This window comes from Phyllobates terribilis, unplaced genomic scaffold (genome assembly GCF_046119375.1).
Source record: "Phyllobates terribilis strain yellow unplaced genomic scaffold, ASM4611937v1 Scaffold_3__8_contigs__length_932513732, whole genome shotgun sequence".
Classification (NCBI taxonomy): domain Eukaryota; kingdom Metazoa; phylum Chordata; class Amphibia; order Anura; family Dendrobatidae; genus Phyllobates; species Phyllobates terribilis.
Genome location: NW_027362763.1, coordinates 855,003,973 through 855,148,151, shown reverse-complemented (window position 1 = coordinate 855,148,151; position 144,179 = coordinate 855,003,973).

The following is a 144,179-nucleotide window of genomic DNA, read 5'->3' as shown; positions in this document are numbered from 1 at the left end:
CCACACGTCGCTCTGCTGCTTGATGGCATTCCAGAGCTCCTGCGCTGTGTGGCTTCGATTCCCCAAAGAAATTAATTTTAATACGGCCTGTTGACGTTTGGCCACTGCTGTGCTCATATTGGTCACCATAACAGGTAACCGTTCACAGGTCGATGTGGAGGTAGATCGTGACGGCTCCTGCAGCGCTGATTCAGAGGAACTGGAGTATGAGGAGGAGTCAATGTGTACAGACTGGATTCCTGCAATCCTTGGAGTTGGCAGAACACGTACAGCGCCACTCTCAAGATCTGTACCCGGCTCCACAACATTTACCCAATGGGCAGTGAGGGAAAGGTATCGTCCCTGTCCATGCTTACTGGTCTACGCATCGGTGGTCAGGTGGACCTTGCTACTGACGGCGTTTTGTAGCGCATGTTTAATTTTTCCCTCCACATGATGTTGCAGGGCAGGGACGGCTTGCCTGCTGAAATAAAATCGGCTGGGCACGTTGTATTGTGGGACTGCCAATGCCATAAAGTTACAGAATGTGTCAGTCTCCACCAGCCTGAATGATAGCATTTCAAGGACCAGTAGTTTAGCAATGCCAGCATTCAGAGCCTGTGCTCGGGGGTGGTTTGCCGAGTATGGGCGCCTTTTCTCCCATGCCTGTGCTAACGATGGCTGTAGACTGGCCTGGGAGTGTGAGGATGACTGGGAAAGTGGTGCTGTGGGTGGAATTACACTGTGTCTCTGTACAACAGTGCCAGAGATTCTTCCATGGCGATCCTGTGAGGAAGCCGAACCAGCTGTGTGTGAGCTGGAGGAAGAGGCTACAACACGAGCTGAAGAGGTGGTAGGTGGCGCTGTAGGTTGGCCTAGGTCTTCAGTGTGTTTTTGTAACTCCACCATGTGCTTGGTCCGCACATGTTTCCACATATTTGTGGTATTGAGGTTGCTGACACTTTTCCCTCTTTTCACCTTCTGATTACACAGCTTGCATTTGACAAAGCAAATGTCATCTGCAACTGTGTCAAAAAAGGACCAGGCACTGCAAGTCTTGGGAGCGCCCACTTTGGATTTTGGAAGAGCCATGCTCCTAATGGGTGCCGAAGTGGAGGCTACAGGCAACCAAGTCTGCCCCCTCCCTCTCCCTCCTTTTTGGGCTGTTCGGGGAATCTCTTCCTCAGAGCTGCTCCCACCACCTTCCTGTCCCTCACGCCATGATGGGTCAAGGACCTCATCATCTACACCACCCTCTTCAAACAACTGCTTCTCCTGGGCAGTCTCGACAGCACAGTACGCACCAGAGAGTGGCACCTGAGTCTCATCATCAGATGCGTACTGAGGTGTGCTGCTGACCATAGGCACTGGCCCACCCGCCTCTTCAGATTCAGAGAGACAAAACGGTTGCGCATCACTGCACACTACCTCTTCTTCAAATTCTCGAATTCTGCTTGGCTGGCCCCCTCTTTCCAAGCCAAGAGATTCAGAGAACAGAAGTAGAGATGGCTCCAGTCCAGGGCTCTCTGACTGCCTGGGCAATTTGGCAGGTGGTGAAGAGACAGATGGGTGCTCTTCAGTGCTCAGGACCTGAGAGGATCTGAAACTAATTGAAGTCGATGCGTTAGCTGCCATCCATCCGACAACGGCTTCAATTTGGTCCTCCCACAGCAGTGGGGTACGGCTAGCTCCTACAAAGCTGCGCATAAAGGACTGTTCCCTGGTAAAACTGGGGGATGCTGAGTCACTGGTGCCCGCAGCAGGCACAGAATCCCCACGTCCTCTCCCTGCAGGCACAGAATCCTCACGTCCTCTCCCTGCAGAAACTCCACGCCCACGCCCATGCCCACGACCACATGCCTTACTCCCTGCCTTCTTCATCTTGGTAGACTGATAAAGATAGGCAGAAAAGTACTAAGGGCTTAGTGTGCTTATTCCTGAACAGCTGCTAACAGGTATAAGTAACACTAATTTTATAAAGTGTGGACTAGACTTTAATATGAGCTAATGTGGCCTACACAACTGTAAAGTGGAGTGTTTGGTGAACTTTATTTAGGTTTTTTTGTCACAAAAAGACACTGGATGTGCCTAAAGATGTAATAACGATAGTATCACAAACTTTTTGTAGCTATTACAATGTAGGAAGGTAACCTACAATGCAATAGATGAGGCTGCAAAAAATAGGCTAATACTAATCTGGCTGGGGCTGCAGGGCCCAATGCTGCAGAAAGGCTCCTCTAACTACTCCTATATAGTGTGTTTGGAACCAATTTAGCTGAATACGGATGGAACCACCACACTAATAGGAGAAATCAGGAAAAATTATGAATTGGCAAAAAAGGACAATGTATGAGGCAGTGACACACACTGAGTGCACTACAACTAGACGTGGTTGAAGCACACACTACAGGGTGAGCTGCACTCACACACCAGACCTTGCAGACAGCGGTGAACAGTACAGATGCAGAGCACTGTGCACTAGCGCTGCAAGACCAAAAAAATTTCTCTATCTACTCCTATATAGTGTGTTTGGAACCAATTTAGCTGAATACGGATGGAACCACCACACTAATAGGAGATATCAGGAAAAATTATGAATTGGCAAAAAAGGACAATGTATGAGGCAGTGACACACACTGAGTGCACTACAACCAGACGTGGTTGAAGCACACACTACAGGGTGAGCTGCACTCACACACCAGACCTTGCAGACAGCGGTGAACAGTACAGATGCAGAGCACTGTGCACTAGCGCTGCAAGACCAAAAAAATTTCTCTATCTACTCCTATATAGTGTGTTTGGAACAAATTTAGCTGAATACGGATGGAACCACCACACTAATAGGAGATATCAGGAAAAATTATGAATTGGCAAAAAAGGACAATGTATGAGGCAGTGACACACACTGAGTGCACTATAACCAGACGTGGCTGAAGCACACACTACAGGGTGAGCTGCACTCACACACAGAGACCTTGCAGAAAGCGGTGAACAGCACAGAGAACTGTGCACTAGCACTGCAAGGCACAGCGATTTATAAAGTAGCTTGGGTAAAGCAGAATAGACCAAATAGGTAGCTAAAACTGTCCCTCAGAAAAACAGCATCCTATCCCTAACTGAATTCACAGCAGAGTGAGCTCAAAATGGCGGCGGCGGCTTTTATAGTGCATCATGACATCATTTCAGCAGCCAATCACAGCCATGCCATTAGTTAAGATGCCTACATGCCTCACAGGATGTGCCCACACTTCTTAGGATCCTCATTGGCTGAATAAAATGAAAATGGCTCATTGCATTATGGGAACTTCCGATTCCGGTATACGATATTGCAAAAGTATCAGAATTAAGTATCGGAATTCCGATACCGCGAATATCGGCCGATACCCGATATTTCAGTATTGGAATGCTCAACACTAATAGCAACCAAACAGCACAATAAAACAATGATACAATACTGTATGATTTCCAAGTCATGGAACATGACACTTACTTAGACAATTATTGACCCTGAGGGACATTTTGTTATTTTAGACTGCAACATCAACAACGCCCCTCTATATAATTGCATCACTTTATGCTCCAACACCCATTAAATTATAATTCTTTTAAGTCCAAGTTAAAAGGGTCTAAACAGGATCACTTTTCCTATTGGCAGATTTTAACAAAGCTACATGGCCTTCTTCTGACTCTTGAGTCCACACCTTCACGTTCTCCAGACAAGCTTTCTGATCTGTATAAAATGATTAACAAAGAAAGTGTTCCATCTGTCAGAGAGAGACCACAGGCTCAAAAAAGCTACCTCGGACAGACTTGGCATAAACCACTCTGTGGGAGAGATTCCGAGGAACTCTGACCTTCACCCTTCAACCCCTGTGCAGGAAACTGGTTTTACAACTAAGATTCCATAATTTTTTCCCTCTGCTTGGTCTAAAAAAAAATTGCCCTTACTGAGTACTGTATTTTTAATCTTGATTTCTTTCAGTGTTTCTTAAGGCCCTAAAGTTGTCATTTGAAATGACTTTAGTTTTGTGCCATGTCTCTGATCTGCTTTTTTTCAACAACATTAAACAACTAAATGAACATCCTCCGAGCCCGGTGATTCCATAATTTTTGCCAGGGGTTGTATAAATTAAATGTTCAATGATAGTCAAAGGGAACCTGTCAGTAACTGTCCTCACAGACATAATACATATGCATGTAACTTTTTAAAATACAAGTACCGGTAATTCCATACCTTTATTTTCCCCACATAGTTGTTTTACTATTGAGAAATAGTGTTTTGAAGCAATATGCTAATGTATCGTGAAGTGCATTTGGGCACAACTATGCAATTCCATTGCCTTGGCCTCCTACTCCATTCTCCCCCTAAGGCCCACTATCAGTATTTGGTCAAGATTTTTTCTCAGGAGTGGGAGCCAAAACCAGGAGTGGGTGATAAATGCAGAATTGGTGCACTTGTTTCTATTATACCTTTTCTCTGATCGTTCCTCACCTGGTTTTGGCTCCCACTCTTGAGAAAAAATGCTGACCGAATACTGATCAAATACTGATAGTGGTGTTATGGCCTGCCGCTGACTCCAACCAGTTAATTGACAGGTAGTTAACCCTGCCCTGTCTTGAGTGACTTCACGCTGTGAACCAAATAGTCTAGGGTGGCCTTCATTAGAGAATGGGGCTGGGGTTTAAAGCAATTGAAATCAATTATCACACCCTAATGCACTTCCAACCTCATAAGGGTACATGCACACGATCAGTATTCGCTGATGGTTCAATGAACACATGCGGATTCACCTATGTGCAGTGTAAGGTATACTGCGTTCAAAGCGCTGCCAGAAAGTATCGTGTGCACATACCCTTACACTTCAAAACACTATTTTTCAATGGAGTAGCAATGTTACTGGGATAAAAAGGTATGGGTTAGCTTGCATTTTCAACAGGTATATGCACGTGTATTCGGTGTGATGGGAAGAAAGTTTCTGAATGGTTGTCTTTATATTTATTATCATATTTCTAAGTTATGAAAGAATGTGGAAATATTCCATCTCAATTTTCCCTTCAGAACATGTTGTCTATTTGCTAAGGTAGTGCAAGTTTATTAAACAAGTCCCAAAGCTCTAAGTTGCTTGATCCAAATGTGCACTCAGCCAGTTTTGATATTATTATTAGTTATCCAGCACCTCCCTGGTTCAAGAGTGTTGATTTGATATTTTCCCTAAAGTGTATGCTTAATTAACTCAAAGGTGAAATCGACATAACAACTTTGTACTGTGCGTTGGTGTGAACAATGTTGCTATATGGGTGCAGATTACACATCAATCAATGACATGAAAAGAATACTAACGTGATGATTAATAAAGCATTTCACAGCAAGGGAAAGATAACTATATCATAAAAAAATCTATCAATTCTCTACCTTGGTTGTTTAATGAGTACTCTTTTCTTTGAGGCTGTTTTCAGTACTAAATGTAATATTGGTTTTGCAATCCCATATGTTATTTTGAGTTTTTAAATACTCATGAGTAGTGTTGAGCATTCCGATACTGAAATATCGGGTATCGGCCGATATTCGCGGTATCGGAATTCCGATACTTAATTCCGATACTATTGTAATATCGTATACCGGAATCGGAAGTTCCCATAATGCAATGAGACATTTTCATTTTATTCAGCCAATGAGGATCCTAAGAAGTGTGGGCACATCCTGTTAGGCATGTAGGCATCTTAACTAATGGCATGGCTGTGATTGGCTGCTGAAATGATGTCATGATGCACTATAAAAGCCACCGCCGCCATTTTGAGCTCACTCTGCTGTGAATTCAGTTAGGGATAGGACGCTGTTGTTCTGAGGGACAGTTTTAGCTACCTATTTGCTCTATACTGCTTTACCCAAGCTACTTTCTAAATCACTGTGCCTTGCAGTGCTAGTGCACAGTTCCCTGTGCTGTTCACCGCTATCTGCAAGGTCTGTGTGTGTGAGTGCAGCTCACCCTGTAGTGTGTGCTTCAGCCAAGTCTGGTTGTAGTGCACTCAGTGTGTGTCACTGCCTCATACATTGTCCTTTTTTGCCAATTCATAATTTTTCCTGATATCTCCTATTAGTGTGGTGGTTCCATCTGTATTCAGCTAAATTGGTTCCAAACACACTATATAGGAGTAGATAGAGAAATTTTTTTCCGTCTTGCAGCACTAGTGCACAGTGCTCTGCATCTGTACTGTTCACCGCTGTCTGCAAGGTCTGGTGTGTGAGTGCAGCTCACCCTGTAGTGTGTGCTTCAACCCCGTCTGGTTGTAGTGCACTCAGTGTGTGTCACTGCCTCATACATTGTCCTTTATTGCCAATTCATAATTTTTCCTGATATCTCCTATTAGTGTGGTGGTTCCATCTGTATTCAGCTAAATTGGTTCCAAACACACTATATAGGAGTAGATAGAGAATTTTTTTCCGTCTTGCAGCACTAGTGCACAGTGCTCTGCATCTGTACTGTTCACCGCTGTCTGCAAGGTCTGGTGTGTGAGTGCAGCTCACCCTGTAGTGTGTGCTTCAACCCCGTCTGGTTGTAGTGCACTCAGTGTGTGTCACTGCCTCATACATTGTCCTTTATTGCCAATTCATAATTTTTCCTGATATCTCCTATTAGTGTGGTGGTTCCATCCATATTCAGCTAAATTGATTCCAAACACACTATATAGGAGTAGATAGAGGAGCCTTTCTGCAGCATTGGGCCCTGCAGCCCCAGCCAGATTAGTATTAGCCTATTTTTTGCAGCCTCATCTATTGCATTGTAGGTTACCTTCCTACATTGTAATAGCTACAAAAAGTTTGTGATACTATCGTTATTACATCTTTAGGCACATCCAGTGTCTTTTTGTGACAAAAAAAACCTAAATAAAGTTCACCAAACACTCCACTTTACAGTTGTGTAGGCCACATTAGCTCATATTAAAGTCTAGTCCACACTTTATAAAATTAGTGTTTCTTATACCTGTTAGCAGCTGTTCAGGAATAAGCACACTAAGCCCTTAGTACTTTTCTGCCTATCTTTATCAGTCTACCAAGATGAAGAAGGCAGGGAGTAAGGCATGTGGTCGTGGTCGTGGGCGTGGGCGTGGAGTTTCTGCAGGGAGAGGACGTGAGGATTCTGTGCCTGCAGGGAGAGGACGTGGGGATTCTGTGCCTGCTGCGGGCACCAGTGACTCAGCATCCCCCAGTTTTACCAGGGAACAGTCCTTTATGCGCAGCTTTGTAGGAGCTAGCCGTACCCCACTGCTGCGCGAGGACCAAATTGAAGCCGTTGTCGGATGGATGGCAGCTAACGCATCGACTTCAATTAGTTCCAGATCCTCTCAGGTCCTGAGCACTGAAGAGCACCCATCTGTCTCTTCACCACCTGCCAAATTGCCCAGGCAGTCAGAGAGCCCTGGACAGGAGCCATCTCTACTTCTGTTCTCTGAATCTCTTGGCTTGGAAAGAGGGGGCCAGCCAAGCAGAATTCGAGAATTTGAAGAAGAGGTAGTATGCAGTGATGCGCAACCGTTTTGTCTCTCTGAATCTGAAGAGGCGGGTGGGCCAGTGCCTATGGTCAGCAGCACACCTCAGTACGCATCTGATGATGAGACTCAGGTGCCACTTTCTGGTGCGTACTGTGCTGTCGAGACTACCCAGGAGAAGCAGTTGTTTGAAGAGGGTGGTGTAGATGATGAGGTCCTTGACCCATCATGGCGTGAGGGACAGGAAGGTGGTGGGAGCAGCTCTGAGGAAGAGATTCCCCGAACGGCCCAAAAAGGAGGGAGAGGGAGGGGGCAGACTTGGTTGCCTGTAGCCTCCACTTCGGCACCCATTAGGAGCATGGCTCTTCCAAAATCCAAAGCGGGCGCTCCCAAGACTTGCAGTGCCTGGTCCTTTTTTGACACAGTTGCAGATGACATTTGCTTTGTCAAATGCAAGCTGTGTAATCAGAAGGTGAAAAGAGGGAAAAGTGTCAGCAACCTCAATACCACAAATATGTGGAAACATGTGCGGACCAAGCACGTGGTGGAGTTACACAAACACACTGAAGACCTAGGCCAACCTACAGCGCCACCTACCACCTCTTCAGCTCGTGTTGTAGCCTCTTCCTCCAGCTCACACACAGCTGGTTCGGCTTCCTCACAGGATCGCCATGGAAGAATCTCTGGCACTGTTGTACAGAGACACAGTGTAATTCCACCCACAGCACCACTTTCCCAGTCATCCTCACACTCCCAGGCCAGTCTACAGCCATCGTTAGCACAGGCATGGGAGAAAAGGCGCCCATACTCGGCAAACCACCCCCGAGCACAGGCTCTGAATGCTGGCATTGCTAAACTACTGGCCCTTGAAATGCTATCATTCAGGCTGGTGGAGACTGACACATTCCGTAACTTTATGGCATTGGCAGTCCCACAATACAACGTGCCCAGCCGCTTTTATTTCAGCAGGCAAGCCGTCCCTGCCCTGCAACATCATGTCGAGGGAAAAATTAAACATGCGCTACAAAACGCCGTCAGTAGCAAGGTCCACCTGACCACTGATGCGTGGACCAGTAAGCATGGACAGGGACGATACCTTTCCCTCACTGCCCATTGGGTAAATGTTGTGGAGCCGGGTACAGATCTTGAGAGTGGCGCTGTACGTGTTCTGCCAACTCCAAGGATTGCAGGAATCCAGTCTGTACACATTGACTCCTCCTCATACTCCAGTTCCTCTGAATCAGCGCTGCAGGAGCCGTCACGGTCTACCTCCACATCGACCCGTGAACGGTTACCTGTTATGATGACCGATATGAGCACAGCCGTGGCCAAACGTCAACAGGCCGTATTAAAATTAATTTCTTTGGGGAATCGAAGCCACACAGCGCAGGAGCTCTGGAATGCCATCAAGCAGCAGAGTGACGTGTGGTTTGTGCCAGCGAATCTCCAGCCAGGCATGGTAGTGTGTGACAATGGCCGAAATCTGGTGGCAGCTCTGGGCCTAGGCAACCTCACTCACATCCCATGTCTGGCACATGTGCTCAACTTGGTCGTGCAGAGTTTTTTGAGGGACTATCCGGATCTTGATGCACTGCTTCACAAGGTCCGCATAGAGTGCGCTCACTTGCGGCGTTCCAGCAATGCAAGATCACGCATTGCAGCTCTGCAGCGCCGATTATGTCTTCCGGAACATCGCATCATATGTGACCTACCCACCAGGTGGAATTCAACGTTACATATGTTGGAGAGGTTGTGTGAGCAGCAGGCAGCAGTAATGGAGTACCAGCTGCAGCAGGCGCAAACAAGTCGCAGTGCGCGCCGTTCACACTTCACCACCACTGAGTGGGCCTCTATGAAGGACATTTGCCACGTTTTGCGTGCCTTCGATTATTCCACGCGGATGGCGAGTGCAGATGATGCACTAGTCAGCATGACTATCCCCCTTATCTGCCTGCTTGAAAAAACACTGCAAGCACTAAGGGACGAGGTTTTGGAAGAGGTGGAGGATGAGGAGTCACAAATGCCATCTGCTTCTCTACAGTCTGCGCAACGTGGTTCCTCACAAAGGCCTAGGCAGGGGACACTTTGTGAGGAGGATGAGGAGGAGTCAATGGATGAGGAAGACATCTGTCCAGAGGAGGGAGGTACACAATGCTCTAGTAGTCAGTATCTAGAGCGAGGGTGGGGTGATGCAGAGCAGGCAGAGATCACGCCTCAAGCAGGGGACAGCGTTTCTTGGCCAGTTGGCAGTCTGCAGCACATGGTTGATTTCATGCTGCAGTGCCTCAGAAACGACCGCCGCATCGCCCACATTCTCAACACGGCTGATTATTGGGTGTCCACCCTCCTAGATCCTCGCTACCGGGACAACTTACAAAGCCTCATAACACCATTGAACCGGGAGCGTAAAATGCGGGAGTACCAAGACGCACTGGTGCATTCCATCATGTTCTCCATTCCAACCGAGAGCAGTGCTGCTAGTGCTTTACAAAGCAGCTCAGTGCGTCGAGGCAGTGGAGGAAGCACTGCACAAAGAGGGAGCAGAAGCAGCGCCTCAGCACAAGGCAAGACCAGTATGGCCGAAATGTGGCAAAGTTTTGTGTCCCCGCCGCCACAAATGTCTACACCATCACAGACAGCTCCAGTCAGCAGGAGGCAACGTTTCCGTCAGATGGTGACAGACTACATGTCTTGCCCTCTTAGTGTACTCCCAGACGGCTCTTCTCCCTTCAAGTTTTGGGTCTGTAAGCTGGATACATGGCCAGAGCTTAGTCAGTATGCACTGGAGGTGCTAGCTTGCCCTGCTGCTAGTGTATTATCGGAACGCGTCTTTAGTGCCGCAGGTGGTGTACTAACAGACCGTCGCATGCGACTATCCTCCGATAACGTTGACCGGCTTACTTTTCTCAAAATGAACAAGGCCTGGATCTCTCATGAATTTGCCAGTCCTCTTCCAGAATAAATAATTGGTTGGCAACAGTATCCAGGTCTCCTGTTCTGTTCATGTTTCTACCACCTGAACTGTAATCCCTGAGCTCCAACACCGCCAGTTGGCGCTCGGAAGTGCCGTCTGCACAGTCAACACTTGCTGCCGTGTTATTGGGGTTCAGTAACGTCAGCTGTTCTCCTGCTGTGCGGACGGCAATTTCTCCTGATTTGTCCACATCCACTGTACTACACATTTTAAAGTTGCTCCAATTACTCCTCTGGCTCCTCTGTTTTCATTCTTATCCCTGGGCTCCAGCACCGCCAGTTGGCGCTCGGAAGTGCTGTCTGCACAGTCAACACTTGCTACCATGTTATTGGGGTTCAGTAACGTCAGCTGTTCCCCTGCTGTGCGGACGGCAATTTCTCCTGCTCTGTCCACATTCTCACTACTACAGATTTTAAAGTTGCTCCAATTACACCTCTGGCTCCTCTGTTTTCATTCTTATCCCTGGGCTCCAGCACCGCCAGTTGGCGCTCGGAAGTGCCGTCTGCACAGTCAACACTTGCTGCCGTGTTATTGGGGTTCAGTAACGTCAGCTGTTCTCCTGCTGTGCGGACGGCAATTTCTCCTGATTTGTCCACATCCACTGTACTACACATTTTAAAGTTGCTCCAATTACTCCTCTGGCTCCTCTGTTTTCATTCTTATCCCTGGGCTCCAGCACCGCCAGTTGGCGCTCGGAAGTGCTGTCTGCACAGTCAACACTTGCTACCATGTTATTGGGGTTCAGTAACGTCAGCTGTTCCCCTGCTGTGCGGACGGCAATTTCTCCTGCTCTGTCCACATTCTCACTACTACAGATTTTAAAGTTGCTCCAATTACACCTCTGGCTCCTCTGTTTTCATTCTTATCCCTGGGCTCCAGCACCGCCAGTTGGCGCTCGGAAGTGCCGTCTGCACAGTCAACACTTGCTGCCGTGTTATTGGGGTTCAGTAACGTCAGCTGTTCTCCTGCTGTGCGGACGGCAATTTCTCCTGATTTGTCCACATCCACTGTACTACACATTTTAAAGTTGCTCCAATTACTCCTCTGGCTCCTCTGTTTTCATTCTTATCCCTGGGCTCCAGCACCGCCAGTTGGCGCTCGGAAGTGCTGTCTGCACAGTCAACACTTGCTACCATGTTATTGGGGTTCAGTAACGTCAGCTGTTCCCCTGCTGTGCGGACGGCAATTTCTCCTGCTCTGTCCACATTCTCACTACTACAGATTTTAAAGTTGCTCCAATTACACCTCTGGCTCCTCTGTTTTCATTCTTATCCCTGGGCTCCAGCACCGCCAGTTGGCGCTCGGAAGTGCCGTCTGCACAGTCAACACTTGCTGCGGTGTTATTGGGGTTCGGTAACGTCAGCTGTTCCCCTGCTGTGTTCACGGCAATTTCTCCTGCTCTGTCCATATTCACTGTGCTACTTATTTAAAACTTGCTCCAATTACACCTCTGGCTCCTCCGTTTTTAGTATTTACCCTGGGCTCCAACACCGCCAGTTGGCGCTCGGAAGTGCTGTCTGCACAGTCAACACTTGCTGCCGTGTTATTGGGGTTCAGTAAGGTCAGCTGTTCTCCTGCTGTGCGGACGGCAATTTCTCCTGCTTTGTCCACATCCACTGTACTACACATTTTAAAGTTGCTCGAATTACACCTCTGGCTCCTCTGTTTTCATTCTTATCCCTGGGCTCCAGCACCGCCAGTTGGCGCTCGGAAGTGCCGTCTGCACAGTCAACACTTGCTGCGGTGTTATTGGGGTTCGGTAACGTCAGCTGTTCCCCTGCTGTGTTCACGGCAATTTCTCCTGCTCTGTCCATATTCACTGTGCTACTTATTTAAAACTTGCTCCAATTACACCTCTGGCTCCTCCGTTTTTAGTATTTACCCTGGGCTCCAATACCGCTAGTTGCTGCTCAGAAGTGCCGTCTGCACAGTCAACGCTTGCTCCAGTGTTATTGGGATTCAGTAACGTCAGCTGATCCCCAGCTGTGTGTCCGGCAAATTCTCCTGCTTTGTCCACATCCACTGTAGTACGGATTTAAAACCTCCTCCAAATACACCTCTGGCTCTTCTGTTTTTAGTATTTACCCTGGGCTCCAGCACCGCCAGCTGGTTCTCGGCAGTTCCATTGGCTCTTGTACCTTCTGCTACCCATCCGGGTTCCAGTACCGTCAGCTGGTTCTCGGCAGTGTCTTTGGCACGGGTACTCCCTCCTGCCCAGCCTGGTTCCAGCACGCCAGCTGTTTCCGGGTAGTGTCAACGTCACTTTGCCTCCAATGCGTTGTCCTGTCGTGTTGCGGTCGGGTTAGCCGACTCTATGGTGCCTGCAGTTTAGGTGACTCCTATGTGGGCTGCGGGATCTGGCAATGAAGGCTGGTTCCATAGTGCCAATAGGACAAGCACCCTCTGTAGGACTGTGGGTTTTGGTAACTGCGGCCGGCTCGCGGCCTTGAACTTTTTTTTTACATGGGTACCTTCTGCTACCCATCCGGGTTCCAGTACCGTCAGCTGGTTCTCGGCAGTGCCTTTGGATTAGGTGCCTCCTTCTCGGTATCCAAGTTCCACCAACGTCTGCTGGTCCTTGGTAGTGCTTTCTGGCACAGGTACCTCCTGCTTAGTAACCGAGTTCCAGTAACATCAGCTGGTCCTCGGTAGTTCCATTGGCTCTTGTACCTTCTGCTACCCATCCGGGTTCCAGTACCGTCAGCTGGTCCTCGGTAGTTCCATTTGCTCTTGTATCTTCTGCTACCCATCCGGGTTCCAGTACCGTCAGCTGGTTCTCGGCAGTGCCTTTGGATTAGGTGCCTCCTTCTCGGTATCCAAGTTCCACCAACGTCTGCTGGTCCTTGGTAGTGCTTTCTGGCACAGGTACCTCCTGCTTAGTAACCGAGTTCCAGTAACATCAGCTGGTCCTCGGTAGTTCCATTGGCTCTTGTACCTTCTGCTACCCATCCGGGTTCCAGTACCGTCAGCTGGTCCTCGGTAGTTCCATTTGCTCTTGTATCTTCTGCTACCCATCCGGGTTCCAGTACCGTCAGCTGGTTCTCGGCAGTGCCTTTGGATTAGGTGCCTCCTTCTCGGTATCCAAGTTCCACCAACGTCTGCTGGTCCTTGGTAGTGCTTTCTGGCACAGGTACCTCCTGCTTAGTAACCGAGTTCCAGTAACATCAGCTGGTCCTCGGTAGTTCCATTGGCTCTTGTACCTTCTGCTACCCATCCGGGTTCCAGTACCGTCAGCTGGTCCTCGGTAGTTCCATTTGCTCTTGTATCTTCTGCTACCCATCCGGGTTCCAGTACCGTCAGCTGGTCCTCGGTAGTTCCATTTGCTCTTGTATCTTCTGCTACCCATCCGGGTTCCAGTACCGTCAGCTGGTTCTCGGCAGTGCCTTTGGATTAGGTGCCTCCTTCTCGGTATCCAAGTTCCACCAACGTCTGCTGGTCCTTGGTAGTGCTTTCTGGCACAGGTACCTCCTGCTTAGTAACCGAGTTCCAGTAACATCAGCTGGTCCTCGGTAGTTCCATTGGCTCTTGTACCTTCTGCTACCCATCCGGGTTCCAGTACCGTCAGCTGGTCCTCGGTAGTTCCATTTGCTCTTGTATCTTCTGCTACCCATCCGGGTTCCAGTACCGTCAGCTGGTGCTCGGCAGTGTCTTTGGCACGGGTACTCCCTCCTGCCCAGCCTGGTTCCAGCACGCCAGCTGTTTCCGGGTAGTGTCAACGTCACTTTGCCTCCAATGCGTTGTCCTGTCGTGTTGCGGTCGGGTTAGCCGACTCTATGGTGCCTGCAGTTTAGGTGACTCCTATGTGGGCTGCGGGATCTGGCAATGAAGGCTGGTTCCATAGTGCCAATAGGACAAGCACCCTCTGTAGGACTGTGGGTTTTGGTAACTGCGGCCGGCTCGCGGCCTTGAACTTTTTTTTTACATGGGTACCTTTTGCTACCCATCCGGGTTCCAGTACCGTCAGCTGGTTCTCGGCAGTGCCTTTGGATTAGGTGCCTCCTTCTCGGTATCCAAGTTCCACCAACGTCTGCTGGTCCTTGGTAGTGCTTTCTGGCACAGGTACCTCCTGCTTAGTAACCGAGTTCCAGTAACATCAGCTGGTCCTCGGTAGTTCCATTGGCTCTTGTACCTTCTGCTACCCATCCGGGTTCCAGTAACATCAGCTGGTCCTCGGTAGTTCCATTGGCTCTTGTACCTTCTGCTACCCATCCGGGTTCCAGTACCGTCAGCTGGTTCTCGGCAGTGCCTTTGGATTAGGTGCCTCCTTCTCGGTATCCAAGTTCCACCAACGTCTGCTGGTCCTTGGTAGTGCTTTCTGGCACAGGTACCTCCTGCTTAGTAACCGAGTTCCAGTAACATCAGCTGGTCCTCGGTAGTTCCATTGGCTCTTGTACCTTCTGCTATCCATCCGGGTTCCAGTACCGTCAGCTGGTCCTCGGTAGTTCCTCAGCTTTCTTGTACCTTCTGCTACATTTCCAAGTTCAAGCTTTTTGAAATGGTTCTTGGTAATCACTCTGGATCTCCCTGACGAGGACCCTGAAGACGAGGACCCTGAAGACCAACCCTAAGAAGACGAGGACCCCGAAGACAATGACCCTGAAGACGAGGACCCTGAAGACCACCCCGAAGAAGACGAGGACCCTGAAGACCACCCCGAAGAAGACGAGGACCCTGAAGACCACCCCGAAGAAGACGAGGACCCCGAAGACGAGGACCCAGAAGACCAACCCGAAGAAGACGAGGACCCCGAAGACGAGGACCCCCGAAGACGACGACCCTGAAGACCACCCCGAAGAAGACCAAGAAGATGACCCTGAAGAAGTTGACCAAGAAGACAAAGAAGAGAAGACAAGCACCAAGATACAGAAAAACAAGAGACAGAAAACCAAGAAGCAGAAATACAAGAAGCTGCAGAACAAAAAGCGGAAGAACATTAAGCATAAGACTAAAAATCAGAGCAAAAGATAATATCTAAATTATAAGCAGAAGATGACTAAGCAGTGTATGGGGGTGAGTCCGTTCCTCCTCGTGGTGCCCCTGGAAAAGACCTGCTGCTGCAGGCCAAACTGAACGCGGACAAATCCTGTTGTAAATCTTTTGTGACGGGCAGAACGAAAGGTGTAATGTCCAACCTTTTATAGATAACAACTACAGGAATGCCTGTCACAAATAAGAATATGATGAAGAAGAAGAATATGAAGAAGATGAAGAAGTAGAATATGAAGAATGTAAAAAAAAGAATAATACGAAGAAGGTGAAGAAGAAGAAGGTGAAGAAGAAGTGGATGAAAAAGATTCTGAGGATGATGAAGGAGAAAGTGTGGGAGAAGTAAAAAAGAAGGTGAAGAGCATGGAAGTAGTGAAACATAAATATCTGACAAAATATAAAAATACTTAACATAGTTAATATTTCCGTAACTCAGAACATAATAAAAAAATATTAATTCCTGCTATTCCATTTGACTGGGCTAAACCTCTATGCCTTTATTGTCTCCCCCACCTCCCCCAATACATTCTACATTATTCTTAGTTGTTTTCCTTCATGTAGAAATAACCTACAAGGAAAGAAAGGGTTTATTTTAATTCCGATATTTATGTCCCATTGACTTGCATTGGTTTCCGGTATCGGAATCGGCGATATCCGATACTTTTTCGGTATCGGTCCGATCCAATCCGATCCGATATTTCCCGATATCGGAAGGTATCGCTCAACACTACTCATGAGATTTTTTTTCCAAGCTCATGGAATTACCAGGATTATAACCATCTTGAGAGAAATAGAAAGCCTATTCATTTAAAGTGTTTCTAAGAGAAGTGATGCAGGATCTAGAAAATCTGTTACATAAATGTTTTTTTTTAGAATATATATACACATTTAGGGCTCATGCTCATCTGCATGAAAAACAGACCAGTGCAATCAGATAAAAAATCTGAGTGCACTCTGACCAATGTTAATCTATGAGTCCCTGCTCATCTGCGATTTTTTTCTCAGCTGGAATCTGGATGAAGAAAAAAATCGCAGCATGCTGCGTAATGTCGCGTATATCGGACGAGACTCGCCAATGCAAGTCAATGGGTGCGAGAAAAAAAACGGACGGCATATGGACCATCCGTATGCCATCCGATTTTTACGGATACATTACCATTTTGTAGCATAGAACACTGTAATGGTCCTGTAAATGATTGCAGAATAATAGTTGCAGAGAAAAAAAACGCATTGCATACGGATGTCATACGGATGCTAGGTGTGAAAAATCGCATTGTCCTCTCATGAAAATCGCAGGATACTTGCATGACACTCGTCCGTTTTTTCGGTCCAGAAATTGTACCGTTTTTTTTCTCACATATGGGTATGAGCCCTTATAATAACAATTTAGAGTAATATGTATTAATTTAGAAATATAATGCAAATTATATTTGGACTTGTACCTTCCTAGCATGCTTTGTTCAGCTCTTTTTGGCAAGGATTGAATAATTGGGGTTGAAAAGATTGATAAAATGTAATAAAATTGATATAAAAATGTATGGTGAAATAAAAATAGAAATGACAGGAGATGGGTAATGTAAAAGAAAAAAAATCCATAGAACGGTTAAGAACATGGGAGTCGCAAACAGCAGCACCACCATCATCATCACTAGTGGTACCAGCCGTCCAGGCAGTAGCACTACCAAACGCAGGTTCCAATTGGCCTTCTTTCCTCTTAGTGAGGATGAAGTAATGAAATATATGGCATATCACTCATCTTAGTCACAGCAGAACAATGTTGCCTCAGTTTGAGACATTTTTCTGCAAAATCTTTCTCTTCGGCCATCGTAACAGTTAATCTTTTACGTTGTGGACTTTCAGTTCTGTCAATGACACTTCTATTTCTTCTGCCCGTAAATCCCCTAAGCCACAACACTCCAGGGAACAAGGAAGATATTTTGCAACATCTTCTTCCAGGTAATTTATTGAATGAGATGAACAGTCAGCCTTTGTACTTGGATGACATGTGGCTGGAGGAGATGGAGGACACAAACACCTAGCGGGTTGACAAGTAGGTGATGTCATCTGAGGAGAGTGGTAGCAACAGTGATAAAAAGCGGATTGGACGTTCATCTAAGAGATGTTTCAGGTACAGATTTGCTTTTTCTGCTGTCAACTCAGGAGCAGGTGATGCTGTAAATGTTGTTGCTGGAGGAGACGCAACAGCACCTGTGGTCGTAGGAGTCGCAACTCCTACATGCGGGCATCTCTGGTTTTGGAATTCTTTTTCATGCTGTCGGCTGATGAATCCTGTGCAGTCTCTACAGGAGGAAAATAAGCTGTGGACATCCAGACTCAAATAGACTGGGAACTACAGCTCTCCATCAGCACTAGTGTTGAGCTAACATGCTCAACACTGCTCGGTACTCGCCCGAGCATCACGCTACTCGGGATGTTCGGCGAGCACCGAGCATTTCCGGGTTACTCGGGCAGGAGCTCGGGTCTCCGCCCTGCATGTTTGGCGCTCTTTACAGAGCCAATGAACATGCAGGGATTGCCAGCCAGTCACTGTAATGCTGCAGCCATGTTGGTTGTGGGCATTACAGTGATTGGCTGGCCGCACAGCGTCACCTCGAGTATTTAAAACGGGGGGCCGGCATCTTGGACACAGTCGCTCCGGATTAGACAGTGTAGGGACAGCGCTGCTGATTTAGGGAGAGATATAAACTGCAAAATAGTTAGTGTAGGGTCTGTAAAGGCTGCCAGAACAAACAAACAGTCCTTTTCAGGACTAATATCCATCCCAGATACCAGGCAGGCAGGCTGTATAGGAGACACAGTGGTTATACCAGCAAACGCTGCATTACAGTCCTGTGTGCTCCTGTTGCTGAAATTGCTGGACTTAGCACCAGGTGTCGGGGGCCAGGAAAAATCTATTTTTTTCATCTAAATCCTCCTTTTTTTTTCCTCCTTCACACTGTACAAATACCCGTCTTATTAACCTTTTGGTGTGTCCCCCCCCCAAAAAAAAAATGCGTGTCTCTGATTTTTCAGACACAAATATAACTGTTGAAAATAGTCTGGTGTAGGCTAGAGAAACAGAAGTGTTGTTTTGCACTTCCACGGTTCAAACCTCTGTATTATCCATTTTGGGCCATTTGTTGTGACACAAAATATATCTGTTGAAAATAGTCTTGTGTAGGCCCGACATCCCAGTGTGGTTTCGCAGTTCCACGGGTCAAATCGCTGTACTATCCAGTTTTGGGCCTTTGGTATCTAAAAAAAAAGCAGTTTGAGTGTGTCGCTCACTGTTCAGCCGCAAATATCTCTATTTAAAAAAGTGTGGTATACCCCAGTAAACAATAACTGTGGTTTTCCTCTTCCACGGTTCTAATCTACTCTTTATTACCCTTTTTCCATTGATAGTGCAAATGTAAGCTATTTTACTTCATTTACAATGGGCAAGGCGCGTGGCAAGGGACGTGGAAGTGGACGTTCTGGTGATGGTTCGTATAGAGGACGGGGCCGTGGCCAAGGTGAAAATGTGCCACAACCAACAGCCACATCTTCTCGCTCCCACTTCTTGACCGAATTACTAGGGAAGCACAGAACAACACCAATATTGAGAACTGATCAGTGTGAACAGGTTATTAATTGGATAGCAGATAATACTTCCAGTTACCTGGGCACCACCACCTCCAGTCTGTCTTCCACACGGTCAACTCTTAGTAGCCGTGAGTCTCGACCGCATACTCCTCCTCACCCTGATGCTCCTTCCTCCCACCATGCCGAGTGTCGTCAGACAGCAAGTGATCTCCCACTTGGACACTCTGAAGAGCTGTTCACTGGTCCATTTCCATATTTGGGCCCCTCGCCTGATAAGCTTGAAGTGGTGGAAGAGGAGATCCCATGTTGCGATGCCCAAATATTTGAACTGCTACGGCCACCGGAAGTCGACGTTGGCAATCTGTCACAAGAGGTGGACGATGACGAGACACAATTGCCAGGAAGTGAGGAGGAGGATCGTGGTGCGCAAGTGGAAGAGGAGGAGGTGGTGGATGATCTAGTAACTGACCCAACGTGGAAGGAGGACATGCAGAGTGAGGCCAGCAGCACACAGGGGGAGGGAGGCAGAGTACCCCAACAGGCAGGAAGAAGCAGTGTGGTGGCCGCAGACAGAAGGCAGGCAACCGTTCCCCGTAACACCAACACGAGGGACGTTGCCAGTACAAGCGGTAGGTCTTCCAGAGTCTGGAATTTTTTTAAAGACTCTGCTGATAACCCCAAAAAGGCCATATGTTCCACCTGCCATGCCAGCATCAGCAGGGGTGACAAAACTACCAGCCTGACCACCATCAGCATGATCAGGCACATGGCAGCAAAGCACCTGACTTTGTGGGGCGAGACCCAGGGTCCACGACCAGTGTCAGCAGGTGTCACCACTGCTTCTTCCACTGTTGTGCGTGCAATAGAAACCCTGTTGTGTGTGCAAGGCAATCCCCTGTCCATACTGCATGTAAAGATGCCCCCTCCTCTCAGTCTTCACTTGCTATGGCAGTTTCTCAAGAAACAGCATCAACATCCACGTCCACGTCCCACCGCAGCGTTCAATTGTCCATATCCCAGACCTTTGAACGAAAGCGGAAATTCGCAGCTAACGCCCCACAGGCCACAGTCCTAAATTCGCACATTTCACGACTGCTTGCATTGGAAATGCTGCCTTTTAGGCTGGTGGAGACGGAATCCTTCCGCAATCTTATGGCGGTGGCCGTCCCTCGGTACTCGGTCCCCAGCCGACACTATTTTGCCCGGTGTGCCATCCCTGCACTACACAAGCACGTGTCCCAAAGCATCTCCCGTGCCCTCAACAACGCAGTTACTGGGAGAGTCCACCTGACAATGGACACGTGGACAAGTGCTTGTGACCAGGGACGGTACATCTCTCTGAAGGCACACTGGGTAAACATAGTGGAAGGCGGGACCCAGTCGGACCTTGGGACGGAACACATCCTCCCCACACCGAGGATTGCGGGCCCTATGTCAGTCATAGTTGCCCCCACAGTGTACAGCTCCTGCGCATCCTCCTCCTTCTCCTCCTCCTCATGTTCAGCCTCCATCTCAGATATCACCACATCAGTTACAAGCTGGAAGCATTGCAGTACTGCCTCCGCCAAGCGGCAACAGGCTGTGCTGAAACTCATAAGCTTAGGTGATAAACCTCACACTGCTTGTGAGTTGTGGACAGCTGTGAAAGAGCAGGCAGATCTGTGGCTGAGACCGCTGAACCTACATCCCGGCATGGTCGTATGTGACAATGGCCGTAACCTGGTGGCGGCTCTGAGGCGAGGTGAGATCACACACGTACCATGCCTGGCTCATGTGCTTAACCTCGTGGTTCAGCAGTTTCTTAAATTGTACCCCGAGTTGCCAGATCTGCTCGTGAAAGTACGCCGCCTGTCAGCTCATTTTTGCAAGTCGGCTACAGCTTCCGCCGCCCTTGCTGTGTTGCAGCAGCGTTTGCAGCTTCCGGCACACCGACTGGTGTGTGATGTCCCCACACGTTGGAACTCTACCCTCCACATGTTGCAAAGGATTTGTGAGCAGAAGAGAGCAGTTGTGGAGTACCAGCTGCAACAAGGCCGTCGATATTCAGGTCAGACTCCACACATAAGACCTCAGGAGTGGACCTGGATGTCTGACATATGTTCCATCCTGACAAACTTTGAGGAGGCCACCAAGATGGTGAGTGGCGATGACGCCATCATTAGTGTCAGCATCCCACTTGTCTGTCTTTTGCAACGCTCTCTGCAGAGAATTAAAGAGGAGGCATTGCAGCCAGAGTATGATGAGATGGATCAAGAAGCCGTAGCGGGCGATTGCACACAGCCCAGCCTCATCTCATCCCAACGTGCATTGGGGGACAATGAGGGAGAGGAGGAGGAGTAGGAGGAGGAGGAAGAACAGGAGCTGCTATCATGCGTTGTAGACGGTAGTACCTGTACAAGTGTCATACCGTCGGTTCAGCGTGGGTGGCCTGAGGACAGGGGGGAGGAGGAAGAGAAGGAGGAGGAGGAGAGCATGGTCAGTCGTCATCTTGGTGAGGACACGGAAATCTTGCCCGTTACCAGTCTGGCACGCATGGCTGACTTTATGTTACGCTGCCTTAACCGTGACCCTCGCATTGTCAAAATGTTGGGTGACAGTCATTACTGGTTGGTGACACTTGTAGACCCCCGCTACAAGGAGAACTTTCACTCTCTTATTCCTGAGGTGGAGAGGTCTACAAAAATGGGGCAATACCAGAAGGCCCTTGCTGCAGAACTCTTAAAAAAATTCCCATCTGAACACGCTAGCGGCAGAGGTCACGGTTCGTTGCCCAACCAAGGCGTACAGGCGAGAGAGATGCAACTCCAATCCAGCAGAGTCAGGGGAACACTGTCAACGTTCTGAGACAGTTTTCTGACACCCGCCCAGCTTACAGGCCCTGAGGCGCGGGGTACTCTCACAAGGAGTGGAAAGTTTCAAAAGATGGTGAGGGAGTACCTTGCCGATCGTACCAGCGTCCTCCGTGATTCCTCTGTGCCTTTTAATTATTGGGTATCCAAGCTGGACACTTGGAATGAACTCGCTCTGTACGCCTTGGAGGTCCTGGCCTGCCCTGCCGCTAGCGTGTTATCGGATCGTGTTTTTAGTGCCGCTGGGGGAATTATAACTGATAAGCGCACTCGCCTGTCAACTGACAATGCTGACAAGCTGACCCTTATCAAAATGAACAAGGGCTGGATTGGGCCAGACTTCTCATCACCACCAAATGACAGCAGAGTAACATAAAGTCAAATTCACTGTGTTATTTCGGGAGGTGTATTCACATGCACCGCTTCACACCCACACATGGGTATATGCTTCCTCGTTTCGGCTGTTTAATCTTCTTCTCCTTATCCTCAGCCTCCACCACCACTATACCACCAGGGTGCCAGCATTGCAAGTTCCTCCGTCCTTATTTTTGGCAGCTTTTGCTTGCAAGGCATAAGCAAATACTATGGGACCCCCACTCCCCAATAATGGGACTTATGTTTGTAATATGCTGTACTGCATGGCTCTTGTAAGGGGCATTGCAAGTTGCCTCGTCCTAATTTTTGGCAGCTTTTACTTGGAAAGCATAAGCAAATACTATGGGACACCCAATCCCCAATAATGGGACTTATGTTTGTAATATGCTGTACTGCATGGCTCTTGTAAGGGGCATTGCAAGTTGCTATGTCCTAATTTTTGGCAGCTTTTGCTGGGAAAGCATAAGCAAATACTATGGGACACCCACTCCCCAATATTGGGACTTATGTTTGTAATATGCTGTAATGCATGGGTCTTGTAAGGGGCATTGCAAGTTGCTCCGTCCTAATTTTTGGCAGCTTTTGCTGGGAAAGCATAAGCAAATACTATGGGACACCCACTCCCCAATAATGGGACTTATGTTTGTAATATGCTGTACTGCATGACTCTTGTAAGGGGCATTGCAAGTTGCTCCGTCCTAATTTTTGGCAGCTTTTGCTGGGAAAGCATAAGCAAATACTATGGGACACCCACTTCCCAATAATGGGACTTATGTTTGTAATATGTTGTACTGCATGGCTCTTGTAAGGGGCATTGCAAGTTGCTCCGTCCTAATTTTTGGCAGCTTTTGCTGGGAAAGCATAAGCAAATACTATGGGACACCCACTCCCCAATAATGGGACTTATGTTTGTAATATGCTGTACTGCATGGCTCTTGTAAGGGGCATTGCAAGTTGCTCCGTCCTAATTTTTGGCAGTTTTTGTTGGGAAAGCATAAGCAAACACTATGGGACACCCACTCCCCAATAATGGGACTTATGTTTGTAATATGCTGTACTGCATGGCTCTTGTAAGGGGCATTGCAAGTTGCTCCGTCCTAATTTTTGGCAGCTTTTGCTGGAAAAGCATAAGCAAATACCATGGGACACCCACTCCCCAATAATGGGACTTATGTTTGTAATATGCTGTACTGCATGTGACGCGCCCCCTGGGCCGTGTGTACACTTGTGTGGGATACCCGGTGCCGGGTCTCTGGGGTCTGTAGTCTCCGTGGCGGTGACCCGGTCCCGTGGCTCAGGCTGGTCAAACCAGTGGCAGTCTTTCTTAGGTTTTGAGGTTAATTGTCCGACTGCGCCACCCGTGGATTGCGGTCAGGGAGTACCACCGCTGTGAGGCAGACCGCTGAGGCTGGTGTTGTGTGCGCAGCATAGAATGGGATAACTCCCCTCGGGAGGAGTATAGCCTCAGGGCAGTGAGTGTGGATGATGGGGGTGATGGTGCACGAGCGCAGCTGGAATGACTCAGAGTCTTTGCAGTGCAGTTCAGGGTCTTTACTGATGATTATAAGGTAGACCCTCCTGGGAGTACTGGCTAGCATAAGAGGCCTGGTCAATCTGTGAGCAAGCAGGAGTTCCCCTGGCCAGGTGGAGTTGTAGGCCTCCCATCTGTCTGCACTCTTCCTGGCTACCTTGCTGTAAGCGGGTAGAAGTAGCCCACGTCCCTGAGTGTAACGTGTAGTGCTCACCCGTATGGCTGGTGACTTGGGGCCTTCTGTTAGCCTCCGCTCCACGACGGCGGTGCTGGTCCCTTGCTTGTGACTGAGCCTCCGGGCTTCTATGGCCAGAGGACCTGAAATCCCCTGCCGGCTGGTTTCTGCTGCTGGATATATAAGTCCTCACAGCTTCGGACTCCTGTGTCCGGTTCCTATTGTCTTCTGCCAGGGCGAGCTCTGCTCAGCTTCCAGCCCCTGGTCTTTAGCTCCTAGCTCCTGCAGAGCTCCTTGCTGTTACTTTCCCTTGCTCTCACTCTGACTCTGACTGTTCTCTGACTCACTCAACCCTGCCCCAGATCCAGTTTATAAGGGCAGAATTCTCCCCTCCCAGGATTGGGGCAGGAGGATGTTGCATGTTTAAGGGATCCTGACCAGGAAACCTCCCACTTGCTCTCCGACGTAATATCTCTATTACTGTGGTGACCAGACCCCTGGGGTGCCACACATGGCTCTTGTAAGGGGCATTGCAGTTCCTCATAATTTTTGGAAAGCCTTCCATTCACTGCTTAGGCCAACAGTGCACGGGAGACCCAGTTGCTATAAATGGAAAAAAAGGTTTAGTTAATGCCCTCTGACCTCCATGTAATTTCCAAGGGGCATTGGAGTGGCTCGAAATTTTTGGTAGGCATTGCACTCACTGTATGCCCTATAACTGTGTAGCCGAACCGCTCCGTTTGTTACAGAAACATATCCTACAAGACATATCTGGTTGACTGGCCTGATATTGATGTGAATGGTCCCTGTTCCTCCTGCTCTTTCTCCTTTGCCACTACCTCATCCATCATTTATCACCTGAAGCTTTGTTTTAACGGGAGTCATAGAACTTGGATAGTAGCAGGAAAACATCCAGCAATCCTCGGAGGAGGTAGGATATGCGCCAAAACGCTGACCACCTCAGGCCTAGCCGCTACTACATACATGCGCTTGCATTACAACAAAACAAAGCAGATGCTAACTTCTATCATCCTCATCATGCTCCTCACCTAGGCACTCTCAACTCCCCTGATGGAGAAGCCAGGGCCCACCGGAGGAGTCTGATAGTCCGGTGGGCTCGGCCAATGCTGCCCTAAAGCAGGCCAGGCTAAGAAAAGTGTGGGAAAGGTTACCGGGGCAAAGAGGGGTGGCTGGGGACCAAGTATGGACACCCGGCCACCCCCTGGAGGCTGGGGAGCAAGCGGGGACACCCGGCCACCAGGCGGCTGGGGACTGAGTATGGATACCAGGCCGCCGACACAGCCATGGCGTGGTGGCCAGATTCCGCCCCCACATGCCTAAAAGGCCCAATTTAAAGTGCAATCAAGCAGTATGGTATTGCAGCCTGGGGGTGGGTGGGTGGCAGGCTGCATACTTGCGCTTGCATTGCAAGGAATGGGAGAGGTACAATTGAACACTGCCCTGGGACAAGGACTTGAATGGGGATAGTTGCAAGTCTGCAACGACAGGTGCAAGGTGGGAGGCATCTTCGCATGTACCATGAACAGGGGTTTGGCATGCAAACACCACAGCGGAATAAGCTCTCCTTCCCACTAAATGCACTGGGGAGGGCACAGGTAATGTTTTGGTATACGCGCTTAATCTTATGTATAAGGCATACCAGGACAAATATGGGCGGCTTGGGACTGAGTATGGATACCTCGCTGCCGAAGCAGCCATGAGGTAGTGGCCAGCTTCGGCCTCCTCCAAACTAAAAGGCCCCATTTCAAGTGCAAGCTAGCAGTATGGAATTGCAGTCTGGGGGTGGGTGGGTGGCAGGCTGCACACTTACACTTGCATTAAAAGAAAACATAGCAGATGCTAACTTCTGACATCATCATCATGCTCCTCACCTTGGCTCTCTCAACTCCACCGATGGAGAAGTCAGGGCCCACCGGAGGAGTCTGGTTCTCTGATGGGCTCGTCCAATGCTGCCTAAAGCAGGCCGGGCTAAGAAAAGTGTGTGGGGGGATGTTCCAAGGAGAAATAGGGGCGGCTGGGGACCGTTTATGGACACCCGGCTGCCCCCAGGCGGCTGGGGACCGTGTGTGGACACCCGGCCGCGGGGCGGCTGGCGACCGGGTATGGACACCCGGCCGCCGGGCGGCTGGGGACTGAGTATGGATTCCAGGCCGCCAACACAGCCATGACGTGGTGGCCAGATTCCGCCTCCACATGCCTAAAAGGCCCAATTTCAAGTTCAAGCAAGCAAGCAGTATGGTATTGCAGCCTGGGGGTGGGTGGGTGGCTGGCTGCATACTTAAGCTTGTATTGCAAGGAATGGGGGAGGTACAATTGAACACTGCCCTGGGACTAGAACTTGCATGGGGATAGTTGCAAGTCTGCATCTTCTGATGCGGTAAGGATCACTTATGATGGGCACACTTTTAGACAGTGACCTGGGAGTCAGAGATGCTTCCAGGGGTCTTCCCCATGCTGTTCCCTTGTCTTTTCAGCACTTTATGCATGTGTCACACAGCACATGGCCAGATAAGGTTGTAAAATGTTAAAATGACATTTCACGGTGAATGCATTTGTCATAGTTGAAAGCAATACAAAAGTGCAAAAACGCATAAAAAATGCTACTTGTGAACATAGCCGAAGGTGTGGAGGAGTATTTTTGTTTTTGGTCATTTATTTTAACTTATACACAAGTCTTTACCCTGGAAAGGATGTTCCTTAACATATTTCACAGGAAAAAAGTTTCACTTTCGTTTTTGAACATTTTATTGTGAGCCTGTAAAAGTGGCTTAATACCTCTGACCACGTTGTTGACAGCAGTGACCTGGGGGTCAGAAATGCTTCCTGGGGCGATCCTCATGCTGTCCCCATGTCATTTGAGCACTGTCGCTATCGTTTTGGGCACTTGTTAGGCTTTTAAAAGACTGCCGGGGGTGCCACCGCAAAAATGCTCGAGTCTCCCATAGACTAACATTGGGCTCGTTGCTCGGGTCGAGCACCCGAGTATCACGGCGAGCTCGGCCCGAGCTTCGAGCACCCGAGCATTTTAGTGCTCGCTCAACACTAATCAGCACATAAAGCAACATCACTTCTTCATTTGGGAAAAGCAAGCTGACCAGCAATATGATCAAGGCTCTGGATGTCCTTCTACATCTGGACCTGATTCTTGCCTTTTTGGAAACCAGACTGTATCTTCAAAGGGGTTATCCCACAAACAAAGTACATTTTAATAAATAGACCTTAGAATAAAAATCAGTTTCACTATTGGATGTGTAAAAAATTTTTTTCCTGTCCCGAGATAATCTTATGAAAGTGCCCCTACTATGTACTGTGTAATGGTTGTGCCTGACCATGCAGGAACATGATCTGAACGTACCTTATCTTCTGGGTAGGGGAGGAAGCAAACGAGAGCATACAGACATTACATCATGGGATCGCCGTACATGTTTGGCACAAGTCGGAAGCAGGTGTATGTATGTATGTACCAGGCAGGTGATGGCTGTATGTTACAGCCAGGGCCTGCCTCTAAGGCTATGTGCACACCAGTGTTGAACGAGCGTGTGTAGTTAATAGTGATGAGCGAGCACTAAAATGCTCGGGTACTCGTTGCTCGGGTCAAGCAAATTGGAATGCTCGAGTGCTCGGTCTGAGTAACGAGTCCAATGTAAGTCTATAGGAAACTCGAGCATTTTTCGGGCGGCCCCTCCCCCGCGGTCTGCAGAGGGCCTAAAAATTGCACAAATTAATAGGAACAGAGCTCAAATGACATGGGAACAGCATGGGGAAGACCCCTGGAAGCATTTCTGACTCCCAGCTAACTGCTGTCAACAACGTTGTCAGAGGTATTACGCCACTTTTACGGACTCACAATAAAACATACAAAAACGAAACCAAAATGGATTTTCCAGGGAAATATGTTAAGGAACATCCTTTCCAGGATAATGACTTGTATATAAGGCAAAATAAATAGCCAAAAACAAAAATGCTCCTCCACACCTTGGGCTATGTTCATGAGTAGCGTTTTTGATGTGTTTTTGCACTTTTGAATTGCTTTCAACCAAGACAAATGCATTCACCGCGAAATGTCATTTTAATATTTTACAAACTTATATGGCCATGTGGTGTGTGACACATCATCAGACACATCCTGTTTCATTTATGAAGGAGAGATTGTGAAAGTCACAAACACTATTTTTACAGCCTTACTATTCTTAAAGGGCCATCAGTCGGCTATGCTTTGTTGTTCCCATTATTAAACAGTGGGTCTCCCATACTGTTATTGCGTAGTCAGTGACTGCAAGGGCTGCCAAAAATTTGGATGCAACCCAATACCACTTTGAAGAGACATACAGGAGGGTCTCAGTAAAAAAAAATGTTCACATTATAAAGGAGTGGGTCTCCTATAGTGGTCATGCCCATGCAATGACTGCAAGGGCTGCCAAAATTTGGAAAAATCCCACTAACAATTTAAAGACACATAGAGTTGGGCCACAGTAACGACATGTTCCCATTTGAAAGGAGAGGGTCTGCTATACAGTTATAGGGTATGCAGTGAGTCCAACGGCTGCCAAAATTTAGGAAAAACCCCGCTAACAATTTAAAGACACATAGTTGGTCCACAGTAACGACATGTTCCCATTAGAAAGGAGAAGGTCTACTATACAGTTATAGGGTATGCAGTGAGTCCAACAGTTGCCAAAAGTTAGGAAAAACCCCACTAACGATTTAAAGACGCATAGAGCTTGGCCACAGTAACGACATGTTCCCATTAGAGAGGAGCGGGTCTGCTATACAGTTATAGGGTATGCAGTGAGTCCAATGGCTGCCAAAATTTAGGAAAAGCCCCACTAACAATTTAAAGACACATAGAGCTGGGCCACAGTAACGGCATGTTCCTATTAGAAAGGAGAGGGTCTGCTATACAGTTATAGGGTATGCAGTGAGTCCAACGGCTGCCAAAATTTAGGAAAAACCCCACTAACAATTTAAGACAAATAGAGCTGGGCCACAGTAAGGAGTACGACATGTTCCCATTAAAAAGGAGTGGGTCTCCCCTACTGTTTGCCTATGCAGTGAACTCAACAGCTGCTAGAAATTTGGAGGCACTCCAATGCTCCTTGCAAGAGACGTAGAGGTCAGAGGGCCTCCAGAAAATAATGTTCCTATTATTAGGAAGTGGGTCTCCCATACTGTTTGCCTATGCAGTGAATGCAATGGCTGCCAAAAATTTGGAGGAACTCCAATGTCGCTTGCAAGAGACGTAGATATGGTGATATGGTAGATATGGTGGTGATATGGAAGAGGATGTGTAGGATGAGGAGAAGGAGGTGGACAAGAGCAAATAGACAAAGTGAGGAAGCATATACCCATGTCTTGGTGTGAAGACAAAGGTGCATGGGAATAGAGTTAGACCTCCCAAAGAAAACACTGTATTTGAGTTTATGTTATGTTGCTATCATTTGGTGGTGTTGAGAAGTCTGGCCGAAACCAGCCCTTGTTCATTTTTATAAGAGTCAGCCTGTCAGAATTTTCAGTTGACAGGCGGATGTGCCTATCAGTTATAATTCCACCAGCGGCACTAAAAACCTGTTCTGACGAAACGCTAGTGGCAAGTCAGGCCAAGACCTCCAAGCCGTAGAGAGCCAGTTCATGCCACGTGTCCAGCTTGGATACCCAATAATTATAAGACACAGAGTAATCACGGAGGACGTTGGTACGGTCGGCAAGCTACTCCTTCACCATCTTCCGAAACTTTTCCTTCCTTGGTAGAATACCCTGCACCTCAGGGCCTGTGCGATGGGAGGGTCTGAGAAAACTGTCCCAGAACTTTGACAGTGTTCACTTGCCTCTGCTGGATTGCATTTGTGGCTTTCTCACCTGTACTCCTTGGTTGTCCAACGAACTGTGACCTCTGCCACCAGTGTTTTCAGATGGAAATTTTTTTAATAATTCCCCAACAAGGGCCTTCTCGTACTGCACCATTTTATTAGGCCTGTCCTGCGCAGGAATAAGAGACAGAAAGTTCTCCTTGTAGCGTGGGTCTAGAAGTGTCACTAACCAGTAATGACTGTCACCCAAAATTTGGACAATGTGAGGGTCACGGGAAAGGCAGCGTAACATAAACTCAGCCATGTGTGCCAGACTGCTAACAGGCAAGACTTCCGTGTCCTCACCAAAAGGACAAATGACCATGCTCTCCTGCTCATCCTCTTCTTCATCCTCCTCCTCCCTGTCCTCAGACCATCCACGTTGAACAGACGGTATGACAGTTGTGCAGGTAGTACCGTCTATAGCGCAGGAAATTAGCTCCTGTTCTTCCTCCTCCTCATTGTCACCCAAACGACATTGGGATGAGATGAGGCTGGGCTGTGTGGAATCACCCTGTATGGTTCCTTGCTCTATATCATCGTGCTCCACCTGCAAAGCATACTCTTTAATTGTGAGCAGAAGACAAAGAAGCGGGATGGTGATGCTAATTATTGCGTCATCGCCGCTTACCATCTTTGTGAAGTCCTCAAAGTTTTGGAGGATGGTACATACGTCTGACATCCATGTCCACTCCTGAGGTTTTATGTGTGGAGTCTGAACTGAATACTGATGGCCTTGTTGATGCTGGTACTCAACAACTGCCCTCTTCTGCTCACAAATCCTTCCCAGCATCTGCAATGTATAGTTCCAATGCGTGGGGACATCACAGATCAGTCGGTGAGCTGGAAGCTGCAAATGCTGCTGAAGCACGGCAAGATCGGCGGAAGCTGTAGCTGACTTTATAAAATGGGCACACAGGTGGCATACTTTGACAAGCAGATCCGACAGACCCGGGAAGGTTTTGAAAAACCGCTGAACCATGAGGTTAAGCATATGGGTCGGGAATGATACGTGTGTAAGCTCGCCTCGCCTCAGAGCCGCCACTAGGTTCCGGCCATTGTCACGCATGACCATTCCTGGCTGTAGGGTCAGCGGTGTCAGCCACTGATCTGCCTGCTCTTTTAGAGCTGTCCACAACTCTTCAACGTTGTGCAGTTTGTCATCTAAGCATATTAGCTTAAGCACAGCCTGTTGCTGCTTGGCCAAGGCAGTGGTGCAGTGCTTCCAGCTTGCGACTGATGCGGTCATTTCAGAGGCTGAGGAGGAGGAGGTGCAGGAGCTGTAGAATGTGGGGGCAACCCTGATTGACCCAGTGCCCGCAATCTTCGGTGTCGGGAAGACGTGTTCCGACCCAAAGTCCGACTAGGTCCCGGCTTCCACTATATTAACCCAGTGTGCCGTCAGCGAGATGTACTGTCCCTGCCCACAAGCACTTGTCTACATGTCCGTGGTTAGGTGGACTTTTCCAGTAATTACGTTGTTGAGGGCATGGCTAATGTTGTGGGACACGTGCTCATGCAATATGGGGACGGCACACCGGGAGAAATAGTGGCAGCTGGGGACCGAGTACCGAGGAACGGCCGCCGCCATCAGGTTGCGGAACGCTTTTGTCTCAAAGGCAACATTTCGAGCTCAAGCATTCGTGAAATGTGTGAATTTAATATTGTGGCCTGTGGGGCGTTGACTGCGTATTTGTGCTTGCATTCCAAGGACTGGGGTAGGGACAACTGAACTTTGCGATGGGAAAACGATGTGGACGTGCTTGCTGATGGTGCAACTTGAGAGTGTGCAATGACAGGTTCAGGACGGGGGGCATCTTGGCATGTGACATGGACAGGGGATTGGCATGCACTCACAACAGTGGAAGAAACAGTGGTGTCATCCTCAGACACTGTTGCTGGACCCTGGGGTTCGGCCCACTTAGTCGGGTGCTTTGCTGCCATGTGCCTAATCATGCTGGTAGTGGTCAGGCTGCTAGTTTTGCTACCCCTGCTGATACTGGCCTGGCAGTTGGTTCAAATGGTCTTTTTGGGGTTATTTGCAGAGTCTTTCAAAAATAACCAGACTCGGGAAGACCTAACAGTTGTACTGGCAACTTCCGTCATGTTGGCGCTACGAGGAACGCTTTCCCGCCTTGAGTCTTTGGCCACCACACTGCTTCTTCCTGCCTGTTGTGCTGCTATGCCTCCTTTGTCCTGTGTGCTGCTGTCCTCGCTCTGTATGTCTCCCTGCCAGGTTGGGTCAGTTACTATATCATCCACCACCTCGTCTTCCACTTCCGCACTCTGGTCCTCCTCCTGACTTTCTAGCAATTGCGTCTCATCATCATCATCCACCTCTTGGAACAGTAATTGCACTTTCCCACCATCGCCTTCGTGTGACCGTGGCTGATCCAATGTTTGGGCATCGCTACATGACTTCTCCTCTTGACTCACTTGAAGCTGGCCGGGCGAGAGGCCCGAATCAACAAATGGAAAAGTGAACAGCTCTTCTGAGTGTCCAAGTGTGGAATCAGTTGTCTGAGGCCACTTGGCATGGTGGGAGGAAGGAGGATAAGGGTGAGGAATATGACTCACGGCTACTGAGACTTGACCGTGTGTAAGACAGGATGGTGATGGTGGTGGCAAAGTGACTGGAAGTGTGGCGCCCCTGAGGGTTCGGCCGCCACAGGAATGCTGCACTTCTTTAATGGAGTGTGGTGTTCCTCCTCTGAGGTAAGGCCGGTGTGATGGTAGTTACCTAGCCTCTTGCATCCAACACCACATTCCACCAGAGGGATCTAGTATGCACTAGGTTTGGCTCCCCTGGTTACAGGGAGACTGGGGAACACAAAGTGGTAGGAACCAGTTAGTGGGTGTGGGTGGAGGAACAGTTAGTTAGTGACACTTCTAATTTCATATTGAATAGAATGCCATCTTTGATCTTGGTCTTTTGGTTGCTGTAAAACTACTGTGTGTAATGTGACTTCCCTCCGGGAGCGCAGATCCTGTGTGGGCCTGCACCGGCAAGGGACACAGCCCCCGTACCCTGGCCTTGGGACGAGACGTAGGTTGCAGACGAGGAATGTCTCAACACGGCCAAGGACCAGGATCAAGAAGGCTCGGGAGCTTTAGAGTGTGGCTCCCTAGCAAATGGGTCCCGGGGAGGATGCAGACGGAGCGGAGTACGCCACCTGTCCTCGCCTACCTGATCTATTCAGAGGGATTCCGGCTGCAAGAGGGATACCGGCCCCCGACACCGGACCTCGTACTCTATGTCCAGGACGGGAAAGCCCGGTTAGGCCCTGAGGATCCCGCCGGGCTTGGGATGGAGAGGAATTGCCACCCGAACCATTCACCTGAGAGGAGCTCAGAGGGAGACCTGGCCTATCTACACACGCACAGACGGGAAAGGGTAAAGTCTGTAGTGCAGGAACACTCTGGTGTAGGGATGCTACCTCACACTGGACTTCCTCGGAGGTAGTCGGACCCCCGTCCCTGGTGGCCGCAGGACTCCGCGAGGAGCAGGGAGAAGCCTTGCGCTGCTTTTGAGAACTGTGAGTAAAGCCTTGGAAATTCATCCCTATGGCCTCCGGACTGTTCATTACACGCAGGGCTGAGAGCGTCACAGAAGCTTATCTGTATCCAACCAACAACCTTTTGACACTGCTCTGGGTTCAATAATGGTGTAATGCGGTCCCCTATTAATTGGGACAGGAAGGTCGAGCAACAACATGTGGGTGTTTGTTGTGGCACAATTTCAGCTTGCCCACGGCCACATCCTCGGCCTTGGCCTCTGCATGCACCATCACCTCACGTCCACTTCCCTGTCCCTTGCCACACACCTTGCCCATTTTAAATGGAGGACAATATTTTCCACGTTCACGAGAAATGGCTGATTTTCGAACGCAGTTATACGTGATATGTCTGATAGAGAACCACGGCTTTAAATAGCAGGCCTGTAATTTGCTAATACTATTCTTCACAGACACCTAGTGTGAATAGTTTGACCGACACACTGCAACAGAATGGAAATGGAAGAAATGTCTGATTTTGGAACAGTCTTATAGGTGATATGTCTGTCAGAGAACCACGGGTTTAAATAGCAGGCCTTTATTTTACTAATACTATTCTTCATAGAGACCTAGTGTGAATAGCTTGACCGACACACTGCAACAGAATGGGAAAGAAGGCCAATATTTTCCACGTTCAGTTCAAATTTCTGGATTTTTATCGCTGAAATATGGAACAGATCTGGCTGTATTCTGCAGTGCTAACAAGCAAATGGAGCAGAAAAATTGTGTACTCTGGATTGCTTTTTAAGCAAATAACCAGGATTAAGATTAAAAAAAAATTGCCCTGGCCCTTGATATCTGAGGATATGTCTACAAATATCTGTAATTATTACAGCAGCAGCAGACAGGACGTTCAATGACCCTCTTGCACCATATGCACTGCAGTCTGCCACATACAGTACAGACCAAAAGTTTGAACACACCTTCTGATTTAAAGATTTTTCTGTATTTTCATGACTATGAAAATTGTACATTCACACTGAAGGCATCAAAACTATGAATTAACACATGTGGAATTATATACTTAACAAAAAAGTGTGAAACAACTGAAAATATGTCTTATATTCTTGGTTCTTCAAAGTAACTACCTTTTGCTTTGATGACTGCTTTGCACACTCTTGGCATTCTCTTGATGAGCTTCATGACGTAGTCACCGGAAATGGTCTTCCAACAATCTTGAAGGAGTTCCCAGAGAAGCTTAGCACTTGTTGGCCCTTTTGCCTTCACTCTGCGGTCCAGCTCACCCCAAACCATCTCGATTGGGTTCAGGTCTGGTGACTGTGGAGGCCAGGTCATCTGGCGTAGCATCCCATCACTCTCCTTCTTGGTCAAATAGCCCTTACACAGCCTGGAGGTGTGTTTGGGGTCATTGTCCCGTTGAAAAATAAATGATGGTCCAACTAAACGCAAACCGGATGGAATAGCATGCCGCTGCGAGATGCTGTGGTAGGCATGCTGGTTCAGTATGCCTTCAATTTTGAATAAATCCCCAACAGTGTCATCAGCAAAGCACCCCCACACCATCACACCTCCTCCTCCATGCTTCACGATGGGAACCAGGCATGTAGAGTCCATCCGTTCACCTTTTTTGCGTCGCACAAAGACACGGTGGTTGGAACCAAAGATCTCAAATTTGGACTCATCAGACCAAAGCACAGATTTCCACTGGTCTAATGTCCATTCCTTGTGTTCTTTAACCCAAACAAGTCTCTTCTGCTTGTTGCCTGTCCTTAGCAGTGGTTTCCTAGCAGCTATTTTACCATGAAGGCCTTCTGCACAAAGTCTCCTCTTAACAGTTGTTGTAGAGATGTGTCTGCTGCTAGAACTCTGTGTGGCATTGACCTGGTCTCTAATCTGAGCTGCTGTTAACCTGCGATTTCTGAGGCTGGTGACTCGGATAAACTTATCCTCAGAAGCAGAGGTGACTCTTGGTCTTCCTTTCCTGGGGCGGTCCTCATGTGAGCCAGTTTCTTTGTAGCGCTTTATAGTTTTTGCAACTACACTTGGGGACACTTTCAAAGTTTGCCCAATTTTTAACACTGACTGACCTTCATTTCTTAAAGTAATGATGGCCACTCGTTTTTCTTTACTTCGCTGCTTTTTTCTTGCCATAATACAAATTCTAACAGTCTATTTAGTAGGACTATCAGCTGTGTATCCATCTGACTTCTGCACAACACAACTGATGATCCCAACCCCATTTATAAGGCAAGAAATCCCACTTATTAAACCTGACAGGGCACACCTGGGAAGTGAAAACCATTTCCAGTGCATACCTCTTGAAGCTCATCAAGAGAATGCCAAGAGTGTGCAAAGCAGTCATCAAAGCAAAAAGTGGCTACTTTGAAGAAACTAGAATATAAGACATATTTTCAGTTGTTTCACACTTTCTTGTTAAGTATATAATTCCACATGTGTTAATTCATAGTTTTGATTCCTTCAGTGTGAATGTACAATTTTCAAAGTCATGAAAATACAGAAAAATCTTTAAATGAGGTGTGTCCAAACTTTTGGTCTGTACTGTACACTGCCTGCCTGCCTAACTCCTGCTATCACCACTGAATATATGCAGCTGGATTCGTCCTCAGAAGAACTGTTCAATTCGATATATATATATATATGTTGTGGAATGCTTATACTAACTATAAACAAGCAAATCTCTCCCTGACGCAACTGCACCTCTCCCTGCTCTGCCTGATTCCGGGGTAGACTGTGACAAGCATAGCGGCGCCAGGTCTTATACAGACCTGATGATGCTGTGCGGCCAGCCAATCACTGTAATGCCCACAACAAACATGGCTACGGCATTACAGTGCGGGGCAGGCAATCCCTGCATGTTCATTGGCTCTCTAAAGAGCACCAAACATGCAGGGAGGAGACCTGAGTTCCCTCCCGAGCAACCCGGAAATACTCGACGAGTGCCGAGCTTGTCGAGCACCGTGATGCTCTGGCGAGTACCAAGCAGTGGCGAGCACGTTCGCTCATCACTAGTTGTTAACATAGATGCCAAGCACGCTGCCAATACTCGGCAAGCACCCAAGCATGCTCACCGAAAGGGTTAACAACACACGTTAGCTTAACACAAGTGCCCACAATGATGCTATAGCAGTACTTTGGACACAGCGTATTTTCGCTGCGTCCAAAGCGCTGCGTCCGATCACGCAGGTAAGTTCTCATGTGTTCATTGAACATATGCGGAGTTACCCCATCCTATACATTCTAAAACACTGAAGGAAACATGAGTATGAATGGCATAGAAAAAGAGTTTTATTAATAAAAAATGGTTACAACATATATATCATACACATACAAAATAACAGTCGGGCTGTAATGAGCGGGTAATCACCCACATGATTAGGGCGGTCAATTCTCTTATCCACGCTGCCTCCGCACATAATTCATCGACGATTCGTGCCGTCCCAGTCAGACAGTTCCTGAGGATGAGGCAGATTTGCTCTACTTATGCAAACTGATGAAACACGCCGCAGATCTGTCTGAATGTTTCAGACAAAGTGGTTATAGTAACAGATGCATCGGTCGTGGCTGTGGTAGAGCACGGAATACTCCTTGTGGCCATCTTCTATACCCTGCTCCCCTGGATAAAACGACAAAACCAGAGAAATAAAGAGTATATATGGCATAAAAATCAAATTTTTTATTTATAATTTAGTAAAATGTATATTTCAACAATCATAAAGTATTAAGTCACCAAAGTTCATTCAAAATGGATAAAAATGCAGAATGTAGAAAGGCCATTGCATCACCCCAGTAAAAGTTCCCCAGTGGTATTCATAAATCCTGCCTAAAGCTGAAATATACAGCATAGGGTAGTGTGCATCAATGCTACATTCTATAGGGAAAGTAGGTCTTACTTACCACTGAAAGTAGAGGGGGAACACACAAGGGCCCGCAATAGATGGTATCCCGGCACAAGGAGCCCGACGCGCGTTTCGCCGCTAAAGCTGCTGGCTTTATCAAGAGGCCCCTGGATAAAAGTGGTACATCTGAGAGGGTCCACATTCAATCATGAGTGGGGGCGATGCGGTGGATCCTTTCTCGACATTGGGGTGTTCTCAGCACGGAGCCCTCCCTGCAGGATCACGTGGGTGATTACCTGCTCTTGACAGCCTGATGGGCCAAGAATCTTGGTGATATTCTGGTTTCCAGCCATTATATTCCTCCTCCTTTGAATCCCTTCCGGTCCCGTGGACCCACGGTGCGATCTTTCCCCTGTGACCACTGTGCTGCCTGTGCCAATGTCCTGCGCTCTGCTTCTTTCACATCCTCTGATGGTTCCTGTGAATTCAAGATCTCTAAGTACATCTCCTGTGTACTCACTTTATCTATTATGCAACTTGTGGCTACCAGTTAATATATGTTGGATTAACCACAAGGGAACTTAGGGTCAGAGTACGAGAGTATTTGCGGGACATTGGCGAGGCCAGGACAGTGGCCAACCCCCAGGAGCTCAAGACTCTGCCACGTCACTTTCGGGCAATGCATAACTGTGCCCCGAAAACACTCAAATTACGTGGTATTGATGTTGTACATTTGGGCTCCTGGGGTGGGAATTGTACACAACTTCTGGCCCAAAAAGAGGCCAGATGGATGGTCAGCTTGATACCTGAATGAAAATCTTGGGTTCTCGTCTTTTTTCTGATATATATTTTCTGCTGCTCTCCTGCAATTCCTGTTTCCTATTTCATACTTTCATTGTTTACAATCCATGCATTGTTTTTAAATTAATTTTATTCCTCTCATTTTTTATTTTATCCCTTAGGTTTAGTGTTGTGCTGGGAGTGACCAATTCATGCACCCCTTGTCTACATATGGGTAGATATGTAAAATTTGGACTTATAAGGATTTACCATCATTGAACATAAAGCCGACTGGAACAAATTCTATGCTGGTTATCATATCATATATGTGATTTTGATTTTATTTTTTCTATACATACCCTTCTTCCATGCTTTATATGTTTATGACTGTCATCTTTTAAGGGAGATTGGATATTTATGGCTTATAATTATATTGGTGTCGGATTTGACATAGATATTTACTAATTGCTGTTCCTATATCCTTGGTTCGCTCGAGCATGGTACTTACATATAATTTTTAATTCTGTGTTCCAAGTTGGCTTTTCATATTTACCCAGTAATGCTTCTGCCTCCATGCACGCGCCCGGCTATCAGGGGCCTCCTGCGCGTCCCCGCGAGTGGTGTCTCTGATGCACTCCCGGGCACACGCCGGTGGTGTGACGGCCTGGGATCGTCCGATGGAGGTGGCCGGGACTCACATGGTTTCAGCCATGTGACAATACATGTGATCCCGGTGGGCGTATTTAAAGGTCCTGCCTGCACACTATACACTAGCCTCTTGAGAAAGTCTTAACACTTTACCAGCAAAACGTGCGTCAAGGCGTCTTTTTGCCACCTCTCTCCATCTGTGACACCCCACGACACTGTTGGGTCCCATCTTGGTAAGCAGACTTTATAATAGAGGACACATCAGACTGTTATTAATGAGACATGGCTGATGTTTGAGAACTCTTACACTGTTATGTGTGTCTGTCTATTATTTTCTTATAAATTCTCTGCTGCCTTTGTTGACTGTTTGTGGGCCCCCCTTCTGTGGGGTGCTGCAGATCCCGGAATACTGCACTTTATGTCCCATTGATTACCTTTTTTTTGAATGTGTATGATATATATGTTGTAACCACTTTTTATTAAAACTTTAATGAAACTCTTTTTCTATGCCATTTATACTCATGTTTTCTTCAGAGGGAGGACAACAACAGGGTGCCTCTTGTGGTCACATACAATCCTCACATGAGCATCCTAAGGAAAATTGGTGCTAATCTCCAACCCATATTCCACGGAGACCACAGAGTGAAAGAAATATTCCCAGAACTACCACTTCTCTCATACAAACAGCCCCCTAACTTAAGGAATCTCCTTGACAGAAGTGTCCTCTCATCACCATCAGTGACGGGCACATTCCCATGTAAAAATAAAAAATGTAAAACTTGTACCCATATATTACCATCAAATACAGTCTGAATACCAAACACAAATCAGGATTATAAAATTATGGATGTCTTTTCATGTACATCCTCCAGTGTGGTGTACATGATACAATGTACAAAGTGCCTGGAAACATTCCCACAGCTTCTCCATTTGCAATAAAAAACCCTAATTTGATGTCCTTGACTTATCATTAGGAGGCATCACCACTTACACCTCTTGAATAAATGTCCTGTTGTAATATATCTTAAATGTTGTGCCTTCCTCATTTGTCTTATTAATTAATTTGTAATCCTGCCTGAAGAAGGAGCCTCTGTGCTCTGAAACCTTGCATATATTTTTTTTCTGGTTAGCCAATAAAGGTATTTCTCCCAGAATACTTTTGTCATTTTTGGGCACAAAAAGTATTCACATAGATATCATGTAAAGTTTTAATGAACATTTATAGATAAATGGGTTGCGTAAAGTAAACAACCCCATTTTTCAAAAATATAGGAGAAAAATAACTAATTAAAAAAAAAAAGTTGTGAAGTAAAATTTCTGTCCACTACATGTGGTACCCAGGCTTTAATGGCTGACAAAAATGAAAACAAATGATGAACATTAGCGTGCTTTCAAGTCCACTTAGGTCTATTTATCAGACACGGGTAAGAAAACATGAGAACATTCACATGTTTATAGGAAAAAGAACAAAGTGGTTGTGTTGTATTGAAAAGATCTGATAAATGTAAGCAGAACGAGTAGGGGTCCTTTTACACAGGCAGATAAACTGTTCATAACGAGTGATGATTGATGATATAGGGAGGTGTAATTTCATTTTCATATAACAAAGATCATGAGAGGGTAGGTTTACACTGGGCAGTGATTAAGAGCAAACATTTCTATGAATATTTTTGCTCAATCAATGTCCTTTGTAAAAGTGACTTGGTAGGTAAGGTGTGTGTAGCATTTATCATTCTTCAACTTGGGGTACATGTTTCTTTAACACAAAAGTTATGGTAAATACTGACATAAATTTTTGCACTCCGAGACTATTCTGCCTCTTTGACAGTTTTGCCATTGTCATATTGCCTCATTTGTGATATTGTCTTTTTTATTTTATAAATCAAAGCTGAACTGGGCAATAGTCTTTGCTTTCAGGAAAGAAGGGTCATAAACCCCATATGATATGATGTTTTTCATTTCCTTACATTACCACTTTAAGATACTATTTTTTAAGACTTGTTGATAACTGCAAAGTATGAGTGCCCCATTTCTAACATGTTCCCTTTTTGCCAAATGAATCAGGGTAGAAATGAAAGTGTCCTGAGCTCTAGGATAATATAGGTCATGGACCATGAGGTTCTTTGAAGCTTGGCAAACTGCAACTAATCTTCCCAAAGACAACATTTGAAAGGATGTTCTCCCTGTTGTTGAATAGGTTTCCTCCCACACTCCAAAACCATACTAATAGGGATTTCAGACTGTCAGCCCCAATGGGGAAAGTGATGACAATGTCTATAAATTTCTGTGGAAGATGATGGTGCTGTATAAGCAAGCAAAATAATGATAATCCTTTTTTCTTTAACCCCTTTACCTCGGAAGGCTGTTTGCACCTTAATGATTAGACTAGTGATGAGCGAGCACTAAAATGCTTGGGTACTCATTACTCGGGTCGAGTAAATCGTAATGCTCAGGTACTTGACCCGAGTAACAAGCCCAATGTAAGTCAATAGGAAATCTGAGCATTTTTACGGCAGCCCACCCCCGGTGGTCTGGAGGGGGCCTAAAAATTGGTGAAATCGATGGAAACAGTGCTCAAATGACATGGGAACAGCATAGGGAAGACCCCTGGAAGCATCTCTGTATCCCAGGTCACTGCTGTGAACAATGTTGTCAAAGTATTATGCCACTTTTACGGACTGACAATAAAACATACAAAAACTAAGCTAAAATGGATTTTCCTGGAAAATATGTTAGAAACCACTCTTTCCAGGGTAATGGCTTGTATATAAGGCAAAATAAATAACTAAAAACAAAAATGATCCTCCACAACTTGGGCTATGTTTACACGTAGTGTTTTTGATGCGTTTTTAAACTTTTGCATTGCTTTTGACGGTGAAAAATACATTCACCAGTAAATGTAATTTTAACATTTTACTACCTTATCTGGCCATGTGGTGTGTGAGACATGATCAGACACATCCTGTTTCATTTATGAAAGAGGGACTCTGAACATCACAAAGCCTATTTTTACAGGGCCAGCAGTCGGCCCTCACTATTGTTAGAGGACCATCAGCCGGCTAAGCTTTGCATAGCTGTATATTGCTACAGCAATATAATGTATCCATCTGAGGTGGTCAATATATATATTCTGTAAAGTTTGAAATTTGAATGTTCTGCAGGCGGCCCTCACAATTTATGGATGTCCAGCAGGCGGCCCTCACAATTTATAGAGTGCCAGCAGGCAGCCAACACTATTTTTAGAGGGCCAGCAGGCGTCTTGGGGACAGATGGGACCAAGATAGAGTTTTTTGGTAACGCACATCATTCAACTGTTTACTGTAAAAAGAATGTGACTTACAAATAAAAGAACACAGTACTACTAGTCAAATATGGTGGAGGTTCAACCATATTTAGGGGCTGTTTTGCTGACTCTGGCACAGGGTGCTTTGACTGTGTGCAAGGCATCATGAAATGTGAAGATTCCCAAAGGATTTTGGTTCGCAATGTAGTTCTCAGTGTCATAAAGATGGCTTTGCATCCTAGGTCATGGGTCTTCCAGCAGGGCAATGACCCCAAACATAATTCAAGAAGCACCCAGAAATGGATGGAAACAAAGCACTGGAGAGTTCTGAAGTGGTAATATCCAGTAGCGTCCAGACTCACACCACTACCTGTTACATACAGAAGCTACAAAGAAACTGCGAATGGACACATTAAATCAAGAAATGTTTTTAAGTTTGATTAAGTTCTGTCAAATTTGAAAAATTTCTGCTAAGTTCGATGAATTTCTGTGAACTATGATAAATTTCTGTCAACTTTGATTAATTTCTGAGTACAGATCACTGTAAAAATTATGAATCGGTCAATGAGTGCATGGAAAGCATCAATCACGTTATGCACTGTGGAACATGCATGTATATGACCAGAATATTAAATTTCCAGCTGAAAATACCATCTAGCACCTGTCCCTATTGTAAAAGCAGCTAACAGCAGTATCAATCTGGAATAGATTTTTTTTTTCAGCACGGAGTCTAATACAATAATCCCTGACTAGATGCCTGTAAGATGCTATCTCATTATAATAGGTCACCCATACACGAATCTCAGATAAGAGAGGTAGTATAGTACAATAAAAAATAAAATTGAACTTGCCCGAAGAGATTTTTTTGGTACGTTGCTCCACCAAACTGTGAGGAACGCAAGCAACCCTGCCTGCTTTCATCAATTTCTAATTGCAGATAATCGTTTCAAAATATGAATCTGTGAACGAGTGCATGGAAAAAATCAATCAAGTTATGCACAGTGGAAGATATGTATGTGACCAGAATATGAACACTCATTTCCAGCTGATGGTACTATCTAGCACCTGTCTCTATTCTAAAATCAGCTAACAACGTTATCAATAGCGTTATCAATAGGGAATAGATTTTTGTTTGTTTGCTTGCAGCAGCAAGAGTATAGGGCAATAATCCCTGCCTGGATACATGTAATATGCTATCCATAGTGTGATAGCTCACTCGTACACAAATTTCGGATAAAAGTTAATATTATAGAATATAGAATCTATTTGAATTGGCCTTCCCATTATTTAGAAGTGGGTCTCCTGTACTGTTATTGCGTATGCAGTAAGTGCAAAGGCTGCCAAAAATTAGGATGCACTCCATTGCCAATTTGAAGACACGTAGTAGAGGCCCTCAGTAAATAATGTATTTTCTATGATAAAGGAGTGGGTCTCCTGTACTTTTATTGCGTATGCAGTAAGTGCAAGGGCTGCCAAAAATTAAGACGCACTCCAATACCAATTTGAAGAGAGGTAGTGGAGACCCTCAGTAAAAAAAATATTTTCCATTATAAAGGAGTGGGACTCCTGTACTTTTATTGCGCATGCAGTAAGTGCAAGGGTTGCCAAAAATTAGGACGCACTCCAATACCAATTTGAAGAGTCGTTGTCAACCAAGGTGTGGGAAAGACTTTGCAACACAAAGGGAAGAATGAAAGGGAGGCAAGACTCTAGGGAAAGGAGGGAGTGGAGACCTCCTAGGCTTGTCTAGTGTCACATTGTCTCCCCTAACGACCCTATATTGGCTCTTCACCAATCGCCACATGCGTGCCTCGCCCTGTCTTTCCCTGGCGTATGGCTAAGGCTAGGAAAGGGAGGAGATGAGCAGTAGTCAATCCCCACTGAACTATAAAGACAATAAGGGAGGACAAACGGGGAAATTGCTTAGCTTTAGATGACTCCAGACACATCCTCAAGCTCCAGAGAAGAAGAAGTACTACTCTTGCTAAAGCCTTCGCAAGGAGTAATGAATATCGCCGGCACCTCCGTCTGGAACACAGCATGTATTTATATACCCAGGCTAGGGTGTTAATTAGCCAGAGGAATGTAGCCCCTGGGTCCTAGAAACAGCCTCTAAGAAGATGTCTGTAATGCCAAACGTATAGATCTCCTGCAACCCACTGCAGGGCGACTGTCTGTCACTTCTGACACACCTGTGACAGTACCCCACCTCTACGAGTGGCCTCTGGACACTCAGGACCACGTTTCTCAGGATAAGAGGTGTGGAATGAACGAAACAACCTGGGAGCGTTCATCTCTGATACTGAAACTCACATCCTCTCCTCTGGACCATAGCCTTTCCAGTGCACCAAGTATTGTAGAGTACGACGTTGGAGACGAGAATCTACAATCCTCGAAATCTGGAACTCCAGAATATCATCAACCATTACTGGTGGCGGTGGTAGAGGTGAGGGCTCAAGAGGTTCCACATACTTCTTGAGTAAGGACCTATGGAACATGTTGTGGACCTTAAGGGCCTGAGGAAGTTCAAGACGAAACGCTGCTGGGTTAATGATGGTGGTAATTTTGTAGGGACCAATAAACCTAGGCCCCAGCTTCCAAGAAGGAACTTCCAATCTTATATTCCTGGTAGACAACCACACAAAGTCATTCAGATTCAGGTCCAGACCTGGCAAGCGTTTTCTGTCAGCCATACGTTTATACCTGTCTCCCATGATCTTTAAATTACTCAGAACACCCTGTCATAAAGAGGAGAGTGAAGAAGCAAAGTGTTCCTTCTCAGGAACTCCTGAAGCTCCTCCCCACTAAAGGTACCAAACTGTGGGTGATAACCATATGCACCGAAGAACGGTGACCTGCCAGTGGATTCTTGACGATGATTATTAATGGCAAGCGGTAAGTAGGGTGCCCAATCCTCCTGATTTTCGGAGATGAAACACCTGAGGTAGGTCTCTAAATTCTGATTGACATGCTCGTTCTGTCCATTCGACTGAGGGTGGAAGACAGAGGAAAAGGACAGCTGCACCCCCAGTCGAGAACAGAATGCCTTCCAGAACTTGGAAACAAACTGGGTCCCCCGATCTGACACCACATCGGAGGGAACCCCGTGAAGCTTCACGATCTCATTTATGAACACCTGAACAAGTGTCTTGGCATTTGGAAGCGCGGGCAATGCGATAAAGTGAACCATTTTACTGAATCTATCTACTACCACCAAAACCACCGTTTTGCCTGCAGAAACCAGTAGGTCAGTAATAAAATCCATGGACAAGTGTGTCCATGGCCTACTAGGGACAGGTAGTGGAAGAAGAGTACCAGATGGACGGGTATGCGAAACCTTAGAACGCGCGCAAATACTACAAGCAGATACGTGTTCAATCACATCCCGATGCCACCCCGGCCACCAAAAACAACGAGAGAGGAGGTCCGCAGTTGCCTTACCACCTGGATACCCAGCAAGCACAGAGTTGTGATGTTCCTTAATTACTTTACGGCGCAGATTACATGGTACAAATAACCTTCCTGAAGGGCAGAAGGCAGGGGCATCCCTCTGAGCCTCTTCTAAAGCCCCTAAGTGGTCTCACCCACTATGATACCCCTTTCATGACCCTCATAGAGTATTATGCCCCACATGGTATGATGACCCCTGTCAGGCAAAAGGTATTTTTCCCCGAATTTTTAAAAATGAGATATGTCTCAAAGAAAAAGGAAAAACCCCCACCCCCTATCCGTTTGTAAGAGAAGACATAGAACTCACTTTTGATTTCCCCCAAACCAGGAATCTTTATGACCCGCCATAAAACCTCAGTCCAGAGCAAGCACTGGTACAAACCGGAAAGTCCCTCCAAAAAAACCCATTGTTTAATTGTACAAATGTTTAATGTCGATTTTAATAACGTACAGGTCCGACAGAAACATCGGGACCACTTTTTTGGAATGCTTAAATTTTTCCCATTACAATAGTATAACTTGCATAACTGAGGAATGACCGGGAACTGAGATAATGAATTCTGAGCGTCATAGCAATTTCATATTTGAACTCTATCTTCATGAATATTGGTGACGGTCAAGATGATGTCTCCCTCTTGGATGTGGGACCCCCCCCACACCAAGATATGAAATCTGAAGGATTTTTTAGGTCTTCTGTAGCAGGGTGGGCTCGCAAAGCCGAGCCCCCGTGGGAGGTACATAATGGGTGTCTCCCAGAGTTTTGGCTGCTTGCTAAAAACCAGATCGGCCATTTTTCAAGCCTTTCTTCTCAGGGATGTCGAACGCACGCACATCACGTGGCGTAAGAAGAATCACCTCTAATTTCCGGGGAGCCGTCCCCCCCCACAGAATCTGAGACCATCACCTTGTGAAGCAGGTTTTGCTATTACTTATCCCTTTTATTTTAATAACTGTTTATGCATATATGTACATTGTCTCTTTTATAATATCTGGTATATATTTTGTAAACACTGCCCCCCTTTTGGGAGTAAATCATTAATTATTTACTAGTTTCGTCCTTCTTGTCCTATGTCGAGCAAACACGTTCCTCACCCGCTAATTCACGTTACCTACCAGGTACCCGATCCACCTGTTAAGCGATCGGTGGTGGCAGTATACCAGTATTTATGTGATATTGTGGTTTGAGGGTGGCTGGTCGGAGGTATATATACGTTCCTGGAAGGAACTGGTGGTATATATACGTCCTGTCACATCACGTGCCGCAATAGTCGACATAAATTAGAGCAGCTGCACCCGTGCTTATACCGTGTTTGACCAGCAGGATAAGGGGGCGCCAGAGAGCTGCAAGGTCTGACCCAAGTGGGTGTCGTTTCCCTGACAAATTGGTGGCAGCGGTGGGATAATAGGACATTAGTGATCTGGTTTGAGCAATCATTCCTCTCACTAAAAACTTGCTCAAAAGTTTTGGAAGATCGAACTCAGTGTTTATTAGATCTGAGACAATACTGTATGTGTAGCAGTTACCCCTACCCTTCTTCGCTTTTTCTTTTCTATTTTTATTTTGGTGATCATGGTCGTAGTTGGGGAGTCCTGGTACAGACAGCAGAAAAAGGACACTCTTATTGGAATATGTATAATCAAAGGCATTGACCCCCACGGCAAAAGCAGAGAACAAATGATTGCTGAACTGTTACAAGATGCTGCAGAGCCCGTCTGACAGCAGAGCCCTGATGAGGGGGCGGCCAGCCAAGGCCCGGATGGCGCTGCTGCAGGGGTGCCACCTGTGATTGCCAGCCATACCCGCAACCAGGGTAGTGTGGACCCCCACCTGCAGATGGCCTTGGAGGAGCTCGCCACAGACGATCGTGAAGGACGACTGCAGCTGATCCTGAAATTCCAGGAGCGAGCAGAGCAACAGGCCCAAGCTGACCGAGAGGCTGCTGAGCGACAAGCTGACCGAGAGGCTGCTGAGCGACAAGCCAAAGCTGACCGACAACACCAGCTGGAGCTAGCCCGGATTCAGAAGGAGTCGCCCTCTACGCAGACCCGTGAGTCCAACAGTGCCAGCTGCTTTAAACCTCGTCCTGAGCACTTCCCTGTGATGGAAAAGGATGGGGACTTGGACACATTTCTGCGAGGCTTTGAAAAGGCCTGCAGGCAGTATCAGCTGCCCACCGACCAATGGGCAAGATATTTAACTCCAGGGCTCCGAGGAAAAGCCTTGGAGGTGTTCGCTTCCCTCCCTCGAGAACAAGATGGAGACTATGAGGCCGTCAAGCAGGCCCTGATAAAAAAGTACCAGCTGACTCCGGAGGTTTACCGGAAAAAGTTCAGAACCCTCCAACGTGGACCACATGACACCTACAGCGATGTGGTAGACGGGCTCAGAACCAACTTTGAGCAGTGGATCCAAGGACTGTCAGCGACCACCTTTGAGCAGCTAAAGGACCTGATGGTGAAGGACCAGTTCCTGCATCTGTGTCCGACTGAGGTACGGCAGTTCGTGATGGATTGGGAGCCACCAGATGCCAATAAAGCAGCGCAGATCGCAGACACCTACAAGGCCAACCGGAGACCGGAGGTGTGGAAGCCGGTCGTCACCAGCTGGAAAGGGGGTAAGCCATCAACCACCGTCCCTGCCCCTGCCAGCCGACCTTCCGGAGGCCTTTTTCCCATTACCAAGGCCCTGCCTGCATCTGATGCCCGCAGGTGTTATTTCTGCAACCAGACTGGTCATCTCAGCGCCACTTGCCCAGAGAAGCAGAGGAAGAACCCCCCATCCAAGGCCCCAGGGCCTAATGCCTCAGTTCTTTTGGTGGGTGGGCCGGTTGGGAGGGCCTGTGAAAACTTTCTGTCTGTCAGGGTGGGGGACACTCTCACTGTAGGCCTCAAGGACACTGGGGCCGAACGAACCCTCATCCGACCTGAACTGGTATCCCCTGAAGCGCTTATTCCAGGAAAGACCCTGACTGTCACCGAGATTGGGGGCGTCCGATGCCCCTTGCCCATGGCCCGGGTTTTTATTGATTGGGGTGCGGGGAGTGGGGTGAAGGAAGTGGGAGTATCCAAAAACCTACCTGCAAATGTTTTGTTGGGAACTGATTTGGGGAGGATGCTTGCTTATTATGTCCCTAACACCCCTCCCCGATCTGATACGGTTGGTAAGGTTAATACTGATACTGTGAATGTCAATGCTTTACCTGATAATGATGATGATGTTGTTGTTGTTGTTGTTGTTTTGGAAGGTGGAGGAGAACTCAGCCATGTCACTCTGCGGGGTGATGTTGCTGAGGATCCCCTAGCCAGAGCAAAGGTCAGTGCCAAGGGTAATGGGGAGAGGCTCGAGGACCATGAAGCAGGTGGTGCTGTGCCAGTGACCAGTGTCACAACAGAAGGTGACCTGGCTGATAGTTGCTGCCCCATACGTAGCACTGTGCCTGAGGTAATGGAGGATGATGGAGAAGTAGTTCTCATGGCCTCGCAGGCTAATGAGACGGTGTTATTCCCCGGGGAGACGGCCTATATAGCCGCTGTTACCCGCAGTCAGAGTGCCCAGAACGCAAGTAACACCCTGTCTTCTGGACCCTCCTCGGACAGAGGAATAACAGGATCAGGTATGGACCCAGAGCCGGTCCCAGAGGGTCCTAGTGAGGATGTGGCCTTAACCTCACTTCTGGCTTCCTCCAGCCAGGAGTTTCAGGCAGCTCTGCACTCAGATGCTAGCCTGGAGACGTTAAGGAGCCTCGCGGAGAAACCCACCTCCGAGTCGGATAAGGAGAGGGTATTCTGGGACCAAGGGAGGTTGTGCCGGCAGACAGTTCCCTGTACACCCCAACAGGAGTGGCTGAGGGAAAGACAGCTGGTTGTCCCCTACCAATTCAGGGATGAGTTGTTGCGGATCACCCATGAAATTCCACTCGCTGGACACTTGGGGGTCAGCAAAACCAAGGTCCGGCTGTCTCATCACTTTTATTGGCCCAAAATGAGGACAGATGTGGTGAACTACTGTCGATCCTGTACCACGTGTCAAAGAGTGGGAAAATCAGGGCCGGCCCCCAAAGCCCCCCTGATCTCTTTGCCTGTGATAGAGGAGCCTTTCCAGAGGATTGCTGTGGACATTGTGGGACCACTGGCCACACCCAGCAGCTCTGGAAAACGTTTCATCCTTACCGTGGTAGACTATGCTACCTGGTATCTTGAGGCAGTAGCCCTGTCCTCAATTAGGGCGGATAAGGTGGCGGACGCCCTCTTGGCCATCTTTTCGCGAGTAGGATTTCCCAGGGAGATGCTTACCGACCAGGGGACCCAGTTCATGTCTCGCTTAATGGAGGCCCTATGTAAGAAAATGCAGGTGCAGCATTTGGTATCGAGCGCGTATCACCCACAGACCAATGGGTTGTGTGAGCGATTCAACGGTACTCTCAAACAGATGTTAAAAATGCTGGTTGAGACCCAGGGTCGCGACTGGGAGCATAACCTCCCACACCTGCTATTTGCTTACAGAGAGGTTCCACAGGCCTCAACGGGGTTCTCCCCCTTTGAGCTCCTGTATGGCAGGCGTGTCCGAGGACCCCTTGGTTTGATAAGGGAATTCTGGGAAGAAGAGCCGAGTTCCCCAGGAGTGTCCATCGTGGAGTATGTCATGCGCTTCCGTGACAAGATGCAGACCTTTGCAAAAAGGTGGGCACTGCTATGAAATAGTAAATGTTACGGGGTGCTACAGTAACCTGATATAGTTATATAATATAATAAGGAAGAAAAAAGACTCAGGATATACAACCGTGCACACCCAATATTAGAAAAATGAAAAAGTCTTTATTACATGATTACACACTGACAACACAAGAAAAAATAAAAACAATTAAAAACAGACAAGGCATAGCAATATTCATGGGGGAGGAATAATAATAGTGTTCCAAAGCAATAAATCCCCCTTAGGCCACAGGTATCATTTTTATTTTTACTATCTCATAATACAATAATGCTTATTGACCAAGCTATGTCGCCCTAGTAAAGGGTAGCACAGCACCACTAGACCAAATATGGGTGATGAACCAGACACTCCCAAGTAATCAGACCATACATCATAATAAATCAAGGAATGAAGGAATGAGTGGGAGTAGTAATCTACTAGAACTAGGGGCCCGTATAATATCAGCGTTTATCAAAACATGTCATCCCACCTGATGTACGATATAGGATCATGAGTAAAGGCCATGTATGGCAAAGCGGGCACGCCTAAGTGGTCAAGGGAAAAGTCAAAAATAATAAAATGACATAGTTACCTGTTGGCACCAGAGACCCTACGCGTTACGCTGCTAGACCGCAGCTTCGTCAGGGGTATGTTGTCAGTGGACACATGTGTATATTAAATAGTCTATCCAATTTTGTGTGATTCCCTTCAGGTGAATATTAATAGAGATGAGCGTTGTTCTACTCGAACTGTTCGCCAATCTCAAATTCGAGCTGTTTTGGGCGGTGTTCGAGCCGGTCGGCGAACACGAACAATTTGAGAAAAATTCGGCTGTTCGAGGTTATGTTCGATAACTGTTCGTGCACCAAAATCATAACTGGATTTTTTCTCAGTAATGATGAAAATTAATGTTAATACGCAGTTTGAGTGTACAGCGGGGCGGGGGGAGGGGCAGGGGATGGATCTCTGCAGGAACAATGAAGATCTCCATTTTTTTTTCTCTTTCCCGCATTTGCAGTGGGGAGGTGCAATCTGTCAGCCTATCAGCAGCGCACACACGGAGCGAAGTGCTTTTTTTCACACAAGCAAGGGCATGTGTGATTGGCAGTGTATGTCACATGTCCTTGCCCTATAAGACCAAGCCATTTTCCCCGTCGCCACCATTTTCTCACTGCTGCAGCTGCGTGTTAGACGGCACCGCTGTTGCTGTGTGCGCTATACCTTGTTAATTTCAAGCCAATTTTCGCACAAATATACAGATAGCTTGGGAGTAGGGAATAGTTGTGATTGCAGTCCTTTTAAGGACTAGGTTACAGCATTTCCTACGACTTTTATCAAGCAGGTCTGTGCTCTTAAATAGATAGATTGTGGGAGTAAAGACTAATTGTAATTGGAGTCCTTTTCAGGACTAGGTTACATCAGTTCCTATCAGTTTTTGCCAGGCAGGTCTGTGCCAGTGCTGTGCAAGTTTTTTTCACAGCATTTGGCTGAATCTAGCAAAGCTAATCCTTTTTGGCCTATTGCAGAGTGTGTTAGTCAGTGGAGTAGCCTATCTGTGTTGCAAGATATACCACCTGTGTATAGAATACCAATTTTTTTACTGCACCTAGTGAAGTAAAATCTTTTGGGCATAGCATCATTCTATTAGTCCATCTATACTGACCTCCATCAGGTTGCAAACTGAATATAATTTTTTTCTGCATCTAGCTCTGAAAAAATATTTGGGCTTCTAGCAGTGTGTGGGACTTGGTCTATTAGTCCATCTATACTGACCTCCATCAGGTTGCAAATTAAAAATAATTTTTTTCTTCATTTAGCTCTGAAAAAATATTTGGGCTTCTAGCAGTGTGTGGGACTTGTTCTATTAGTCCTTCTATACTGACCTCCAGCAGGTTGCAAATTGAATATAATTTTTTTCTGCATCTAGCTCTGAAAAAATATTTGGGCTTCTAGCGGTGTGTGGGACTTGGTCTATTAGTCCATCTATACTGACCTCCATCAGGTTGCAAATTAAAAATAATTTTTTTCTGCATCTAGCTCTGAAAAAATATTTGGGCTTCTAGCAGTGTGTGGGACTTGGTCTATTAGTCCATCTATACTGACCTCCATCAGGTTGCAAATTAAAAATAATTTTTTTCTGCATCTAGCTCTGAAAAAATATTTGGGCTTCTAGCAGTGTGTGGGACTTGGTCTATTAGTCCATCTATACTGACCTCCATCAGGTTGCAAATTGAATAAAAAAATTTTCTGCATCTAGCTCTGAAAAAATATTTGGGCTTCTAGCGGTGTGTGGGACTTGGTCTATTAGTCCATCTATACTGACCTCCATCAGGTTGCAAATTAAAAATATTTTTTTTCTGCATCTAGCTCTGAAAAAATATTTGGGCTTCTAGCAGTGTGTGGGACTTGGTCTATTAGTCCATCTATACTGACCTCCATCAGGTTGCAAATTAAAAATAATTTTTTTCTTCATTTATCTCTGAAAAAATATTTGGGCTTCTAGCAGCGTGTGGGACTTGTTCTATTAGTCCATCTATACTGACCTCCATCAGGTTGCAAATTAAAAATAATTTTTTTCTGCATCTAGCTCTGAAAAAATATTTGGGCTTCTAGCAGTGTGTGGGACTTGGTCTATTAGTCCATCTATACTGACCTCCATCAGGTTGCAAATTAAAAATAATTTTTTTCTTCATTTAGCTCTGAAAAAATATTTGGGCTTCTAGCAGTGTGTGGGACTTGTTCTATTAGTCCTTCTATACTGACCTCCAGCAGGTTGCAAATTGAATATAATTTTTTTCTGCATCTAGCTCTGAAAAAATATTTGGGCTTCTAGCGGTGTGTGGGACTTGGTCTATTAGTCCATCTATACTGACCTCCATCAGGTTGCAAATTAAAAATAATTTTTTTCTGCATCTAGCTCTGAAAAAATATTTGGGCTTCTAGCAGTGTGTGGGACTTGGTCTATTAGTCCATCTATACTGACCTCCATCAGGTTGCAAATTAAAAATAATTTTTTTCTGCATCTAGCTCTGAAAAAATATTTGGGCTTCTAGCAGTGTGTGGGACTTGGTCTATTAGTCCATCTATACTGACCTCCATCAGGTTGCAAATTGAATAAAAAAATTTTCTGCATCTAGCTCTGAAAAAATATTTGGGCTTCTAGCGGTGTGTGGGACTTGGTCTATTAGTCCATCTATACTGACCTCCATCAGGTTGCAAATTAAAAATAATTTTTTTCTGCATCTAACCCAGCCAATAGTTTTGGCCTAATACCACAGTTTGGCCACTCAGCTCTGCTCGGTTACCATCCATTGTTTTTTTGTGCAAACAACTCCAGAGTTGTGAATTAGTTAACCACCAAAATGAGTGGAAAAAGGCCTGCTGCTGGTGGAAAGGGGAATAGGCGTGTTGGGAAGGGGAAAAAAGGTTGTGTCCGTGGGGTAGGTGCAGAAGAAAGACCATCTTCCAGCCAAACTAAAATGTCTACTTCTTTTAGCGGACAATGTGATAAGATCCCTTTCTTACGGCCACGCCAATCGCTACAAATTCCAGATGAGGTACAAAAACAGCAGGTGCTTCAACGGATATCAAGTGCTCCTTTAAGTGGGCTCTCCTCCACATCAACTTCAACATCACAAATACTCCAGTCCTCAAAGGTGTCACCCAAATCGCACTTGCTTCCTCACAGCTCCCAAATCTCCAGCTGCCCGTCTGAGTATGAGGTAGAACAGATGGTTGAGTCTGCAGAGCTGTTTACTCATACTATAGCCTGGGAATCAGAGGTCGACTCCAGCGCTTCTGTGAATCCAGACGAGGAAATGATCTGCACTGATGCCCAGAATCTTTATGAGTCGGATCCAGGACCAGACGCAGAAGGTTCTGACCATAATGTAGACCCTCATTCCCAAACTGTAACTCCTGTTGGTGGAGACAATGAGGAAGACGATGATAAGACTCAAATACCTGATTGGAGCGACAACTTTAGTTTTTTGTCAGGGCAGGAACAGGTTGGCTCTGAGGACGACGGGTGTGATAACGCACAGGGTGATGATGATGAGGTCGGAGATCCCACTTACTGTCAACCCACAGTCAGCCAAGAGATGAGGTCAGCAGAGGAGGTGGAGGAAGATGCTAGTGACGACGAGGTCAGGTTGCGCCTTCCTGGACAGAGACGTAGTACTGGAAGCACGTCAACAACTGCATCCTCAAACACAACTCTGCCTCTCACCACAAGTCGTGGTGGCTCTTCAGGTCGCATGGGTGCTAAGCCTTGCATAGCCTGGGCATTTTTTCAGATCGATAAAGATGACCCAACTCGTGTTATCTGTAACATTTGTCAGCAAAAGCTAAGTAGAGGCCAAAAAATACATAGTTTGAGTACTTCATGCATGAACCGGCACATGGACATGAAGCATAAGTTGCAGTGGGAAGCTCAGTGTGCTACAATGCGGCCTAGCCGGCCGGGCCAACCACCGTCTGCCATATCTTGTGCATCCGCGGCCTCTTCATCCTCTGTGACTGGGGGGACAGCAGTCACACCTGTTTTGGGGCGCAGACCTGCCACCTCTTTACCCGCAACAGCCAGCGTGATTGGCAGGTCATCATTTTCTTTGGAGGTGGTAACACCAGCTGGTCTTGAGCGCTGTCCGACATCGATAGCACCACCTTTGGATCAAGGCAACCTAACATGTCCGCCTGCATCTTCCTCACAGACCGGCAGTTTGCCGGGGACACCCTTATCAACCCCGTCTAAGCACAATAGCCAGCCCTCGGTCCCTCAGATGTGGACAAGTAAAAGACCATTTCCTCCTAGCCATGAGAAAGCTAAGAGGTTGAATTTCACCATCTGCAAGCTCTTGGCTACAGAAATGCTGCCTTTCCGCCTGGTGGACACAGAGGATTTTCGAGACCTTATGTCCGTCGCAGTGCCCCAGTACCAGATGCCCAGTCGGCACTACTTCTCAAAGAAAGGTGTGCCTGCGCTCCACCAGCATGTCGCACACAACATCACCGCTTCTTTGAGAAACTCTGTGTGTGACAGGGTGCATTTCACCACAGACACTTGGACGAGTAGGCATGGACAGGGGCGTTACATGTCGCTGACTGGGCACTGGGTAACTATGGTGACAGCAGGACAAGGGGCTGCTGTCCAAGTCTTGCCGTCCCCACGAGTTGTGCGTCAATCCTCTTTATGTCAAAGTTCCTCCACTGCTTCTGCCTCCTCAACCTCCTCTCGGTCTTCCACCTGCACCCAAAGCCTGTCTGGTCATGCCACAAGCTTTCTAACTGCGCAGAAGGGATCCTGCACACCTCCTTACTATGCTGGCAGTAGGGCTCAACGTCATCAGGCGGTTTTTACATTGAAATGTCTGGGAAATGTGAGTCACACAGCTGAGGAGTTGTGGTCAGCTCTGGAGAACCAATTTCATGAATGGTTGTCTCCACTGGACCTGAAACCAGGGAAGGCCGTGTGCGACAATGCTGCAAACCTGGGTGCGGCCCTTCGCTGGGGCAATGTCACACACGTGCCTTGTATGGCTCACGTGTTGAACCTGGTTGTCCAGCAATTTTTAGCCCACTATCCCAGACTAGATGGCCTTCTGCAGAGGGCACGGTCGCTGTGTGCTCACTTCCGCCGTTCGCATCCCGCAGCTCAGCGACTTACATCTCTACAGAAGTCGTTGGGCCTGCCACTTCACCGGCTAAAATGCGATGTGCCTACCCGGTGGAATTCAACTCTGCACATGTTGCAGCGACTGTGGCAGCACCGACAAGCCCTGGTGCAATACGTTCTGACGTATAGCCTGGGCCAACGAGATTCAGAGGTGGGGCAAATCACGCTGGAGGAGTGGTCTCAGATCAGGGACCTATGCACCCTTCTGCACAGTTTTGAAATGGCGACAAAGATGTTTAGTGCTGACGATGCCATTATCAGCATGACTATTCCGGTGATTTACATGCTGGAGCACATGTTAAACAGAATTCGGAGTCAGGTGGTGGCACAAGAGGAGGTGGAGGAAGTAGAGGAGGAGGAGTTGTATGCGGAAGGGCTAACATCTGCAAGGTCCAGACGGTCGGCAGCACCAAGGCGGCAGGCATGTGAGGGTGGGGGAGATGATTTTACCAGGGCGCATGGTAGCAGCCAAACTAGTGAGGAAGGTGCAGGAGCCCAGGAAGAAGTGGAGGACGAACTGATGGAAGACTCATCAGATGAGGGAGACCTTGATCACATTTCTGTTGTGCGAGGTTGGGGGGAGAGGACAGAGGAAGGAAGCATGATTGTTACCTCGCCACCAACACAACAGGGACTTGGTGCTCCTGGATGCGCAACACACATGAGTGCCTTCTTGCTGCACTACCTGCAACATGACCCTCGAATTGTGAGAATTAGAAATAATCCTGACTACTGGGTTGCCACACTGTTAGATCCCCGGTACAAAAGTAAATTTGCAGAAATTATTCCTGCCATAGAAAGGGATGCACGCATGCAGGAGTATCAGCAGAGACTGTTGCAGAATCTTACATGTGCTTTTCCACAAAATACCAGTGGTGCACGTAGTGAATCTCACAGTTCCAACTTGCCCACCGTGGGACCGTCAAGTGTTCAGCACTCAAACCGTAACAGAACCACAGTATCTGCTGGTAACATCAATTTTGCGGAATCATTTCACCACTTTTTTAGCCCATCCTTTGCAAGGCCACAGGAGACAAGAAGTCTGACACATAGTCAACGCCTAGAGACGATGGTACAGGAGTATCTCCAAGTAAACATTGAAGCCACGACTGTGTCACTGGACCCTTGCTCTGTTTGGGCTTCCAATCTGGATAAATGGCCGGAGCTAGCCACTTACGCCTTGGAGATCTTGTCATGCCCCGCAGCCAGCGTTCTGTCTGAACGTGTGTTCAGCGCTGCTGGTGGTGTGCTGACAGATAAGCGCACGCGGCTCTCCACTGATAATGTAGACAGACTCACGTTCATAAAGATGAACAAATCATGGATCCGAAACGACTTTTCTACCCCTGTGTCATCCTGGGGAGAGTAAAAGCTTGATGATTGGTTAAAATCACCCTACCAACCGTTTTAAGCTTTCAAATTACTAATCATGTTTATCTGTATCTTGACTGGAAAATAATTTGGGCTTTGTAGCAGTGTGCAGCACTGATCCTATTAGGCCATCTATAATAAGCTTCACCAGATTTAAAATTAAAAATAATTTTTAGCTGCATCTAGCCCGGAAAATAATTTTGGGGCTCCGAGATGCGCAAGACACATAAGTGCCTTCTTGCTGCACTACCTGCAGCATGACCCTCATATTGTCAGAATTCGAAGTAATCATGACTACTGGGTTGCCACACTCTTAGATCCCCCAAACTTTTCGATCAACCTTTTCATTTTAATAAAGACCAAAAAAATGGTCATTTTTGAAATTATAAGCATTAGCAGGTTGTTAGAAACTGAAATCAAACAGTTTTCAACTCAAAACTTTATTCTAGGTGATGTTACATTTTCACATAGGACCCCTTGTTCGAAAGGAGCTTCTGAACTCTCTCGTCCATTGAATTTGTCAGGTTTTGGATGGTTTCTGCTTCAATTGTTTTGCATGAGGACAGAATACCCTCCCAGAGCTGTTGCTTAGATGTGAACTGCCTCCCGCCATCATAGACACTCCTTTTAATGATGCTCCAAAGGTTCTGAATGGGGTAGAGGTCAGGGGAGCATGGGGGTCACACCATAAGTTTGTCCCCTTTTATGCCCATATCAGCCAGAGATGCAGATGTTTTATGTGCAGCATGAGATGGTGCATTATCATGCAGAAAAATGATCTTGCTGTGAAATACACGGTTCTTCTTCTTGAACCATGGCAGGAAGTGCTGTTTGAGAAAATCCACATACATTATGGAGTTCATCTTTAGCGCCTTCAGGGATCCTAAAGGGGCCGACAATCTCTCTCCCCATGATTCCAGCCCAAAACATTACTCCACCTCCTCCTTGTTGGCGCTGTAGCCGTGTTTGCGTGGGGTGTCCATCAACCAGCCATCCTCCACTCCATTCATCTGGACCATCGAGCGCTGCACGGCACTCATCCGTGAACAAAACAGTTTTGAAATCAGTCTTCATGTAATGTTTGGCCCACTGGAGCCGTTTCTGCTTGTGTGAAGTGGATAGAGGAGGTCGACAGGATGGCGTATGCACAGCTGCAAACCTCTGAAGGACCCTGCATCTTGTTGTTCGGGGGACGTTGGAGGCACAAGCAGCTTCAAAAACTTGTCTGCTGCTATGACAAGGCTTTTTTGCCGCTGCTCTTTCAACCTGACGTAATTGCCTGTAGGAAAGAGTCCTCAATTTGCCCTTATCAGCACGCACACGTGTGTACTGTGAATCAGCTACATACTTCTTGATTGCCAAGACACTTCATCCTGATCATCGCACAATGTTGATTGTAGTCATGCCTTGACCTAAACACTCCACAATTTGTTGCTTCTCAGCAGCCGACACATCCTTTTTCTTTCCCATTTTGGCAGAAAATGTAGGCTGCTTAATAATGTGAGAGAGCCTTCTTAAGTAGTCTTGCCTTTCATTGGACACACCTGCCAAACTAATTAGCACAGGTGTCTGCAATTGCTTACAGTGATATAAAGAGCCCTGACACACATCACCATCAATGAGTTTAACTGACAAACAAACAAATTCTTCCCTTATCACTCCTAAACACTTTTTGCATAATAATTTGGAATGCGGTGTACATGTGCTTTTCCACAAAACACCAGTGGTTCACGTAGTGAATCTTACAGTTCTAACTTGCCAACCGTGGTCTGTATGGAATTGTTCAATAAAGGGCCCAAAATTAAGATAACATAGATGGGAGAGGTCTCTATGAATAGGAATTCCTAAGTATTTGATACCCTGTGAGGGCCAGGCAAAGGGAAAGTTGGACTGGATGGAATCCTATATGGATTTAGGGAAGGAGACATCGAGGGCCTCAGACTTCGCTGCATTGATTTTAAAATTTTACCATGTAACAAAGTGATCTATTTCAGCCATAACAGCAGGGATGGATATATGTGATTGAGTGATATATACTAGGACATCATCAGCAAATAGAGAGCACTTGTACTCGGTGCCTCCCACCTCAATCCACCTAATATTGGGGTTATGGCGAATTGATGAGAGCAGGTGCTCCGTCACTAGGATGTATAAGAGAGGGGACAGAGGACATCCCTGCCTTGTCCCATTGGTGATTGTGAAAGGTGATGAAAATGTTCTGACGCACCCCCTGGGCCTTGGGACACCCGGAGCCGGACCCTTTTTGGTGGATGCTGGTGGTTGTAGTCTTCGTGGCGGCGATCCGGTTCCGTGGCTCAGGGCGGTCTACCAGTGGCGGAACTATTTATGTGGTTTTGATGTTTAAATGTCCGACTACGCCACCCGTGGATTGCGGTCAGAGTGAACCGCCGCTACAGGGCAGACCGCTAAGGCTGGTGTTGTGGGTGCAGCAGAGCGTAGCATAACTCCCCACGGGAGGAGTATAGCCTCAGGGCAGTGTATGCGGAGGATGGGGGTGATGGTGCAGGGCAGCAGCAGTAACGACACGGAGTCAGTGATGCAGTTCAGGGCCTTTACTCACAGTTCTTATTATCCAGACCACGTCTGCAGGTAACGGCTTCCCACGTCGTACTGTGCTCACCAGGTGAGGGGCTCAGACAACTCCCAGATAACTTTGGAGCGCTTCACAGGACCCCCTTTGTGTGTCCTTTGTCTGGCCTTTCTTACCAACACTTCTGTCCGGCTGCCTCGGGCCTCCTCTTGGTAAACTTGGCGCCAGTTTCCCTGACCCTATGTGGTGCCTTCCTAGCGGGTGGAGCAAGGGGCTGCGCCACATAAAATGTCAGAGCCTCCGGTTTCTAGCTGAGGGTCGTTTCCTGCCTCCACTAGTTCGGGGACCGGTCTCCCCCTTTGGCCTGACCCCTCCACGCTGGTGGATTCCGTCGTGCGGTGGCGACTCTCCCGTCCGCACCCCTGGGATCCCTTCATTCCTCGTTCCTGGAGCCTTCTCCGCTCCTCTTCCTTCCTTCTCCCTCTTGCAGGCCTGGGCCTCTGTTACTAGGCCCGCCTCCGGAGCAGAGCTCATGCAGAGCCCCTGCTCCCTGCCACTTCTGCTCAGACTTCTCTGCACTGAACTAAGATGGTGCCCACCTTTTATACTCCCTTCTCAATGCACCCAGGAACTGCTTCCTCCCTGCTCCTGCACTGCAGGGTTCCCCTTCCTCAGTGTTCCCTCCCCCCACTCCAGCCAGGGACAGGGACTGTCGTGCCCATCTCAGGGGCATATTGGTCGCCCTGCCCCACGGCAATGTGGTGTAATGCATGCAGGTGTCGGGTCCTGATCCACACTCCATCCTTATCTGAGAGTGAGATATCACACCTCTGGGTGAGGTGCAATACGTCTGTAGCAACCGAGCCCTCGGTGCTACAGTTCCATTTATCTTCAGCCTAGGTGACGTATTGTGATACAGGGCCGTGATTTTGGCTATAAAAGGGTCCCCTAGACCCCTACCCCAAGCTTTTTAAGAGAATCATATATGGCGTGCCAGGAGACTCTATGGAATGCTTTCTCAGCATCCAACGAGAGTATCTACTTACAAATTTTTAACTGCATCTAGCCCAGGAAATACTTTGTGCCTAGTAGCAGTGTCTGCTAGTCAGCGGATTATCCCGGCTGTTAAGCAAGCTACACCACCTGTAGTTTGGACACTTAATTTTTTCAAAGGAAATGCTTCGGGACCACGGGATACTCAGTGAAGAGCATCAGGAGGCACCCCAAGGCATAGGGGCTGGGACTGGCACTAGGATGCCTTGCGGTGGACAGCCGAGCTCGATCCTTATAAAAGCTTTTTAACTGCAGCAGCTTTAGTGGACGCTACTGGAGCTGGAATTACGCGGCTGCTGGCATGAGACTTGCCCTCCAATAGATCCTTGTAAATGGATTTAAAGTGTATTCATTCAAATTAGAGGGACAATTTAAATTAAAAAGCTTAGAGCTGCCTCCACCACAGGGGGGCTCTCTCGACCCACCAGCGGACAGGCACCAGTATTGGGAGAGGGGGGCTGGCCGTCAGGGTTCACCGCGGCTCTGGCACAAACCCGGCGACACGGAGGTGGCACGGGCAGGAGCGGACTGGCCGTCTCGGCTTCTCACTTTTTGGATTTTAGAAGGGCATGACATGCCTATATCTGTGTCTCCCCCTCCTTTTACTCCTCCACCTCTTTTCTTTTCGCATGACTATATGTACTTGTCACTTTTCCATGTGTTAGTTGTGTCTTCTGAGCAGTTTGTCAGCTTTTGGACACCTTTGAAGGTGTTTTCTATGTGTTTCTATGTGTTTTTGTTTGCCTGCCATTGGTTTTAACGGTGTTCGAAGGTGTTCGACGAACAGTTCGACGAACAGTTCGGCGAACACACGGGTGTTCGACGAACCGAACCGAACTCGAACACTACGGGGGTGGCTCAACACTAAATATTAATGCCCTCACTAAGTCTCTCCAGCATCGTGGCGGATCGGACGGTCATTTCCTGTTTCCACAGCGTGCAGCCCACGTGCTGTGGTGTGACACAACCGGAATTGAATAAGACGTCATATCCGGTCGGCGAATCGCCGCCCCTTCCTATCTCTCATGCGTTCCACCCAGACGCCTTGGTGGAACGCAACCGGAGCTAAATAGAAATCATCATATCCGGTTTTAGGAACCGCCCCCTCAAAGATCGTGCGGGACACAGTCCCCCAAAATAGTCACGATAGGAAAAAGGCCGACATTCCAGGGGAGGACAAAACGTAAAAACATATATGTACCCCCGGAAGTAGCGCGTCCGCTACAAAAAATATACCGGTACAGAGACAAGAGGGCTAGCCCTGATCAAGGAAAGTGCCTGACCAGGCCAAGAGCAAGATAAAAGATGTGATTGGAGTCAGAAAGTCACCAAATGTGCATAAGAATGTGACCAATCATGACGATACAAACATAAACATAAGACAAACCAACCACAGACAAACATAAAACAGACAACAATCATATACAGATTATAGGCCATTACAAGGTGGCTGATGAAGTCTGATGGCAATATATATAATATACATACAAATATAAGGACATGGCATTTGAAATGATTACTGGAGATTAGCTTGTTATGGAATGGAGGAGATGCACAAGCCAGCCACACGAGAGGAGATGAAAAAATAAAGAAAAAAGAAAAAGAAAAAGAAAAAAGAAAAAAAAAAAAAAAAGAAAAAAAGAAAAAAGGGGGGGAGACCAGAGAGCCCTCAATCTAAAGCGGGACTCCAATAGCAAGGATACCATAGGGATTTAAGCCAAGTAACCAGTAAATGAAAAGTCCTCATTTATGCCCCTAGGGGCCACTGTATCAAGAACAAAAATCCACCTTGATTCAGATCTCAATAGATCCTTGGTGTGATCCGAGTTACGTGAATTAGGCCTTAGGGTTGGTGGGAGGACACACACGTGTACCCCTTACAGGCATACAACCGGGGGGTCTTTAAATGGCTACGCTTCATAGATGACATTTTGATTATCTGGACGGGCACGGAAACTGAGGCACTTGCATTTATTGATAGGCTGAACGTTAATGATTTTAACATTCATCTTACCCACTGTATATCTTCCTCTGCAGTTAACTTCCTGGATCTGGAGATCAGGAAAGTGGGTGACTCACTTGTATCCAAATTACATAGGAAATCGACTGCCACTAATAGTCTCCTACACTACCAGAGTTTTCATCCTAGAAACTTGAGAGACAGTATACCGGTGGGACAATTTTCAAGGGCTAAAAGGAACTGTACAACACAGGAGGACTACAAAACCGAGGCCAGAAATTTAACCTCACGCTTTCGGGAACGTGGATATCCTAAAGCGGTAATCTCCAAGGCTCACCAGAAGGTTTTGGTCAAACCACGGGAGATGTTGCTACAATCGCGTGTTAATATGGAGGATACACAGATTAGATTTATTACTAGGTTTAACAATCAATGGAATGAAGTGGGTAGTCTATTTCGGAAACATTGGAATATACTTAAGACGGATAGTCGTCTTTCTAGCATTTTACCAGAGAGACCGTTGTTGACGGCTAGACGCGCCCCTAATTTAAGGGATAAACTTATGCATAGTCATTATACACGCCCCAGTTGTAGTACCTCGGGCGGCAGTAAGTTTAAGGGTTCATTCCCTTGTGGCGATTGTTCTGCTTGTCCATTTTTTTCATCTGGTAAAATTTTTACTAATCCGACTGACAACCATCAATACCCTTTGAGGGATTTTATCAACTGTAGGTCTACTAATGTTGTATATGCATTGACCTGTCCCTGTCCGAAGGTTTATGTTGGTCAAACGTCGCAGGAACTCCGCAGACGGGTACAGCAACATGTCTCCAACATCCATCTTGCTGAGCAGGATTTGAAGAAGGGCAAAGCCATCTCTTCGGTGGCTCTGCACTTCTTCCAATGCCATTCTGGTAGCCCCAATAAAATGCGAGTTATGGGCCTTCAAAAAATGAGGCCTAATTCACGTAACTCGGATCACACCAAGGATCTATTGAGATCTGAATCAAGGTGGATTTTTGTTCTTGATACAGTGGCCCCTAGGGGCATAAATGAGGACTTTTCATTTACTGGTTACTTGGCTTAAATCCCTATGGTATCCTTGCTATTGGAGTCCCGCTTTAGATTGAGGGCTCTCTGGTCTCCCCCCATTTTTTTTTTTTTCTTTTTTCTTTTTCTTTTTCTTTTTTCTTTATTTTTTCATCTCCTCTCGTGTGGCTGGCTTGTGCATCTCCTCCATTCCATAACAAGCTAATCTCCAGTAATCATTTCAAATGCCATGTCCTTATATTTGTATGTATATTATATATATTGCCATCAGACTTCATTAGCCACCTTGTAATGGCCTATAATCTGTATATGATTGTTGTCTGTTTTATGTTTTTCTGTGGTTGGTTTGTCTTATGTTTATGTTTGTATCGTCATGATTGGTCACATTCTTATGCACATTTGGTGACTTTCTGACTCCAATCACATCTTTTATCTTGCTCTTGGCCTGGTCAGGCACTTTCCTTGATCAGGGCTAGCCCTCTTGTCTCTGTACCGGTATATTTTTTGTAGCGGACGCGCTACTTCCGGGGGTACATATATGTTTTTACGTTTTGTCCTCCCCTGGAATGTCGGCCTTTTTCCTATCGTGACTATTTTGGGGGACTGTGTCCCGCACGATCTTTGAGGGGGCGGTTCCTAAAACCGGATATGATGATTTCTATTTAGCTCCGGTTGCGTTCCACCAAGGCGTCTGGGTGGAACGCATGAGAGATAGGAAGGGGCGGCGATTCGCCGACCGGATATGACGTCTTATTCAATTCCGGTTGTGTCACACCACAGCACGTGGGCTGCATGCTGTGGAAACAGGAAATGACCGTCCGATCCGCCACGATGCTGGAGAGACTTAGTGAGGGCATTAATATTCACCTGAAGGGAATCACACAAAATTGGATAGACTATTTAATATACACATGTGTCCACTGACAACATACCCCTGACGAAGCTGCGGTCTAGCAGCGTAACGCGTAGGGTCTCTGGTGCCAACAGGTAACTATGTCATTTTATTATTTTTGACTTTTCCCTTGACCACTTAGGAGTGCCCGCTTTGCCATACATGGCCTTTACTCATGATCCTATATCGTACATCAGGTGGGATGACATGTTTTGATAAACGCTGATATTATACGGGCCCCTAGTTCTAGTAGATTACTACTCTCACTCATTCCTTCATTCCTTGATTTATTATGATGTATGGTCTGATTACTTGGGAGTGTCTGGTTCATCACCCATATTTGGTCTAGTGGTGCTGTGCTACCCTTTACTAGGGCGACATAGCTTGGTCAATAAGCATTATTGTATTATGAGATAGTAAAAATAAAAATGATACCTGTGGCCTAAGGGGGATTTATTGCTTTGGAACACTATTATTATTCCTCCCCCATGAATATTGCTATGCCTTGTCTGTTTTTAATTGTTTTTATTTTTTCTTGTGTTGTCAGTGTGTAATCATGTAATAAAGACTTTTTCATTTTTCTAATATTGGGTGTGCACGGTTGTATATCCTGAGTCTTTTTTCTTCCTTATTATAAGATGCAGACCTTGACGCAGTTGGTGCATGACAACATGGCGCAAGCCCAGGCTGACCAGAAGCATTGGTACGACCAGAACGCCCGAGAACGGACCTACCAGGTGGGTCAGAAGGTGTGGGTGCTGGTCCCCGTACCAAAGGACAAGCTTCAGGCGGCCTGGGAAGGGCCGTACGTCATTCACCAACAGCTCAACCCGGTCACCTACGTGATCACACTTGACCACGAGCGGGGTAGGCGGAAGGCTTTTCACGTTAATATGATGAAGGCTCATCAAGAACGTGGAACCTGCGTCCTACCGGTCTGCAACCTGCCCGAGGATGGGGAGGATGACCCCCTCTTGGACATGCTCGCCCAAGCGAAGGCCAGCGGGTCCCTAGAGGATGTAGAGCTAAGCGACTTGCTATCCGCAGACCAGAGGTCTCAGATGCAAGCAGTGCTGAAACCCTTCCAAGCAGTGTACACCAACCTGCCTGGCAGGACTGAAGTGGCGGTCCATGAAGTGGACACCGGGAATCATGCCCCACTCCGGCGGACAGCCTATCGAATCTCCGACGAGGTGCAGCATGTCATGCGCCAGGAGGTCGAGGAGATGCTGCAGTTGGGGGTGATTAAGCGGTCCAAGAGCGCGTGGGCCTCACCTGTGGTCCTGGTGCCTAAGAAGGACCGGACAACCCGGTTCTGTGTGGACTACAGGGAGCTCAACGCTATCACCGCCTCTGACGCACAACCAATGCCACGCATTGAGGAGCTGCTGGAGCGGTTAGCCAGCGCGAGCTATCTCTCCATTAAGGATTTGAGTCGGGGATATTTTCAGATTCCCTTGAGCCCCGGGGCCCAGGAGAAGTCCGCCTTTATCACCCCCTTCGGATTGTATGAATCCACGGTCATGCCTTTCGGCATGAAAAATGCCCCTGCCACGTTCCAGCGAATGGTCAACCACCTGCTCCAGGGACTGGAGAGGTACGCAGTGGCGTACCTGGATGACATTGCCATCTTCAGTCCCACCTGGGAGGATCACCTCGAGCATCTGCAGCAGGTGCTCGGGCGCATTCACCAGGCGGGCTTGACCATCAAGCCGGGAAAGTGCCAGATGGGCATGAACGAGGTCCACTACCTGGGGCACCGGGTAGGTGGGTGTACTCTGAAGCCAGAGCCTGGGAAGGTGGACGCTATCGTGTCCTGGCCCACCCCCAGGACCAAGAAGCAGGTGCAGTCCTTCTTGGGCACCGCAGGGTACTATAGACGCTTTGTACAGGACTATAGTAGCCTTGCGAAGCCCTTGACAGACCTCACCAGGAAGAGCCTACCCCATTCCGTCAAATGGACGGATGAATGCGAGGTGGCCTTTAGGGCTTTGAAGACTGCCCTGAGCAGCTCTCCTATACTAAAGGCACACGGCCACTCTTAGTACAGACCGACGCCAGTGAGTTTGGCCTCGGTGCTGTACTCAGCCAGGTCGACTCGGGGAACCAAGAACACCCCGTGTTGTACCTAAGCCGGAAACTGCTGCCGAGGGAAGTGGCCTATTCCACCATAGAGAAGGAGTGCCTGGCCATTGTATGGGCCCTCAACCGCTTACAGCCTTACTTGTACGGGCGCCCCTTCACTGTCGTGACTGATCACAACCCCCTGAGTTGGCTGCACACCATGTCAGGTGCCAACGGAAGGTTGTTACGCTGGAGCCTCACCCTCCAGCAGTACGACTTTACCGTTCAACACCGCAAGGGCAGCAAGCATGGCAATGCCGATGGGTTGTCCCGGCGAGGGGAGCCTCCAGACAAACGCTTGGAGGAGTACCAGAAGGTCCTACCTCCATAGCGCAGTCTAAAAGGGGGAGGTGTCAGGCAAAAGGTATTTTTCCCCGAATTTTTAAAAATGAGATATGTCTCAAAGAAAAAGGAAAAACCCCCACCCCCTATCCGTTTGTAAGAGAAGACATAGAACTCACTTTTGCTTTCCCCCAAACCAGGAATCTTTATGACCCGCCATAAAACCTCAGTCCAGAGCAAGCACTGGTACAAACCGGAAAGTCCCTCCAAAAAACCCCATTGTTTAATTGTACAAACGTTTAATGTCGATTTTAATAACGTACAGGTCTGACAGAAACATCGGGACCACTTTTTTGGAATGCTTAAATTTTTCCCATTACAATAGTATAACTTGCATAACTGAGGAATGACCGGGAACTGAGATAATGAATTCTGAGCTTCTGAGTGTCATAGCAATTTCATATTTGAACTCTATCTTCATGAATATTGGTGACGGTCAAGATGATGTCTCCCTCTTGGATGTGGGACCCCCCCCACACCAAGATATGAAATCTGAAGGATTTTTTAGGTCTTCTGTAGCAGGGTGGGCTCGCAAAGCCGAGCCCCCGTGGGAGGTACATAATGGGTGTCTCCCAGAGTTTTGGCTGCTTGCTAAAAACCAGATCGGCCATTTTTCAAGCCTTTCTTCTCAGGGACGTCGAACGCACGCACATCACGCGGCGTAAGAAGAATCACCTCTAATTTCCGGGGAGCCGTCCCACCCCCACAGAATCTGAGACCATCACCTTGTGAAGCAGGTTTTGCTATTACTTATCCCTTTTATTTTAATAACTGTTTATGCATATATGTACATTGTCTCTTTTATAATATCTGGTATATATTTTGTAAACACTGCCCCCCTTTTGGGAGTAAATCATTAATTATTTACCAGTTTCATCCTTCTTGTCCTATGTCGAGCAAACACGTTCCTCACCCGCTAATTCACGTTACCTACCAGGTACCCGATCTACCTGTTAAGCGATCGGTGGTGGCAGTATACCAGTATTTATGTGATATTGTGGTTTGAGGGTGGCTGGTCGGAGGTATATATACGTTCCTGGAAGGAACTGGTGGTATATATACATCCTGTCACATCACGTGCCGCAATAGTCGACATAAATTAGAGCAGCTGCACCCGTGCTTATCCTCGGTCAATACCGTGTTTGACCAGCAGGATAAGGGGGCGCCAGAGAGCTGCAAGGTCTGACCCAAGTGGGTGTCGTTTCCCTGACAACCCCACAAACCCTATACAAAGTATGATGCAGCACAGCACCCACATATTATGATGGTCACCACAGCCCCCCATACATTATGGTATTTAGCACAGCCCCTAATATACAGTATGAGGTGCGCAACAGACCCCAATATAAAGCATGATGCCCCATAGTTACATAGTTACATAGTTTATAAGGCCGAAAAAAGACAAGCGTCCATCCAGTTCAGCCTATTTCTTGTGCACTGCAGCTATTCCGCAGCGTTGATCCAGGGGAAGGCAAAAAAAAACATGCGGTATGGGCCAATTTACATCATTGAGGAAAAATTCACTTCCCGACACCAATCTGGCAGTCAGATTAAATCCCCGGATTAATTAACTAAGCATAAGATGTAATTTTATTGTTCTCAAGAAAGGCGTCCAGGCCTCTCTTGAACTCATTAAGTGAGTTGGACATCACCACTTCCTCTCCCAGAGAGTTCCAGAGTCTCACGACTCTGACCGTAAAGAATCCCCTTCTATGCTGGTGCAGGAACCTCCTTTCCTCCAGACGCATAGTGTGCCCCCTCGTCTTTGTCACCATCCTTGGTATAAACAGGTCATGGGAGAGATCTCTGTACTGCCCCCTGATGTATTAATACATGTTTATGAGGTCTCCCCTAAGCCTTCTCTTTTCTAATGTAAATAGGCCTAATTTTGACAACCTCTCTGGGTATTCTAGTCCCTCCATTCCCTTTATTACCTTAGTCGCCCTCCTTTGTACCCTCTCTAGCTCCAATATGTCTTTCCTGAGCACCGGAGCCCAGAACTGTGCACAATATTCTAAGTGCGGCCTTACCAGCGCTTTATACAGAGGAAGAACAATGTTCTCATCATATGCCCCTATTCCTCTTCTGATGCATGCCATGACTCTATTTGCCTTCGCAGCTGCTGCCTGACACTGGGCACTCCAATTTAATTTGCTATTAACCAAGACGCCCAGGTCCTTCTCCATGTCAGATTTCCCCAACGGTTTCCCATTTAATATGTATGGGTGACTGCTGTTTTTCTTTCCCATGTGCATGACCTTACATTTATCGGCATTGAACCCCATTTGCCATTTTTTGGCCCAACTCCCCAATTTATCTAAGTCCTCCTGTAGCTGTGCCCTATCCTCATCTGTATTAACTACTTTACAAAGTTTAGTATCATCTGCAAATATTGCTATTTTACTATGCAACCCTTCCACTAGATCATTAATAAATATATTAAATAATATAGGGCCCAAGACAGACCCTTGAGGCACCCCGCTAGTAACCCTGACACACCCTGAGCTTACTCCATTGATAACCACCCTCGGCTTTCTATCACTCAGCCAGCTATTTACCCACTTGCACACATTATCCCCCAGACCAAGCATTCTCATTTTATATACCAACCTTTTGTGTGGCACGGTATCAAACGCTTTGGAGAAATCAAGGTATACAACATCCACTGACTCACCCCGGTCCAGCTGTGAGCTCACCTCCTCGTAGAAGGCGATGAGGTTTGTTTGGCAGGAGCGATCCCTCATGAATCCATGTTGATATGGAGTTAGACAGTTATTATCATTAAGATATTCTACAATAGCATCTCTAAGAAATCCTTCAAACAATTTACCCACAACAGACATTAAGCTTATTGGTCTATAGTTCCCAGGGTCACTTTTAGACTCCTTTTTGAATATTGGTACCACATTTGCTTGGCGCCAGTCTAGTGGGACAGTCCCTGTCCATAAAGAGTGCTTGAATATAAGATACAGCGGTCTGTCTATCACATTACTTAATTCTTTTAGTACCCGGGGGTGTATGCCAACTGGGCCTGGTGACTTGTCTATTTTGATATTATTTAGTCGTTTCTGAACTTCCTCCTGGGTTAGGTGGGTGATATTTAGCGGAGGGTTTACTTTATCACTCTGCATTTCCTCCGATAAATTGTTTTCTTTTGTGAAAACAGTGGAGAAGAAGCTATTGAGTAGGTTTGCTTTACCCTCATCGCCCTCTATGATTTTACCCAGGTTATTTTTCAATGGGCCAACTCCATCAGTTTTAATCCTTTTACTGTTTACATAGTTAAAGAACAGTTTGGGATTCGTTTTACTTTCCTTGGCAATTAGTCTCTCTGTCTCCTTATAACCACTCCATTAAATTTGATGTCCCCCTTAATCACTCCATACAGTATGAAGGTCTCCACAGCCCACCACATAGTATAATGTGCCCGATAGACCTCCACACAGTATAATGTCCACCTCAGCCCCCACACAAGATAAAGATCCCCCACAGACTCCTATATAGTATGATGGTTGCCCCAAACAGCCCCCCATATACTATGATGGTCCCCCACAAACAGCCCTCATATAGTATGATGGTCTCCCACAAACAGCCTCCTTATAGTATAATGGTCCCCCACAAACAACCTCCATATAGTATGATGGACCCCCACAAACAGCCTCCATATATATTATGATGGTCCACCACAAACAGTCCTCTATATAGAATGATGGTCCCCCAAAAACAGCCCCCATATAGCAGGATGGTCCCCCACAAACAGCTCCCATGTGGTATGATGGTCCCCCACAAACAGCCTCCATATAGTATGATGGTCCCCCACAAACAGTCCTCTATATAGAATGGTGGTCCTCCACAAACAACTTCCATATAGTATGATGATCCCCCACAAACCACCCCCATATAGTATGATGGTCCCCCATATAGTATTATTGTTCCTCACAAACGGCCCCCATGTAGTATTATGGTCGCCCACAAACAGCCCCCATTTAGCAGGATGATTTCCCACAAAGAGCCCCCATATAGCAGGATGATCACCCACAAACAGTCCCCATGTAGTAAGATGGTCCCCCACAAACAGCCCCCTATAGCAGGATAATCCCCCACAAACAGCATCCATATAGCAAGATGATCCCCCACAAACAGTCCCCATGTAGTATGATGTTCCCTCACAATCAGCCCCCATATAGTATGATGGTTCCCCACAAACAGCCCCCATGTAGTATGATGGTCCCTCACAAATAGCCCCCCATATAGCAGGATGATCCCCCACAATCAGACACCATGTAGTATGATGGTCTCCCACAAACAGCCCCCATATAGTATTATGGTCCACCACAAACAGCCCCATATAGTATTATGGTCCCCCACAAACAGCCCCCCATATAGCAGGATGATCTCCCACAAACAGCCTCCATGTAGCATGATGGTCCCCCACAAACAGCCCCTATATGGCAGGATGATCCCCCACAAACAGCTCCCCATATAGCAGGATGATCCCCCACAAACAGCCCCCATAAAGCATGATGGTCCCTCACAAACAGCCCCCATATTGCAAGATGATATCCCACAAACAGCCCCATATAGTATTATGGTCCCCCACAAACAGCCCCCATATAGCAGGATAATCCCCCACAAACAGCCTCCATATAGCAAGATGATCCCCCACAAACAGCCCCCATATAGTATGACGGTTCCTCACAAACAGATCCCATGTAGTATGATGGTTCCACACAAACAGCCCCCATATAGCAGAATCATCCCCCACAAACAGCCCCTATATAGCATTATGGTTCCCCACAGCACCCAAAAATAAAAAAAAATCTTTATACTCACCTAATCCTGTCTCCACATCCTCCACATCCTCCTCAACATCTCAGTGGACGCTGGTGGTGCGATGCAGTGATGTCATTGACCGCCGACGTCACCAGCATGCGACGGCCTCCAGCAAGCCCCCGGCTGAAGGGATGACAACGGCCCGCCTGCGCAAGTGACCTGCACTGCGTATGAAGGGATGCCCGCGACCTGCCTGAGTGACGGAGCCTTCAACTCTGTGCTCCATCACAATTGCTAATAGCAGGTAATGCGGCCCACGGCCGGACCGGCCCATCTGGCATTTGCCAGAACTGCCAGATGGTCAGTCCGGCCCTGGATTCAGCTAAAGCACAGCAAGCAAGACCATGAGTCTTCACAAACTCAGCATCAACCATGCTGACTTCGGCTCTACTGTCAACAGACACAGAAATTTTCTCAGTTTTTGCTTTCTAGCACCACCTCTGCTGTCAGGACGAAACGGGAAGTGCAGGTTGGTGACAAATGAACCCCTTATTTATCCAACTCCAGACTACCAAGAGTTAATCGAGTCTCCTTTTGTTTAGGAATTGAAGGATAGGTACCAACAAAATGTCGCTTTTTTCCAAAAAAAAACATACACCTTTTTTCCTGCGAATCTCCGGGGAGATGTATGATGTAGAGACACACCTTGACTGAATGGGTTCCTTCACCTCCCCCAGTTCTGGCTCAACCCCAGACTGCTCCCCTGGCAGAGGTGCACAACCCCGACAAGAAGGCCCTGGAGAAGGTGGTCTCACCCGTCTATCCTGAAGGCGTCTATCAAGACATATGGACAACGACATGGCAGCCTTCAAGCACTGAGGGATTTCACATACTGCCAAGGCATCTTTCAACCTTTCAGTAAGCCTCTCACAAAATTCACTTCTAAGGGCTGAATCGTTCCCTTTGGAATCCGTTGCCCATCTACGGAATTCCGAACTGTTCATCTCCACTGACCCCGGCTGACGTAGCCTAGACTCAGCCAAGGCGACTCGGTCAGGGTCATCATAGATGAGGCCAGAGCCCCAAAAAACTTCTCCACAGACTGGAGACAAACCGAATCCTGCTGTAAGAAAAACGCTCACAACTGAGGGTCTCCCTGCAATAAAGAGATCACAATACCAACCCGTTACTCCTCATTTCTGGAGGAGTAATGACGAAGTTTAAAATACAATTTGCATGCCTCCTTAAATACAAAAAACATGTCCCTACCTCCTGAAAACCTGTCCGGGAGGGCAACCTCGGGTTCAGGCTGGACAGGCCTACCTGCAGAGACCCCCACATTGGCGACCTGTAACCGCTGATGCTGCTACTGAACCTCACAGCGGAGGTTACTCACCTCCAGAGACAGACAGCAGAACTGCTCTGCGAGCTCTTCAACTGAACCCATACCAAGGGAGAAAGTAAGAAAAAAGCCCACGCCCAAAAACACACAGAGAAAAAAAAAACAAAGTTTTTTTTTCCTTTTCAAAATGTGCTCAGCTGGCGATAATGTCACGCAAGGTGTGGGAAAGACTTAGTGCAACACAGAGGGAACAGGGAAAGGGAGCCCAGACTCTAGGGAAGGGGGGGAGTGGAGACCTCCTAGGCTGGTCTAGTATCACCCTGTCTCCCCTAACAACTCTATATTGGCTCTTCACCAAGCTCGTGTGCCTCGCCCTGTTTTTCCCTGGCATATGGCTAAGGCTAGGGAAGCGAGGAGATGAGTACTAGTCGATCCCCACTGAACTCTAAAGACAACAAGGGAGGACAAACAGGGGGAAATTGTGTGCATGTGTCTGGAGCATTAGATGACTCCAGACACATGCACACACGTCCTCAAGCTCCAGAGAGGAAGAAGTACTGCTCTTGCTAAAGCCTTCACAAGGAGTAATGAATATTGCTGGCACCTCCCTCTGGAACAAAGCAGGTATGTTAATTAGCCAGAGGAAGGTAGCCACTGGGTCCTAGAGACAGCCTCTAAGAATATGTCTGTAATGCCAAACGTAGAGATCTCCTGCAACCCACTGCTGGGAGACTGTCTGTCACTTCTGACACACCCGTGACAGACGTAGTGGAGGGCCTCAGTAAAAAATGTATTTTTCCATTATTAAGGAGTGGATCTCCTGTACTATTATTGCATATGCAGTAAGTGCAAGGGCTGCCAAAAATTAGGATGCACTCCAATACCAATTTGAAGAGATGTAGTGGAGGGCCAAAGTAAAAAAAATATTTTCCATTATTAAGGAGTGGGTCTCCTAGACTGATAATGCCCATGCACTAAGTGCAAGGGCTGAAAAACATTTACCCCTGGGGGTATACATATACTACGGGCATCATAAACATCCTTAAAAAAATTATGTGGGCATTGCATGATGGTCACCCTGATGATATGGTGGTGGAGGCTGAGGAGAAGGAGGAGGACGACATAAAATAGGCATGGGAATCAAAAAAAACCCCACTAGATTTGAGTTTATGTTCCGCTACTATCATCCCGTGGTGTTGAGAAGTCTGGGCCAATCCAGCCCTTGTTCATTTTGATAAGAATCAGCCTATCAGCATTTTCAGTTGACAGGTGGATGCACCTATCAGTTATAATACCCCTGGCGACACTAAAAACCCGCTCTGACAAAATGCTAGCGGCAGGGCAGGCCAGGACCTTCAAGGCGTAGAGAGACAGTTGATGCCACGTGTCCAGCTTGGATACCCAATAGTTGTAAGACACAGAGGAATCACGGAGGACATTGGTACTGTCGCCAAGGTAGTCCTTCAGCATCTTCCAAAACTTTTACCTCCTTGTCAGAGTAATCCGCACATCAGGGCCTGGCCACTGGGAGGGTCTGAGAAAACTGTCCCAGTACTTTGACAGTGTTCCCCTGACTCTGCTGCATCTGGTTTGTTTCTCCCTTGCCTGTACTCCTTGGTTGTCCAAGAAACTACTATGACCTCTGCCGCCAGCATTGTCAGATGGGAATTTTTTTAATAATTGATCAACAAGGGTCTTCTGGTACTGCAACATTTTATTAGACCTGAACACCATGGGAAGGAGAGATAGAAAGTTCTACTTTTAGTGAGGTTCTAGAAGTGTGACCAACCAGTAATTACTGTTGCCCAAAATGCGTACAACGCAAGGGTCACGGGAAAGGCAGAAGAATATAAACTCAGCCATGTGTCAGACTGCCAACAGCCAAGACTTCCCTGTCCCCGCCAAGAGGATAACTGTCCATGTTTGCCTCCTCATCCTTCCCCTCTTTAGGCCATCCACGCTGAACAGATGGTATGAATGTGGTGTGGGTAGTACCGTCTGTAGCCCAGGAAACCAGCTCCTGTTCCTCCTCCTCCTCCTGCTCCTCATTATCACCCTATCTGTGTTGAGACGAGGCTGGACTGTGTAGCATCACCCTGTATAGTTCCTTCCTCCATTTTATTGTGCTCTGCCTGCAGTGCCGCCTCTTTAATTATGAGCAATGAGCATTTCAGTAGACAGAGAAGTGGGATGGTGATGCTAATTATGGTGTCATCGCCGCTCACCATCTTGGTCGAGTCCTCAAAGTTTTGGAGTATGGCACAGATGTCAGACATCCATGCCCACTCATCAACTCATATGTGTGGAGGCTGATCGGCATACCGACTTGCGTGTTGAAGCTAGTACTCAACAACTGCCCTCTGCTGCTCACAAATCCTTCCCAACATATGCAACGTTGAGTACCAATGCGCGGTAATATCGCACACCAGTCGGTGAGCTGGAAACTGCAAATGCTGCTGAAGCACTGTCAGGGCGGTGGATGCTGTCGCTGACTTTTGGAAATGGGCACACACTCGGCGTACTTTCACAAGCAGCTCAGGCAGATCTGGGTAGGTTTTGAGAAATCGCTGAACCACTAAGTTGAGCACATGGGCCAGGCTTGGTACGTGCATGAGGTTGCCAAGCTTCAGAGCCGCCACCAGGTTCCAGCCATTGTCACACACGACCATGCCTGGCTGTAGGTTCAGTGGTGAGAGCCACAGATCTACCTGCTCTGTTACAACTTTCAACAACTGTGCAGCAGTGTGCGGTTTGTCACCTAAGCAGATAAGTTACAGCAGAGCCTGTTGCCGCTTGACTGAGGCAGTCCTACAGTGCTTCCAGCTTGTGAATAATATGGTCATTTCAGAGATGGAGGCTGAAGAGGAGGAAGACTACGTGCAGGAGCTGTAGAATGTGGAGGCAACCCTGATTGACCTAGGGCCTGCAATCCTTGGTGTCGGGAGGACATGTTCCGTCCCAGGGTCCGACAGGGTCCCGGCTTCTACAATATTAACTCAGTGTTCCGTCAGTGAAATGTACCATCCATGGCCACAAGCACTTGTCCATGTGTCCATGGTTAGGTGGAACTTCCCAGTAACTGTTATAGTGAGATCACGGGTAATGTTCTGGGGCGCGTGCTTGTGTAAGGCGGGGATGGCACACCGGGAGAAATAGTGGCGGCTGGGGACCAAGTACAGGGGGACAGCCACCGCCATGAGGTTTCAGAAAGCTTCTGTCTGCATGAGCCTAAAATGCAACATTTCCAGTGCAAGCAGTCGAGAAATGTTGTATTTTAGTATTCTGGCCTGTGAGTGGGTGGCTGTGTATTTGCGCTTGCATTCCAAGACTGGGGTAGGGACAACTGAATGCTGTGCTGGGACAAGAACGTGGATGTGGTTGCTGACCGTGATGGTTGAAAATTTGCAACGACAGGTGTAGGGTGGGAGGCATCTTCACCTGCATGATGGACAGAGGCTTGGCGTGCATGTACAACAGCAGAAGAGACAGTGGTGTCACCTTCAGACACTGTTTCTGGACCCTGGCGCTTGGCCCAACTAGTGGGGTGCTTTGCAGTCATGCGTCTGAGCATGCTGATGGTGGTCATGCTGGTCGTTTTGCTGCCCCTGCTAATACTGGCATGGCAGATGTTGCAAATGCCTTTTTTGGGTAACCTGGACAGTTTTTAAAAAAGAGCCAGACTCGGGATGACCTAACAGTTGGACTGGCAACTTCCCTTGTATTAGTATTTTGGGGAACAGTTGCCCGCCTTGTGCCTGTAACCACCCCAATTCTTCTTCCTGCCTGTTATGGTGCTGCACCTCCCTCCCACTCTGCTCTGCTGTCCTCACTATGCATGTCACCTTGCCAGGTTGGGTCAGTGACTTCATCTTCCACCACCTTGTCTTCCATGTACGCACCCTGTGCCTCCTCCTGACTTGTTGCCAATTGTGTCTCATCATCATTATCAACCACTTGTGACAGTAATTGCATTTTCCCACCATCGCCTTCATATGACCGTGGCTGCCCAAATATTTGCGCACCACTAAATGTGATCTCCTTTTGACCTGCTTGAAGCTGACAGAGCAAGAGGCCAGAATCTATAAATGGAAATGTGAACAGCTCTTTAGAGTGTCCAAGTTTGGGATCAGTTGTCTCCGGTAGAGATGAGCGTTGTTCTACTCGAACTGTTCGCCAATCTCAAATTCGAGCTGTTTTGGGCGGTGTTCGAGCCGGTCGGCGAACACGAACAATTTGAGAAAAATTCGGCTGTTCGAGGTTATGTTCGATAACTGTTCGTGCACCAAAATCATAACTGGATTTTTTCTCAGTAATGATGAAAATTAATGTTAATACGCAGTTTGAGTGTACAGCGGGGCGGGGGGAGGGGCAGGGGATGGATCTCTGCAGGAACAATGAAGATCTCCATTTTTTTTTCTCTTTCCCGCATTTGCAGTGGGGAGGTGCAATCTGTCAGCCTATCAGCAGCGCACACACGGAGCGAAGTGCTTTTTTTCACACAAGCAAGGGCATGTGTGATTGGCAGTGTATGTCACATGTCCTTGCCCTATAAGACCAAGCCATTTTCCCCGTCGCCACCATTTTCTCACTGCTGCAGCTGCGTGTTAGACGGCACCGCTGTTGCTGTGTGCGCTATACCTTGTTCATTTCAAGCCAATTTTCGCACAAATATACAGATAGCTTGGGAGTAGGGAATAGTTGTGATTGCAGTCCTTTTAAGGACTAGGTTACAGCATTTCCTACGACTTTTATCAAGCAGGTCTGTGCTCTTAAATAGATAGATTGTGGGAGTAAAGACTAATTGTAATTGGAGTCCTTTTCAGGACTAGGTTACATCAGTTCCTATCAGTTTTTGCCAGGCAGGTCTGTGCCAGTGCTGTGCAAGTTTTTTTCACAGCATTTGGCTGAATCTAGCAAAGCTAATCCTTTTTGGCCTATTGCAGAGTGTGTTAGTCAGTGGAGTAGCCTATCTGTGTTGCAAGATATACCACCTGTGTATAGAATACCAATTTTTTTACTGCACCTAGTGAAGTAAAATCTTTTGGGCATAGCATCATTCTATTAGTCCATCTATACTGACCTCCATCAGGTTGCAAATTAAAAATAATTTTTTTCTGCATCTAGCTCTGAAAAAATATTTGGGCTTCTAGCAGTGTGTGGGACTTGGTCTATTAGTCCATCTATACTGACCTCCATCAGGTTGCAAATTAAAAATAATTTTTTTCTTCATATATCTCTGAAAAAATATTTGGGCTTCTAGCAGCGTGTGGGACTTGTTCTATTAGTCCATCTATACTGACCTCCATCAGGTTGCAAATTAAAAATAATTTTTTTCTGCATCTAGCTCTGAAAAAATATTTGGGCTTCTAGCAGTGTGTGGGACTTGGTCTATTAGTCCATCTATACTGACCTTCATCAGGTTGCAAATTAAAAATAATTTTTTTCTTCATTTATCTCTGAAAAAATATTTGGGCTTCTAGCAGCGTGTGGGACTTGTTCTATTAGTCCATCTATACTGACCTCCATCAGGTTGCAAATTAAAAATAATTTTTTTCTGCATCTAGCTCTGAAAAAATATTTGGGCTTCTAGCAGTGTGTGGGACTTGGTCTATTAGTCCATCTATACTGACCTCCATCAGGTTGCAAATTAAAAATAATTTTTTTCTTCATTTAGCTCTGAAAAAATATTTGGGCTTCTAGCAGTGTGTGGGACTTGTTCTATTAGTCCTTCTATACTGACCTCCAGCAGGTTGCAAATTGAATATAATTTTTTTCTGCATCTAGCTCTGAAAAAATATTTGGGCTTCTAGCGGTGTGTGGGACTTGGTCTATTAGTCCATCTATACTGACCTCCAGCAGGTTGCAAATTAAAAATAATTTTTTTCTGCATCTAGCTCTGAAAAAATATTTGGGCTTCTAGCAGTGTGTGGGACTTGGTCTATTAGTCCATCTATACTGACCTCCATCAGGTTGCAAATTGAATAAAAAAATTTTCTGCATCTAGCTCTGAAAAAATATTTGGGCTTCTAGCGGTGTGTGGGACTTGGTCTATTAGTCCATCTATACTGACCTCCATCAGGTTGCAAATTAAAAATATTTTTTTTCTGCATCTAACCCAGCCAATAGTTTTGGCCTAATACCACAGTTTGGCCACTCAGCTCTGCTCGGTTACCATCCATTGTTTTTTTGTGCAAACAACTCCAGAGTTGTGAATTAGTTAACCACCAAAATGAGTGGAAAAAGGCCTGCTGCTGGTGGAAAGGGGAATAGGCGTGTTGGGAAGGGGAAAAAAGGTTGTGTCCGTGGGGTAGGTGCAGAAGAAAGACCATCTTCCAGCCAAACTAAAATGTCTACTTCTTTTAGCGGACAATGTGATAAGATCCCTTTCTTACGGCCACGCCAATCGCTACAAATTCCAGATGAGGCACAAAAACAGCAGGTGCTTCAACGGATATCAAGTGCTCCTTTAAGTGGGCTCTCCTCCACATCAACTTCAACATCACAAATACTCCAGTCCTCAAAGGTGTCACCCAAATCGCACTTGCTTCCTCACAGCTCCCAAATCTCCAGCTGCCCGTCTGAGTATGAGGTAGAACAGATGGTTGAGTCTGCAGAGCTGTTTACTCATACTATAGCCTGGGAATCAGAGGTCGACTCCAGCGCTTCTGTGAATCCAGACGAGGAAATGATCTGCACTGATGCCCAGAATCTTTATGAGTCGGATCCAGGACCAGACGCAGAAGGTTCTGACCATAATGTAGACCCTCATTCCCAAACTGTAACTCCTGTTGGTGGAGACAATGAGGAAGACGATGATAAGACTCAAATACCTGATTGGAGCGACAACTTTAGTTTTTTGTCAGGGCAGGAACAGGTTGGCTCTGAGGACGACGGGTGTGATAACGCACAGGGTGATGATGATGAGGTCGGAGATCCCACTTACTGTCAACCCACAGTCAGCCAAGAGATGAGGTCAGCAGAGGAGGTGGAGGAAGATGCTAGTGACGACGAGGTCAGGTTGCGCCTTCCTGGACAGAGACGTAGTACTGGAAGCACGTCAACAACTGCATCCTCAAACACAACTCTGCCTCTCACCACATGTCGTGGTGGCTCTTCAGGTCGCATGGGTGCTAAGCCTTGCATAGCCTGGGCATTTTTTCAGATCGATAAAGATGACCCAACTCGTGTTATCTGTAACATTTGTCAGCAAAAGCTAAGTAGAGGCCAAAAAATACATAGTTTGAGTACTTCATGCATGAACCGGCACATGGACATGAAGCATAAGTTGCAGTGGGAAGCTCAGTGTGCTACAATGCGGCCTAGCCGGCCGGGCCAACCACCGTCTGCCATAACTTGTGCATCCGCGGCCTCTTCATCCTCTGTGACTGGGGGGACAGCAGTCACACCTGTTTTGGGGCGCAGACCTGCCACCTCTTTACCCGCAACAGCCAGCGTGATTGGCAGGTCATCATTTTCTTTGGAGGTGGTAACACCAGCTGGTCTTGAGCGCTGTCCGACATCGATAGCACCACCTTTGGATCAAGGCAACCTAACATGTCCGCCTGCATCTTCCTCACAGACCGGCAGTTTGCCGAGGACACCCTTATCAACCCCGTCTAAGCACAATAGCCAGCCCTCGGTCCCTCAGATGTAGACAAGTAAAAGACCATTTCCTCCTAGCCATGAGAAAGCTAAGAGGTTGAATTTCACCATCTGCAAGCTCTTGGCTACAGAAATGCTGCCTTTCCGCCTGGTGGACACAGAGGATTTTCGAGACCTTATGTCCGTCGCAGTGCCCCAGTACCAGATGCCCAGTCGGCACTACTTCTCAAAGAAAGGTGTGCCTGCGCTCCACCAGCATGTCGCACACAACATCACCGCTTCTTTGAGAAACTCTGTGTGTGACAGGGTGCATTTCACCACAGACACTTGGACGAGTAGGCATGGACAGGGGCGTTACATGTCGCTGACTGGGCACTGGGTAACTATGGTGACAGCAGGACAAGGGGCTGCTGTCCAAGTCTTGCCGTCCCCACGAGTTGTGCGTCAATCCTCTTTATGTCAAAGTTCCTCCACTGCTTCTGCCTCCTCAACCTCCTCTCGGTCTTCCACCTGCACCCAAAGCCTGTCTGGTCATGCCACAAGCTTTCTAACTGCGCAGAAGGGATCCTGCACACCTCCTTACTATGCTGGCAGTAGGGCTCAACGTCATCAGGCGGTTTTTACATTGAAATGTCTGGGAAATGTGAGTCACACAGCTGAGGAGTTGTGGTCAGCTCTGGAGAACAAATTTCATGAATGGTTGTCTCCACTGGACCTGAAACCAGGGAAGGCCGTGTGCGACAATGCTGCAAACCTGGGTGCGGCCCTTCGCCGGGGCAATGTCACACACGTGCCTTGTATGGCTCACGTGTTGAACCTGGTTGTCCAGCAATTTTTAGCCCACTATCCCAGACTAGATGGCCTTCTGCAGCGGGCACGGTCGCTGTGTGCTCACTTCCACCATTCGCATCCCGCAGCTCAGCGACTTACATCTCTACAGAAGTCGTTGGGCCTGCCACTTCACCGGCTAAAATGCGATGTGCCTACCCGGTGGAATTCAACTCTGCACATGTTGCAGCGACTGTGGCAGCACCGACAAGCCCTGGTGCAATACGTTCTGACGTATAGCCTGGGCCAACGAGATTCAGAGGTGGGGCAAATCACGCTGGAGGAGTGGTCTCAGATCAGGGACCTATGCACCCTTCTGCACAGTTTTGAAATGGCGACGAAGATGTTTAGTGCTGACGATGCCATTATCAGCATGACTATTCCGGTGATTTACATGCTGGAGCACATGTTAAACAGAATTCGGAGTCAGGTGGTGGCACAAGAGGAGGTGGAGGAAGTAGAGGAGGAGGAGTTGTATGCGGAAGGGCTAACATCTGCAAGGTCCAGACGGTCGGCAGCACCAAGGCGGCAGGCATGTGAGGGTGGGGGAGATGATTTTACCAGGGCGCATGGTAGCAGCCAAACTAGTGAGGAAGGTGCAGGAGCCCAGGAAGAAGTGGAGGACGAACTGATGGAAGACTCATCAGATGAGGGAGACCTTGATCACATTTCTGTTGTGCGAGGTTCGGGGGAGAGGACAGAGGAAGGAAGCATGATTGTTACCTCGCCACCAACACAACAGGGACTTGGTGCTCCTGGATGCGCAACACACATGAGTGCCTTCTTGCTGCACTACCTGCAACATGACCCTCGAATTGTGAGAATTAGAAATAATCCTGACTACTGGGTTGCCACACTGTTAGATCCCCGGTACAAAAGTAAATTTGCAGAAATTATTCCTGCCATAGAAAGGGATGCACGCATGCAGGAGTATCAGCAGAGACTGTTGCAGAATCTTACATGTGCTTTTCCACAAAATACCAGTGGTGCACGTAGTGAATCTCACAGTTCCAACTTGCCAACCGTGGGACCGTCAAGTGTTCAGCACTCAAACCGTAACAGAACCACAGTATCTGCTGGTAACATCAATTTTGCGGAATCATTTCACCACTTTTTTAGCCCATCCTTTGCAAGGCCACAGGAGACAAGAAGTCTGACACATAGTCAACGCCTAGAGACGATGGTACAGGAGTATCTCCAAGTAAACATTGAAGCCACGACTGTGTCACTGGACCCTTGCTCTTTTTGGGCTTCCAATCTGGATAAATGGCCGGAGCTAGCCACTTACGCCTTGGAGATCTTGTCATGCCCCGCAGCCAGCGTTCTGTCTGAACGTGTGTTCAGCGCTGCTGGTGGTGTGCTGACAGATAAGCACACGCGGCTCTCCACTGATAATGTAGACAGACTCACGTTCATAAAGATGAACAAATCATGGATCCGAAACGACTTTTCTACCCCTGTGTCATCCTGGGGAGAGTAAAAGCTTGATGATTGGTTAAAATCACCCTACCAACCGTTTTAAGCTTTCAAATTACTAATCATGTTTATCTGTATCTTGACTGGAAAATAATTTGGGCTTTGTAGCAGTGTGCAGCACTGATCCTATTAGGCCATCTATAATAAGCTTCACCAGATTTAAAATTAAAAATAATTTTTAGCTGCATCTAGCCCGGAAAATAATTTTGGGGCTCCGAGATGCGCAAGACACATAAGTGCCTTCTTGCTGCACTACCTGCAGCATGACCCTCATATTGTCAGAATTCGAAGTAATCATGACTACTGGGTTGCCACACTCTTAGATCCCCCAAACTTTTCGATCAACCTTTTCATTTTAATAAAGACCAAAAAAATGGTCATTTTTGAAATTATAAGCATTAGCAGGTTGTTAGAAACTGAAATCAAACAGTTTTCAACTCAAAACTTTATTCTAGGTGATGTTACATTTTCACATAGGACCCCTTGTTCGAAAGGAGCTTCTGAACTCTCTCGTCCATTGAATTTGTCAGGTTTTGGATGGTTTCTGCTTCAATTGTTTTGCATGAGGACAGAATACCCTCCCAGAGCTGTTGCTTAGATGTGAACTGCCTCCCGCCATCATAGACACTCCTTTTAATGATGCTCCAAAGGTTCTGAATGGGGTAGAGGTCAGGGGAGCATGGGGGTCACACCATAAGTTTGTCCCCTTTTATGCCCATATCAGCCAGAGATGCAGATGTTTTATGTGCAGCATGAGATGGTGCATTATCATGCAGAAAAATGATCTTGCTGTGAAATACACGGTTCTTCTTCTTGAACCATGGCAGGAAGTGCTGTTTGAGAAAATCCACATACATTATGGAGTTCATCTTTCGCGCCTTCAGGGATCCTAAAGGGGCCGACAATCTCTCTCCCCATGATTCCAGCCCAAAACATTACTCCACCTCCTCCTTGTTGGCGCTGTAGCCGTGTTTGCGTGGGGTGTCCATCAACCAGCCATCCTCCACTCCATTCATCTGGACCATCGAGCGCTGCACGGCACTCATCCGTGAACAAAACAGTTTTGAAATCAGTCTTCATGTAATGTTTGGCCCACTGGAGCCGTTTCTGCTTGTGTGAAGTGGATAGAGGAGGTCGACAGGATGGCGTATGCACAGCTGCAAACCTCTGAAGGACCCTGCATCTTGTTGTTCGGGGGACGTTGGAGGCACAAGCAGCTTCAAAAACTTGTCTACTGCTATGACAAGGCTTTTTTGCCGCTGCTCTTTCAACCTGACGTAATTGCCTGTAGGAAAGAGTCCTCAATTTGCCCTTATCAGCACGCACACGTGTGTACTGTGAATCAGCTACATACTTCTTGATTGCCAAGACACTTCATCCTGATCATCGCACAATGTTGATTGTAGTCATGCCTTGACCTAAACACTCCACAATTTGTTGCTTCTCAGCAGCCGACACATCCTTTTTCTTTCCCATTTTGGCAGAAAATGTAGGCTGCTTAATAATGTGAGAGAGCCTTCTTAAGTAGTCTTGCCTTTCATTGGACACACCTGCCAAACTAATTAGCACAGGTGTCTGCAATTGCTTACAGTGATATAAAGAGCCCTGACACACATCACCATCAATGAGTTTAACTGACAAACAAACAAATTCTTCCCTTATCACTCCTAAACACTTTTTGCATAATAATTTGGAACGCGGTGTACATGTGCTTTTCCACAAAACACCAGTGGTTCACGTAGTGAATCTTACAGTTCTAACTTGCCAACCGTGGTCTGTATGGAATTGTTCAATAAAGGGCCCAAAATTAAGATAACATAGATGGGAGAGGTCTCTATGAATAGGAATTCCTAAGTATTTGATACCCTGTGAGGGCCAGGCAAAGGGAAAGTTGGACTGGATGGAATCCTATATGGATTTAGGGAAGGAGACATCGAGGGCCTCAGACTTCGCTGCATTGATTTTAAAATTTTACCATGTAACAAAGTGATCTATTTCAGCCATAACAGCAGGGATGGATATATGTGATTGAGTGATATATACTAGGACATCATCAGCAAATAGAGAGCACTTGTACTCGGTGCCTCCCACCTCAATCCACCTAATATTGGGGTTATGGCGAATTGATGAGAGCAGGTGCTCCGTCACTAGGATGTATAAGAGAGGGGACAGAGGACATCCCTGCCTTGTCCCATTGGTGATTGTGAAAGGTGATGAAAATGTTCTGGCGCACCCCCTGGGCCTTGGGACACCCGGAGCCGGACCCTTTTTGGTGGATGCTGGTGGTTGTAGTCTTCGTGGCGGCGATCCGGTTCCGTGGCTCAGGGCGGTCAAACCAGTGGCGGAACTATTTATGTGGTTTTGATGTTTAAATGTCCGACTACGCCACCCGTGGATTGCGGTCAGAGTGAACCGCCGCTACAGGGCAGACCGCTAAGGCTGGTGTTGTGGGTGCAGCAGAGCGTAGCATAACTCCCCACGGGAGGAGTATAGCCTCAGGGCAGTGTATGCGGAGGATGGGGGTGATGGTGCAGGGCAGCAGCAGTAACGACACGGAGTCAGTGATGCAGTTCAGGGCCTTTACTCACAGTTCTTATTATCCAGACCACGTCTGCAGGTAACGGCTGCCCACGTCGTACTGTGCTCACCAGGTGAGGGGCTCAGACAACTCCCAGATAACTTTGGAGCGCTTCACAGGACCCCCTTTGTGTGTCCTTTGTCTGGCCTTTCTTACCAACACTTCTGTCCGGCTGCCTCGGGCCTCCTCTTGGTAAACTTGGCGCCAGTTTCCCTGACCCTATGTGGTGCCTTCCTAGCGGGTGGAGCAAGGGGCTGCGCCACATAAAATGTCAGAGCCTCCGGTTTCTAGCTGAGGGTCGTTTCCTGCCTCCACTAGTTCGGGGACCGGTCTCCCCCTTTGGCCTGACCCCTCCACGCAGGTGGATTCGGGCGTGCGGTGGCGACTCGCCCGTCCGCACCCCTGGGATCCCTTCATTCCTCGTTCCTGGAGCCTTCTCCGCTCCTCTTCCTTCCTTCTCCCTCTTGCAGGCCTGGGCCTCTGTTACTAGGCCCGCCTCCGGAGCAGAGCTCATGCAGAGCCCCTGCTCCCTGCCACTTCTGCTCAGACTTCTCTGCACTGAACTAAGATGGTGCCCACCTTTTATACTCCCTTCTCAATGCACCCAGGAACTGCTTCCTCCCTGCTCCTGCACTGCAGGGTTCCCCTTCCTCAGTGTTCCCTCCCCCCACTCCAGCCAGGGACAGGGACTGTCGTGCCCATCTCAGGGGCATATTGGTCGCCCTGCCCCACGGCAATGTGGTGTAATGCATGCAGGTGTCGGGTCCTGATCCACACTCCATCCTTATCTGAGAGTGAGATATCACACCTCTGGGTGAGGTGCAATACGTCTGTAGCAACCGAGCCCTCGGTGCTACAGTTACATTTATCTTCAGCCTAGGTGACGTATTGTGATACAGGGCCGTGATTTTGGCTATAAAAGGGTCCCCTAGACCCCTACCCCAAGCTTTTTAAGAGAATCATATATGGCGTGCCAGAAGACTCTATGGAATGCTTTCTCAGCATCCAACGAGAGTATCTACTTACAAATTTTTAACTGCATCTAGCCCAGGAAATACTTTGTGCCTAGTAGCAGTGTCTGCTAGTCAGCGGATTATCCCGGCTGTTAAGCAAGCTACACCACCTGTAGTTTGGACACTTAATTTTTTCAAAGGAAATGCTTCGGGACCACGGGATACTCAGTGAAGAGCATCAGGAGGCACCCCAAGGCATAGGGGCTGGGACTGGCACTAGGATGCCTTGCGGTGGACAGCCGAGCTCGATCCTTATAAAAGCTTTTTAACTGCAGCAGCTTTAGTGGACGCTACTGGAGCTGGAATTACGCGGCTGCTGGCATGAGACTTGCCCTCCAATAGATCCTTGTAAATGGATTTAAAGTGTATTCATTCAAATTAGAGGGACAATTTAAATTAAAAAGCTTAGAGCTGCCTCCACCACAGGGGGGCTCTCTCGACCCACCAGCGGACAGGCACCAGTATTGGGAGAGGGGGGCTGGCCGTCAGGGTTCACCGCGGCTCTGGCACAAACCCGGCGACACGGAGGTGGCACGGGCAGGAGCGGACTGGCCGTCTCGGCTTCTCACTTTTTGGATTTTAGAAGGGCATGACATGCCTATATCTGTGTCTCCCCCTCCTTTTACTCCTCCACCTCTTTTCTTTTCGCATGACTATATGTACTTGTCACTTTTCCATGTGTTAGTTGTGTCTTCTGAGCAGTTTGTCAGCTTTTGGACACCTTTGAAGGTGTTTTCTATGTGTTTCTATGTGTTTTTGTTTGCCTGCCATTGGTTTTAACGGTGTTCGAAGGTGTTCGACGAACAGTTCGACGAACAGTTCGGCGAACACACGGGTGTTCGACGAACCGAACCGAACTCGAACACTACGGGGGTGGCTCAACACTAGTCTCCGGGCACTTGGCATGGTGGGAGGAAGGAGGATCACGGTGAGGAATATGTGGTCCCAACTCACGGTTACTGAGACTGGACCGTGTGGAAGACAGAGTGGTGGAGGTGATGGTAAACTGACTGGAAGCATTATCTACTATCCAACCAACAACCTTTTGACACTGCTCTGGCTTCAAGAGTGGGACAGGAAGCTAGGTCGACATGATGTGGGTGCTTGTTGTGCTCCCTCAGCAGGCACAGTTTCATCCTGCCCACAGCCTTGGCCTCTGCATGCACCATCAGCATCACGTCCACTTCCACGTCCCTTTCAACACTCCTTGTCCATTTTAAATGGAGTTTAAAATTTTTCTGCTTGCAAAAAATGTCACGGTTATTACTGCAGTAATATTTGATCACTACTGATGACCAGTTTTTTGGGGTAGTGCCGGAATAGCAATGCTATTGGTCAGCGAACAAGTGTGGATATATTTTGGACACACAAGTAGCAGACTTTAAATTGAGTATAATATTTTGCAGTTTGCAAAAAAATGTCAGAATTAATAACGCAGTACTTGATCACGTCTGATGACAACTTATTTTGGGCAGTGTCGGTATAGCGATGCTATTGGTCAGTGAACAAGTCTGGATATATTTTGGACACACAAGTAGCAGACTCTAAATGGATTATAATATTTTGCAGCTGCCAAAAAAATTCAGGATTAATGCTGCAGTAATATTTGACCACCTGAGATAATGGACAAGTTTCTCTGCTTGCACAATACAGCAATGCTATTCAAATCAACCAAATCTGGTTGTATGCTGCTAACAAGCAAATGTAACAGTAAAAATGGTGTATTATATTGCTTTTCACCAAAATTAGCAGAATTAAGAGCAAAAAGAATATTATTAGCACTGATATCTAGGGCTATTGATTGGAGTACCAGCAGCAGAATGAACGTGGAATGGAGCCTATTCTTTACTATACTTGGTCTTCACAAACTCTGCCTAACTAGTGCTATCAGCAAGATTAATGTTCTTCAGAATGAGCCCTTACAAGGACTGTCCGAGTATATTAATAAATGTGGTGTGGAATCTCTGTTTAATATAACCACTAGTGTTGAGCATTGCGATACTGAAATATCGGGTATCGGCCGATATTCGCGGTATCGGAATTCCGATACTTAATTCCAATACTTTTAGAATATCGTATACCGGAATCGGAAGTTCCCGTAATGCAATGAGCCAGTTTCATTTTATTCAACCAATGAGGATCCTAAGAAGTGTGGGCACATCCATGTAGGCATGTTAACTAATGGCATGGCTGTGATTGGCTGCTGAAATGATGTCATGATGCACTATAAAAGCCGCCGCCGCCATTTTGAGCTCACTCTGCTGTGAATTCAGTTAGGGATAGGACGCTGTTGTTCTGAGGGACAGTTTTAGCTACCTATTTGCTCTATTCTGCTTTACCCAAGCTACTTTATAAATCGCTGTGCCTTGCAGCGCTAGTGCATAGTTCTCTGTGCTGTTCACCGCTGTCTGCAAGGTCTGTGTGTGTGAGTGCAGCTCACGCTGTAGTGTGTGCTTCAGCCAAGTCTGGTTGTAGTGCACTCAGCGTGCGTCACTGCCTCATACATTGTCCTTTTTTGTTAATTGATAATTTTTCCTGATTTCTCCTATTAGTGTGGTGGTTCCATCCGTATTCAGCTAAATAGGTTCCAAACACACTATATAGGAGTAGAGAATTTTTTTCTTTGTCTTGCAGAGCTAGTGCACAGTGCTCTGCATCTGCACTGTTCACTTCTGTCTGCAAGTGTGTCACCCTGGCCTGGATGCCACAAATATAATAAAGCTGTGTCTGAGAGCAAGGGGGAGGTCCTCTAGTCAAGGACCATTAGCATGCAGCACCTCCTGTCCCAGGCCAGTAGGGGGAGCAGGCTGCCCCTATAAAAGCTGGAGCTGGGGGCAGGGTTTGGGAGAACTGGACAACCTGTCTCTGGATAGAGAAGTGTCCCAGAGCAGGGACAGACAGTTGTGTTGCAGTCTAAGAGGACGTGTGGCAGTAGGAGAGCCACGAGCCAGGGACAAGAGGCGAAGTGCACCTGTCCTGGCAGACGAAGAGACTGATCTACCAGACTTTGGTCTGAGGCTGTGAGGATTCCACGTCCTACAGCAGATAACCAGTCTGCAGGGGACTGTATGTTCCATGGCCTAAGAAGCCCGGAGGCTCCGCCACAGCAGAAGGGACCAGCAAAGCCGTACCAGGCCGGGAGTAGAAAGGGACCCAAGTTGCAAGCCATACGGTGAGAGGACACGGTGAGCTCGGGAACGTGGGCTGTTACACTACAAGGAGGGAAATAGCCAGAAGGAGCACAGAGAGCACGGTAGGCCTACACCCTCACCCTGACCAGGGCCAGCCTCCCACTTGCTCTCAGACATCCAGGCCCCCTCCTAGCCGAGCCTGTTTCTGGGTCATATTACCTGTTCTAATAAAGACCCTGAACTGTTTAAGAGGCCTCCGTTTCCTGGCTATCGCAGTCGGAATCATCCCCTCCATCATCCATTATATATTCTGCCCTGGGGCCATACTCCTCCCGTGGGGAGTTGAACTATTCAGTGCTGCACATTTATATCAGCCCCAGCGGTCTGCACTGCAGCGGCGGTTAGCCCTGACTGCAATCCACGGGTGGCGTAGTCAGACATTACCTACAGCACATAGCAGACTACCACTGGTCTGACCACCCTGAGCCACGGAACCGGGTCGCCACTACTACTCCCAGCATTGCCCCGAAGTACGGTTCCGAGTGCCCCACGGCCCAGGGGGTGAGTCAGCTTTGGCGTAATCGGCAGGATAGTAACCAACCCGCCACAAACGGGTATTGCGTGCCTGAAAAAGACTATACACGCACCTGAAAAGAGGTTTCCCGCCATCCGGAGCCGTTTCCCGCCATTTCCAGCTGTCTCCCGCCATCTTCCGTCAGTTCCCGCCATCTTCAGCCGTTTTCCCGCCATCGGACGCCATATTCAGGATGCCGCGCGGGAAGAAGAGGGGCGTGGACGTCCAAACCGCATGAGACCCGAAACTCCGCCCCACGCACCGACGCCGCGCAAGGTCCTGGAAGGGAGAGAGAGCGACGCTGACGTCACCAGAACGCGAAGCAAGGTCCTCGTCCGGAGCAGCACCAGCGGAGCCGCGGCCTACAGAAGAGGATCGTCGGAAGGTAGGCCACGCTTAACTAGGGGGGAGGAAGATGACGGACGCGGAGGGACCTTCTACCACCAGCGCCGCTGCAGCAGCGGTGATGCCATTTTCCCTGCCTTACATCCCTGGAGTGGCCTGGCTGCCCAAGTATTCAGGGGAGCCCCATGCCCTAACTGACTTTAAGGAAAGGCTGTACAGTTTGTTCCAAGTTTACCCCCTGACAGAGGAACAGAAGATTAGCATACTGACAGGGCAGCTAACTGGCGCAGCCCAGCGGGAGGTAAAGTCATGGCCCGCTGAGGAGAAAAGGACTGTAAAGGACATTCTGGCCCGGCTGCGAGGTACCTTTAATACCCGTACCTCCGCTGAAATTAAAATGCCGTTCTATGGATGTAAGCAGCGGGCACAGGACAGCATTAGAGACTATGCCCTAAATTTGCAGGAAGCCTTGAGGGCCATCAAACAAGCTGACCCTGGCAGCGTGCAGGATACGGATAAGCTACTAACAGAACAGTTCATAGAAGGTCTGCTGTCAAGCGCCCACAGGACCCAGCTGCGCCTCATGTTCTTTCAGAACCCTGACCTGACCTTTGCCCAATTCAAGGACAGGGTGCTCCGTGAACCCGCAACAAGTGGCGCTATAAACCCCCGGCGCCCTGCTCTCACCTACCACCACGAGGCGGCGCCCTCCTCTATGGCCCCTATGGGGGCCGATGAACAGGCCCTGAACCAAGCCCCGTCGAAAGATCTGCACCACCAAGTCCAGGAGCTGACCAGGAGTGTCGCGGCGTTGACTAGGACCATCCAGGCGTTACAAGTGGACCCGTCAAGACCCATCGAGTTGGCTTCAAGTCCGGAGGATGTCCCGTGGCGTCGACAGTGGAGGACCCCGTCGTTCCGAGGGAGGCCTACAGACCGCTACGCAGAGGATGGACAGCCCATTTGCCGTCGATGCAACCAGCCCGGACACATTTCCAGGTACTGTAATTTAAACGGGTCCAACCTGGGGCAGAGGGCCAACCCCCAGGCATAAGATCACCAGGCCCTTACAATTGGCGTAATAAGTACGTTGGGGTGCGCCCGGTTTTACCGGTGGTGCTGGACGGTATCCCCATGAGCGCCTTGCTGGATACCGGGTCGCAAGTAACCACTATCCCTTATGTACTTTTTAAGCAGTATTGGACTGATGCTGATATAACACGGTATCCAGACAGTGACTTGAGCATCATCGCCAGTAATGGCTTGCCAGTGCCGCAGATGGGGTTCAAAGAGATGACCATTAACATTGGTAAAGTTGAACTGCTGGCACAGGGAGTGATTATTGTGGACATTGACCGTCGTGAAAGTCACCCTAAAATAACTGTGGGTACTAACGTGATTGAAAATAGTCTTTCAGAGGTAATTGTAATTCTTCAACAGGTGGCGGTGAATGCTAGTTCCAGCCAACAGAGAGTCCTCAACAAAGAGATAAAAGCCCTGATGAGACGGCAGCAGGTAGAACTGTCTGGTGGTGAGATCGGTAGCGTAAGAATGAGTGACCCATTCCCCATTTCCATGCCTCCCAAAAGTGAAATGATGATCTGGTGTCGGACTGCAATCGGGTTGAGAGGTAGAGACTACCAAGCCCTGGTAGAACCCGTGTACTCAGACAGCAGGCCCACCATTTTGACAGCCTGGGGGGTGGTTGATGTCCGTCATGGGAGGGTGCCCGTTCGCATTCTCATCATTTGGGAGAGGGAGGTATACTTACCAGGTATGCTACACTTGCCAAACTGTTTGCTGTCGAACACAAAGCTATCAGGGCCGTGGAGCCTTTGCCTCTATCTCCACAGGCGGAGGGTAATGGCTCCCAGAAACAAAAGGAGGGCTGGTGCCAGAAACTCTATGTGGGTGCTGACTCCACTCCCGTGCATCAAAAACAAGGAGTCTACCGGGTGGTCAAGGAGTACGAGAGAATTTTTAGTAAGCACCCGCTAGACTTCAGCAGAGTAAAAGGTATAGAACACCATATCCCCACGGGGAGCCACCCACCAATAAAAGAGAGACACAGGCCTGTACCCCCTGCACATGATCAGAATGCCAAGGGCATGCTAAGAGAAATGAAAGAGGCTGGGGTCATTAGAGATAGCTGTAGCCCCTGGGCAGCCCCCCTGGTTCTGGTAAAAAAGAAAGACGGCACCATGAGAAAGTGCGTGGACTATAGACAAATCAACCGTATCACCCACAAAGACGCATATCCGCTGCCTAGAATAGAGGAGTCTTTAGCCGCACTAAAATCAGCTAACTTCTTTTCTACTTTGGATCTTACTAGCGGGTACTGGCAGGTTCCTGTGGCAGAGGCTGACAAGGAGAAGACCGCCTTCACCACCCCGATGGGACTGAGCGAGTTCAATTGTATGCCCTTCGGGCTCTGCAACGCACCAGGGACCTTCCAGAGGCTGATGGAATGCTGTCTAGGGCACTGGAACTTCGAGACGGTCCTCCTTTACCTGGACGACGTGATCGTCTATTCGAAAACTTACGAGGACCATCTAAAGCACCTGGCCGAGGTGTTCGAAGCCCTGGCAGGCTATGGCCTGAAGGTGAAACCATCGAAGTGTCACCTGTTGAAACCGAAGGTCCAGTACCTAGGGCACGTGGTAAGTGCGGAAGGAGTAGCCCCCGACCCTGACAAGGTCACGGCAATCAAGAGCTGGCCAAGCCCCTCGAACATCAAAGAAGTGAGGCAGTTCCTCGGGTTGGTAGGCTACTACCGAAGGTTCATCCCCGGGTTCACTAAGATGGCAGCTCCTATGCAGGACCTCCTGATAGGACAGTCTAAGTCCTGAAGCCAAAAGCCACCCTTCAAGTGGGATAAACCGGAAGAGGAGTCCTTCCGCCAGTTGAAGATGGCCCTCACAGGGGATGAGATCCTGGCCTACCCTGATAATGGCTAGCCTTTTATTCTCCACACAGACGCCAGTAATGTGGGACTAGGAGCCGTACTATCACAAAACCAACAGGGCAGAGAAAGGGTGATCGCGTACGCCAGCCAGAAGCTGAGGCCCACCGAGAGGAACCCGGAGAATTACAGCTCCTTCAAGCTAGAATTCTTGGCGGTGGTGTAGGCCGTAATGGAACGCTTCAAGCATTACCTAGCCTCTGCAAAGTTCACCGTGTTCACGGACAACAACCCGTTAACACACCTAGACAGTGCAAGACTTGGTGCCCTGGAACAGCGGTGGATGGCCCGTCTCTCCAATTATGACTTCGTGATCAAGTACCGGGCAGGCAAAACCAATGCCAATGCTGACGCCCTGTCGAGAATGCCTCACTTACCTGAAGGTGACGAAAACCCAGAAGAGCTGGAGGAGGTAGAACTCCCCGCGTTTCACCGGTATGGGGCCGCTCAATACTCCCACCTCGTGAAAGAGGAAGATTTAACAACTGTTATGATCAATCCCCTACCTCACCACAGCTGGGCCGAGACCCAAGATAGTGACCCTGCAATCCGCCTGGTGAAAGATCTGCTGACCCAGGAAGACGCCCGCTTAGATCCGGATGCTCCAGAGGAAGCCAAGCAGCTATGGAAAGAGAAGAGCAAGCTGTTCCTCTATGAAGGTAAGCTGTGCAGAAGACTTGTTAACCACCGGACACACGAGCTGACCTGGCAAGTCGTGGTCCCAAGGCGGGATGCAGCTATGGTCCTGGGGGCTTACCATGACAGAGCGGGGCACTTTGGTTGGAAGAAACTGGAGTTCCTGCTAAGAGGACAGTTCTTTTGGGTCGGCATGAGAGGGGCTGTAGAGAAGTGGTGCAGGGACTGTGGCACTTGTAACTTAAGGAGAAAAGACCGCACCAGCCAGAAGACACCCTTGAAGCCCATCGTCACCCAGCAGCCTCTTGAGCTGATAGCTCTGGACCACGTCAAATTGGCTCCAAGCCAGTCAGGATACATCTACGCCCTGACAATCGTGGACCACTATTCCCATTTTCTAGTGGTGGTCCCAGTGAAAGACTTGACAGCCCAAACGGCGGCCAGAGCCTTCCAGCAATACTTCTGCCGTCCACATGGGTATCTGGAACAGGTCCTGACAGACCAGGGTCCAGCGTTCGAAGCCGAAATCTTCCAAGAGTTCTGCAACCTCTATGGCTGTAAGAAGATTCGTACAACGCCTTACCACCCACAAACCAACGGGATGTGTGAGAAAATGAACAATATAGTCATTGATCTCCTGAAGACGTTGCCCCTGGGGGAACGCAGCCTGTGGCCAGAAAAACTGCCGGACCTGATAGACTTATACAACCATATCCCGGTGAATGCTACAAACTGCACCCCGGCTTACCTGATGCGAGCCAGACCAGGTAAGCTGCCCATGGACCTGAAGATGGGAGTCCTAACACCTGAGGACACCTCCCCAGATGCAGACTGGGATACGGAAAGGCGACTGCAGTACAAGAAGGTACAGGAGAGTGTGGAGAAGAGCCTGGCCCAGGTGAGAGAAAGGCAAGAAAGACTCTTCAACCAACACGCCCCTGCTGTTCCCCTAGAACCTGGTGAGCAGGTCCGAAAGCGAAAGAGAAGGCTACATAAGTTGGACGACCAGTGGGAAAGGGAACCCTACACCGTACTGCAGTCTGACCACGACAACTCGAAGGTGTGTGTGATCACCAGGGTTGGAGGAGAAACCACTAGTACCGTCTCCAGAGACCACCTAAAAAGGTGCCCCGAGCAACTCCGTAGTGCAGAAGAGGATCAAAGTGACCTTGAACCCGCAGAGGACAAGGAAGAAATGATCAGCACCGTTCTCGGAGAGTTTCGTCAGTCCTGGACTCGAATAAACGATGCCATAGTGGTACCCGTCCTGCATTTCCTGCAACCGGCTCAGCAACAACCTACACCAGAGTCGGAAGGAGAAGAAGAGCAAGCAGTTCCAGAGGCAGAAGAGCCTGTACCAACAGCCCAGGAGAATCAACCCTCTGCTGACAGTGAGCCTGCCATGCCTGCGGTAAGCCAAAGGACCCGCAGACAGCTGCCTGCCCTACCTGTACACCAAGCTGGTAGTTGTACCCCTAACGGTAGTGGGGAAAGCCAGGTCAGTCCACCACCAGACAGTGGATTAAGGAGGTCAACCAGGAGCACAAAGGGGCAGATACCCGCTCGCTGGAGAATATAGGGTGCACTAAAAAACTGTAAATAACCCTGTTGCCAAGTGTTGAAATGTTTGCAAAGTTACATGCATAATTGGTAATTGTGTGTTTCAGTTTCTTACACTTACCGTACGGACTCAAAGGTTATGGACTTTTAATAACCGGGACTTTGTATGGACTGCGTTCGGAGCCTGACCAAGGAATGAACTAAGACTGTAAAGGACTTGGGGCTAGGACAGACCCCCACCTGGTTAAGGCTCCCCGTTGTGTTGGTGATATGGACACCCGGTCACAGACCACACTGTGACCTTAAGAACTCAACCTGTGCGTCGTTTGTCTACTAATGTTTTATGGTCATGCATATTATTCTTGTTTCTTGTTTAGTCCCGGAGTACTAAATTTTACTAGGGGGGGAATGTGTCACCCTGGCCTGGATGCCACAAATATAATAACGCTGTGTCTGAGAGCAAGGGGGAGGTCCTCTAGTCAAGGACCATTAGCATGCAGCACCTCCTGTCCCAGGCCAGTAGGGGGAGCAGGCTGCCCCTATAAAAGCTGGAACTGGGGGCAGGGTTAGGGAGAACTGGACAACCTGTCTCTGGATAGAGAAGTGTCGCAGAGCTGGGACAGACAGTTGTGTTGCAGCCTAAGAGGACGTGTGGCAGTAGGAGAGCCACGAGCCAGGAACAAGAGGCGAAGTGCGCCTGTCCTGGCAGACGAAGAGACTAATCTACCAGACTTTGGTCTGAGGCTGTGAGGATTCCACGTCCTACAGCAGATAACCAGTCCGCAGGGGACTGTATGTTCCTTGGCCTAAGAAGCCCGGAGGCTCCGCCACAGCAGAAGGGACCAGCAAGAGGACACGGTGAGCTCGGGAACGTGGGCTGTTACACTACAAGGAGGGAAATAGCCAGAAGGAGCACAGAGAACACGGTAGGCCTACACCCTCACCCTGACCAGGGCCAGCCTCCCACTTGCTCTCAGACATCCAGGCCCCCTCCTAGCCGGGCCTGTTTCTGGGTCATATTACCTGTTCTAATAAAGAACCTGAACTGTTTAAGAGGCCTCCGTTTCCAGGCTATCGCGGTCGGAATCATCCCCTCCATCATCCATTATATATTCTGCCCTGGGGCCATACTCCTCCCATGGGGAGTTGAACTATTCAGTGCTGCACATTTATATCAGCCCCAGCGGTCTGCACTGCAGCGATGGTTAGCCCTGACAGAAATCCACGGGTGGCGTAGTCGGACATTACCTACAGCACATAGCAGACTACCACTGGTCTGACCACCCTGAGCCACGGAACCGGGTCGCCACTACTACTCCCAGCATTGCCCCAAAGTCCGGTTCCGAGTGCCCCACGGCCCAGGGGGCGAGTCACAAGCTCTCTGTTTGTGAGTGCAGCTCACGCTGTAGTGTGTGCTTCAGTCACGTCTGGTTGTAGTGCGCTCAGCGTGCGTCACTGCCTCATACATTGTCCTTTTTTGCTAATTGATAATTTTTCCTGATTTCTCTTATTAGTGTGGTGGTTCCATCCGTATTCAGCTAAATTGGTTCCAAACACACTATATAGGAGAAGAGAATTTTTTTTTTGTCTTGCAGCGCTAGTGCACAGTGCTCTGCATCTGCACTGTACACACCTGTCTGCAAGCTCTCTGTGTGTGAGTGCAGCTCATGCTGTAGTGTGTGCTTCAGCCACGTCTGGTTGTAGTGCGCTTAGCGTGCGTCACTGCCTCATACATTGTCCTTTTTTGCTAACTGATCATTTTTCCTGATTTCTCCTATTAGTGTGGTGGTTCCATCCGTATTCAGCTACATTGGTTCCAAACACACTATATAGGAGTAGATAGAGGAGCCTTTCTGCAGCATTGTGCCCTGCAGCCCCAGCCAGATTAGTATTAGCCTATTTTTTGTAGCCTCATCTACTGCATTGTAGGTTACCTTCCTGCATTGTAATAGCTACAAAAAGTTTGTGATACTATCGGTATTACATCTTTGGGCACATCCAGTGTCTTTTTGTGACAAAAAAAACTAAATAAAGTTCACCAAACACTCCACTTTACAGTTGTGTAGGCCACATTAGCTCATATTAAAGTCTAGTCCACACTTTATAAAATTAGTGTTTCTTATACCTGTTAGCAGCTGTTCAGGAATAAGCACACTAAGCCCTTAGTACTTTTCTGCCTATCTTTATCAGTCTACCAAGATGAAGAAGGCAGGGAGTAAGGCATGTGGCCGTGGTCGTGGGCGTGGGCGTGGAGTTTCTGCATGGAGAGGACGTGAGGATTCTGTGCCTGCAGGGAGAGGACGTGGGGATTCTGTGCCTGCTGCGGGCACCAGTGACTCAGCATCCCCCAGTTTTACCAGGGAACAGTCCTTTATGTGCTGCTTTGTAGGAGCTAGCCGTACCCCACTGCTGCGGGAGGACCAAATTGAAGCCGTTGTCGGATGGATGGCAGCTAACGCATCGACTTCAATTAGTTCCAGATCCTCTCAGGTCCTGAGTACTGAAGAGCACCCATCTGTCTCTTCACCACCTGACAAATTGCCCAGGCAGTCAGAGAGCCCTGGACAGGAGCCATCTCTACTTCTGTTCTCTGAATCTCTTGGCTTAGAAAGAGGGGGCCAGCCAAGCAGAATTTTAGAATTTGAAGAAGAGGTAGTATGCAGTGATGCGCAACCGTTTTGTCTCTCTGAATCTGAAGAGGCGGGTGGGCCCGTGCCTATGGTCAGCAGCTCACCTCAGTACGCATCTGATGATGAGACTCAAGTGCCACTTTCTGGTGCGTACTGTGCTGTCGAGACTACCCAGGAGAAGCAGTTGTTTGAAGAGGGTGGTGTAGATGATGAGGTCCTTGACCCATCATGGCGTGAGGGACGGGAAGGTGGTGGGAGCAGCTCCGAGGAAGAGATTCCCTGAATGGCCCAAAAAGGAGGGAGAGGGAGGGGGCAGACTTGGTTGCCTGTAGCCTCCACTTCGGCACCCATTAGGAGCATGGCTCTTCCAAAATCCAAAGCGGGCGCTCCCAAGACTTGCAGTGCCTGGTCCTTTTTTGACACAGTTGCAGATGACATTGGCTTTGTCAAATGCAAGCTGTGTAATCAGAAGGTGAAAAGAGGGAAAAGTGTCAGCAACCTCAATACCACAAATATGTGGAAACATGTGCGGACCAAGCACGTGGTGGAGTTACAAAAACACACTGAAGACCTAGGCCAACCTACAGCGCCACCTACCACCTCTTCAGCTCGTGTTGTAGCCTCCTCCTCCAGCTCACACACAGCTGGTTCGGCTTCCTCACAGGATCGCCATGGAAGAACCTCACAGCACCACTTTCCCTGTCATCCTCACACTCCCAGGCCAGTCTACAACCATCGTTAGCACAGGCATGGGAGAAAAGGCGCCCATACTCGGCAAACCACCCCCGAGCACAGGCTTTGAATGCTGGCATTGCTAAACTACTGGCCCTTGAAATGCTATCATTCAGGCTGGTGGAGACTGACACCTTTCGTAACTTTATGGCATTGGCAGTCCCACAATACAACGTGCCCAGCCACTTTTATTTCAGCAGGCAAGCCGTCCCTGCCCTGCAACAGGATGTGGAGGGAAAAATTAAACGCCGTCAGTAGCAAGGTCCACCTGACCACCGATGCGTGGACCAGTAAGCATGGACAGGGACGATACCTTTCCCTCACTGCCCATTGGGTAAATGTTGTGGAGCTGGGTACAGATCTTGAGAATCAGGAATCCAGTCTGTACACATTGACTCCTCCTCATACTCTAGTTCCTCTGAATCAGCACTGCAGGAGCTGTCACGGTCTACCTCCACATCGACCCGTGAAGGGTTAACTGCTATGATGACCGATATGAGCACAGCCGTGGCCAAACGTCAACAGGCCGTATTAAAATTAATTTCTTTGGGGAATCGAAGCCACACAGCGCAGGAGCTCTGGAATGCCATCAAGCAGCAGAGCGACGTGTGGTTTGTGCCAGCGAATCTCCAGCCAGGCATGGTAGTGTGTGACAATGGCCGAAATCTGGTGGCAGCTCTGGGCCTAGGCAACCTCACTCACATCCCATGTCTGGCACTTGTGCTCAACTTGGTCGTGCAGAATTTTTTGAGGGACTATCCGGATCTTGATGCACTGCTTCACAAGGTCAGCATAGAGTGCGCGTCACTTGCGGCGTTCCAGCAACGCAAGATCGTGCATTGCAGCTCTGCAGCGCCGATTACGTCTTCCGGAACATCGCATCATATGTGACTTACCCACCAGGTGGAATTCAACGTTACATATGTTGGAGAGGTTGTGTGAGCAGCAGGCAGCAGTAATGGAGTACCAGCTGCAGCAGGCGCAAACAAGTCGCAGTGCGCACCGTTCACACTTCACCACCACTGAGTGGGCCTCTATGAAGGACATTTGCCACGTTTTGCGTGCCTTCGATTATTCCACGCGGATGGCGAGTGCAGATGATGCACTAGTCAGCATGACTATCCCCCTTATCTGCCTGCTTGAAAAAACACTGCAAGCACTAAGGGACGAGGTTTTGGAAGAGGTAGAGGATGAGGAGTCACAAATGCCATCAGCTTCTGCACAGTCTGCGCAACGTGGTTCCTCACAAAGGTCTATGCAGGGGACATTTTGTGAGGAGGATGAGGAGGAGTCAATGGAGGAGGAAGACATCTGTCCAGAGGAGGGAGGTACACAATGCTCTAGTAGTCAGTATCTAGAGCGAGGGTGGGGTGATGTAGAGCAGGCAGAGATCACGCCTCAAGCAGGGGACAGCGTTTCTTGGGCAGTTGGCAGTCTGCAGCACATGGTTGATTTCATGCTGCAGTGCCTGAGAAACGACCGCCGCATCGCCCACATTCTTAACACGGATGCTTATTGGGTGTCCACCCTCCTAGATCCTCGCTACCTGGACAATTTACAAAGCCTCATAACACCGTTGAACTGGGAGAGTAAAATGCGGGAGTACCAAGACGCACTGGTGCATTCCATCATGTTCTCCATTCCAACCGAGAGCAGTGCTGCTAGTGCTTTACAAAGCAGCTCAGTGCGTCGAGGCAGTGGAGGAAGCTCTGCACAAAGAGGGAGCAGAAGCAGCGCCTCAGCACAAGCTACGACCAGTATGGCCCAAATGTGGCAAAGTTTTGTGTCCCCGCCGCCACAAATGTCTACACCATCACAGACGGCTCCAGTCAGCAGGAGGCAACGTTTCCGTCAGATGGTGACAGACTACATGTCTTGCCCTCTCAGTGTACTCCCAGACGGCTCTTCCCCCTTCAAGTTTTGGGTCTCTAAGCTGGATACATGGCCAGAGCTTAGCCAGTATGCATTGGAGGTGCTAGCTTGCCCTGCTGCTAGTGTATTATCGGAACGCGTCTTTAGTGCTACAGGTGGTGTACTAACAGACCGTCGCATGCGACTATCCTCCGATAACGTTGACCGGCTTACTTTTCTGAAAATGAACAAGGCCTGGATCTCGCATGAATTTGCCAGTCCTCTTCCAGAATAAATAATTGGTTGGCAACAGTATCCAGGTCTCCTGTTGTGTTCATGTTTCTACCACCTGAACTGTAATCCCTGAGCTCCAGCACCGCCAGTTGCTGCTCAGAAGTGCCGTCTGCACAGTCAATGCTTGCTGCCATGTTATTGGGGTTCAGTAACATCAGCTGATCCCCAGCTGTGTGTCCGGCAAATTCTCCTGCTCTGTCCACATCCACTGTACTACAGATTTAAAACTTGCTCCAATTACACCTCTGGCTCCTCTGCTTTTAGTATTTACCCTGGGCTCCAACACCGCTTGTTGCTGCTCAGAAGTGCCATCTGCACAGTCAACGCTTACTCCAGTGTTATTGGGGTTCAGTAACGTCAGCTGATCCCCAGCTGTGTGTCCGGCAAATTCTCCTGCTCTGTCCACATCCACTGTACTACAGATTTAAAACTTGCTCCAATTACACCTCTGGATCCTCTGTTTTTAGTATTTATCCTGGGCTCCAACACCGCTAGTTGCTGCTCAGAAGTGCCGTCTGCACAGTCAATGCTTGCTCCAGTGTTATTGGGGTTCAGTAACGTCAGCTGATCCCCTGCTGTGTGTCCGGCAAATTCTCCTGCTCTGTCCACATCCACTGTACTACAGATTTAAAACTTGCTCCAATTACACCTCTGGCTCCTCTGCTTTTAGTATTTACCCTGGGCTCCAACACCGCTTGTTGCTGCTCAGAAGTGCCATCTGCACAGTCAACGCTTGCTCCAGTGTTATTGGGGTTCAGTAACGTCAGCTAATCCCCAGCTGTGTGTCTGGCAAATTCTCCTGCTCTGTCCACATCCACTGTACTACAGATTTAAAACTTGCTCCAATTGCACCTCTGGCTCCTCTGTTTTTAGTATTTCCCCTGGGCTCCAACACCGCTAGTTGCTGCTCAGAAGTGCCGTCTGCACAGTCTATGCTTGCTCCAGTGTTATTGGGGTTCAGTAACGTCAGCTGATCCCCAGCTGTGTGTCCGGCATATTCTCCTGCTCTGTCCACATCCACTGTACTACAGATTTAAAACTTGCTCCAATTACACCTCTGGCTCCTCTGTTTTAAGTATTTACCCTGGGCTCCAACACCGCTAGTTGCTGCTCAGAAGTGCCGTCTGTACAGTCTACGCTTGCTCCAGTGTTATTGGGGTTCAGCAACGTCAGCTGTTCCCCTGCTGTGTGTACGGCAATTTCTCCTGCTCTGTCCACATTCACACTACTACAGATTTTAAAGTTGCTCCAATTACACCTCTGGCTCCTCTGTTTTCAGTATTATCCCTGGGCTCCAACACCGCCAGTTGGCGCTCAGAAGTGCCGTCTGCACAGTCAACACTTGCTGCCGTGTTATTGGGGTTCAGTAACGTCAGCTGTTCCCCAGCTCTGCGTACGGCAATTTCTCCTGCTCTGTCCACATTCACACTACTACAGATTTTAAAGTTGCTCCAATTACACCTCTGGCTCCTCTGTTTTCAGTATTATCCCTGAGCTCCAACACCACCAGTTGGCGCTCAGAAGTGCCGTCTGTACAGTCAACACTTGCTGCCATGTTATTGGGGTTCAGTAACGTCAGCTGTTCCCCTGCTGTATGTACGGCAATTTCTCCTGCTCTGTCCACATTCACACTACTACAGATTTTAAACTTGCTCCAATTAGGCCTCTGGCTCCACTCTGTTTTTAGTATTTACCCTGGGTTCCAGCACCGCCAGCTGTTTCCCAGCAGTGTCTTTGGCACGGGTACTCCCTCCTGCCCAGCCTGGTTCCAGCACGCCAGCTGTTTCCGGGTAGTGTCAACGTCACTTTGCCTCCAATGCGTTGGTCTGTCGTGTTGCGGTCGGCTTAGCCGACTCTATGGTGCCTGCAGTTTAGGTGACTCCTATGTGGGCTGCGGGATCTGGCAATGAAGGCTGGTTCCATATTGCCAATAAGACAAGCACCCCCTGTAGGACTGTGGGTTTTGGTAACTGCGGCCGGCTCGCGGCCTTGCAACTTTTTTTTTCATGGGTACCTTCTGCTACCCATCCGGGTTCCAGTACCATCAGCTGGTTCTCGGCAGTGCCTTTGGCTTAGGTGCCTCCTTCTCTGTATCCAAGTTCCACCAACGTCTGCTGGTCCTTGGTAGTGCTTTCTGGCACAGGTACCTCCTGCTTAGTAACCGAGTTCCAGTACCGTCAGCTGGTCCTCGGTAGTTCCATTGGCTCTTGTACCTTCTGCTACCCATCCGGGTTCCAGTACCGTCAGCTGGTCCTCGGTAGTTCCATTTGCTTTTGTACCTTCTGCTTCCCATCCGGGTTCCAGTACCATCAGCTGGTTCTCGGCAGTGCCTTTGGCTTAGGTGCTTCCTTCTCGGTATCCAAGTTCCACCAACGTCTGCTGGTCCTTGGTAGTGCTTTCTGGCACAGGTACCTCCTGCTTAGTAACCGAGTTCCAGTACCGTCAGCAGGTCCTCGGTAGTTCCATTTGCTTTTGTACCTTCTGCTACCCATCCGGGTTCCAGTACCGTCAGCTGGTTCCCGGCAGAGTCTTTGGCACGGGTACTCCCTCCTGCCCAGCCTGGTTCCAGCACGCCAGCTGCTTCCGGGTAGTGTCAACGTCACTTTGCCTCCAATACGCAGTCCTGTCTTGTTGCGGTCGGCTTAGCCGACTCTATAGTGCCTGCAGTTTAGGTGACTCCTATGTGGGCTGCGGGATCTGGCAATGAAGGCTGGTTCCATAGTGCCAATAAGACAAGCACCCCCTGTAGGACTGTGGGTTTCGGTAACTGCGGCCGGCTCGCGGCCTTGCAACTTTTTTTTTCAAAGTAATGACATGGCCCCCTTGTTCACCTGATCTGAACCCCATAGAGAACCTATGGTCCATCATAAAATGTGAGATCTACAGGGAGGGAAAACAGTACACCTCTCGGAACAGTTTCTGGGAGGCTGTGGTGGCTGCTGCATGCAATGTTGATCGAAAACAGATCAAGCAACTGACAGAATCTATGGATGGAAGGCTGTTGAGTGTCATCAATAAGAAAGGTGGATATATTGATCACTAATTTTTGGGGTTTTTGTTTTTGCATGTCAGAAATGTTTATTTCTAAATTTTGTGCACTGATATTGGTTTACCAGGTGAAAACAAACCAGTGAGATGGGATTATATTTGGTTTTTATTAAGTTGCCTAATAATTCTGCACAGTAATAGTTACCTGCACAAACAGATATCCTACTAAGATAGCCAAATCTAAAAAAAAAACACTCCAACTTCCAAAAATATTAAGCTTGGATATTTATGAGTCTTTTGGGTTGATTGAGAACATAGTTGTTGATCAATAATAAAAATAATCCTCTAAAATACAACTTGCCTAATAATTCTGCACACAGTGTAATATAGTATTCGAACTATAAGATGCACCCCCACTTTACTCCAAAATTTTGGAGAAAAAAAGTGCGTCTTATAGTCCAAAAAATAAGGTACTTTATTCTGAGAGCTATAACTTTTTTATTTTTCAGCTGATGGAGATGTAGGGCAGCTTGTTTTTTGCGGGAAAAGATGACATTTTCAGTGGTAACATTTTTATTTACATTCGTCTTTTTGATCGCGTTTTATTCTACTTTTTGTTCAGCGGTATGATGATAAAATAAAAAACAAGGAAAAAACAATGCTTTATCTTTTACGGTGTTCACTAAAGGCTTACCTTGTGGGACAGTTTTATAGGTTGGGTCATTGCAGACATGGCGATACTAAATATGTGTACATTTTTTGTGTATTTTTTTTTCAGAATAATATTTACTGTATTTATGGGTATAATATATATATTTTTTAGATTTTTTTTTATTATTTTCTAATTTTTAAAAAAATATTTTTACATTTTTTTTTTTACTTTTTTTTAACTTTTTTATTTAGTCCCACTATGGGAATTTCATTTTTAGCAGTCTGATTACAGTTATAAGGTATAGCAGTGCAAGATCACTGCTATACTTCATAGCTGTCAGTTCTGCACTGGCACAAGTTAGTTAGATCATGTACTGTGCATGATCTAACTAACTTACTAGTGCCTGGTATCCTGGATGTCGTCATGATGACATCGGGTCACCATGGCAATGATCGGACCCCACAATGATGTCGCGGCGTCTCCGATCCAAGACCAGAGGGGCTTCTGACCCTCTGCTCGCTCGCTAAATGCAAAATCGCCTCGACGTATCCATACACACGTGATCAAAATTGTTGGTACCCCTTGTTTAATGACAGAAAAACCCACAATGGTCACAGAAATAACTTAAATTTGACAAAAGTAATAATAAATTAAAAATCTTTGAAAATGAACAAATGAAAGTCAGACATTGCTTTTCAACCGGGCTTCCACAGAATTTTTTAAATAATTAAACTCATGAAATAGGCCTGGACAGAAATGATGATACTCTTAAGTGATGAGCGAGCATGCTCGCTACTGCTCGGTGCTCGCCCGAGCATCTCACTGCTCGAGATGCTCGGCGCTCGCCGAGTATTTCCGGGGTTGCTCGGCGGGAGCTCGGGTCTCCTCCCTGCATGTTTAGTGCTCTTTACAGAGCCAATGAACATGCAGGGATTGCTTTCCACTCACTGTAATGTCCGTAGCGATGTTGGTTGTGGCATTACAGTGATTGGCTGGCCGCACAGCGTCATCGGGTCTATATCAGACTTGGTGCCGCCATGCATGTCACAGTCACTCCGGAATCAGACAGTATAGGGAGAGGTGCTGCTTAGCTAGGGGGAGATTTGCTTGATTCTAGTTAGTGTATGTGAACCAAACTATATTAGAGACTCATAGCCATCTCAACAAACAGTCCTTCTGAGGACTAATCCATCTGCAGAGATATCAGGCAGGCAGTGTATATAGGAAGGCAGCGTATAATGCAGTGCACATTGCACAAGAGGCTACATTCCAGTTTTGTCTGCTGCTGTTACATATTTCTAGAACTAGGCCCAGGTCTCAGGGAGCCAGGAATAATTTTTTTTGGATCTTAATCCTCATTATTTGCTTAAAAAGCAATCCAGAGAACACCATTTTTCTGCGACATTTGCTTGTTGGCACTGCAGAATACAGCCAGGTTCTTTCCATATTACAGCGCTAAAAATCCAGCTATTTAAAACTGTGGTTTCTCCGTCACACGGATCACATATAATTGTGCTGAAAATACTGCCATTTCTGGCATCCCTTAAAAATATATCTCAGTGTGCCAGTGAAGCAACTGACACCAGTTTCCTGTTCAAAATAGTTACCTACAGGCCAGGTATTTAAAACTGTGTTTTCTCCGTCACACGGATCACATATACGTTTTCACAAAATACTGCCATTTCTGACCTCCTTTAAAAATTTGTTTCAGTTTGTCAGTGAAGCAATTGACACCAGTTTGCTGTTCAAAATAGTTACTTACAGGCCAGGTATTTAAAACTGTCTTCTCCATCACACGGATCACATATACGTTTTCAGAAAATATTGCCATTTATGACCTCCATTAAAAATTTGTTTCAGTGTGTCAGTGAAGCAATTGACACCAGTTTGCTGTTCAAAATAGTTACCTACAGGCCAGGAATATAAAACTGTGTTTTCTCCATCACACGGATCACATATACATTTTCAGAAAATACTGCCATTTCTGGCCTCCATTAAAAATTTGTTTCAGTGTGTCAGTGAAGCAATTGTCGTCAGTTTGCTGTTCAAAATAGTTACTTACAGGCCAGGTATTTAAAACTGTGGTTTGTCCGTTACACGGATCACATATAAGTCTCTCCAAATTCAGTCATTTGTAGTGAGCGTGGAAGATATTGTCCTCCATTTAAAATGGGCAAGGCACGTGGCAAGGGACGGGGAACTGGACGTGATGCTGATGGTGCATGCAGAAGCCGAGGCGGTGGGCAAGCTGAAATTGTGCCACAACAAACACCCACATCTTCTCGCTCGACCTTCCTGTCCTAATCAATAGGGGACCACAGAACACCACTATTGAACACAGAGCAGTGTGAAAAGGTTATTGGTTGGATAGCAGATAATGCTTCCTGTCACTTAGCCACCACCACCACCACCACCTTCCACACAGTCAAGTCTCAGTAGCTGTGAGTCTGGACCGCATATTCTTCACCCTGAATCTCCTTCCTTCCACCATGCTGAGTGCCCAGAGACAACTGATCCCACACTTGGACACTCCGAAGAGCTGTTCACTTTTCCATTTATAGATTCAGGCCTCTCACCCGGTCCACTTGAAGTGGGACAAGAACAGATTGCATGGAGCGATGCCCAAATAATTGAGAAGCCACGGTCACACGAAGGCGATGGTGGGAAAGTGTCACAAGAGGTGGACGATGATGAGACACAATTGCCAGAAAGTCTGGTTGAGGACCAGAGTGCGGATGTGGAAGACGAGGTGGTGGATGATATAATAACTGACCCAACCTGGCAGGAGGACATGCAGAGCGAGGAGAGCAGCACACAGGGGAAGGGAGGCAGAGCACCCCAACAGGCAGGAAGAAGCAGTGTGGTGGCCGCACAAAGAAGGCAGGCAACCATTCCCCGTAACACCAACCCGAAGGAAGTTGCCAGTACAACGGTTAGGTCTTCCCGAGTCTGGTTGTTTTTTTAAGACTCTGCCGATAACCACAAAAAGGCCATTTGCTCCACCTGCCAGGCCAGCATCAGCAGGGGTGGCAAAACGACCAGCTTGCCACCACCAGCATGATCAGGTACATGGCAGCAAAGCACCCAACTTTGTGGGCCGAAGCCCAGGGTCCAGGAACAGTGTCTGCTGGTGACACCACTGCTTCTTCCACTGTTGTGCATGCAAGCCAATCCCCTGTCCATAGTGCATGCGTAGATGCCTCCTGCCCTGCACCTGTCATTGCACACTCTCAAGTAGAAGCATCAGGAAACACATCCACGTCCTTGTCCCAGCGCAGCGTTCAGTTGTCCATACCCCAGTCCTTGGAACGCAATCGCAAATACACAGCAAATGCCCCACAGGCCACACTACTAAATTCCCATATTTCGCGACTGCTTGCACTAGAAATGTTGCCTTTTAGGCCGCCACTATTTCTCCCCGTGTGCCATCCCCTCATTACACCAGCACGTGTCCCAAAACATTAGCCGTGCCCTCAACAACGCAGTTACCGGAAAAGTCCACCTAACCACAGACACGTGGACAAGTGCTTGTGGGCAGGGAAGGTACATCTCACTGACGGCACACTGGGTTAACATAGTGGAAGCCGGGACTCAGTCGGACCTTGGGACGGAACACGTCCTCCCGACGCCAAGGATCGCAGGCCCTAGGTCAATCAGGGTTGCCCCCACAGACTACAGCTCCTGCACCTCATTCTCCTCAGCCTCCTCCTCCTCTTCAGCCTCCATCACTGAAATGACCACATTAGTCACAAGCTGGAAGCACTGTTGCACTGCGTCGGCCAAGCGGCAACAGGCTGTGTTGAAGCTAATATGCTTAGGTGACAAACTGCACAATGCTGAAGAGTTGTGGACAGCTCTGAAAGAGCAGGCAGATCTGTGGCTCACAGCGCTGAACCTACAGCCAAGCATGGTCGTGTGTGACAATGACCGGAACCTGGTGGCAGCTCTGAGGCAAGGCGAGCTCACACAGGTACCATGCCTGGCCCATATGCTTAACCTCGTGGTTCAGCAATTTCTCAGCTTCTGGATCTGCTTGTCAAAGTACGCCACCTGTGTGCCCATTTTAGAAAGTCAGCTACAGCTTCCACCTCCCTTGCCGTGCTTCAACAGCGTTTGCAGCTTCCGGCTCACAGACTGGTATGTGATGTCCTCACGCATTGGAACGCTACATGGCAGATGTTGGGAATGATTTGTGAGCAGAAGAGGGCAGTTGTTGAGTACCAGAATCAACAAGGCCATCTGTATTCAGTTCAGACTCTACACATAAGACCTAAGGAGTGAACATGAATGTCAGACATATGTATCACTCTCCAAAACTTTGAGGACTCCACCAAGATGGTGAGCTGCGATGACGCAATAATTAGCGTCACCATCCCGCTTCTCTGTCTTCTGAAACGCTCTCTGCTCACAATCAAAAAGGATGCATTGCAGACGGAGCACAATGAGATGGAGCAAGGAACCATAAAGGGTGATTACAAACAGCCCAGCCTCATCTCATCCCAATGTGGATTGGGTGACAATGAGGAAGAGGAGGAGGAGGAAGAACAGGAGCTAGTTTCATGCTCTATAGACGGTACTACCTGCACAACTGTCATACCGTCTGTTCAGCATGGATGGGCTGAGGACAGAGAGGAGGAGGAGGAGAGCATGGTCAGTCGTCCTCTTGGTGAGGACACGGAAGTCTTGCCTGTTAGCAGTCTGGCACGCATGGCTGAGTTTATTTTACGCTGCCTTTCCCATGACCCTCGGGTTCTCAAAATTTTGGGTGACAGTCATTACTGGTTGGTGACATTTCTAGACCCACGCTGCAAGGAGAACTTTATATCTCTTATTCCTGAGGCGGACAGGTCTACAAAAATGGGGCAGTACCAGAAGGCCCTTGTTGCGGAACTATTAAAAAATTTCCCATCTGAAAACGCTGGCGGCAGAGGTCATAGTTCATTGGACAACCAAGGACTACAGGCGAGAGAGACACAACTCCAATCCAGCAGAGGCAGGTGAACACTGTCAAAGTTCTGGGAGAATTTTGGGGTACTCTCACAAGGAGTGCAAAGTTTGGGAAGATGCTGAGAGAGTACCTTGCCAACCGTACCAACATCCTCCATGATTCCTCTCTGCCTTATAATTATTGGGCATCCAAGGTGGATGCGTGGAATGAACTGGCTCTCTACACCTTAGAGGTCCTGGGCTGCCCTGCCCCCAGCGTTTTATCAGAGCGGGTTTTTAGTGCCGCTGGTGGAATTATAACTGATAAGCGCATCCGCCTGTCAACTGAAAATGCTGACAGGCTGACTCTTATAAAAATGAACAAGGGCTGGATTGGGCCAGACTTCTCAACACCACCAAATGATAGCAGCGTAACATAAACTCAAATACAGTGTCTTTTTTTGGGAGGTGTATTCCCATGCACCTTTTCTCACCCACACATGGGTATACGCTTCCTGATTTTGGCTATTTGCTCTTGTCCTCCTCCTTCTCCTCATCCTCATCGTGGTCCGTGATGCAACCCCCAACATAATTTTTTTAAAGGGTGTTTATGATGCCCGTAAAAAAAATGTTTTATACAGTATGTTCATGTATACCCCCCAGGGGTAATTGTTTGTCAGCCCATACACTTAGGTTAAGTGCCCACGATGCAGAAATGCTTCTGATTTTTTCTGCATCTCCGTGGCAAGAAAAACGCATGCATTTTTCCTGCCAGGTAGAAGCGTTTTTGCATGCATTTTCGCATGCGGGTTATTAAGTGCTTTTCCAAGCGATTTTAGAATCACTTGGAAAAGTGCTTGACAACTTGGTCACACTATATAAATCCATGCAACCGGCATGGATTTATATAGTGTGATCAAGTTAATAGTTTAAAAAAATAATAAAAATGGTAAAAAATAAAAAATATATATTATACTCACCTTTTGATGGCCCGCGGTCTTCTCTCCGGTGCGTCCTGGCTCCCCGGTGGCTCACGGTGGTGTAAAAGGACCTTCCATGACATAATTTAGTCATGTGACAGGTCACGCGACCGGCGACGTTAGCGGTCGCGTGACCTGTCACATGACTAAATGACGTCATGGAAGGTCCTTTTACACCATCGCGAGCCACCGGGGAGCCAGGACGCACCAGAGAGAAGACCGCGGGCCATCAGAAGGTGAGTATAATGTTTTTTTTTTATTTTAAATTCTTTTTTTTTTACAGGTACTATGGTACCCTGGTCTGGATGAGAGTCTCCTATTCTCCAGACCCGGGTACCATCCGCACATTGAATCGCCTAATATCCGCATGTGCACATGTAGTCATGTGGATATTATGCGATTCAATGCAAGTCAATGGCAGAGAAAATGCAGCGTTTCTGCAAAAATAATGCACATGCTGCAGATTTTTCCACAATGATAATCTGCAGCAGAAACTTCTGCAGCATGTGCACAGCACACGCGGATTATCATTGGGGACCATGGGGCACGTACTAGCAAGCGTTTTTTAAGCATTTTCACTGCAGAAATTCCGCTGCAAAAACGCTTGAAAAATGCATAGTGGGCACTCAGCCTTAGTGCATGGGCATTACAAGTATAGGAGACCCGCTCCTTTCTAATGGGAACATTTTTTTATGAGACCCCCTAAGTCTCTTCCAAGGGGCATTGGAGTGCCTCCCAATTTTTGGCAGCCCTTGCATTCACTGCATAGGCCAACACTATGGGAGACCCTCTCCTTTCTAATGGGAATTTTTGTTACTGTGGCCCTGCTCTATGTGTCTTTAAATTGTTAGTAGGGTTTTTCCTAGATTTGATTAAGCCGTTAGACTCACTGCATACACTATAACTGTATAGCAGACTCTCTCCTTTCTAATGGGAATATGTCATACTCGTTACTGTGGCCTTGCTCTATGTGTCTTTAAATTGTTAGTGGAGTTTTTCCTAAATTTTGTCAGCCATTGGACTCACTGCATACCCTATAACTGTATAGCAGACTCTCTCCTTTCTAATGAGAACATGTCATACTCGTTACTGTGGCCCTGCTCTATGTGTCTTTAAATTGTTAGTGGGGTTTTTCCTAAATTTGGTCAGCCGTTGGACTCACTGCATACCCGATAACTGTATAGCAGACCCTTTACTTTCTAATGGGAACATGTCTTACTCGTTAATGTGGCCCTGCTCTGTGTGTCTTTAAATTCTTAGTGGGGTTTTTACCAAATTTTGACAGCCCTTGCAGTCACAGCATGGGCATTACCACTATAGGAGACCCTCTCCTTTATAATGGGAACATTTTCTTTACTGATACCCTCCTCTATGTCTCTTCAAAGGGTTGTTGGGTTGCGTCCGAATTTTTGGAAGCCCTTGCAGTCACTGCATACGCAATAACAGTATAGGAGTCCAACTCATTAATAATGGGAACAACAAAGCATAGCCGGCTGATGGCTCTCTAACAATAGCGAGGGCCGACTGCTGGCCTTTTAAGAATTGTAAGGGCCGTCTCATGGCCCTATAAAAATAGGCTTTATGACTTTCAGAGTCCCTCCATCATAAATGAAACAGGATGTGTCTGATGATGTCTCACACACCACATTGCCAGATAAGGTTGTAAAATGTGAAAATGACATTTCCCGGTGAATACATTTGTCTTAAAAAATAAGGTAAAAAAAATAAAAAAGAGTGGGATCTTTCTTTAGTATAAAAAACAGAGCTGCCAATGTAACCTCAATGTAATCACATTGTTCAGCTCCTGCACCTCCTCCTCCATCTCCAAAATGACAACATCAGTCACAAGCTGAAACCACTGCAGCACTGCCAGTGCTGCTGAGTTGTTGAAAGCTGTAACACAGCAGCCTGATCTGTGACTCTCACTGCTGAACATACAGCCAGGCATGGTTGTGTGTGACAATGGGCGCAACCTGGTGACGGAGAAATGACAGCCAGAGTAGATACGGTTTCCCTCTATGCCAGTCCTTTCACTTAGCTAAAGAATATGGCTGTGGTGAAATACAACTCCCACTGAGAAGCTGTTTCAGATTGAAAAACATTGTGCCCACCAGAGGATTTGATTCTGAGGGCTCACCTTTCTCTTGCGCTCAAGAGTCCCATAGCAGCTGCAAAGTAAGCGCTATCATGAACTCTCCTGATGCAGTCCTGGTGGGACTGTCTGACCTTGCCGAGAAGCAGTCCTGGCTAAATAAAGGGTGTGGGAAGGTTCCCGGACACTCTATGGCTGCTTTTTTACTGAGGTGAAAACCCACGCAAATACCATACAAAATCCTTGCAGATATTGTCCTTGCTGGGATTTGAACCCAGGATCCCAGAGCTGCAAAGTTTCAGTGCTAACCACTGAGCCAATGTGCTGCCGTTCACCCTCTGATATCTAACAGGCTGGAGAAACTTGCACTTACTGCCACTCTATCTTCAGCTCCTTTGTGAGAAACTAATGAATTTGGGCAGCCACTCAGACTACCAAATAAAATTCCTGAGAAGGAAACTGGGGATTGCTTTGCTACTGGTACTGGGGGCAGTGCCAATACCATAGTTTACTGGAAATATCCCAGGCTGGTAAGAGGCAAGCAGATTCCCACAGAAAAATACAAGCAGTAATGTTCAGGGACCCGTGCTTGTAGAAGGCAGAGACAACACCAGGAGAAATAGTGCTGCCTGGGGACCGAGTATGGACACCCGAACAACGCCGGCATGAGCTTGTGAAAAGCTTCACCTCCACAAGCCTAAAAGGCCACATTTCAAGTGCAAGCAGCTGCCCAGGAATCTGGCAGTTTAGTATTGAGGCCTGTGGGTGGGTGGCTGGCTGCATACTTGTGCTTACATTCCAAGTAACAGAAAACTAAGCAGATGGTGGCCTCTATCATCATCATGGCCTCACCTCTGCACTATGAACTCTCCTGAAGGAGAAGCCAGGGCCCACCGGAGGAGTCTCTGGTTCTCTGGTGGGCCCGTCCAACCCTGCTGAGAAACATCCCTGGCTAAGAAAAGTGTGGTAGAATGTTCCCATACACTCTATGGCTGCTTTTTTAATGTGGACTGGACGTGCTTATGCATGTTATTTCTTAAACCGCATTGCAAATCAGGCCATTGCCCAACTCTGCAGTCATGAAATTAAAGGCGCAAAGAAAGATGTTTGTGTGTCAAAGCACCACCGACAAGTGCGAGCTGATGTTGGACGGACTGCTATTGCTTCATGCACAAACTGCAATAGTGGACTTCCTGAGAGAAATGACACACAGAGTAGATACGGTTTCCCTCTATGCCAGTCCTTTCACTGAGCTAAAGAATATGGCTGTGGTGAAATACAACTCTCTGCAAAAAAAGCTGTGGACTGGCTCCGTACTGTCCCTGGCCACATTCACCTGTCCACGTGTCTGTAGTTAGGTGGTCATTCCCAGTAAGTGCACTGGGGAGGGCACGGGTAATGTTGTGGGACCCGTGCTTGTGGAAGGCGGAGACGATACCGGGAAAAATAGTGGCGGCTGGGGACCGAGTATGGATACCCGCCACCATAGGATTGTGGACAGCTTCCGCCTCCACAAGCCTAAAAGGCCACATTTCAAGTGCAAGAAGCTGTCAAAAATTTGGCAGTATAGTATTGCAGCCTGTGGGTGGGTGGCTGGCTGCATACTTGCGCTTGCATGCCAAGGAATGGGGAAGGGACAACTGAACGCTGCACTGGGACAAGGACGTGGACAGTGATTGTTACAAGTCTGAAAGGACAGTTGCATGGAGGGAGGCATCTTCGCATGTGCCGAGGATCACTTATGATGGGCACCCTTTTAGGCAGTGACCTGGGAGTCAGAGATGCTTCCAGGGGTCTTCCCCATGCTGTTCCCATGTCTTTTCAGAACTGTATGCATGTGTCTGAAGATGTGTCACACACCACATGGCCAGATAAGGTTGTAAAATGTTAAAATGACATTTCCCTTTGAATGCATTTGTCTTTGTTGAAAGCAATGCAAAAGTGCAAAAACGCATCAAAAACGCTATGTGTGAACATAGCCCAAGGTGTGGAGGAGTATTTTTGGTTTTGGTTATTTATTTTGCCTTATCTACAAGTCATTACCCTGGAAAGAATGTTCCTTAACATATTTCCCAGGAAAATCCATTTTGGATTCGTTTTTGTATGTTTTATTGTGAGTCCGTAAAAGTGGTGACATGATAATGACCCAAAACACACAGCTAAAAACGCCCAAGAATGGATAACAGGAAAACATTGGACTATTCTGAAGTGGCCTTCTATGAGTCCTGACCTAAATCCAATTGAGCATCTTTGGAAAGAGCTGAAACATGCCGTCTGTAAAAGGCAATCTTCAAACACGAGACAACTGGAGCAGTTTGCTCATGAGGAGTGAGACAAAATACCTGTCGAGGGGTGCAGAAGTCTCATTGACAGTTACAGGAATCGTTTGATTGCAGTGATTGCATCAAAAAGGTTGTTCAACAAAATATTAAGTTAAGAGTACTAGTGATGGGCAAGCACTAAAATGCTCGGATGCTCGATGCTCGGGTCGAGCACATTGGAATACTTGGGTGCTCAACCCGAGCAACAAGCCCAATGTGTGTCTATGGGAAACTCGAGCATTTTTCAGGCGGCTACCCCTGGCGGTCTGCAGAGGGCCTAAAAATTGCCCAAATTGATGGGAACAGGGCTCAAATGACATGGGAACAGCATGAGGAAGACCCCTGGAAGCATTACTGACTCCCAGGTCACTGCTGTCAACAACGTTGTCAGAGGTATTATGCCACTTTTATGGACTCACAATAAAACATACAAAAACGAATCCAAAATGGATTTTCCTGGGAAATATGTTAAGGAACATGCTTTCCAGGGTAATGACTTGTATATAAAGCAAAATAAATAACCAAAAACAAAAATACTCCTCCACACCTTGGGCTATGATCACACTTAGTGTTTTTGATGCATTTTTGCACTTTTGCATTGCTTTAAACCGTGACAAATGCATTCACCAGGAAATGTAATTTTAACATTTTACAACCTTATCTGGCCATGTGGTGTGCGAGATATCATCAGACACATCTTGTCTCATTTATGAAGGAGGGACTCTGAAAGTCACAAAGTCTATTTTTATAGGGCCATCAAGTGGCCTTTACTATTCTTAAAGAGCCAGCAGTCGGCCCTCACTATTCTTAGAGAGCCATCAGGCGGCTATGTTTTATTGTTCTCATTACCAAGAGTAAGTCTCCTGCACTGTTATTGCGTATGCAGTGAGCGGCAGCACTGCCCAAAATTTGGATGCACCCCAATATATCACTTTGAAAATTTGGATGCACCCCAATACCCCTTTGAAGAGACTCAGAGGAGGGCCTCCTGAAAACAATGTTCCCATTATTAGGAAGTGGGTCTCCCATTGTGTGTGCATATGCAGTGAATGCAAGGGTTGCCAAAAATTTGGATGCACTCCAATGCCCGTTGGAAGAGACATGGAGGTGAGAGGGCCTGCTGAAAACAATGTTCCCATTATTAGAAGGGGGTCTCCCATTGTGTTTGCCTATGCAGTGAATGCAAGGGTTGCCAAAAATTTAGAGGCACTCCAATGCCCCTTGGAAGAGACGTGGAGGTCAGAGGGCCACCTCAAAACAATGTTCCCATTATTAGGAAGTGGGTCTCAAATTGTGTTTGCCTATGCAGTGAATGCAAGGGTTGCCAAAAATTTGGAGGCACTCCAATGCCCCTTGGAAGAGATGTGGAGGTCAGAGGGCCTCCTGAAAACAATGTTCCCATTATTAGGAACTTGGTGCTAGGCGTTGGCTGGATCTGAAATTGTGTCAGAATCATCAGTGGATTCTGTGGTCTCCCATTCTGGTCCAGCTGGGGCAGATGCTGCTCAGCATCGCTGTCAGTTCCAATACCTAGCTAGTGCACAAGATATTCAAGCTGTCTTTTGGGTCCTTTGTTCCTAGTAGTGTTAAGCATAGGTTGCGGAGGGGAACAGGGCTGCTACAGCCTAAGTCCAGGGTGCACTGCACTGAGCATGCCCGTGATATGGCGAACCGTGATTGGTGGTTTGGTGTCAGCTGATCCGGTGACCCGGTACCGCCTGATTAGCCGCGGGTGACGTCATCAGTAGTGCGACCAATAATGCGACTGTGGGCAGGGCTTAGTCTTTAAATAGCCCGACCACAAGCATGGCGGTGCGCTCTGATCATTCTGTTTAGGTTGTGTTCTTGTGTGGACTCTTGTCTGTTTGAGCTACACGTGCTCCCTAGTTGCTCTCTCCGTGACCTGCCGATGCCAGAGTTCACTCGGCTGATTAGCACAGGTCACTTAGGCAGGCTCCAAGTGCTCCCTAGCTGCTCTCTCGGTGAGCTGCCGATGCCAGAGTTCTCTCGGCTGATTAGCACAGGTCGCTTAGGCAGGCTTAGATGTGCTTAGGCAAGTAGCTCCCGTTTGGCAGTCTGGCTCCGGGAAGAGGGTTGCTTTACACCCCGAGCAGACTACGGGTTCCGTATCCCTGGCACCGCCTGTTAGCCACTTGGAGAGTTACTCTGCAGGCCGGTCACACACCGGCAGGTAGCACGTACACTCCAGTGTGAGTCACACACACTTCCTAGCGCCGGCGGCGTAGTCTCTGTGCAGTCAACAGAGCTACGGCTACGTTATTTGCCACATATCTCCCGTGCAGTTAAAGGAGATAGTGCGAATCCTTTCCCGTCCCAGTGTGTAGTAACACTGGAGGGATTTATACTTTAAGTTGGTTGTTTTACATTCTTTCCCGGTGGGTGTTCGGCCGCAGTCTTCTAGGCTGCACCGCGGACCCCGGGTTCGGTTGTTTTCCATTATAATAAAGTTGTTGCAACTGTCCCCTTAACAGTGGGTTTCCCATTGTGTTTGCCTATGCAGTGAATGCAAGGGTTGCCAAAAATTTGGAGGCACTCCAATGCCCCTTGGAAGAGATGTAGAGGAGGGCCTCCTGAAATTTTTTTTTTCCCATTATTAGGCAGTGGGTCTCCCATAGTGTTGGTCTATGCAGGGAATGCAAGGGCTGCCAAAAATTGGGAGGCACTCCAATGCCCCTTGGAAGAAATGTGGAGGAGGGCCTCATAAAAAATGCTCCCATTAGAAAGGAGCGGGTCTCCTATACTTGAAATGCCAATGCACGAAGTGTATGGACTGACAAACATTTACCACTGGGGGGTATACATGAACATACTGTATAAAAAATTTTTTTTACGGGCATCATAAACACCCTTTCAAAAAATTATGTGGGTGTTGCATCATGGACCACGGTCACCCTGGTGATATGGTGGTGGAGGATGAGGATGAGGAGAAGGAGGAGGACAAGAAAAAATAGCCAAAATCAGGAAGCGTATACCCATGTGTGGGTGTGAAGAGGTGCATGGGAATACACCTTCCAAAAAAAGACACTAGATTTGAGTTTATGTTGCGCTGCTATCATAAGGTGGTGTTGAGAAGTCTGGCCCAATCCCGCCTTTGTTCATTTTTATAATTGTCAGCCGGTCAGCATTTTTAGTTGACAGGCGTATGCAATTATCAGTTATAATTCCACCAGTGGCACTAAAAACCCGCTCTGATAAAACGCTAGCGGCAGGGCAGGCCAGGACCTCCAAGGCGTAGAGAGCCAATTCATTCCACATATCCAGCTTGGATACCCAATAATTAAAGGGCACAGAGGAATCACGGAGAACGTTGGTATGGTCGGCAAGGTACTCCCTCAGCATCTTCCCAAACTTTGCACTCCTTGTGAGAGTACCCCACGCCTCAGGGCCTGTGCAATGGGAGAGGCTGAGAAAATTCTCCCAGAACTTTGACAGTGTTCCTCTGCCTCTGCTGGATTGAAGTTGTGTCTCTCTCGCCTCTACTTCTTGGTTGTCCAACGAACTGTGACCTCTGCTGCCAGTGTTTTAAGATGGGAATTTTTTTAATAGTTCTGCAATAAGGGCATTCTGGTACTGCCCTATTTTTGTAGACCTGTCCGCCTCAGGAATAAGAGATATAAAGTTCTCCTTTTAGTGTGGGTCTAGAAGTATCACCAACCAGTAATGACTGTCACCCAAAATTTTGAGAACCCGAGGGTCATAGAAAAGCAGCGTAACATAAACTGAGCCATGTGTGCCAGACTGCTAACAGGCAAGACTTCCGTGTCCTCACCAAGCGGACGACTGACCATGCTCTCCTCCTTCTCGTCTCTGTCCTCAGGCCATCCACGCTGAACTGATGGTATGACAGTTGTTCAGATAGTACCATCTATAGAGCATGAAATTAGCTCCTGTTCTTCCTCCTCTTCTTCCTCATTGTCACCCAATCCACGTTGGGATGAGATGAGGTTGGGCTGTGTGTAATCACCCTGTATGGTTCCTTGCTCTATCTCATTGTGCTCCGCCTGCAATGCATCCTATTTCATTGTGAGAAGGAGCGCTTCAGAAGACAGAGAAGCGGGATGGTGAAGCTAATTATGGCGTCATCGCCACTCACCATCTTGTTGGAGTCCTCAAAGTTTTGAAGGATGGTACATGTGTCTGACATCCATGTCCACTCCTGAGGTTTTATGTGTGGAGTCTGAACTGAATCCCGACGGCCTTGTTGATGCTGATACTCAACAACTGCCCTCTTCTGCTCACAAATCCTTTCCCAACATCTGCAGTGTAGAGTTTCAACGCGTGGGGACATCACACACCAGTCTGTGAGCCAAACCTGTAAATGCTGCTGAAACACGGCAAGGGCGGCGGAAGCTGTAGCTGATTTTCTAAAATGGGTACACGGGCAGCATACTTTAACAAGCAGATCCAGCAGTTCCGGGTAGGATTTGAGAAACTGCTGAACCACGAGGTTAAGCACATGGGCCAGGCATGGTACGTGTGTGAGCTCGCCTCGCCTCAGAGTGGCCATGAGGTTCCGGCCATTGTCACACACGACCATGCCTGGCTGTAGGTTAAGTGGTGTGAGCCACAGATCTACCTGCTCTTTCAGAGCTATCCATAACTCTTCAGCATTGTGCGCTTTGTCGCCTAAGCATATTAGCTTCAGCACAGCCTGTTGCCGCTTGGCCGAGGCAGTGCTGCAGTGCTTCCAGCTTGTGACTGATGTGGTCATTTCGGAGATGGAGGCTGAAGATGAGGAGGAGGCTGAAGAGGATGAGATGCCGGAGGTGTAGCCTGTGGGGGCAACTCTGATTGACCTAGGGCCCGCAATCCTTGGCGTCAGGAGGACGTGTTCCGTCCCAAGGTCCGACTGGGTCCTGGCTTCCACTATGTTAACCCAGTGTGCCGTCAGCGAGATGTACCATCCCCGCCCACAAGCACTGGTCCACATGTCCGTGGTTAGGTGGACTTTCCCGGTAACTGCGTTGTTGAGGGCATGGCTAATGTTTTGGGACACGGAAATAGTGGCGGCTGGGGTCCGAGTACCGAGGGATGGCTGCCACCATCAGGTTGCGGAATGCTTCCGTCTCCATGAGCCTAAAAGGCAATATTTTGAGCGCAAGCAGTCGTGAAATGTGGGAATTTAGTAGTGTGACCTGTGGGGAGTTGGCTGCGTATTTGCGCTTGTGTTCCAAGGACTGGGGTATGGACAACTGAACGCTGCACTGGGACAAGGACGTGGACATGCTTCCTGATGCTGCTACTTGAGAGTGTGCAACGACAGGTGCAGGGAAGGAAGCATCTTCGCATGCACCATGGACAGGGGATTGGCTTGCATGCACAAAAGCGGAAGAAGCAGTGGTGCCACCCGCAGACACTTTTCCTGGACCCTGGGGTTCGACCCACAAAGTCAGGTGCTTTGCTGCCATGTGCCTGATCATGCTGGTGGTGGTCAGGCTGATCGTTTTGCCACCCCTACTGATGCTGGCCTGCCAGGTGGAGCAAATGGTCTTTTTGAGGTTTTTGGCAGAGTCTTTAAACAACAACCAGACTTGGGAAGACCTAACAGTTGTACTGGCAACTTCCTTCGTGTTGGTATTACGGGGAAAGGTTGCCTGCCTTCTTTCTGCGGCCACCATACTGCTTCTTCCTGCCTGTTGGGGTGCTCTGCCTTTCTCCTCCTTTGTGCTGCTGTCCTCGCTCTGCATGTCCCCCTGCCAGGTTGGGTCAGTTACTATATCATCCACCACTTCATCTTCCACTTCCACACCGTGGTCCTCCTCCTGACTTTCTGGCAATTGTGTCTCATCATCGTCCAGCTCTTGTGACACTTTCTCACCGTCACCTTCGTGTGACCGTGGCTTCTCAATTATTTGGGCATCGCTACATGAGATATCCTCTTGCCCCACTACAAGTGGACCGAATCTATGAATGGAAAAGTGAACAGCTCTTCGGAGTGTCCAAGTGTGGGATCAGTTGTCTCTGGGCACTCGGCAGGGTGGGAGGAAGGAGGATCAGGGTGAGGAATATGCAGTCCAGACTCACAGCTACTGAGACTTGACCGTGTGGAAGACAGGGTAGTGGTGGTGGTGGTGGCAAAGTGACTGGAAGCATTATCCGCTATCCAACCAACAACTTTTTGATACTGCTCTGGGTTCAATAGTGGTGTGCTGTGGTCCCCTAGGAATTGGGACAGGAAGGTCGGTCGAGAAGATGTGGGTGTTTGTTGTGGCACAATTTCAACTAGCCCATGGCCTTGGCATCGGCCTCTGCATGCACCATCACCATCACCATCACGTCCAATTCCCTGTCCCCTGCTAAGCGCCTTGTCCATTTTAAATGGAGGACAATATCTTCCACGCTCACTACAAATGGCTGAATTTGGAGCGAAATTATATGTAATCCGTGTGACGGAGAAATCACAGTTTTAAATACCTGGCCTGTAGGTAACTATTTTGAACAGCAAACCAGTGTCAAAAACTTTGCTGACACACTGAAAAAAAATTTGAATGGATGCCAAAAATGGCAGTATTTTCAGAAAACGTATATGTGATCCGTGTGACGGACAAACCACAGTTTTAAATACCTGGCCTGTAGGTAACTATTTTGAACAGCAAACCGGTGTCAAAAACTTTGCTGACACACTGAAAAAAAATTAGAATGGAGGTCAGAAATGGCAGAATTTTCAGAAAACGTATATGTGATCCGTGTGACTGACAAACCACAGTTTTAAATACCTGGCCTGTAGGTAACTATTTTGAACAGCAAACCAGTGTCAAAAACTTTGCTGACACACTGAAAAAAAATTGAATGGAGGCCAAAAATTGCAGTATTTTCATCGCAATTATATGTGATCCATGTGACGACCACAGTTTTAAATAGCTGGATTTTTAGCGCTGTAATATGAAAAGGACCTGGCTGTATTCTGCAGTGCCAACAAGCAAATGGCGCAGAAAAGCTGTGTTCTCTGGATTTCTTTTTAAGCAAATAATGAGGATTAAGATCCAAAAAAAAATTATTCCTGGCCCCTGAGACCTAGGCCTATTTCTAGAAATATCTGCTGTTAGAAGGCAGAACTGGAATGGAGCCTCTTGTGCTATATGCACTGCAGTCTGCTATATACACTGCCTGCCTGCCTATATACACTGCCTGCCTGATATCTCTGCAGATGGATTAGTCCTTAGAAGCACTGTTTGTTGAGATGGATATGTGTAATGTACTTGTTTTCTCCCTACACTACCTAATACACAACCAAATCTCTCCCTAGCTCAGCAGCACCTCTCCCTACACTGCCTGATTGTGGAGTACACTGATGAGCACAGCGGCCCCAGGTCTGATATAGACCTGATGACATTGTGCGGCCAGCCAATCTCTGTAATGCCACAAGCAACATGGCTGTGGCATTACAGAGAGTGATAGGCAATCCCTGCATGTTGATTGGCACTGTAAAGAGCGCCAAACATTCAGGGAGGGGACCCAAGCATCTGCCCGAGCATCTCTCAAGTACTCGGCGAGCTCCGAGCATTTCGAGTACTGAGATGCTCGGGCGAGTACCGAGTACTTGCGAGTATGCTCGCTTATCACTACTTGTCTAGTGATATCTCTAAATTCATCGAAATGCTCACATACTGCATTATAGTGGAAACTTTAATAGAAAGTAAAATAAAATTAGCAACTTTGATTCCCATCTAAAAGAGCTTTATTCACCTAAACTTATAAATCACCATTTTGCTTCGATTTTGAGGCTTACATGTATATTACTATGCATACTTACATAAGACAGAAATTGCAATATTTAAACCACTGAATAAAAATATAATCCCAAAATGTTTGGCCTCACACCAGATGTGTTCAAGAGGTTGTCTTATTAAGTTACTTCTAATGCAATCTGGAAATATGACGGTAATTAGTCTTTGGCAAGGGAGGACATGATAAGGAAATCGTTTATCACAAACAGTGATTTTGTAAACATTGACATTACTGTGACATGCCAAATTTCAGTAACAAAACCATCCATTACATTTACTAGATGTAAAAACTTCAGACGCTAAACATTCCTACATGTGACCTTGCTTGACCTACTGTAAATAAATAATAATGTATTGGGCTAAACAATTGAAACATTTGTCAAATTGAAAGTATACAGTAACTTAACTAAAATGGTAATACTTAATATAGTGATAGATACAGCAGCTTGCAAAAATATTCACCCCCCTTGGCATTTTTCATGTTTTACTACCTCACAACCTGGAATTTCACTGTTTTCTTTGAAAGTTTGCATCAGTTCATGTAAAGAACATGCCTACAACTGTGAACATTTGCTTTTCTTTTTATTGTGAAGCAAAAAAACAAATAACACAAAATAACTGAAAACTTCCGCGTGCATAAATATCCAATACCCCCCCTCCCAAAGTCAGTATTTTGTAGAGCCTCCTTTTGCGGCATTTACAGCTGCAAGTCACTTTGGATAAGTCTAAGAACTTTCCATATCTTGCCACTGGGGATTTTGCCCATTCCTCAAGGCAAAACTACTCCAGCTCCTTCAAGTTAGATGGTTCCTCTGGTGAACAGCAATCTTCAAGTCTGAGTACCGATTCTTAATTGGATTAAGGCCTGGCCTTGCGTTAGGCCACTCCAAAACATTTACACATTTCCCCTTAAACCACTCGAATGTAGCTTTGGGTCATTGTCTTGTTGGAAGGTGAACCTCCACTCAGTCTCAAATCACTGTCAGACTGAAACAGGTTTTGCTCAAGAATATCCCTGTATTTCGCATCATCCATCTTCCCCTAGACTCAGACAATTTTACTTGTTCCTGCTGCCGAAAAACATCCCCACAGCATCATGCTTCCACCACCATGTTTCACTGTGGGTATAGAGTTTTTGGGGTGATGAGCTGTGTTGGTTTGGCACCAGACATATCGTTTACTTTGGTGACCAAAAGGTTACATTTTGGTCTCATCTGACCATAGCACCTTCTTCAATACAAGTCTCCCACATGTCTTTTGGCAAGCTCAAAACGAGCTCTACAATTTTTTTGTGTAAGTAAAGGCTTTTTTCAGTGCACTCTTCCATAAAGCCCAATTGTATGGAGTGTACAGCTTTTTGTGGTCATATGGACAGATACTCCAGTCTCTGCTTGAGAACTTTGCAGCTCCTTCAGAGTTGCCTTTGATCTCTGTGCTGCCTCTGATTAATGCTCTCGTTGCCCTGACTGAGAGTTTTGGTGGGCAACCCTCTCTTGGCAAGTTGGTTGTTGTACCATGTTCTTTCTATTTGATGATAATGTATTTAATGGTGCTCCGGGGGATCATCAGAGTTTGGGATATTTTTTTTTATAACCCAACCCTGACTTGTACTTCTCAACAACTTTGTCCCTGACTTGTTTGGAGATCTCCTTGGTCTTCATTGTGTTGTTTGGTTAGTGGTGCCTGTTGCTTAAAGAAGTTGTGCACTACTTTACATTACCCCCCCAATGTATCCCCCCGGGGCCCCTAATACTTTTTGTAAATACCTCATGTTGCAGATAATGCCAGTAAGCGGCTCTATCGGTGTCCGCTCACAGGCATCACGTGACCCCGCGCTGATGTCACGACAAGTGAGGCGTGACTCAGCGCTGGGGTCCCCTCGATGGCTGCTGGCTTGTGGGCGGGGTTACCCCACCGCGCGCTTTCCCAATGAATGGGGAGAGGCAGAGCGTGCGGTGGATGCCGGGTGTGACCGGGGGGGTTAACCCTGCCCACAGCCTGCCATTCACCTGGAATGCGGAAGACAAAGACCCGCGGCTGCTGCCAGCACTTGTCGTGACATCAGCGTATGGCAGAGCCGGCTGCAGCCGGGGGTCACGTGATGCCTGTGAGCGGCCAGTGATAGTGTCGCTCACAGGATTTATCTGCAACATAAGGTATTTACAAAAAGTCTTAGAGGCCCCGGGGGATACATTAGGGGGTAATATAAAGTACCTTTAATGGTGTTGCAGCCTCTGTGAACTTTTAGAAAAGGTTAGTATATGCTGACACACCCTGTGACACTTAGCTTGTACACAAGTGGACTTCCTTTCACTAAGTATGTGACTTATGAAGGTAATTGTTTGCACCATAAATTTTTAGAGGCTTCATTAGAAAAGGAGTGAAAACATAAGCGCATGCAGATTTTTAGTTATTTGAACCCATAAATTTAATTCATGCCGATATATTTTTCACTTCACTTCACCAACTTAGACTATTTAGTGCTGATGCATCACACCCAAATCAGATTAAAAAACCTTAGCACAGGTTGTAATGTAACAAAATAGTTAAAAAGCCAAGAGGGCTGAATACTTTTGCAAAACACTGTAGATAGATAGAAATGTGTGGCACCCTGCTGCGCACAGGCACCACAGGACCCAGGGTGCATGGATGGACTTCTCCACAAGAGGCCCTCATTACATACAAACACCTCCACCCTTCCACCTCACACCACCAGAGGGAGCCCGTTAGGGATATATATATATATATATATATATATGGAGGGAGGAGCCAGGCAGCCAGCCAGAAGGAGTCAGACAGAGAGAGAGTCTGAGAGTGTGCTGGCACTTAGACCAGTGAAGACGCAGCACGCTGGCTGCTGTGCTTAGGCGAGCCAAGGCCTTGAGTTCTGAGGGCCCCGAGTGTGGCCGACGGCAAGGAGGAGAGGAGAGAGGAGTTGAAGGGGGCAGAGGAGCACCATAGGCTCACCCTGAGTATACCCAGTAGCGACCACCAGCATCCCAGGAGGACTACCTGGCTGACCTGAAGCTAGACCCATTACAGGACCAGGAACCACAAGGCCCCAGCGTCCAGGGAGAGTGGTTGCCAACAGAAGGTCCTACTACCGAACGACAGGTGAAGGAACAGCACGACACATAAGCTAGGCCCAGTTGCAGGCTGGCCAGGAGCATACAGAGAGGCAGACACGGACCAGGAGGCCTTATACCCGCTCACTGGTGAGAAGTCCTGAAGTGCACCCATCCTACTGAGTACCCTGGACCGTACCTGACATCCGCACCAGTAAAGGTATTGAAGCGAATCCCCTGTCTCTGTCAATTACTCCTGCTGCGCCATCCGCCTGCACTACAAGTCCCAGCATCAACACCCACCAAACTCCACACTGCCCCGGGGGCCCGCTCCACCTGTGGGGAGCATAAACACCTCAGCTGCCATCCAATCACCCCCCAGGAGATCTGCAGCAGCGCTGGTAAAACTTACCAGGTACCACAGGTGGCGTCGCGAACTATTTATTTTATTTTTCCTATCCAAATCACAATTACCCTTTTTGGTTGACCGCCCTGGGCCACAGACCGGGCCAGCCACCGTGATATCCCCCACCAGCATCCATAGGCCCGGCTGCCAAGTACCCCATTGCCCCGGGGGCGCGTCAAATGCAGTGCCTCACTGTAGGCTAGTAAAGTTGGAGTATTGGCTACAAGTTTGTAAAGTGGGTAAAGTTTGTGGCCACATTTGTAGTTTATGGACTGTCCATGTTATATGTTGGCTTATATAATTATATTTTATTATATTATATATAAATTATATAAATAAATATAATGGCATGCTCTTAATGAGCTTCAAGAGGTAGTCACCGGAAATGGTCTTCCAACAGTCTTGAAGGAATTCCCAGAGATGCTTAGCACTTGTTGGCCCTTTTGCCTTCACTCTGCGGTCCAGCTCACTCCAAGCCATCTCGATTGGCTTCAGGTCTGGTGACTGTGGAGGCCAGGTCATCTGGAGTAGCACCCCATCACTCTCCTTCTTGGTGAAATAGCCCTTACACAGCCTGGAGGTGTGTTTGGGGTCATTGTCCTGTTGAAAAATAAATGATGGTCCAACTAATCGCAAGCCGGATTGAATAGCATGCCGCTGTAAGATGCTGTGGTAGCCATGCTGGTTCAGTATGCCTTCAATTTTGAATAAATCCCCAACAGTGTCACCAGCAAAGCACCCTCACACCATCACACCTCCTCCTCCATGCTTCATGGTGGGAACCAGGCATGTAGAGTCCATCCGTTCACCTTTTCTGCGTTGGAACCAAAGATCTCAAATTTGGACTCATCCGACCAAAGCACAGATTTCCACTGGTCTAATGTCCATTCCTTGTGGTTTCCTAGCAGCTATTTTACCATGAAGGCCTGCTGCACAAAGTCTCCTCTTAACAGTTGTTGTAGAGATGTGTCTGCTGCTAGAACTCTGTGTGGCATTGACCTGGTCTCTAATCTGAGCTGCAGTTAACCTGCGATTTCTGAGGCTGGTGACTCGGATAAACATCCTCAGAAGCAGAGGTGACTCTTGGTCTTCCTTTCCTGGGGCTGTCCTCATGTGAGCCAGTTTCTTTGTAGCACTTGATGGTTTTTGCAACTGCACTTGAGGACACATTCAAAGTTTGCCCAATTTTTCGGACTGACTGACTTTCATTTCTTAAAATAATGATGGCCACTCGTTTTTCTTTACTTATCTGCTTTTTTCTTGCCATAATACAAATTCTAACAGTCTATTCAGTAGGACTATCAGCTGTGTATCCACCTGACTTCTGCACAACACAACTGATGGTCCCAACCCCATTTATAAGGCAAGAAATCCCACTTATTAAACCTGACAGGGCACACCTGTGAAGTGAAAACCATTTCCGGTGACTACCTCATGAAGCTCATCAAGAGAATGCCAAGAGTGTGCAAAGCAGTCATCAAAGCAAAAGGTGGCTACTTTGAAGAACCTAGAAAGTAAGACATATTTTCAGTTGTTTCACACTTTTTTGTTAAGTATATAATTCCACATGTGTTAATTCATAGTTTTGATGCCTTCAGTGTGAATGTACAATTTTGAAAGTCATGAAAATACAGAAAATTCTTTAAATGAGAAGGTGTGTCCAAACTCTTGGTCTGTACTGTATATACTGTATATTTATTTATTTTTTCTGTAAGTCAGCCAAAAGATGGGCCATTGTGCCCTGAAGTGTCATTGCATGTGTAGTGTTGTGACTGGACAAAGAAATATGATCTTTTGGGTGATAGTTTAAAGGGAAGTATTGATGATTGGATAAGCCCAGGGAGATCTTCGTGCAGGATTGAAGTAGAGCGTCAAAGGGCTGAAGAGAATTCATATAGAGAGATGGTTTGACACTGTGAAGAAATGGCATCAGGGAGACCCCGAATCCCACCACTGCCACCACTTGTGATGGATCCACACCCCGCCACACGCCTGAACTCATAATCACGTCAGACGGAGCATGTGGTACGGACCTGCCCTCTGCTCCTATGTTCCGCACCCCCCTCAAGGATGCAAAAGGTCAGATTGATACCGTTTTGCACAGACACCCCCTGTCCACACGGGTACAGTAAGGCACCAGGGAATGAGAAGAGGAGGCCCACTCAGTCTATGACATGGCACCACACTCGCTCACACCCCTGATGGACTGAGAGGCTCTTTGACTAGCTCCAGTGAAGCAGAGCCTGGGCGGCCTGGGAGAGCTGCGACCAGTTTCTATTTGATATAACGGACTTATATCAGGCTAGAAACCAGCCCAGTAGTGTGTTCGTTGGACCGAACAATGGACGTAAGGTTTGTGGATCGAGATAAAAGAACAGCCCAAGTTTAAATTATATATTTTATCACCTTAGGGGCACACTAAACAATATGCTATATACATAACAGTTATACATACACAGTGGTCAGAGTTACAAACATGAAAGTATGGGTACAAAAGATATAAAGCAGTTGCTACAAGTCAATTACTGGTTAGATGGACGATCTGGCTTTCGGGTAAAGGGCTGCCACATGTGAGGTTTGAGGGCCTTCTCTTTGTTGTTGCAGGACTTTTCCCACATAACTTGACATCACGACCTCCTCAGGAAAAAGACAAGGGAGAAAGGGCTGCTGGAGTTCTTAACCCCTCCGGATCACACCCACTCCTGCCTCCTGGCTGCACCCAAATCTCTTCCTCTGGTCTCCCATAGCTAAGAAACTCCCAAAACTAAAATGGGCCATACGTCCTTAATGGATGGTCTGAGGGAGCCAATTCTGGTGTCATCAGACCCATCCAGGCCCCTGCTTAGCATGGAAACCAAACAATGGGGTCCTAGGGGCCCCTGCAAGGCTGTGCCTGGTATCTTTCCATCTGGGCACGCTGTACTGTGTTTAAAACTAGGTTCCCCATTGCCTCAGGTTCCTAAAAATCTGGCTGGTTTATCACAGAGATGTATCGTATTCCCATAACTCAGTGTTGAATTATAGTTTCTTACACAAAGGACCACATGGCCGGGCTGTAGCAGCTTCACAGCTGCTGGTGGGGGTTTTGTCACTCATGGCCTGTCGGCCCCCTCCTTTGCAAGCTGCAGTGTCCAATTACATTGTACATGGAGATTTCTATAAAATATGCCAAATAGGGCACGGTGATGGACATGGGATTGTCTTGAATATTCTTCACACCTCCCTCTTTAGAGGGCGCTAGGGGGTAGCACCACCCAGTGTTCCCCCGCTCGCCCATCGGCCACTTCCCCTTGTCGGGATAATCCATCAGCATTGCCATGTTCAGGGTCATTTTTGTGGCGAATGGCGAAGTGGTACTGCTGGAGCTCGAGGCTCCAGTGCAGCAACCTCCCATTCATTCCGGACACAGTGTGTAATCAGCTGAGGGGATTGTGGTCTGTTTCCATGGTGAATTGGCATCCATACAAGTATGGCTGCAGATGCTGCAGGGCCCATACAATTGCCAGCCATTACTTCTCCATCATGGAATAGGCCACCTCCCTCGGCAGGAGCTTCCAGGCTCAAGTACAAAATGGGGTGTTCAAGGCCTGTAGTGTCGACCTGGCTGAGCACTGCACCGAGGCCAATAGTAACTGGCCAGGGGCTTCACCAGGCTACTATAGTGAGGGGCGAACCTCCTATAGTACCCGGCGGTGCCCAGGTAGGACATCACCTGTTTCTTGGTCCTGAGGTGGGCCAGGATGCGATGGCATCCACCTTCCTGTGCTTCAAAGCTCCCCCACCTACCCGGTGTCCCAGGTACTGGACCTCACTCATACCCAGATGGCACTTTTCCGGCTTAATGGTCAAACCTGCCCCTTGGATCCGCCTGATCACCTGTGCCAAATGCTCTTGGTGATCCTCCCAGGTGGGACTCGTATCTTTCGAGTCACTTGAGCAGTGTGTTGACCAGCCACTGAAAAGAGGCAGGAGCATTCTTCATGCTGAATGGCATCACCGTGGACTCATACAGTACGAATGGTGTGATAAAGGTAGAGTTTTCCTGTGCCTTATGGGTCATGGGAATCTGCCAATATCCCCGGCTCTGATCCATGATGGTCAGGTACTTGGCCCCGGAAAACTGATCGAGCAGGTCATCGATGAGTGGCATTGGGTACGCATCGGTGACCGTGGCAGCAAGGAGCCCCCAGTAGTCCATGCAGAACTGGGTAGTCCAGGCCTTCTTTGGGACAAGGACCACAGACAAGGAGAAAGCACTGCTGGAAGGTTGGATGATCCCCAGCTTCAGCATCTCGTCAATCTCCTGGTGCATTTGCTGCTGTACTTCCAGGGAAACCCAATATGCTGAACACCGGATTGCGGGGTGATTCTCAGTGTCCACGTGATGGATTGCCGACTCTGCCCTGAACAAATGTTGCTGAAAAAAAATCCCGGAAGGGGTGCAAGGTTGCCCACAGCTGGGACCGTTGGTCTGACAACAGCTGGTGGCAAACCTCCACGTCCTCGATAGTCCCACCAACCCTAGCCTGGACCAGCATGTCTGGGAGGGACTCCAACTCTCCATCCTCTGGCAGGTTGCACACGGGGAGGGCGCAAGCCTCCTGCTCATGATGAGCCTTCATCATGTTTAAGTGGAATGCCTTCCACCTTCCCCAGGCGTGGTCCAAGGTGACCAGTTACGTCACGGCATTGAGCTGCTGGTGCACGAGATACAGGTCTTCCCAGGCCGCCTGAAGCTTGTCCTGGAGTACGGGGACCAGTACCCACACCTTTTGACCCACTTGGTAGGTCCTCTCACAAGCATTCTGGTCATACCATCGCTTCTGCTTGGCCTGGGCTGGCGTCATGTTGTCGTGCACCAGCTGCTCCATGGCCTGCATTTTGTCACGGAAGCGCACAACATATTTGATGACCGACACTCCAGGGGTGGCCAAGTCCCCTTCCCAGACCTCCTTCACCAGAGCCAGGGACCCCCGCGCACACCGATCGTACAGGAGCTCAAAGGGGGAGAACCCCGCTGAGGCCTGTGGAACCTCCCGGTAGGCAAATAGCAGGTGTGGGAGGTACCATTCCCAGTCACAACCAAGGGAGTCAACCAACACCTTAAGCATCTACTTCAGGTTGCCATTGAGCCGTTCGCACAGGCCATTAGTCTGTGGGTGGCACGGGCTGGTCACCAGATGTTGCACCTGTATTTGCTTACAGAGGGTCTCCATCAGCTGCGACATCAACTGGGTCCCCTGATTGGTGAGCATTTCCTGGGGAGAACCTACTTGAGAGAAAATCTCCAGTAAAGCACTGGCCACCTTGTCAGCCCGAATGGACGACAAGGCTACCGCTTCCGGGTACTGGGTGGCATAGTCTACTACCATCATTACGAAGCATTTCCCGGGTCTGCTGGGAGTAGCTATCGGGCCAATTAAATACACAGCCACTCTCCTAAAAGGCTCTTCAATGATGGGCAGAGTTACCAGTGGGTCTTTCCCCACCCTGACAGGTGTCACACAACTCGCAGTAGGCAGTCATCTCATCCTCCATCCTTGGCCAGTAGAAATGCTGGGCTAATCTGGCCTTGATCTTAGTGATCCCTAGATGTCCAGCCATTGGAATCTCGTCCGCCATCTGCAACAACTCCGCCCTGAATGGATAGGGTACCACTAACTGTTGGTCCTTGGGACACACCTCCGGTTAACCTCGCTGGACTGTTACCCGGTACAGCCATCATGGTCCCAGACCACCCGCTCGAGATATGAGTCCGAGGGAGGCTGTGCCGCCTGCTCCTTAAGAGCTTTCAGGCTGTCATCAGTCTTTAACACCGTCTGAAACCCCTGACTGGACGTGGCCAGAATAGACGAAACTGCCATGTCTTCTGTCAGTTCCCCAAGATCTGTCTCCTGGCCTCTGTCTGACCCAGCAGCCACTTGATCAGAAGGGGAGAAGCCGTCGGACTCCCGAGGGGCCCTTGGGCCTGGGTGCCACCACTGCGCGTGACAGTGGCCAGGCTACCTTACCTGGGAGCCCTACCTCTTCTGAGACTGCCCCGCCCTCCATTGCATGCTCCTCCTCCTCAGCTGTTTGCCCCCTGTCTTTCACCTCTGTGACAATATCACAGGATGAACTGTTCCTGCCTGCCGGCTGTCCACCCTCTAAGGCCTGATCACAGCCGACTTGGTTAATCTCCCCCCCCGAGGGGAGAGGGGCACAGTGCATCACCCATCTCCACATCCCCATCAGTAGGCATGATAATAACATTAGCATCAATAGGGGTGGACATGACATTATCTGGAGAGTTAGGCCTTGGGGGTTCAGCGGCCACATAGTGGGACACTAGCCGCCCCAAGTCTCTCCCAAGTAAAACACTCACGGAAGTGCTCAGAGTTACCCCCACCTCCCGCACTCCCCTCCCAACGCCCCAGTCCAAATAGACCTTGGCGACGGGCAGTGTCGGCTCGACACTTCTAATCCTGAAGACGGTGAGAGTCTGCCCAGGTATCAAATCCTGGGGTGCACCAGTTCGGACCACACAAGGGGCATCTCAGCGTCAGTGTCTCACAGTCCCCTGGCCTTGACCTGGCCTATGGTGACAGTCTGAAGGTTGTCAAGGGACCTCCTACCACCCCCACTCACACACAACAGTGGATGGTTTCTGGGACGGGGATAGGGCACATGGATTTGAAGTGGCCCAGCTGACTGCAAAGGTGACACAGTCGGGGTTCCCCTACAGGCGTGGCGAGGAGAGCATGGATAGGTGGCCACTTGGGCCTGGGGGCAGGGACAGCAGGCACCGCGTGTAACATCTCTGGCGGCGTGCTTGCATAGTGCACCACCTCCCACTATGCAAGACCGCAATCTTACCTGTCAGTCCAGCCTGCAAATCTTGCTCCAGTTCATGCTGTGTGCATGTCTCTTGCCTGACTGCTTAGGGTGGCGGCTTGGTTACTTCCTGATTCTTATAGCTGCTGTGGGCACACCCCTAATGTGTCTCCAGCCTATTGCTGTGAGTCACTGGATATTTAAACCCCCTCCACCCAGTAGGAGGTGCCTGAGCAACACTAACATTCAGTGTGCTCCTTGACGCTGAAGTTGCCAGGTCCAGTTCTGCTTCTTGTCTGTTTCCGCCATCTCTGGGAGCTGCATACCCAGACCTGTTATCTGTGACTTCTTGTCCGTTTCCGCCATCTCTGGGGGCTGTATACCCAGGCCTGTTCTTGTATCTCATTGCAGTAGCAGTTCCTGTCTGAACTGTATCCTAGCCTGTTACCTGTTTGTCTCTATGTCCGTACCTTCCCTTTTCCTGCAGTATCTGAACCTGCACCTAACTCCAACTCGTAGTCTCTGTTTGTGAGTTTTGTGTCCACTCGCTACTTCATAGGAAGTACCTTGTGTGTATCTGGTTCTGCTTGTCCCTTTTCCCTTCCTCCGTATCTTCCTGTATTTTCCAGTCTGTTCCATGTGAACAGAGCCCTGTCCTCTCTGCCTTGTCCACCGCACCTGCGGTTTCGCTCCGCTCTGTCTTGCCCACCGCTCCGGCGGTTTCTCTCTGCTCTGCCTTACCAACAGCTCCGGCGGTTTCTCTCTGCTCTGACTTGCCCACCGCTCCGGCAGCTTCCCTCTGCTCTGCCTTACCCACCACTCCGGCGGTTTCTCTCTGCTCTGACTAGACCACCGCTCCGGCGGCTTCCCTCTGCTCTGCCTTACCCACCGCTCCAGCGGCTTCTCTCTGCTCTGACTTGCCCACCGCTCCGGCGGCTTCTCTCTGCCCTGCCTTGCTCACCGCACCAGCGGTTTCTCTCTGCTCTGACTTGCCCATCGCTCCGGCGGCTTCTCTCTGCTCTGCCTTGCCCACTGCTCCGGCGGCTTCTCTCTGCTCTGCCTTGCTCACCGCACCAGCGGTTTCTCTATGCTCTGACTTGCCCATCGCTCCGGCAGCTTCTCTCTGCTCTGCCATGCCCATCGCTCCGGCGGCTTCTCTCTGCTCTACCTTGCCCACAGCTCCGGCGGTTCCGCTCTGCTCTGCCTTGTCCACCGCACCTGCGGTTTCAGTCTGCTCTGCCTTGTCCACCGCTCCGGCGGTTCCGCTCTGCTCTGCCTTGCCCACCGCACCTGCGGTTTTCGCTCCGCTCTGCTTGCTCACCGCACCAGCAGTTCCTTTCTGCTCTGCCTTGTCATCCGGCGGTTTCGCTTTACTCTGCTTATCTACCGCATCTGCGGCTCTGTACCTGTCTCCCAGTCTGTACTGGACCCTATCCAGCCTGCTCTCCAACCTGCTAGTACCTCCCGGTCTTCACTCCAACCGTGCTTGCCAGTATCTCCCTGTTTGCATACCAGCCATGCTTGCCAGTGCCCACCTGTCTGCATACCAGCCGTACTTGCCAGTACCCACCTGTCTGCATACCAACCGTACTTGCCAATACCCACCTGCCTGTATGCCAGTCTAACCTGCCTGTTCCTGCATTCCCCAGTGTGGGTCAACAACTGTGACCGGGGTCTGACCTGGAGTCGCACCTGGTCCCTCTGCTCGGTTCCTCCTTGGTCCACGGAGTCGACTAGCCGCCGTGCGACCTTGGTCGGATCTGGTTGATACTTAGTTATGCCCCTCCAGGCACTCCTTGGTTCATAGTACAGTGGGATCACTAATCACGCTCACGCCAGTCAGTCCGGGTGCGAGCGTAACACCGCGTTCATCCTACTTCCTCTCCAGCCGGCAAGTTTATTGGCTTCTGGAGTCCAGTTGTTGGAGTACTCGTCAGCAAGTGTCGCTGCTGCAGACGCCCCCTTTGGCTTCTGGTCATGGAGGTGCTGTTGGAGGTCCTCTGGGCAGTTCCACAGAAACTTCTCGGTTGCAATGAGCTCCTTTAGATGATGGACGGTGGTGAGCTCCAGTCCTGTGGTCCATTGATCAACTGCTCTCAGTACGGCCCACATATGATCGACCCAGCTGTCTGCAGGACCCGGCTGCATTCTCCGGTGCTTCTTCTGGTACGACTCAGGGGTCAGGTTGTACTGCCGGACCAGAGCCTGCTTGATGTCCTCAAAGCTCAGGGTGATCTCACTAGGCAGGTACCCAAAGATTTCCATTGCCTTACCCCTAAGGTGAGGGGTTAAGAACCAGAACCACTGGTCCTCAGGCAGATGGTACTGGTGGCAGTTTTTTTCAAATGCCAGCAAGAATGTGTCCAAGTCCCCTCCTTTGTTCAGCAGGGGGAAGTCTTCCGCCCATAGCTTTGGGAATCGGATCTCTGGGGACTCGTGACTGGCTGGGGCCTGCAGCTAGAGCTGAAGAATATATTTCTGGCGCTCGTGCTCCTGCTGACGTTCCGCCATGATGGTGTCATAGGTGGCCCTATCCTCAGCCTGGAGTCTCTCAAGGGTGACTTGCATGAGGGGGTCTGATGGTGGGTGGCCCACTGCGCGACCGACTGCCAGAGACTCTCTCCCTGGGGTGCCTGGACGGGACTCCCCTCCTTCTGGATCAACATCGACTTTCACCTCTTCCCTACCATGTAGAGCATTGGACGTCTCCTTAGTTCTGTCCCTGGTGCCACTGGCCATCCTTGTACTCTACGGTCACTGACACCGAACTGCAACCTGATGCGCTCACACACCTTACAGTATTTGCAACTGTCTAGTGCTGATCTGGTCTTAAAACTCCAGCAGCAAAAGCTACTACTGGCATTCTTTAGTGTCTGTGAGTATGCGTTCCACACTCATACACTATTATCTCGATCGCTCACCATTTGCCACCAATGTGAAGAAATGGCAACAGGAATCCCATCGCTGCCACCACTTGTGATGGATTCACACCCCGCCACCCGCCTGATGTCACAATTACATCAGACGGAGCATGTGGTACGGACCTGCCCTCTGCACCTACTTAACGTTCCACACACCCCTCGAGGACGTGTAAGGTCAGATTGGTACCGTTCTGCAGAGACACCCCCTGTCCACACGGGTGCAGGAAGGCACCAGGGAATGAGAAGAGGAGGCCCACTCTGTCTCTGATGTGGCACCACACTCGCTTGCACTCCTGACGGGCTAAGAGGCTCTTTCACTAGCTCCAGTGAAGCAGAGCCTCGTCGGAAGTTTCTATTTTATATAACGGACATATATCGGGCTAGAAACAAGCCCGGTAGCGTGTTCGTTGGACCGAACAATGAACGTAAGGTTCATGGATCGAGATAAAAGAACAACCCAAGGTTAAATTATACATTTTATGGCCTTAGGGGCACACTGAACAATACGTTATATACATAACAGTTATACATACACAGTGGTCAGAGTTACAAACACGAAAGTATGGGTACAAAGATATAAAGCAGTTATTACAAGTCAGTTACCAGTTAGATGGACGACTTGGCTTTCGGGGGAAGGGCTGCCACATGGGAGGTTTGTGGGCCTTCTCTTTGTTGTTGCAGGACGTTTCCCACAAGACTTGACATCACGACCTCCTCAGGAAAAAGACAAGGGAGGCAGGGCTTCTGGAGTTCTTAACCCCTCTGGATCACTCTGGATCACTCCCACTCCTGCCTCCTGGCTGCGCCCAAATCTCCTCCCCTGGTCTAAGAAACTCCCAAAACGAAAATGGGCCATGCGTCCTTACTGGATGGCCCTATGAAGTTGGTTCTGGTGTCATCGGACGTAGCCGGGTCTTGCTACGCGTGGATACCAAACACTGGTGTGCTAGGGGCACCTGCAAGGCTGTGCTGGGTATCTTCCATCCGGGCACGCTGGACTGTGTTTAAAGCTAGGGTGACGTTCCCCATTCCCTCAGGTTCCCAAAAATCTGGTTGGTTTATCATTGAGGTGTATCATATTCCCATAATTCGGTGTTGAATTTTAGTTTCTTACACAAAGGACCACATGGTTTTGTGACTCACGGCCTGTTGGCCCCCTCCTTTATACTGTACATGGAGATCTCTATAAAACTTTCCAAACTGGGCATGGTGATGGACATGGGATTGTCTTGAATATTCTTCACAGACACCATTATGGAAAGTGCTGATCAACCCAGTGAGGTGTTTAAATGCATACAGTAAGTACAAGAGTTAGGCAAGGACCTTGTCACCAGTGAAAAGCAAGCTTGTTCTGCAGTGGTGACAGGCTACAGCCAGTCATTGGCTACAACAGTTTGTGCTTGGCACCAACACTGAAGCAGGAAGTATTGTCAGGATACTGGGACACATCAATGTAAGGGTATCAGCAAAGTGAGGATGAATAATTTTATCATTTTATGACATTCTAAGCCATTTAAGAAAAAAATGATTAATCAAGGTAACACCTTTAAAGGAAACCTGTCATCAGGATTTTATTAAGCAAACTACAGGCATTGTCAGGTTGGCACTGTTACACTAATTAAAATTATGCATGGGCTGAAGAAATCCATCTTGTGGTTGTTGTTTAATCTGCGTTTGCAGTTTTGAGTTAATAAGATGTCATGCTCTGGGGCAAGACTGAGGGTGGGTCACCCACAGTCCCGCCCCAGAGCACGAGCAGATCGTTAATTCAAAACTGCAAACACAGATTAAACAACAACCACAAGATGGATTTCTTCAACTCAGGTATCATTTTAATCAGTGTAAGAGCGCCAACCTAACAATGCCTGTAGTTTACTTAGCAAAATCCTGATGACAGGTTTCCTTTAAGACACTGTTGCCCCCATAAAATTTATATACTCTATTATTTCTTTATCTCTAGTTAGCATTAGTGATGAGCGAGCATGCTTGCTACTGCTCGGTGCGCGCGCAGAGTATTTCCGCGTGGCTCAGGCGGGAACTCGGATCCCCTCCCTGTATGTTTGGCGCTCTTTAGAGAGACAATGGACATGCAGGGATTGCCTGCCATGTACTGTAATGCCGTACCCATGTTGGTTGTGGGCATTACAGTGATTGGCTGGCCGCACATCAACATCGGGTCTATATCAGACCTGGCGCCGCCATGCTCGTCACAGTCACTCCGGATCAGACAGTGTAGGGAGAGCTGCTGCTGCGTCAGGGACAGATTTGATTGTGTATTAGGTAGTGTAGGGAGAAAAACCGTACATTACACATATCCATCTTAACAAACAGTCCTTCTGAGGACAAATCCATCTCCAGAGATATCAGGCAGGCAGGGTGTATAGGCAGGCAGTGTATATAGCAGACTGCAGTGCATATAGCACAAGAGGCTCCATTCCAATTCTGCCTTCTGCTGCTGTTAGATATTTCTATGCAAAGGCCCAGGTCTCAGGGGCCAGGAATACTATTCTTTGGATCTTAATCCTCATTATTTACTTAAAAAGCAATCCAGAGAACACCATTTTTTCTGTGCCATTTGCTTGTTGGCACTGCAGAATACAGCCAGGTCCTTTCCATATTAGAGCGCTAGAAATCCAGCTATTTAAAACTGTGTTTTCTCCATCAAACGGATCACATATACGTTGTCAGAAAATACTGCCATTTCTGGCCTACATTAAAAATTTCCTTTATTGTGTCAGTGAAGCAATTCACTACAGTTTGTTGTTCAAACTACTTACCTACAGGCCAGGTATTTCAAACTGTGTTTTCTCCGTCACACGGATCACATATACGTTGTCAGAAAATACTGTCATTTCTGGCCTCCATTAAAAATTTCCTTTAGTGTGTCATTAAAGCAATTCACCGCAGTTTGCTGCTCAAACTACTTACCTACAGGCCAGGTATTCAAAACTCTGCTTTCTCCATCACACGGATCACATATACGTTGTTAGAAAATACTGCCATTTCTGGCCTCCATTAAAAATTTCCTTTAGTGTGTCATTGAAGCAATTCACCGCAGTTTGCTGTTCAAACTACTTAGCTACAGGCCAGGTATTTAAAACTCTGTTTTCTCCGTCACACGGATCACATATACGTTGTCAGAAAATACTGCCATTTCTGGCCTCCATTAAAAATTTCTTTCAGTGTGTCAGTGAGGCAATTCACCGCAGTTTGCTGGTCAAACTACTTACCTACAGGCCAGGTATTTAAAACTCTGTTTTCTCCATCACACAGATCACATAAAAGTTCGCTCCAAACTCATTCATTTGTAGTGAGCGTGGAGGATACTGTCCTCCATTTAAAATGGGCAAGGCACGTGGCAAGGGACGGGGAACTGGACATGATGGTAATGATGCATGCAGAGGCCAAGGACAAGGCCATGGGCAAGCCAAAATTGTGCCACAACAAACACCCACATCTTCTCGCCTGACCTTCCTGTCCCAATTTCTAGGGAACCCCAGGACACCACTATTGAACCCAGAGCAGTGTCAAAAGGTTTTTGGTTGGGTAGCGGATAATGCTTCCAGTCACTTTGCCACCACCACCACCACTACCCTGTCTTCCACACGGTCAAGTCTCAGTAGCCGTGAGTCGGGATCGCATATTCCTCACACTGATCCTCCTTCCTCCCACCATGCCGAGTACCCAGAGACAACTGATCCCACACTTGGACACTCTGAAGAGCTGTTCACTTTTCCATTTATAGATTCGGGCCTCCCGCTCGGTCCACTTGAAGCGGGGAAAGAGGAGATCGAAAGTAGCGATGCCCAAATATTTGAGCAGCCACGGTCACATGAAGGCGACGGTGGGAAAGTGTTACAAGAGGTGGACGATGATGAGACACAATTGCCAGAAAGTCAGGAGGAGGACCAGGGTGCGGAAGTGGAAGACGAGGTGGTGGATGATATAGTAACTGACCCAACCAGGCAGGAGGACATGCAGAGCAAGGACAGCAGCACACAGGAAGAGGGAAGCAGAGCACCCCAAAAGGCAGGAAGAAGCAGTGTGGTGGCCGCAGACAGAAGGCAGGCAACCTTTCCCCGTAACACCAACACGAAGGAAGTTGCCAGTACAACTGTTAGGTCTTCCCGAGTCTGGTTGTTTTTTAAAGACTCTGTCGATAACCCCAAAAAGGCCAGTTGTACCACCTGCCAGGCCAGTATCAGCAGGGGTGGCAAAACGACCAGCCTGACCACCACCAGCATGATCAGGCACATGGGAGCAAAGCACCCGACTTTGTGGGCCGAACCCCAGGGTCCAGGAACAGTGTCTGCAGGTTGCACCATTGCTTCTTCCGCTGTTGTACATGCAAGCCAATCCCCTGTCCATGGTGCATTCGAAGACACCTCCTGCCCTGCACCTGTCATTGCACACTCTCAAGTAGCAGCATCAGGAAGCACGTCCATGTCCTTGTCGCAGCGCAGCGTTCAGTTGTCCATACCACAGGCCTTGGAACGCAAGTGCAAATATGCAGCCAACGCCCCACAGACCACACTACTAAATTCTCACATTTCACGACTGCTTGCGCTCTTAATGTTGCCTTTTAGGCTCGTGGAGACGGAAGCATTCCGCAACCTGATGGCGGCGGCCGTCCCTCGGTACTCCAGCCACCACTATTTGTCCCAGTGTGCCGTCCCCGCATTACACAAGCACGTGTCCCAAAACATTAGCCGTGCTCTCAACAATGCAGTTACTGGTAAAGTCCACCTAACCACGTACATGTGGACAAGTGCTTGTGGGCAGGGACGGTACATCTCGCTGATGGCACACTGGGTTAAAATACTGGAAGCTGGGACCGAGGCGGACCTTGGGACGGAACATGTCCTCCCGACGATTGCGGGCCCTAGTTCAATCAGGGTTGCCCCCATGGTCTACAGCTCCTGCACCTCATCTTCCTCAGCCTCCTCCTCCTCTTCTGCCCCGTCTCCGAAATGACCACATCAGTCAAAAGCTGGAAGCACTGCAGCACTGCCTCGGCCAAGCGGCAACAGGCTGTGCTGAAGCTAATATGCTTAGCTGAAAAACCGCACAATGCTGAAAAGTTGTGGACAGCTCTGAAAGAGCAGGCAGATCTGTGGCTCACACCGCTGAACCTACAGCCAGGCATGGTCGTGTGTGACAATGGCCGGATCCTGGTGGCGGCTCTGAGGCGAGGCGAGCTCACACACGTACCATGCCTGGTCCATGTGCTTAACCTCGTGGTTCAGCGGTTTCTCAAATCCTACCCGGAGCTGCCGGAACTGCTTGTTAAAGTGCGCCGCCTGTGTGCCCATTTTAGAAAGTCAGCTACAGCTTCCACCGCCCTTGCCGTGCTTCAGCAGCGTTTGCATCTTCTGGCTCACAGACTGGTGTGTGATGTCCCCACGCATTGGAACTCTACACTGCAGATGCTGTGAAGGATTTGTGAGCAGAAGAGGGCAGTTGTTGAGTACCAGCATCAAAAAGGCCGTCGGTATTCAGTTCAGACTCCGCACATAAGACCTCATCAGCGGACATGGATGTCAGGCATCTGTTCCATACTCCCAAACTTTGAGGAGTCCACAAAGATGGTGAGCAGAGATGATGCAATAATTAGCATCACCATCCCTCTTCTCTGTCTTCTGAAACACTCTCTGCTCACAATTAAACAGGTTGCATTGAAGGCAGAGCACGATAAGATGGAGCAAGGAAACATACAGGGTGATTCCACACAGCCCAGCCTCATCTCATCCCAACGTGGATACGGTGACAATGAGGAAGAGGAGGAGGAGGAGGAAGGACAGGAGCTAGTTTCATGCACTATAGACGGTACTACCTGCACAGCTGTCATACCGTCTTTTCAGCGTGGATGGCCAGAGGACAGAGAGGAGGAGGAGGCGGAGGAGAGCATGGTCAGTCATCCTCTTGGTGAGGACACGGAAGTCTTGCCTGTTAGTTGTCTTGCACACATGGCTGAGTTTATGTTACGCTGCCTTTCCCATAACCCTCGCGTTCTCAAAATTTTGGGTGACAGTCATTACTGGTTGGTGACACTTCTAGACCCACGCTACAAGGAGAACTTTCTATCTCTTATTCCTGAGGCGGACAGGTCTACAAAAATGGGGCTGTACCAGAAGGCCCTTGTCTGCGGTACTGTTAAAGAAATTCCCATCTGAAAACGCTGGCGGCAGAGGGCACACTTTGTTGGCAACCAAGGAGCACATGCGAGAGAGTCACAACTTCAATCCAGCAGAGGCAAGGGAACACTGTCAAAGTTCTGGGACAGTTTTCTCAGACCCTCCCATCGCAAAGGCCCTGAGGCGCGGGGTACTCTCACAAGGAGTGCAAAGTTTGGGAAGATGCTGAGGGAGTATCTTGCCAACCGTACCAACGTCCTCCGTGATTCTGCTGTGCCATATAATTATTGGGTATCCAAGCTGGATACGTGGAATGAACTGGCTCTCTATGCCTTGGAGGTCCTGGCCTGCCCTGCCGCCAGCATTTTATCAGAGCGGGTTTTTAGTGCTGCTGGTGGAATTATAACTGATAAGCGCATCCGCCTGTCAACTGAAAATGCTGACAGGCTGACTCTTATAAAAATGAACAAGGGCTGGATTGGGCCAGACTTCTCAACACCAACAAATGATAGCAGCGTAACATGAACTCAAATCCAGTGTCTTTTCTAGGGAGGTGTATTCCCATGCACCTTTTCACACTCACACATGGGTATAAGCTACCTGATTTTGGCTATTTGCTCTTGTCTTCCTCCTTCTCCTCCACCATATCACCAGGGTGACCAAGGTCCATGATGCAACATCCACATAATTTTTTTAAAGAGTATTTTTGATGCCCGTAAATAATTTTTTTATACAGTATGTTCATGTATACCCCTCAGGGGTAAATGTTTGTCAGCCCATACACTTAGTTCATGGGCATTACAAGTATAGGAGGCCGGCTCCTTTCTAATGGGAACATTTTTTTATGAGGCCCTCCTCCACGTATTTTCCAAGGGTCATTGAAGTGCCTCCAAATTTTTGGCAGCCCTTGCATTCACTGCATAGGCCAACACTATGGGAGACTCTCTCCTTTCAAATGGGAATTTGTCGTTACTATGGCCCTGCTCTATGTGTCTTTAAATTCTTAGTGGGGTTTTTCCTAAAATCGGTCAGTCATTGGACTCACTGCATACCCTATAACTGTATAGCAGACACTCTCCTTTCTAATGGGAACATGTCGTACTTGTTACTGTGGCCCTGCTTTGTGTGTCTTTAAATTCTTAGTGGGTTTTTTCTTAAAATTGGTCAACCGTTGGACTCACTGTATACCCTATAACTGTATAGCAGACCCTCTCCTTTCTAATGGGAATTTGTCGTTACTGTGGCCCTGCTCTATGTGTCTTTAATTTCTTAGTGGGGTTTTTCCTAAAATTGGTCAGCCGTTGGACTCACTGCATACCCTATAACTGTATAGCAGACCCTCTCCTTTCTAATGGGAATTTGTCGTTACTGTGGCCCTGCTCTATGTGCCTTTAATTTCTTAGTGGGGTTTTTCCTACATTTGGTCAGCCGTTGGACTCACTGCATACCCTATAATTGTATAGCAGACTCTCTCCTTTCTAATGGGAACATGTCGTACCTTATTACTGTGGCCCTGCTCTGTGTGTCTTTAAATTCTTAGTGGGGTTTTTCCTAAAATTGGTCAGCCGTTGGACTCACTGCATACCCTATAACTGTATAGCAGACCCTCTCCTTTCTAATGGGAATTTGTCGTTACTGTGGCCCTGCTCTATGTGTCTTTAATTTCTTACTGGGGTTTTTCCTAAATTTGGTCAGCCGTTGGACTTACTGCATACCCTATAACTGTATAGCAGACCCTCTCCTTTCTAAATGGA